This window comes from Odocoileus virginianus, chromosome 17 (genome assembly GCF_023699985.2).
Source record: "Odocoileus virginianus isolate 20LAN1187 ecotype Illinois chromosome 17, Ovbor_1.2, whole genome shotgun sequence".
NCBI classification, from domain to species: Eukaryota; Metazoa; Chordata; class Mammalia; order Artiodactyla; family Cervidae; genus Odocoileus; species Odocoileus virginianus.
In genome coordinates this window covers 53,180,752-53,281,838 of record NC_069690.1, presented here as the reverse complement: position 1 = coordinate 53,281,838, position 101,087 = coordinate 53,180,752, and the positions used below count along the sequence as shown (strand labels likewise).

Here is a 101,087-nt window from a genome sequence, read left to right as displayed (position 1 = left end):
ATAAATTAAAAAAACCTACAAACACACAAGGCAAATAGGTATGGGTTGTATATCTTGTTACGTGAAGTCAGGAGTTAGTAGTCCTTGAAGAGTAGCCCTTCTGCAGGTAGCCAAGACAGGAATAGAGGTGAAAGGGGAAAGAAAACTAGGTGAAAGAGGACATTATACCCACACCTGAGAAGATACTTTAGTACATGTTATTGTGTGTGTGTGCTCAGTTGCTAAACTCGTAGCCCACTCTCTGCAACTCCATGGACCATATGCTAGTAGGCATATGATTTTGATAGTGCCATGACAGTTCTGATTACACATATAGGGTTAAAGGAGGAACTAATGATGCAGGTCTTGACGTCTACGCAAAAATGAGGAAGAAGTTGGTCTTCTCTCCTCCCCACATTTTCTTTGATTATACAAACGTGTCTGAGTGTATTCTGGGGGCTGTGCTCCCTTGCCTGCCTGCTTGTAGCTGTCACAAGCATTCTATGCTAATAAACTCCCTCATTGCCTGCAATTTCACCTCTCACCTCTCATCGGATTCATTCTGCACTGAGACAGAACTCTAACTTCAGGAAGCCCTCAGACCATTTGTGTAATTTCGATTAAAAGACAGTGGGTTTGAGTCTCCTCCTTGGTCAAGGATTGTGGATTCAAGTCCCAATCTGAGGTGTGACGGGGTTCGAGTCCCACCTGAAGGAGTGTGGTTTAACTATGCATATTCGTTTATATCTTTGTATGGACAGCTGTGTTAATTTCTCTTGGATACAGACCTAGGAGTAGAATGGTCAATGTATTTAACCTTTTAAGATACTGCTAAACTGCTTCCCAAAGTGGTTGTGTATTTTACTTTCCCCTGGCAGTATGACCATTCTAGTTCCTCCACATCCTTGGTAAGGTCATTTTTAAGAAATTTAACCATTTTTCTAAATACAGAGTGGTGTCTCATCATTTTTTTTTTAATCTTTTGGCCACAGCCCAAGGCATGTAGGATCTTAGTTCTATTTGCCCTGTCAAAGCAACATGTCCTAACTACTGGATCAGCAGGGGAATCCGGAAGAATTCCGGATTCCGGATTCAATTTATTGATTTGTTTCCTTTTATGGATTTTTTTTTTTTCACCATGTGGCATGCAGGACCTTCTCCTCCAGGGAAGGAACCCCTGCCCCCTGCACTGGAAGCACCAGGAAAATCCTGGGTCATGTTCTCAGTATCATACTTAAGAATTCCTTGCCTGTCCTAAGGATTTGAATTTTTCTCTTGTGTTTTCCAGTGGAAAATTTATGGTTTTAGGTTTTTTAAAAGATATTTATTTGTTTATATTTAGCTGTACCATGTCCTAGTTGCAGCACGTGGGATCTCTAGTTGTGGCATGTGTAATCCAGCTCCCTGACCAGGGATTGAACCCCAGGCCCCCTGCACTGAGATCTTGCAGTCCTAGCCACTGGACCATCAGGGAAATCCCTAGTTTTAGGTTTCACATCTAGGTCTCTGACACATTTGGGGTTAATTTTGGTGTAAGGTGTAAGGGCTTCCTAGGTGGCGCTAGTGGTAAAAAATCTGCCTGCCAGTGCAGGAGACGCAAGAGACGTGGGTTCGATCCCTGGGTCGGAGAGATCCCCTGGAGAAAGGCATGGCAACCCACTGCAGTATTCTTGCCTGGGAAATCCCATGGACAGAGGAGCCTGGCGGGCTCCATGGAGTCGAAAAGAGTCGGACAAGACTGAGTAACTCAGCACGCGTGCACGCCTCCTTCGTTTGGATATTTAATTATTCCAACACCTGGAACACTGGTTTTTGTTGAAAAGTCTATTTCTTCTCCCCACTGAATTGCCTTTTGCACCTTTGCTGAAAATCAGTTGATCATAGGGACACAAAATTTTTACTTCTGCTTTTTTCCTCTCAACGTAAGTGCTACAAGCATTGTCCTCATGGGAATAAAATATTAAGGTGGCCCACAGTAGGCAGAGCCTGGTACAGAAATGTGACTTTGTTCTTGAAAATGTCCCCCACTGTGTCCTCAGGGTCACTTTTGTCATCACTCATTTCCTCTGTCTCCTTGCTTAGAGATTCTTTATTTCCCCCATGAAAGCCCCGTGTGTGTTACATCTTCGTTTTCCAGCAGTTTTGTGGACTGGCCACTAACTTCTCTCCAGATAAGCTCGTTGGCTATTGAGATCTTCGGTTTTACTTTGTTCTTCTGGATTAGAACAAGCCCATGTTAAAAAAAAAATTTTTTTTTTCCATTTATCTTTGGCTGTGCTGGGTCTTCATTGCTGTGTGCGGGCTTTCTGTAGTTGCAGCGAGCAGGAGGCTGCTCTCTAGTTTCTAGTTGCGATGTGCAGGTTTCTCATGATGGTCCTTTCTCTTGTGGCTTCCAGGCTCTAGAGCGTGGTTTTCAGTAGTCGGGATGCACAGGCATGTGGGATCCTCCTAGACCATGGATGGAACCTGTGTCCCCTGCATTGGTAGGTGAACTCTTAACCACTTAACCACCAGGGAAGTCCCAAGCCCACATTTTAGAATAGGTTTTCCAATGGTCATTCAACAGATAAAGCCAGCAGGACTTTTGGTTACAGGCTAATTGTAGAGTGAGTTAGATTGAGGGAACCACAGAGCATCAGAACTAAAAAGACTCAGAGCCAGCGACCAGGGGCCGGAGGGACTAGGTGATGCACCCAAGGTCCTCCAAGGTCAGATGGCAAATCGGTGGCCAAGCTGAGGTGAGATTAATGGCAGGTGCCAGATTTCTCAGGCTTACACCCTGCTTCTAGTTTTTGCATATTGGAAATCTGGTCATTTCATTTTAAGTTTAAATATACTAAGTAAATCAAATCATGTGAAAAGAGAAACCGGAAAAGAATGGTTCCCGTCAGCTTGGGGAAGTGAATCCTTCTTTGACTTCATCATCGTTTACCCAAAGCAGACTATTAAAAGTTCCTTTGGACTTCCCCTGCCTCCTCGGAGGGAGTAGACACCTCCTTGACCTTGGCCAAATGGAGCTGGTATTTATCAGCTGTCTAAACCGATGATCGTTGTCGTCAGAGGAGAAAGAATCTCTCACTGCCCGCTGCCCAAGTGGGCTGGTCGGCTATGCCATTCAAAAGAGGCCTGAGAACCAAGAGGTGACTTGCGGTGGCTCTCTGGCAAGGCTCTTTTCTCTGGGCTGCAGTTTCTCCATCTATAAAGATTAAGAGGTTGGGAACTTCCCTGGTGGTGCAGGGGTTAAGAATCCGCCTGCCCATGCCCGGACGTGGGTTCAATGCTTGGGCCAGGGAGATTCCACATGCTGCAGGGCGACTAAGCCCACGCGCCACAACTACGGAGGCTGTGCTCTTTAGCCCGGATCCGCAACTGCTGAAACCTGCAGGCTCCAGAGCCCACGCTCTGCAACAGGAGACGCCGCGCAACGAGAGGCCTGCATACTGCGACCAAAGAGTAGCCCCCACTCACCGCAACGAGAGGAGGTCCCTGCAGCAGTGAAGACCCAGAGAGGCCATAAATAAGGAAATAATTTTTCTAAAGATTCATCTCTTATTTAAGGGAAAAAAAAGGTGAAGGGCTTGAATGACAGGGTGTTCCAAGCCTTGCTGATTCCGCTGTCTCTCCACAGGTCTAAAATCATCTGCATTTTTAATAATCGTCTCAAGCATTCTTAACTTCAGCTGACACAAACATTACCTGGGATGCTTAATAAAAATGCAGATTACCCTCTCCTTCAGGACAGTTTGGGCTTCCCTGGTGGCTCAGATGGTAAAGAGCCCACCTGCAGTGTGGGAGGCCAGGGTTCGATCCCTGGGTTGGGAAGATCCCCTGGAGAAGGGAAAGGCTCCCCACTTCAGTATTCTGGCCTGGAGAATTCCATGGACCATATAGTCCATGGGGTTGAGAAGAGTCGGACATGACCGAGCAACCTTCACTTCAGGACATTTGTTCTTTCAAGCAGATCTGCCACGTGGTCTGAGAATTTTGATCGGTGGCCCTCATTTGGAGAGAGACTGACTTGGGGATCTACTTCTTAGCTGATCATCCTAAGTAGTCCTTGTTTTTTCCTCTTTTCTGATGACTCAGAATGAGAGGAAGGGACTCTCACCCATCATTTATTTTCCCCCATCACAAATTTTTTGAGGGTCTGCATGGCCAGAGTGGAGGATTATAGCAATGAACAAATCAGAATTTCTTCCTTCTTGGAGCTGACTTTTTCACTTGGTGATATATATCCAAGGTTCTCCCATATCTTGACAGCTCTTTTCCTGTTAGAGCTGAATAACAGTCCACTGGATGTCTGGATGTATCACACAGCTTATTTATCCATTCATCTGTTGAAGGACATCTTGTCTGCTCCCATGTTTTAGCAAATATCAATAAAGCTGCTATAATTAAGTGTGTGTAGGTTTTTGTGTGGACATGAGTTTCCATTATCTGTTTACTTATGTACTTATTTTTTAAGCTATAGGACTCTAAGTTTGAGAAAATCAACTGTTGGAAGATTCTGGAAGTTCTGACAGGCTTCAGGGGCCAAAGATAGAGACGACTCTAATCCAGTTCCCCTTTTCATCCTTTCAGATTCACTCAGCAAATGATTAAAACACCAGTAAACGAACCAAGAGAAAAAAAAAAAAGAGGAGTCACTGTCCAGTAACTTTCTTTTTTTTTTTTTTCTGTCCAGTAACTTTCAAGAGCTGGTTTCTCATGCATTTCGCCTTTCTTCTTTTACTCTTCTCGGTAGAACCAAAGGGCAAGAAGCTATGTGTGCGTGTTCAGTCGCGTCTGATTCTTTGTGACCCTATGGACTGTCGCTCATCAGGTTCCTCTGTCCATGGGATTTTCCAGGCAAGAATACTGAAGTGGGTTGCCATTTCCTCCTCCAGGGGATCTTCCCGACCCAGGGATCAAGCCTGCGTCTCCTCCATTGCAGGAAGATTCTTTACTGCTGAGCCGTCGGGGAAGCCCAGCAAGAAGCTATAGGGAGTGTCAGGGTCAGTCCGAAGAGAAAGGTGTCCAAGTTTGCTGGAGGGTTTTCCAGGCTTCCAGCTGCCTGGTTTTCAGCATCTGGTGCTCTGTAACCGGATCATCCACCTTTGTGTTTGACAGCCCTTCACCTGTCACCCACTTCTGAGCTTCACTGAGAAGGTACTTCCTGTCTGTGCGGAGCTGGTCTTCACTCACCACCGAAAGCACAGAAGGAGGCGGTGGATGCAGCTCTATCATGAAGGCAGGGCTGGCAGGCCCTACGCTGACCACAGACACATCTTCTTCCTCTACAGCGTCTCATCCCAGCAGACTGAGGGGGTGACTGCTTCTGGGAATGTCAAATCTGAATGTAAAGTAGACAAGAAAAAGATGAACAACCCCATAAACAAATTAGGCCAGAGATTTCAACAGACATTTCGCAAAGAAAGATATGAATAGGTAGTAAGCAATCAAAGAAGCACTCAACATCATTAGTCAAAGCAGGTGCAAATTAAAACCGTGAAGAGATACCACCACCCAACCAGCAGAATGGCTAAAATTAAAAAGACTGATTAGCAGAATTGTGGAGCAACTGTGGAATTCTCAGGCATTGCCAGTAGGAGTGTAAAATGGTACAAACATGTGAAGAAAGGCCTGGAAGTTTCTTATTAAACTGAACACCTTATACCTATGACCCAACAGTTTTACTTCTGGGTGTTTATTCAAGGAACAAATGAAAACATGGCTACCATAAAATTTGCATAAAAATGTTCATTGCACCCAAAACTGTAAATAGTTTAGATGTCCATCAATAGAGCACCACACTGTGTAGTGTATCTGTGCATGTGTGAAGTCGCTTCAGTCACGTCCGACTCTTTGCGACCCCATGGACGGTAGCCCACCAGGCTCCTCTGTCCAGGGGATTCTCCAGGCAAGAATCCTGGAGTGGGCTGCCGTTTCCCCCTCCAAGGCATCTTCCCGACCCAGGGATCCAACCGGAATCTCTCATGTCTCCACAGTGGCAGCCAGGTTCTTTACCACTGGTGCCACCTGGGAAGCCCAGTATATCTACACAATGGACTATTATTTGGTGACAAAAAGGAAAGACCTCTGCAAATACACTATGACATGGATTCTCAAAAACGCCCGTGTCTTTTGCGGTGTTACATCCTGTTCTAGTCCTCCAGTCCTCTGAGGGTAGAATTAGGTCAGCAGGTGCTAGGAGGGGAAGAAGGTGAAGTGGTAAGATGGAAGCCACAGTAGCGACCAGAACAGTGTCTCCATATCCTTGCTCCATTTCCTATACTTATTATTGTCTGCTTTTCTGATGCCACGTGCTTGGGCATGTGCAATCTTCCCTTCTTTCCCCCAGCGTCTCTCTGAAGCCCTTCTTGACCGGTCAAGGTCTGTGGTCCCTCTCATCTCCTTGCCCCCTCCCCTGTCCTGGGATAGATCATTGTTCAGTATCCTCCGCAGGTCTGGAGCGGAGGTCGGTGTTTGATAACTTTCTTATTCTGTCTCTGTCTCCAGCGCTTGGCACGGGTCCATGTTCAAAATGCTCAGTAGATGCTGTGAGAGCAGCAAGGGAAGAAATGAGACTCGGCCGGGCTCCGAGTGAAATGACTTCCCCTTTCCACGACTGCCTCCACCCCCGGAAGGTATTTATAGACAGGTGATGTGGGCGTGGAGGAGGATTAGACGTGTGGGAGAGTCAAAGAGAGAAAGACTGTGGGGGCATCTTTGGATGCTTTTCTTTGGCTCACTTTGGAGGGAGAGACACCTGCTTCTGAGGTAGCTTAAATTCTGGAGAAAAACAGATGTCAGGAAGTGTGGAGACTGGCCACTTGGTAGACAGTCCTGAACAACAAGGTACAGGGTAATATTCAGAGGCTGGGAAAGTGACAGGGCTCCACGATAATTGTGCTTTAAATTCATCAAAGTCCAGTGGCTTGATTCACCAAAGTCCTGTCCAGGTCTGGTCTGGCAGCTGTCCGCACAAACTTCCCAGGGGCACAGACTCTCCCAGTTTACCATGCCATCCTTCTAGGGTGTGGGCCTCACTGTCTGACCCAGGCCAGCAGATGGAATTCCAGCAAGAGGATGGAGGATGGATGGAAGGAGAAAGGGGTCCTGGGGAGTATGCCTGGAGCTGCCAGGGGAGACTTATTTGGACCCTGTTGGTCAGAACATAGTCACATGGCCACACCTAAATGCTAGAGTGGCAGGGACAAATGGTACTTACTCTGCATAACTGGGTATGGGCTAAAAATCGAGCATTCCTCTTGGGTAGAAGGAAGAGGGGAAAATGGCTTATAGACAGCCTCTCTGCCACTGATGGACAGATGAAGAGAAACAGGTATTGAGTGAGACTGCTGGCATTGTGCATGGTATTTCACATATGAGTCACTTCTCCCCGAAAACTTAGGAGCAGACACTGTGTGCCGTGCCTTCCTACTGGTGAGGAAGCAAGCTCAGAGGCGTTGGGTAAGTCATCCAAAGTTACACAACTAGTAGGGTCTGAAGCTATGACTACAAACTTTGTCCCAGATTGCACGTTGAGTGAAAGTCGCTCAGTCGTGTCTGACTCTTTGCGACCCCATGGACTATACAGTCCATGGAATTCTCCAGGCCAGAATACCGGAGTGGGTAGCCTATCCCTTCTCCAGCGGATCTTCTGGACCCAGGAATCAACCGGGGTCTCCTGCATTGCAGGCAGATTCTTTACCAACTGAATTACTAGGGAAGCCCGGACTGAACGTTGGCGTCCCCCCAGATCATATGCTTAAGCCCTAATCCCCAAGGCGAGGGTATTAGGAGGTGGGGCCTGGGCTGGAATCAGATGTAGATGAGGTCATGAGGGTGGGGTTCTCACGGTGAATTAGCATCTTGATTTCCAGAGCCTCTCTGTCTGTGTCTCACTGTCTCTCTCCACTTGTGGGAGTCTCCATAAAGATCCGAGTCTGTGGGCACCATGATCTTGGACTCCCTGGTCTCTGGCATTTTGTTACAGCAGCCAGAGCTGACTGAGACAGGCTTCAGAGCTTTTCACTTGCTTTCTCCTGCCTCAGGAGTCTCAGAGTAGAGGGTGGAAGGAGAAGGATGTTCAACCACCTTTTTCTCCTGTTGAGACCAGCTCCTCAGGCCAGGAAAGAAAGCAAGGGTTGGGAGGGAAAACAGTAACTTATAAAACAAGCATTTGGGGACTTCCCTGGTTGTTCAGTGGATAAAGAACCTGGCTACTAATGCAGAGGTCACAGGTTCGATCCCTGGTCCGGGAGGATTCCACATGCCATGGAACAGGTAAGCCTGTGCACCACAACCACTCGCCCTAGAGTCCGCAAGCTAAAACTACTGGAGACTCTGCACCCAGAACCTGTGCTCTGAAATAACAGAAGCCGCGGCAATGAAGAGTAGCCCCTGCTCTCCACAATTAGCAAAAGCCCACATGCGGCAATGAAGACCAGTAAATACATAATATATATATATAAAGACTCCCTCATTGGGTAACTCAGATCCTGTGTGCCACAGGGCACGGCCAAAAATAAAACATAAAATAAAATATTCATTTGTCTTCTCATTTTTAACTCTCAGGGTGAGGGGTGCACATGGCATGCAGGAGGGCAGTATTTTTGCTGGTCTGGTCCTCGCCAGAGCTGGAACAGGGTGACTGTTCACAAGAGGGCTGAGATTCTAAGGGCTCCAGCAAGACCCTCTGGGCATCTGTTCCCCGTGCATCCCAGCAAAGGGGGAGGCTGGGCCGGAGCAGGGCTCCTCAGGCACCAGAATCCTGGTGGAGCTTTGCAAAGATTATTTGTGTTTCTCTTCACTTGGCTAATACCCACTATCCCTCGCCCATGAGGTTCCAGAACCAGCTATTACAGCCAGTGATGTTTCTTTATATTTTTTAATTTTTAAAATTTTATTGTGGTAAGAACACAGCACGAGAGATACCCTCTTAAACTTTTATGTGCTTAACACGTGATTGGACAACGTTGTACAGCAGAGTTCTAGGACTTCTTCATGTTGGTGACCTGAGACTTTCTGCCCATTGATCAATAACTCCCCATTTCCCCCTTCCCCAGCCCCTGGTGACCACCATTCCATTCTCTGATTCTATGAACGTGACTACTTTAGATACCTCGTACAGTGTTAATTCATGTTGTTGCATGTTGCAGAATTTCCTTCTTGTTAAGGCTGAATAGTATTCCCCTCTGTGTGTGTGTGTGAGAGAGAGAGAGAGATCTTCTTTATCCATTCATCTGGTTTTTTTTTTCTTGTATAATTAGTCTAACATCTTTTGGAGGGTTTGGTTTTTTTGTTGTCAGTTGTGCTGGGTCTTCACTGCCGTATGCAGGCTTCTCTAGCTGTGGTACGTGGGCTTAGTTGCCCTGTGGTATATGGGATCTTAGTTCTCCGACCAGGGATCAAACCCATGTACCCTGCATTGGAACATGGATTCTTGATCACTGGACCATCAGGGAAGTGCCATCCATTCATCTTTTGGCAGACATTTGGGTTTTTCTACATCTTGGCTATTGTGAACAGTGTTGCAATAAACTTCGGAATGCTAATATCCCTTTCAGATCTGGATTTCAGTTATTTGGAATAAGCCGAAAGTGGGAGGGCTGGATCATCTGATTGTTCTATTTTTAATTTTTTTGACACACTATCTTATTTTACTCAAATACCAGTCTGCTCCACGTGGTCCTGGAACACTCAAACAATAAAGCAGATATAGTTACATGTTAAAGACTGGTCTTCAAACATCACAGTTGATGATGCCACTCTTGCCCAGGATCTTGCCAACATAAAACCACATCCACAGCTCAGTGGCCACCAAGCCGTTCAACTGAGCTTCCTAAACTGTGAGCTGTTTGCAGTTACCAGTTTGAGCAATATGGACAGTTTGTTCCAAGCTCTGCTTAGCTGTAGGGACCTCAGCAGGAGTGGGAGGAACCTGCTCAACTGTTTTCAAAATATGGCCAGTTGGGGCTTTAAGTCACAGCAGCGTCGACCAATGGCAGGGCTTCTCGGCAAGATTATGGACAAACCGGGCCATGGTTCTAGAAAGGAGAGCCCATTGCCTTGAATGGCTGGCTGAATTTTACCTGCCTGGGAGGCTATTTTTAATTTCTTGAGGAACCTACATGCTATTTTCCATAGCAGCTGCACCAATTCACGTTCCCACCAACAGTGTACAAGTTTCCTTTTCTCTGCCTTCTCATCAATACTTGTTTTTCGCCTTTTTTTTTTTTTTTAAAGCCATCCTGACAGATGTGACGTTTTGTCCTGAGAAACATAAACGCTCCTGTGGGTTAGTTTTCTTGGGCTCCCAAAGTGTTTATGGTCAGGAAGTGTTTACAAAAGGACTTACATCCTTTATTCAGAACAAAATATTTTGAATTGTGTTCACACAAGATGTTTGAGCAGATTTAAACAAATTTCATTATGGGAGTCATAAAGCATCTCATCTAAGAGAGCACCGTCAGCTCTTTTTTATGTTTTTTAACGTTTATTTATTTATTTGACTGTGCCGCGTCTTAGCCGCAGCACATGGGATCTTCCATCTTCATTTTAGCACGTGGTATCTTTAATTGTGGCTTTCAGGCTCTTACTTGTGGCATGTGGCATCCAGTTCCCCGACCAGGGATCAAACCCATTCCCCCTACATTGGGAATGCAAAGTCTTAGCCACTGGACCACCAGGGAAGTGAAGTGAAGTGAAAGTCGCTCAGTTGTGTCTGACTCTTTGCGACCCCATGGACTATACAGTCCATGGAATTCCCCAGGCCAGAATACTGAAGTGGGTATCCATTCCCTTCTCCAGGGGATCTTTCCAACCCAGGGATCAAACTCAGGTCTCCTGCACTGCAGGCAGATTCTTTACCAGCTGAGTCACAAGAGAAGCCCGGATGACCAGGGAAGTCCCCTCCAACTCTTAGCCTCAGTATTTGCTCCCTAAACTAATTTTGTCTGCTTGGTTCTGGTGCAGGGGGCTCTGAAAGCAGTGGAAAAGCCTTCTTGGAGCTTGCCTGCTCGAGGGGTTTAAATGGGAGATTTAAACACAGTATTGTGTGTGAGATCAACTGCCAAACAACTTCAGTTCAGTTCACTTCAGTCGCTCAGTCATGTCCAACGCTTTGCAACCTCATGGACTGCAGCACGCCAGGCCCACCCCCCCCCCACCCCCCCCCGTCCATCACCAGCTCCCGGAGTTTACTCAAACTCATTTCCATTGAGTCAGTGATGCCATCCAACCATCTCATCCTCTGTCATCCCCTTCTCCTCCCACCTTCGATCTTTCCCAGCATCAGGGTCTTTTCAAATGAGTCAGTTCTTCACATCAGGTGGCCAAAGTATTGGAGCTTCAGCTTCGGCATCAGTCCTTCCAAAGAATATTCAGGACTGATTTCCTTTAGGATGGAAACTTCAAACCATCCAATAATTCAGCAGGGAAATGAGATCAACATTTGTCTAGAGAAATGGATACCTTCCCATATGTAGACAAACACCAGTGAGATGAAAGGATGGAAAAGATGGCTGATTTAAAGTATCAGTAAGGGACTTCCCCAGTGGTCCAGTGGCTAAGACTCTGCGCTCCCAACGCAAAGGGCCTGGGTTCCATCCCTGGTCAGGGAACTAGATTCCACATGCCACAACTGAAAGATCCTATGAGCCACACCTAAGACCCTGCACAGTCCGAGAAATATATAAATATTAAAAAAAGAAAAAGAAAGAACCTTTCCTGTGCTCTCTCCTGCTTCCTCATCTTTAAAAAAAAAAAAAAAAAAAAATCAGTAAAACACTGGGAGTTCCCTGCTGGCCTAGTGGATGGGATTTGCTCTCATTGCAGAGGCCCGAGTTCCATCCCTGGTCAGGGAACTAACGAGCTCCTGCAAGCTATGCAGTGCAGCCAAAATAAAAACAAATACGTTTAAAAAACAAGACAGTAAAAAAATAAAATGGGCTGTTCAGGTGGCGCTAGTGGTAAAGAGCCTCCGTGCCAGTACAGGAGACGTAAGAAACGCAGGTTCCATCCCTGGGTCAGGAAGATCCCCTGGAGGGGGCATGGCCACCCACTCCAGTGTTCCCGCCTGGAGAATCCTGTGGACAGAGGAGCCTGGTGGGCTACAGTCCATAGGGTTGCACAGAGTCGGACACGACTGAAGCGACTTAGTACATGCAAAAAAAAAAAATCCACAAAACAGATGAAATATTAATATCTGGGAATAAACAGGACAAGAAATGTACAAAACCTCCAGGAAGAAAACTTTGAAACTTTCCCAGGGGACATGAAACTGCAGAGACACGCTGTGTCCTTGGACAGGAAGGCTCAATGTCATAAAGATGTCAGTTCCTCAGAAGGCAGCTTATAAATCTAACAGGGTCCAAATAAAAACACCCAGAGGCATCTTTTTTTTTTCTGGAACTAGACAAGCTGATTCTAAAGTTTGTTAAAAATGTAAACAAGCAAGAAGAGCTGGGACAAGGCGACACGGGAGAGTGATGGGGGAGGAACAACCCCATCAGGGGTCCTAACCTCTGGGGAGCCTCAGGAAGCAGCCCCCCACGCCTCGCAAGGGCTGAGGAACCAGACCCTGTCACAGCGAAACTCAGCACAAAACAGCCTTACTCCGCTGAAGGCTATGGGGCAGCCTGGATGGGAGGGGAGTTTTGGGGAAATGGATACATGTATATGTAATCCTGAGTCCCTTCGCTGTTCACTTGGAAGGATCACAACATTGTTAATCGGCTATGCCCCGATACAAAATAAGTTTTTGGCTTTTTAAAAATGCATTCTCTCAAATCTGAGAGCTGACAATAGCTCTTTTAATAAATGCTATCTGAGCAACTAGGTAGCTATCTGGCAACAGAGAGAGATGGACCCAAGCTCTCACTGATCACAGCCTTCACATGGATCAAAGACTTAAATATTAAAAACATTAAAGTAGTGGATGAATCCCTTGGCCCTCAGTAAGAACAAGAGTTGTGGGTGGGCACAGGGCTGAGCAGGAGTGGGCTGGATCCTGAATGAATTGCCAGGTGTGGGAGCCAGCAGTGAGCAACACACATTCCCACGTGCAATCCTCACTTTCTATCGACTTGTTTCTTGACCTGAGGCTTAGAAAGGTAACTTGTTTAAGGTTACCGACCTGGTTACTCACTCCCCAGACACAGGAGGCGACCTGGCCGAGGCCACCCCAGCATCTGGGTTCCTCTGTGGCACCACCGCTCCCAGCTGTAGACAAGAGCCCCAGGAAGCAGGGCCCGGGGCTTGGAGGCGGCGGGTGGGGTGGTGTCACAGGACGGGTCAAGGGGCACGCCTGCGTTTGGGGTTCTGAGACGGGGCTGGGGCCAGCATTCACTGGGCGCCGGTCAGGAAATCTCAGAGGGTGGGGTGTGTAGGGTTGGGGGTAAGCGGACAAGCAGAGAGGAGAGACCTTGGCTTCAGATCAGAGAGAAAGGTGGATGTTGGCAAAGCCAGGGATGCTCAGAAGGGACTCAGCGGGCCAAAGGGCTGGAGGACTGGACCAGGCTGTCTGTAAAAGGCTTTGAACACCAAGGCCACCATCAGTACCAGTCCCATCATACTTTTTTCCCGGTTACCTTTACCACAGGACCGCCAGAGACGTCCCCCATCACGCTTTGAGGGTCTCTTAGGTATCTACAGATGCAACCCCTCAGGGCAGCCTGGTGACAGGGCTTGTTTCTAAGCAGATGAATGAAGGGATCCGAGGTGAAAGACTGCCCAAGGCCACACAGCCTGGAACCAAGCCCTGGGTCTTGTAACTCCGAGCTCACTCTGACCTCTCAGCACACGGGTGGGTCAGGAGGCTGCACTTTGTCCTCTCAGCAACCTGGCAACCGGGGAAGGTCTTTCGGCAGAGGGGAAAAGGCGTGATGGGCAGTCTGGGGACCATCGGGATGGGCTGGGAAAGAGACAGGATGGGGGTCAGGGGGCCTGGGGGCGGATGGGCCCAGGGGCCAGCTCCTGGATGCAGGCCGGTCTGCCTCCCGCCTCTCCGGCCACCGCCTCCTCTCCTTCGCTGCTTCCTCATCCAGGCCTCAGGGCTTGGCTTTCTTGGAGAGCAGGCGAGGTCTCGCCCAGGGCGGGGACTCCAGGGCCACCTCCACACCTCTGACCCTGATCCATCTCTCAAGGGAGAAGGGAACGCTTTCTCTGCTCCAGACTTCTGGCCACAGGCACCTCACACGCAACTGTCTACCCGGCCTCCCCATCGCACCCCTGCTCCGTCTCAAGCGACAGCAACCTCAGCCCCTGCTGCTCAAGAAGGATCCCCATGGTCACCCCCACCTCTCCTCTTCCTCGACCCCTCAACCCGTCCTCCCACATGTGGCTCAGACCAACCAGCTGCTGTTGGCTCCCCCCGCGGCCCCTCCCGCTCACCAGGACCACTGCTCACCAAGGGGTCTCCTCCGTGGTCCCCGTCCTTCACTGTTCCAGCCCAAAAGGCCTGTCTGCGCCCCTGCCTCAAGTCCTTCAGGGCTCGTCCTCGTCCGCCGTGACACGTGGATGTTCACAGCAGCATCGTCCAGGACAGCTCAACAGCGGACACAGCCCGTACGCCCATCATTGTTGCTGTTTACTCGCTAAGCTGTGTTCCACTCTTTGCGACCCCATGGACTGGAGCCCCGCCAGGCTTCTCTGTCCATGGGATTTCCCTGGCAAGACTACTGGAGTGGGTCGGCATTCCCTTTTCCAGGGGATCTTCCCGACCCAGGGATCAGACCCTCCTCTCCTGTACGGCAGGTGAATTCTTTACCACTGAGCCCGGTAAGAAGCCACCCATCACTGTAAGAATGGATAAAAAAGACGTGGTGTCTCCACACCAGTGTGTTAATGGCTGTAAGGAATGACGTCCTGATACATGTCACCCCAGGGATGAGCCCTGGAAACATGACGCTGAGTGAAAGAAGCCCGCCACAAAAGACCAGATATTATATGATGTCACTTATGTAAAATGTCTACAATAGGTAAATCCATAGAGACAGAAGGCAGATTAGCGGTTGCCAGGGCCTGGGAGGGATTGGGAGGAAATGGCAAGTAACAGATGATAGATATATGGTTTCTTTGGGGGATAATGAAAAAGCTCTAAAGTTGATTGCATCATCTGTGAATACTACTGAACACTGTTGAATGGTCTACTTTATTAAAGAGTTCCCTGCCCCCACCCCATTTTAATTTTTGGCCACATCCTGCACCATGTGGGATGTCAGTTCCCCCACTGGGGACCAAACCCCCAGCCCCTGCATTGGAAGCCCCCGAATGGTCTACATTAAGTAGGTAACTTGTGGAACTTCCCCAGCAGTCCACTGGTTAGGACTCCAACCTTCCACATCAGGGGGCATGGGTTGGATCCCTGGTCTGGGAACTAAGACCCCACAATCTGCATGGCATGACCAAATAAATAAATAGATGACTTCCACATAGTGAACTGAATCTCGGGAAAGCTATCCTTGGAAACATAAAAATCCCCAAACCCCGACCTTCCGGAGCTGCCCACTTCCAGCTCTTTTTAGAGCCCTGCTTCATCGGGCCCCATCTGGGGATTTGGGTGGAGGGAGGGGTCTGTAACTCCCCAGCCCTGGTCTAAGAAGCCCCCAAAGGAACACAGGTAAACTCTCTGTGCTATTCTGTGAAGACAGGGCTTAGAAGGAACCTGGAGAATTTCCCTGTCAATTCAGGTTCGCTGGTTCGCTTGTTTGGGAAAGCAAGACGTCCTACTTGAAGGTCAGCTCTCAGAGGGATGAGTGTTGAGGAAAGGCAGACACGGGTCCATGCCCTTTCTCCTTCCAACCTGCTCCCTCGAGCTGCAGGCTGCCTGGGAGGGCCAGGCAGGTGCTCTCACTGCCACCCCCTCCACAGTCAAGTATAAACTGAGCTCCTGTTAGAAGCTCAGGGCACTGGGCAAGAAGTGTCAGGAGGGCTGCTCAGAAGAGAATGGGGCGGAGCCCACTCATCCAGCAGAGCTTTCGGTTGTCAAAGCCAGCTGAGCTGTCCCACGGCCGAGTCTCCCCAGAGGCACCCCCCGCACAGGAATGACAGAACCAGGGTCGGAGGAGGGGGACACAGCCACCAAGAAACTTGTGACCGGACTAGTGCAAAAGCAGTCATTTTCCTATTAATTCTGAGGCTATTCTGAAGCCATGAGTCAAGGGGGCAAAAAGAACCTCACGGAGCCTGCAAGTTTTCACTCCAACAGCCCCATTTTGGATCAGCTTTGGAGGAGACAGCCTGGGTGGACCCTGAGCCCCTTGGCCCCCAGCAGGCCAGCCACAAGCAAGACGGTGTACTGGGCTCCAAGGACACAAGTGGAAACTGCTCAGGTTTGGTGTTCTGTTTTCCCTCTAAACAAGTCCTGCTTCACCTCCTGTTGCCAGTGCTGTGGGTGGCAGCAGGCCCAGGGTCACCCTGAAGAGGCCCACTGAGCCACCGAGACTCCTTCCACACGGCTCCTTCTGTCCGTCTGTCCTTTGTGGCGGTGGGGGGCAGGACGAGAATCAGGCCGGCCACACTTGGTCCTAAGTGCTAGGTCTGGACTGGTTTTTAAAGTGTGGCCCGTGCCTTCTGTCAGAAACATCAGGCATTGTCTGCGGGTGCCCTCAATGGTGGAGCTGAGGGTGGGGCCTGCGACTCACACTAGGAACCTGTTCCCAGGGGTTCTGACCAACATGACGTGGGCATCGGTCCTCCCCGGGCTCACGAGACCCATGTGGCTCCCTAGAGTGAGGCGAGTTGGAAATAAGAACACAAGCATCCCCAGCCCCTGACAGTCTCTAGGTTTTTTACTTTAAGGCAAAGGAGTATAAAAAAAGAAAAAATATACAGTGAAGAGTTCATTGTATGTTTATTATTCACAGTTAATCACTACCTACCAAATGCTATCCGCAGAGTTAAAGGATTAAGTACATAGGTCTTTTTAAACACTGATTTTCTTTTAAATATATACACACAAAACTTAGTTCTGCAAGGCTGCATGATATACACCAATTCCAAAATAAAACAATCAAATGGTCCAGGTGTAGAATGCCAGAGATTCCTCGTATTATCAGGAGAGAAGCGAGTGGAGAGTGGCAGATGCTCTGTCCAGAAGTGCAGCGCCTCCTGGGCCCCAGGCGCTCCAGGCCAAGTCCAGTCCATGACCAGAGTCCAGCGGAGATGCTGACTGACCACTTCAGGAGCTGAGGGCCGCCACCAACCCCCAACGGATCTGTCTCTGTTGTGGGGAGGGGGCGGGTGGGGAGAGGATGCTCACGCGCATCACGACGACGGACAGGAAGCCGGCAGGAGGTGGACGGACAGAGCTCTGCCACGGACTCGGCCTTCCTAGTTCCAGCCTTCTTGCCGCCTGCCCCTGCGTCACAGAGACACTTCCTTTTCGGGGGGCCAGGTAGAGCAGCCACGAACACAGCCCGCTGTGAATGCAGAAATGAAAAACCACCCAGCAGCTTCCCGAATGCGGCCTGAAGCTCACCCGGGTGGGTCAGGCAGGGGACATACAGGTGAGAGCCATGAATGGATACCCCCAGCTTTCAGAGCCAGAAAGATGAAGCGAAACGCTTTTCCCCCAGTGTAGAACATGGTAGAACCTGATACAGTTTAAACTCCTTGGACTTTCCTGCACTTGAAACTGGTTGGCTCCAGAGACTGGTTACTGTGGGTGTCTGGGACTAAGGAGCGGACAGATAACACCCGAGACTGCAAGGTCAAGGACCCAGCCCCTGCCTCCCCGCCTCAGCCAGATGCAGTCAGACGTGGGGAGGGCGGTAACCTGGTTCCACTGTGCCCCAGCTCCCTTAACCTCCATGGGCTACAAATGTTAAAGCTGAACCTTAAAGACTCTGGCTGCCCACAGGCAGGACGCCCACATCCTCCTCTCGCTTGTCTCCTCTTCTCTACCCTGTCCTCCCCGCCCTGGGGGGAAATATTTACACAGAGTAGGAGACAAATTGGCTGACTGTCTTTAACTTATTTTTAAAACAAAACAAACAAGGAAAAAAAACACCACTCAGAAGCAACCCTCGAAATAAGGCAGAAGGCACTATGAAAAACAGCATGCTCAGGAACACCACTTGAAAGGGAAATGGATGTAGAAAAGACACAGGTTTGGGGCCTGGCTCGAAGGAAGCCTTGGGGGCACCAACCCCTCCTGTCACCCCCACTCACACCCTCCCTCCTCCAGCAAAAGCTGAAGGGCAGCGGCCACCTGCTCCCATGAGTGTATATAAAATGCAGAACACAGGAGCGGCTGTTCTGTCTTCCCGACTAAAACAGACATTTTGCATAGAGAAAATATCAGCCCACGTGGTTTCTTTTCTTTTATTATTGGCATCAGCTAGGACTATATGTGGCAGTAAATGTCATGCACTGATGGACAGAAGAGGAAAAAGGATGAAAAAAGGACAGAGGAGGAAGAACAGGAGCAGCAGTGAAAATCTGTAATAAAAACTCTTTTCTTAATTTATAGGTAAGTTTTGGCATTGTTATATCCAACTCCCCCTCCCACCCCCAAGAGTTCCAACCAAAGTGAGCCGGTCACCAGGCAGCCCGGCCAGGTGTTCTGAGCTCCCTCACAGGCTGCTGATAGAGGCAGCTCGTGGGTTTAATTCTTTTGTGTGTGTTTAAAATTTTTCGCTTTCTTTAAATAATCTCTTGACTCTTAGACGTTCCGGTTCACGGGGGTGACGTAATTGCGTGGGAACATGCCGGTCTGCCCGTGGCAAGCCCCTTTCCACCAGTTGGGGTCTGAGTTATCCATGACGTGGATAAAGTCTCCCCGACGGAATCCCAGCTCTCCATCCTCTTGGGGGTCAAAGTCAAAGAGGGCTTGGACGTATGTTGGCTGCTGCAGAAGAGGGCAGGGAGAAAACACACATTGCACCCTTGACCATGGCCAGGCCCCTGGAAGCAGACCAATGATGGGGAAACGAATGTGGGCCAGCCTCTTCTCATCTTCTAAAACAACCCCTCACTTCTCCTCCCCGCTCCACAAATTCTTACGGAGTTTGCTCTAGGGGGTGTCGAGTAATCTTTCACCAACGAAGGAAACCACCGCAGGGTCCCCACTGTCGTGGGCAACCTTGCCCCAGCATCCAGCAGCAGGTACTGCTTCGGCAAAGAACTGCAGAAACAGCCCCTGGAGCTTTGCTTACAATCCCAGATGAGGAAATGTTTCGGTTCCCATCATAGTGTCACTTAGGAAAAGTCGAAAGGGTAAAGCTTGTCCACAACAGGCTGGTGCTAGCCAGTGCGTGAGGCACAGGAATTCAGCCGTGAGTGTGGACCCCACCCCCTTACAGCTGTGACTTTCCTCACAGTCTACTTCCAGGCAAAGTGTGTGTGAGGGTGTGTTAAAGACCCTCATCCTAGAGACACAGGGTAACTTCTGCAGCACACTGCTTCACAGAAGCAGCCTCTGGGAAATGCAAAACTCTGTTTCAAACCCAAATCTTTAACATGAATTAATAATGAGCACAGAAGGCCCTGAAGTAACCCTTTAAAAAAAACAACACCCGCTTGCCTAAGGAGCTATTCTTCATTGCTAAGGGTGATCCCAAGCTCTCCTTGGAGGCTTACCTGCGGCACCTGCTCTATGTCCCGGAGAAATATCTGCTGGTTTCTGGAGACGGATGTAGATCTGTGATAATCTACCAGCTCATTCAAAGAGTTGAACTTGACCACCCAGAGGAAATACTTGCCAGCCCCATCTCGGAGCACCTTGAAGTGCTGTACATCATTTCCAAACCTGGGGAGGGGCAGAGGATGCATGTGAGACCCGGCCGGAGGGCTCTGTCCTGGCTGCCCAGGGGCCACCTGCCCATCAAGCAGGACCCCTGGAGAACTCGTGTCTCAGCCACGCCCTCCCAGACTGAGGAGGCCATGACTGCAGCACAACTCGACTCCCCGGCGGGTGGAGAGCGCCCTGAGACCCTCCATCAGAATGACGACTGCCAGCGACGACAGGAAGCCCTATTAACCTAATTCTGAAGACATTAAAAAAAAAAAGCCCCAACCTACAGAATGCTTCTACATCCATGGACTGTGCCAAATAAAAAAAAACCTGAAATCCTATGTGACATCTGAAGACTACAAAAGGTAGGATAGGAAGTAAGGTGAGAAAAGGAGGGATTGGATGCACTTCCAACAATTCTCCCGTAACCAGGAAGAATTTAAAGTTGTGTTTTCTAATCAGGGATTTCAGTTCTACACATGCGGAAAAGGTCTCAAAAGAAAAGGACACATATGGACAATAAGTAAAGGCTCAGGCACCCCATCACCCCCAAAAGGCTTCTCTATCACCTGGAGAAATGACAAACGCCCCCTTTACAAACGCTCAGAAAAACAGCATGATCTGGTTCAGTGGGAATGGCCCACCATCATGCTCTCTGCCTTGAACATCAGCTCAAGCAAGGCCCCACCCGTCCTGCTCTCTGCTGAGTTCTCAAGGTCCTCACTGGCATCCGAAGATGCTCTACGAAGACCTGTTAAATGAACAAATGGGAGCCTCGTCCTCCTATCATCGGAGTTAAAGCAAAACACTTCTTAAAACCAACTCAGCAGGTGGCAGCACTGAGCTTGAAGGAAGTCACTGAGTACAGGTGCAAAGAGCTCAGAAACTGCACTGACAGTTCCCGAGAAGAAAGGTGGACGAGCAAGACGGCTTTACGGAGGAAAGACATGCTTAAGCGGCCCTTCTGGGCTCAGGGAAGCCCTCCACTGCTGTGCACAGCGCTCGGCTCCTGAAAGGGGCGCAGGGTCCCTGACGGGGTGGGCTGTTAGCAACAGGAGTCTTTCCGCCACAGGCGCCCAACACCTTGAAAACTTGAGGCTGTGGCTTCCTGAACGTCCTTGGCTTGTCCTGAACGTCCTTGGTGCTTGTGTTATTAAGAGGTGGTTATGACACCTGTCTCAAATTTTACTTCTAAAGCAAGGAATACGTGAGCTCTTTAAAGGTTTTATTTGATAAAATGGGAGCTTTCTGGTGGCCACCTGGACAGCATGGGCAGGGACCACGGTCATCAGACAACAAACGTGAACTGCCAGGGGCTTCTGGACACCATTCAAGGATTAGCTGCCTGGATTCCTCATCTTCCACAGTTGGGTTTATACCTGGGTCTGTGTAAGACGTAAGGAAGAGGAGGAAACGCAAGTTAATGAGAAGCATAAAACTCATCCACCTCAAGGTGCTCCTCGCCCACCAGATCCTCATTTGCATGTGTTTAATCAGGCACATCAGAAAGCCGCTGCTCTCTGCACGTGGGAGTGAGGGGCACACGGGAAATCTCTGTACCTTCCACTCCTTTTGCAGTGAACATAAATTCTGCTCTAAAAAAGTAAAGCCTATTAAGAAGAAAAAAGAAAAGCCATTGCTACAAGAGGAAAAGTGATAATCAGATGGCTTGATTTTCTCATGATGGAACTAAACCCAAACTATACTGGAAATGTAGCTGAGAACACTGAAAATGTTACCTGAAACCACCTCCCACATCTTCACAGAGAAAAGGAACACAAAAATTTTTCGATTTAAACCTACAGTTAAAAAAAAAAAAAAAAAAAACCCAACACTTTAACCGCACATTTGGTCCTAAAATGAAACAAGATATTGAGTTGATTTCTGAAACTGAAAAATCTTGATATCATTTGTAAATGGCAAATAAATTGTTTTCCAGTCTTCATTTTAAATGTATATTAAAGTGATCTGAGTTTTAATCTAATCAGCCCTGCATCATATAAATGATGAGGTGGTCAGTATGATTCCTGGGTGTGGGGTGGGGGCAGAGGCAGGTTTCCTGTAACATGAACTAGAAACGGAGAGTCAAACACACATGGAAAGGACAGCTGGAGTCACATCCTTATGTCGCGGATGGGGAGTGATTAGCTGAGAATTCTCAAAGTTCCACTTTATATTCTCCATGATCCCCATGGTGGTATGACTCCCTGCCTTTCTCCCCTGCATACCAGCTCCCTTCCACATTTAAATTTACCCCTGGGAAAAGCAAAAAGCCCCCAAACTCCTGTGGTCACCTTTTGCTGATGCTGGCAGGCTTCAGCTGGACACCTGGAAAAGGTGCACGAGGCAGCTGACATGGTGAGCAGCTGCTGTCAGAGCCGGGTGTGTGGTGAGCACTGTGGGGTGGTGGGGCCTGGGGAGAACTGACAAGTGTGTTTCCTCTCTGATGCTCAGCTGCTCAGCAACTGAAGACCGTTTCCACACAGGAATTTAAATCCAGTGCTGAGAGAGACAACTTTTAAGAGGAGCCAGAAATGAGGATTTTAATATACAGTGTTCTGATTTATAACAGGCTGTTTAGACAAAACCTCTCCTAGGTTGCCACCTTTGGTGTGTGGAGCCAGACACCTGGCCCCTGGCTTCACAATGTCCATCAGCTGCAGACAGGATTCCAGGCAGTTAGAGCAGGAAATACTTACTTGACGGAGAGGGAGAAATCCCCAGGAGCGCTCTCGCTCTCTCGGATAAGAAAGGCCCCGTCATGCCGCTGTTTGCTGAGCATTTCTTCTGCTTTGGCTCTGGGGATTTTGCCAAAAAACCACCTAAGGAAGGAAGGCAAGCCAGTCAACATCTGCTTCCCTACAAAGAAACGGGATGTCCAGCCTCCCAAACGTAACAGCACACTCCTCGCCGGGGGAAGGGCCTCCCTCTCAGCCCTCCTGTCAGCACACGTCCGTCCTGGCTTGCGAGGGGTACAGTCTCCCTTCAACCGTCTCCTCCCTTCCCCACTCTCCAGAAAGTGACTCATAAGACACGATTGTGGGCCACTCTTTCTACAGACGAAGACACTTAAAGATGGGCCTCCTGAGCCAAAGCCCAGTGGGCCCCCAGCTGACTCATCAGCAAGGCACCGGGGGAAAGCCCAGATCTATCGTTTTGAGCACAGGATGAACCACTTAGGGTGAGACAGACCTTCCTGCAGCCACTTGATAAGGCAGCAGCCTCTACAGTGGGATGAAGAGAAGGCCCAGAAGCTGGGCCACTTCTAAGCACACCAAGGGGAGAGACTCGGGCTGGGAGGGAGCAGCCCCTGTGGGCAGCTGTGGCAGACCCTCCTCTCAAGGCCTCTCTCTGCCGTCACGGCTCAGAGGTTGGTTTTCAGGAACCACCAGGAATGCTATGGTCTACCCAGTGCAGAACCAGCTAGTTGCATTTGGAGCAAGTTAAGAGTCTCCTCTCCCAGTGCTGATTCACTGGGGTCACAAGAAAAGAGGGTGAAGTCATGGAAAAGGGCAGGAGCAGCTGGGGCGGGCCCGAAGGAAGAGGAGAAGAGATCTCTAAAACAGCTTCAGGCCACAGGCGCCTCACTTGTCACAGGAAAGCCATGATGAATTAGGACGGATGACTGTGAAAACAAGGTTCTCTATTTAAAAAAAACAATTGACACCAGTTGTAGCTGATAAAGACCTACCTGCTTCATCTGATTGACATGCATTAAATGTGCAAACCAGAATAACAAAGGTACCAAAGAGTCCTTTAAAATTATAAAATCTAACATATATCTATCTTACTTATAAGTGACTACACTGCAAGATGTCTCTGAAATAACTGTCATTACTGTTCAGTCGCTAAGTCGCGTCTGACTCTCTGCAACCCCATGGACTACAGCACGCCAGGCTTTCCTGTCTGCCGCTATCTCCGGGAGTCTGCTCAAGTTCATATCCATTGAGTTGGTGATGCTATCTAACCACCTCATCCTCTGCCGTCCTCTTCTCCTTTTGCCTTCAATCTGAAACAATACACTCTGCTAAAATTCAAAGAGAAAGATGGGGCTGCTGGGAAGGGTGCATCCAGAAGCTGCCATTAGTGACTTTAAACAGGCCTGAACTCTGCAGCCTGTGTCTACCTCATTGGAGGCAAAGTACTGCCAAGCTGCTGGGGAGCTAGTACCACCTATCTTCCTGTGCCTACAAAGAACTCGAGGGTGAGTCCTCCAGTGCCTGGAAGGAAGGCCACACCAGAGAAATCAGGCAGTAACAGAGCAGAATGACGGCCAGCCAGGAAAGGACAGCTCCCAGTGCTGCGACCTTGTAGGTGCTTTCTGGTTCGGTCTGTGCTCTCGGGTGGACAGCGCACACGCCCTCGGCAGTCCTTGGGCTGAGGGGTAGGTGGAGTGAAGCTCCTCAACAGTCACTCTCTATCCTCATAGACTGCCAGCCATCTTCCCACCAGGCAGGCATTTTCCTGTTTTCCATTTTTTTTTTTTTTTTAAGTTCTACCACTTTATTGCTACCAACCCATCTCCCTCCACCCTCGGGCACACATGCTCAGTCATGTAACCCCATGGACTGCAGCCCGCCAGGCTCCTCTGTCCATGGACTTTTCCAGGCAAGAATATTGGAGTGGGTTGCCATTTCCTTCTCCACTGTCTTCCTTTTTTAAGGTGTAAGTAATGGATCTAAATTAAAATAGCTTAGATGTGCGTGAAATAAAAATAAAAAGCAAGACTTTTCTCCCAAACTCCCCAGAGGTAGTGATTGTTGGCAGGTAGGTGTGTGTGTTTAGACCTTCCCCTTATGGCACACGGTGATACAGATACAGTGATTTTTTGCTCCCAGCTTAAAATTAACTAATTTTTTTTTCAACTTAAAAAAACCCAACTCTGTAGTGATACAAAGTACTGATTGGAATTTTTACAAAGTAAACACACCTTAGTATAAGCACCCAGACTGAAAGACAGAAAATTAGTTGGCGAGTTTGGTGTCTGATCCTATTTTCACTAAACACCCCCCAACCCCTACACCAAGAGAAAGGATGTCTCACAATAGAAGGGATATTATGCTACGTGAAACAGCTGTCACTCTCAGTTAAAGCATTTAATACCATGTACACTTCCTTAGCATTTCACGTTGTTTATAACTAACTGTTTCAATGGTGATGTTTGGGCTTTCCAGGTGGCTCAGTGGTAAAGAATCCACCTGCCAATGCAGGACACACACACAGGAGACCTGGGTTCAACCCCTGGATCGGGAAGATCCCCTGGAGGAGGAAATGGCAACCCACTCCAGTATTCTTGCCTGACAAATTCCATGGACTGAGCAGCCTGCAGGGCTACAGTCCATGGGTCACAAAGACTTGGACATGACTGAGCATGAACGCAATGAAAGGTATTATTTATGTGGAACTATATGGCTATGGTCAAATTTTTTAAGCTTTTTAAAAAAATACGGGTTTATGCTATAATACCATGGGAAGCAGCAGCTTATTTCCAATTCAAGTCTATATTACCTCCCACAGGCGTTCATCCACACGCATTTAATATGAAGAGCATATATTTGGATCCACCCCAGTATATACAGCTCATGCTGCAACACTAATGCCAACAATCATTTCGCAGTCTGTGTTTAATTTGTTAGCTCAAATGCTGTATTAGGTCATACTCCATTTTAAACTTCCCTCTTCCTCCCTAACAAAAACTTTAAAAGGGGTGAGAGGGGAGGGTGCCCCGTGCTCTCCCACAGCTCTGAAGCCAGCCCTGACCCTGCTGGACATCCAGTCACAGAGCAGCTCTGCGTCGCCACACTGGCCCAAGAGGTCAACCACACCCCCCAGTTCAGGGCTGTGGTCTTTTCTTCTGTACTATGGTTTCCTTTTTCAGAGCTTGGATGGATGAGCACTGCCTGCCCTCCAGTCAGAGTCTGGGAAGGAAGCACCACGGGGCCTGAACTCGATGCTTACTGATCAATTATTATTCCGAAGTTCCCTACAGTGGGGAGACAAGAGCAGGCATGAGAGTGGTTTTTCAACCATCAGGCCAGTAACCGCAGCTATCCAAGGAAGATGACCTCTTCCTATGTTTTCAACAGTCAGATCTGAAATGCCTAAGTCACCTGAAACAATCTGAAAAAAAAAAACACAAGGATTTAGAGCTGCAGACAATTTATTTAATATTAAATTACAGCCTGATGTTCTGCTGAATTCCCCTTCAGCCTTGAAATATGAAAATGAAAGGGAACTTAGGTTGATTTTGCTATCACTGGATCTACCGCTGAAGTCAGCAAACTTATATATGACCCTTGGCCTAAGTCTGTCTGGGTTTGGTATGACTTTAAATCTGAGACTATTAAAAAAATATTAAGGGTTATTAAAAAAAATTCAAACAAAGACGAATATGTGACATGACAGAAACTGCATATGGCTCGTAAGGCTTAAAATATTTATTATCCGGCCCTTTACAGAAAAGCTTGAGCAGATCCTGGATCTCCGAAGGAAGTACTGCAGGAACAGACGTGCACATCTTTGGCTTTTGTATGGACTGGGAGGTAGGAAGCCCTGCGGGACTCCCAGTGACCACTGCCCAAATGCTTTCCTGAGGGGTGTATCCTGTGATGCAGCCCTCGAGAAGCCCGCAGAGTCCCCAAAGCAACTCCGGAACCTAAGAGGCCGCAGAGCGCAGAAGTGTGTTTGGTGCACGTCCCAGGGGTCGGCGACGACCTGCCTGTCTCCTGGAGTGTCTTGGATACCACTACCTGCATCAACATTTTAGGAACCCAGGCAAGGCTACATGTTAAAACCTGCCAATCTAACGTTACAGGGACCTCAAATGAGGGACATTATCAGTACACTGACTAGGGGCCAGGAATCTCTTCCATGGAACGCCTCTGAGTATTTAGTACTTTGGCTTTTATTGTCATGTACAAATCAGTCCCAGCCTTTCTACAAGCATTTGGGTCTGAGTATCAATTCAAAACTACTTAGCTACTCTGTGCAGAAGCAAGGCATGAGTTGCAAGGGTATATATAAAAGCAGAAGACAAAAATTCCTCAAGGAATCTAGTATCTTTTTAGGGGAAGTGGGGAGAGATCAAACTCATATAGCTACAAAGATATAAGACAGTCCAAGTTCCAAACAAAAACTAGAAAAATGTCCTTTACAAATTAGACTGATTTTCTTCTTGTAAATCATTCCATGAAACATTCAGTGAGAAATCAGAAGGTGCTGGGTTCTTTTTGAAGTATAAGCAATTTCCTGGGAGACCCCACAGATGCTTCACTACAGACAGTGCTGTATCATACAGGATAGATATTCACAGGCTTCTTCCCATGACCAAACTGAAGGGTAACCCGACCCTCACTCTGCAGGTGATGGCTTCCTGGACGTGATCTCTCAAGAACTTCCTACAAATTTTGTAGACATTTTATTATACCATAATTTAACTACAGAACCTAACTTCCCAGTACCAAGGTCGGTCTCTGCACATCATGAAAACTGCGGAAGAATTTCGTGACCAAAACATGAACCTGACAGATGGTTTGGGGGAAGCTCCTGAGTCATTTGTTTTGTTTGATGGAAGGCAAAGCGTCATCTCAGAGCCGATCCGTTTCATAAGGGAGCACTTAACTCCCTTCACTTGCTGGTGACAGGGGAACATCTATGGGGAGAAACTCACATTGCTCTATAGCTTTCTCCACTGTTAGTCTTTTATAATGAGAACCATGTTCATCCATCAGGAGCTTGGGATGTACACACACTACTGCATGTAAGACAGAGAACCAATGAGGACCCACAGTATGACACAGGGAACTCTACTCAATATTCTGTGATAACCTTTACGAAAAAGGAATCTAAAAACTAACACAATATTGTAAATCAACTACACTCCAATAAACTAAAATTTAAAAAGATGAGAATTATATTCATCAATTAGTGGTTTTAAAACTGAAATACTGGAAGCGTCTCAATTTGCAGGATAGAGCAGAATGAGCTGTACCACGGTCAAGGCCCTTTTGCACTCTGTGGCACCTGGGTAAGATGATGGGAGATCTGTGTGAGACAAGCGGAGGTAAAGATCTTTGCTCCAGTATCCGGGGGAACAGAAGCGACAGGGACACATCAGAACAGTGACAATGAGGGAGAGGGACATAATGGGCTGCCACTCGAGGTGGGGCAGTCATCTAAAAGTTTTCTTTACCATTCTGTTGTTAAAACAAGTAGGTAAGATCTACCATTTCTTTATGTCTCAGCGGCATTCTAATCCGAGCACTGAAAGCCTCGGTTCTCCCTGACATACAAGAAAACGACTGTGTCTGAGGTGGGAGCAGAGATAACACAAGAGGGGGTAAGAGAAGGGTGGGAGGGAAGTGGCCTGTAAGGGCTCCCAGGACCCCACCCTGTCACACAGCAACAGAAAAGGTTCTGGAACTAAAAACAAATTTTTTCCCCACTGTTCTCAGCAGCCTGTTGTTTTCTCTGAAGTGGGAACACTCAACTGGAGGCTAGGGCAGTTATTACAGCATACACTGACCGAGAACCAATTATAGGCCCAGTACTGTGCTCTGGTGGTATCAAGACTATTAAGACATGGTCCCATTGGAAAATCAAACATATCAATACCAAACTATGTGACAAGTACCTTTTCTAAAAACTCAATAAGCACAGAATCTGGCATTTTTTGCAAAATGCAAAACACATCTGGCACCAAAGGTTTCACAGAAGAATAAAAATGGACCTGTTTTATCATTTGAAGATCACTGACAATTATCAATGAAAACATAGACCATTATTGACTATTATGCTCTCGTTGTATACTCATAAGAACATGGAAAATCAACGCGCTTTGTTAATTCCCTGGGAAAACATAATAAAAAGTATGACATCCACCCCGACGATATCAATTTTAAAAACAGTTAGAAACAAGCAGGCGTGTCTGACCCTGAATGGTCAAGCAGAGCCCAACTTACGGATGTGGTTTCATTTCTATGTAGTTCTTGGGAATGAAGCCGTCTTTCCCATTGAGCTCTGCCTTGTACCAGTTCTGATCACATTCTTCATTCAAAACCTGAAAGGAATTCAAACAAGGAGAGAAAACAGTCATTTCCTTTTCACTCTTGGGTGAGAAGCCATGGGGATGATTACAGTGCCTTTTGGGTTTGTTTGTAAAAGGTATTTTTTTGGAGTATGATCACATGGATGCCAAACGTGATTTCCAACAAGCTGAGTTATGGCAACTTAAAAAGAGAAGTTGTCTCTGGAAATGAGAGGTTCAGGCTCCTAAAAATCTAGCATCGAAGCTTCAGCAGAAAAGGAAAGGAAAGGAAAAAAGGTGAGTTTCTGCGAGGAGATTCTGGAGAAGAGCAAGCACTGACCAGAGAAGGAAGGGACAGGGAAGGCCTAACTGCAGAGGCGCGTGGCAACAGAGCGCTGAGGCCCTGCCCGGGGGTCTCCCAGCCCATTTCCACCATGAGACCCCACCCGGGTTCTCCCCATACTGGCTCTGGGTTACCCCAAGTGTGGGTCAGCCACCGTCACGCTGCCACCTGCAGGCTCCACCATGTGACCTTGTAAGGGAAAAGCGCATTTTAATGAAGAAACACAGCAAGGCCTACTTCCCTTATCCTCAAGGGCAGAGTTAGAGCATGCTCGAAGCACACCAGCCAGTCTAATTAGGGGAAAGACCCAGGGACCATACAACTGAGCCACTGCACTCTACAAAGTGAAAACAGACCTAGAAATGTGATGTAATCCAAGGTTACGAGCTAGCGAAGACCACATAGATTTTCAGAACTCGAAGGGAGGTGCTCTCCAATACGGACTTAAATGGACAGGTCAGGCCAAGATCCTGTCATCTGCAGAGTATTAAAAGAACCGGAATAGAGCTAGGCACAGTATAAAATCCACCCTCTGAATCCCAGATTTCTAACAAAAGGCAAAGGGTATAAGGCATTTTTAAAAAGCTATTAACTTAAAAAGAGAAACTGAAATGTGAGCCCAACTTCAAAACAGCTAACACAGGAAAATGCTGATGAGCTGACTAGTATGGTGGTAGTAAATCTATCCCACGCAGCAAAATTCTAAAAGGAAGCTGGTAAAATGCTTTTAGAAATTATTTATTCATAATGCTGAACAATGCTGGACTCACTGCCAATTTACAACCTGGATTGTTTGGTGTACATGTAGTACTGGCATTTCAAAGTGAGATACAATTTTGGAAAGGACAGATGAGACTGATAGATACCAACAAACAGTGAAGCTGCACTAAAGATGCCTCCCAGTGGATTCACTTCTGGAAGGAGGCTGCACCCAAGGAGTCTTACAAAGCTGGTGCCTACTGGTGATGCTGGCTAACCTGCAGTCCTCAGAGTGAGTCACCGAGCTGAAGTGTGCACAAGGCAAGGCAGCAAATCTTGCAAGGGCTAACACATGTGATAGAGAGCTGGAAAAAAAAATCAGCTACTGGTAAATCCCATCAGACTCAGATGAAAACCTTTTTCATTATTTTCCCTTAAAATTTTTTCAAAAACTGTACTGTGAACAGAGAAGTTGTTCTGTTGCCAGGCAAGTGCGACGTGCACGCGCACCCGCACCCCGAGGGTGGCCGGAGACAGGGCTCCTGAGGCGCCCCCTGCACGATGACATCGGTGTCTGCCTGGCCGTGCACACCACGGCTAATCCACCTCATCACAGAAGGTCCGCGAGCACAGGCGCTTCAGGCCAGGGTTCTCGTGTCCACCAAAAAGAAGGGCCGGAAGAAAAATGTGGTCTAGTAATTATCCTATAAAGCATTACGGCCTGTTTGGACCTAAAGACAGAGTAAGGTAAAAAAGGCCAGTTTTAATTTGTGACTAAAAACCCTGCAACAAAGGTGCTACACACCAAGTTTTTGGAACTGTACATTCTTCTTGTCACCTAAGACAGAGGCAAACCTCCCCCTGAAAAAATGCCTACAACCCCAACAACAAAAGAAACTCCAAGTAAACCCCTAGATTTGGAACCACTTTTAGAACTATGGTTTTCTGCAGAACAAAATTAATACTTGTTGTTTAATACGCTCTTCACCCAAGAAGGTGGGGAAATATGGAACTAATATGCTGAGATCATCATCGTTTCTTTGGCTGCCTGGCTTGTGGAATCCCAGTTCCCCAACCAGGGATGAACCGGCCTCAGCAGCGAAAGCCCAGGATCCCAACCACTGGACCACCAGGGAACTTCCCAACACTTAGATTATTTTTAATGTAATGTTTGAATATGGGAGGCTAAAAATTTAGTTCTCTGGAACATTCTAGTATCCAGAATATCACTTTGCCAGAAAGCCACGGTACTGCCTCTAAATCTCCATACTCCATAAATTAAACAAACACTGGTCCTGCAGGAGACAGAGCGCAGGAGAATGGGCCTTGCTAAGCCAGGGTCACCAAGAGTGAGGACCAAGGCTTCCCACCCAGCAGGTACATCAGCTTTCACACTCAAACCATGAGAGCCCAGGATGGCATCATTTAAGAGTTGAAAATTAAGTTTAAATGCTTGAAACAGTGACAGGCATAAACTGACATAAGTGAGTCTAAAGCAGAGACGAGAAGGGTACCAGGACCAGACGCGTCTGTGCTTACAGAGACCATGCTGAATGTGCTGTGGCTTTAGGTGAAGTTCCCACCCTCCTCAAGTGATCTGATCAAGCCCAAGAAGAGTTCTGAGAAGGAGCAGACTGCTCCTCTCACCACTTCCCCGAAACACAGGCAACTCACCCTTCACTCATTCAAGACCTCTTAACAAAAGAGATGATTGAGTTCAACCACCACACTTTCATTCTGGTTTGAAAATTCCAAGGAATGTTTTTAGCTGTTACCCCACAGCTGCATGTCCTATGCCAACCCCTATATTCCCTCGAGTGATGACTTTGTAACCATCAAAACACTTTGGTTTAACGGAAGCAGACTGATCAAGAGATGAGATTATGAGAGGAGGAAGAGAAGTTTTAGTGAAGCTTTCATTTGTTCTTCTGGTTGCAAAAAGACTGAAAGTAAGATTATAGCCACAATCAGGAAGAAAGCTATAAGATAAGGAATGGTCTGAGGTCTGCAGAGGAGAATTAAAACTATTGCAGTCTGTTCCATGGAAGGGACACAATGGCTGCTTTTGAGCTGTCACTAAAGCTAAATCTCTCAACTTGGAAGCTGATAAACCTGCAAGCTGAAAATTCACTGAACCATGCACTTATGATATATAATTTTTCTATATGTATATCATACTTCAACAGAAAGAAATATTTTGGTCAAGAGAACAGTAATATTATAGTCCAATTTACTTGTAAGCAACACACACCAGGGCCTTGTTCACCTCCAGTACAAACTTTTCACACCGAAAATACACAGGGGAGCAGAAAAGAAGACAGCGAAGCTTCAGAAACCCCCTCCATGATAGCCTGACATCACTAACCTGTGAAAAAATTTAATTCCCGAAAATAAGAACTTTCTGCACAAATGATAACTCAGAGGATTCCACATGTTATACTCTGTATATGTATTCTTTTATTAGAGTATAATTGCTTTACAGTGTTGTTAGTTCTGTTGTACAAAGTGAATCAGCTATATGTATACATGTACTCCCTCCCTCTAGAACCTCCCTCCTCCCACCCCTTCTGTATTATATAATTTTGGTAACATGATTCACTATTGCCCCCACCCCACCCCCAATCTGAGACTATTCTAAAGGCAATGCAAATTTCCATTTATACTGCCAACTTAAAGGTTTTCAAATAGTTTAAAAAAGAAGAAAGAAAAAAAAAGCCAAAGATCAAAGATTCAGGTCTCAGACCCCTTAGGATACACCTAATGTGACAGGATTTGACAGTCTCACATGGGTTCAAATTCCAACCTCACCAACAAGGAGCTGTGTGGCCTTGGGCAAACAACCACTTTTAAGATTTTGGTTTCCCATTTATAAAGTGGTGATAATACCTACCACTGAGAGGGTTAAATGAGAAAATGAATAAGCAGCGGTGGCTCAGTGATAAAGAATCTGCCTGCAATGCAGGAGACCAGGGTTCAGTCCCTAGGTTGGAAAAATCCCCTGGAGGGCATGGCAACCCACTCCAGTACTCTTGCCTGGAGAATCCCATGGACAGAGGGGCCTGGTGGGCTGCAGTCCACGGGGTCGCAGAGAGTCAGACACAACTGAGCGACGGAGCAGGAGCAGCAACAGCAATCAGCACAGAGCCAGCATCAGCCACTGTCGTGGACACACTTACTTCCTGATAGTTACTCTGCCTTGCGTATTAGCAGTGTTAGATCTAAAAAGACATGGCAATCCTGGGGAACTGAGTTTTATTTGAATTAGGTATCTCTGATGTAACGCTGTCCATGGGCACCAACAGCACACACATAACAGAGAACTGGGATTCTTGTTTCACTGTGAAAAGAGAGCATGAGACTTCTGTGCTGACTTCAAAAAAGATTTTAAATGCAGAGTTTGAGCATTACTGTAGGTAATTCCCTTCTCTGCTCCTTCCATACCAATCCTGGGTGACAAGAACAGCACTGCATTTTCTATACAAATTACAGAAAAAAGGTGTCTTTTAGAGAAATGGTAAAGTTTGTTTATAGACTGCTGTATTTTGAAATATGGGAGGGGGTACTTTCTTGCCCGAACACATCCAGTCATTTGTAAATAAACAAACAAAATAAGGAAACCATGATTTTAAAAAGACAAAAAAGCCGTGCAGTTCTAGAACAGTACCCATCAAAGCTTTCAACGTTCATTCTAACAGCTTGCACGGGGTTCAACACTTCCTGAGGAAAAATTATTCCAAGTTTTGTATTGGTTTGTGAAGCAATGTATAAGAGACAGCATTTGTACAAAAAAGATAGAAACGATTACATATTTAAGCTCTTTCACCACATAAAAATAAAAATACTAGTACAGCTGGTCCCTGCTTTACAGAAATTCTACATAAGGCAGTGAGGTTTCCCAGCTCTTTAAAGATCAACCAATCCCACTCAGGCAACACTGAAATACTGCCCTGACTTGAAGACAAATGTAAAGAGCTATGGTGATCCTACCACATAATTTCAAACACACACGCGCGCGTGCACACACACACACAGAGGCTTTTTTAAAGATTATAACCCTAAGAACAACTGTACAGGGCTAGGGTATCAGTACTGGGACAGACATTTAAAATCAGTTCTCTTCAGCCTGTTACATATTTTATTAGAAACTATTAGGATGCTCTTCGGCTTCTCAGACTCCCTTAGTATGGATGACTGTGTCGGCCTCAAACTACACTGATTCATTCTGAACACTTTAAGTAAGTGCTTTACAATCACCAGCTCCATCTGTTATAGTTTTTGCTCAACATGAAAAGCATCTTGGCTACGCTGCTCGCTCTACTGTGTGCCAAATCATGAAAAACACCCACACTGTAGATGAGTTACTCTGAATTTTAATGATGAGATGATCAACTTAAATGCAGTTTAATAATTAAGGTTCCTGGCCCCACAGAAACCTGAGTTGCTCACGCAAGCACACAGAGCAGTCCTCAGTTCTCGGCAGGCCATCTCCACGATGCAAGACCACAGCTCTGCAAAAACACGCCGGGTGCCATTCGACCCCATCAAGGCAGTTGACAGGTAATGGGCCCTTAAAGACCAGAAAGTTGAGAAGAAATGTATATATAAAGTTTTTAAACTCTCTCAATTTTGGCAGATTTATAAAAACGTGTGTAAACACCAAATTATGCTGTTTTATTAAAAGAAAATCTACTCATTTAAAAAAGTATTTATGTAATGATACCACATCAAGGGAGTATTTTCGCTTTATGGTGATGAACTCTTTCAACAGAAATATAATATCTGTGCCATGAAATGTGGTTTTTGTTCCCTTTGAAATGGATATTTCCAGAAGATTCATTTCTTTGGGGATCAAGAAGCCCTAAATTCTTAATTTTTTACGTTACTTTCCTTTTAAGAAAGGATTCTATTTACCAAACTAAAGAAATCCAAAGGGCAATTTGTTGATCAACTATACTTTCTGACCACCAGTGACACAGGCATGCTAGGTTTTGCCCAGAAAACGCTTAAACCTTCCACTGGTAAAAATCACTCATCACTTGTATAATCCCACTTGAATACAACCAGTTACGCAGTGCCTTTTCTCCTGTTGCCCAAGAGAGATCTTGCTACCCTCCCTAAGCAGCTGCTATTAATGGAGATCAGTTCAAAAGAGAAATACTGATGGATCAAGAGGCCAAGCCTCCCAAAGGTCCAGGTGTTGTAGTTTAAGACTGACCAGGTGTGACCTCAATCTATATTTGGTGCTCTGAATCACTTCAAACACCACTGTTTTCCTGTTAAGAAGTCTTAAGGAGCCTCCTATGGGTCCAAGTTATTTTCAGTTTGGTGTTCCACTCTTCATAACTTAGCCACCAACTCCTTTCTGTCCCTCTCACCCACTTCTCTAAATGAACCCTTCAGTTTGCCAAGCTAGTCAACTCAGCCACCTCTAAACACAGTCCTCCACATCCACAGTCTCACGCCTTCCCGCTTCCCCGTCTACTCACGCCTCACCCACCGCGGTTTTAGTACTTGCACCCGAATGCTTAGTCCTCTTCTAAACTGCAAAGCACCCTAAGAGCTTGGCTCCATGCCACTCTCATCGATATTCTCCACAGTCCTCAGAATGGCATCTAGCATATTCTGAGGAACTGATTTGTATGTCGGGGGGGGGGGGGGGAGGTGTTCTAAGTAATGCACATAGGATCAGAGCTGGCTGGGCCTGGGGACAACAGAAAGGGCACCATACATTACACGTTAGCATGAAATGCCTTGTGAAAGTAATTCTCTTAAGAAGACCCTCAAAAGAAGACTGATTGTCATGAACCTGTTCCCCCCAAGGAAGAGAGGCAAAATAAAGGAAGTAACAGCATTAGGCAATCCATCTTCTGTAACTTAAGCACCATGTGGAGTACTTCAAAAGGGAGTACCCCTAATCTTTCCCACAACACTACCGCTTCTAACTTTCTCCAAGCTACAATAGTAGAAAGGGTGGGGTGGGTAGGCAGGGAAGGGAAATTTCAGTATGACTGATGAAAGGGTATATCCTGGGTGGACTAGGGAGGGAAGGTCTCTACATGCGTCCCGACTGACAGCCCTCAGCAAGGGCACTTCCTGGACCAGTAAGATGCCTGGTTCAGCATGCATGTCTGGCTAGTGACTTACTTTGGCAGGCTGTTAATTTTATAGCTACAACTCCTCCAGCAAAAGGCTTACAAAGGACAGTAATGAAGATCTTCACCTTTTCCCTTCTGAATGGCAGTCAAGATGATGCAGAAAGAAAAACGCCCATATGCGCTTTCTCTCTCACACATACAACCATGATTGACTATATTAAGAGTTCAGGATCACTCCTGCATTTTTTTTAAATGAAAGATTTCCTTTATAATGTTCACATACGTAGGAGGATGAACAATTAACAAGACTAACCAAATTATCATAAGAATAATTATAAGAATAACCAAAAGCAGATTATTTTTCTTTCTTTGAGAAATATTTCAGTATTCAACAACAACAAAACAAAAAACAAAAAAAAGGACTGGGTACTCTTTATCAACCTCTCCAGGTTTGGCTGTCATTAAGAAAGTTGCCCATGACATTTTAACAAAACAGGAAGGTCGTTCACACTTATGTAACTATTACTCCACCCAGATGAATCTGGAGGCAGTGAAACCTAAATGCACAGACTGTACCCCAAAATAAACTCTTTATATACCAAAGGGGTACCAAGAGTTTCCATTCAAAATACCTGTCTTCTGTATCTGGCGACTTGCAGACCTATTACTTTGGTACAGCTGAGTGCTCAATAGAAGAACGCAATGCTCTCAAGAGTGTCAGGATTTCAACCACAGAGGTTTGGGGCAGCTGGTGGGGGCGGTGGCGGCACGGTGGACAGAGACAAAGATAAATATGAGGGAGCTGCAACAGAGAAAATGCCGTGCATGTGAAAAGCTCGACAATCCTGCCACAGCCTGCCAGGAACGAGGTCGCTAAGCCCCGAGCCAGGTGAACTGAGGACACCACAGCCACCCTTCCCTCCCCAGGGAGCGGGGAGTCTGCTGAAACGCCTGTGGCAGCACCATGGGGGGAAGCCAGGAGGGGGGAATTAATGGGTACTATGGCAAGGACTGATTCAACAGAAAATGTCTGAGTTCCAAACACCAAAGGGAAAGACCGAAGTCCTGTGTAGGGGTTACAGGAAAGCTTCCTGGGTGAAGTGTGCTTGGTCACTCAGTCGTGTCCGACTCTTGGTGACCCCATGGACTGTACCCCACCAGGTTCCTCTGTCCATGCAATTCTCCAGGCAAGAATACTTGAGTGGGTTGCTATGCCCTCCTCCAGGGGATCTTCCCAAGCCAGGGATTGAACCCAGGTCTCCCACATTGTGGGTGCCTTCTTTACCATCTGAATCACTAGGGAAGCCCAGGTGAAGTGTGAGGAAGGTTACATTCCCCCAGCCCCAAGCTCAGGTTACATCGTATGCATCTTTAGTTCTGCTCAGCTTGCATAGAACTCTGAATGGAAGGAACCTGGCAGACTTCCCAACTTGCTATTAGGCAAACGGAGGGGTGGATGGTTCCCTTGGTCCACTTGGCAGCCACTGACTAACAGACTGGTTAAGCTTCCCTAAGTCAGTAAAACCTTTACTAATGGTATCAAAACTCCTAATCAGAAATAACCAAAACAATCACAAAACTTCCTGGGTGAAGATCCCTGGGTTGGGAAGATCCCCTAGAGAAAGGAATGGCTACCCACTCCAGCATTCTTGCCTGGAGAATTCCATGGACAGAGGCGTCTGGCGGGCAACAGTCCATGAGGTTGCAAAGAGTCTGACACGACTGAGCGACTAATACACACATGGCTAACTCTTTAATGATATTTATTTAGCTACTGTCCTTGTACATTAACAGAAGGCTTTCAACTTTAGGTTAAATCCTACAACCCTCTCCTCAAAAAACACCAAACAAAATTTAAAAAAAGCCTCTCAAGCCAGGGGAACAGCAATCACCTGTTTTCTAATGACAGGCAAACCTGCTCAGGTTCATCAGCTCTATGCTCTATGATCTAACTTACTTCCTGTTGCTTCAGCAAAAAATAGCAGGAGTTTCCAAAAAAGTCCATTTCTGCCCCAAACTAATGACAACAGAGTTTATTAAGTTTTACTCAGGCTTATCGATCCAAGATGTGAACTAAATAGGGTTTATTGATTTATAGTCATTGTGGGACCCAAGAGCCACCCCACAGAATCTAATAGAAAAAAAGGCATCAGTCACTGAGCTTAATCACTGGCAACTGCATGAGAATCTATGACTCTGAAAGTCTTAAGGCCAGGGATCTTCATACCTAGGGTGCTACCATTCTGAACCGAAAAAACCTAGTTCCAAAAGCATTTTCCATTTCTGAAGCAGCTAATCTGGCTCCATGGCAGGACAGTCCATAATCCCATGAGACAGAGGGACTGGGCTAGCATGTTAAGTCCCCACCCCACTGCCAGGGTGGAGGTGATGCAGGCAATTAACAGGTAAGTACAAATACTAAACTGAAAATGTAGATTCATGCTGTGTTAAGTGTAGGATTAGGGAGCAGAAAAGACAGGGACCTCCATTAGTCTGGGAGGGAGGGGGAATGTGGTCAGAGAGTAGTATTTGAGGGGACACCCAAAGGACTGCCTATGAGCAGTCCAGGCAGAAAGCTCCAGTGAGAAAATTAGGGAGTTCAAAGTGATCAGAAGTCACTGAAGAGTGACCGTCAGATCTGCCTTTTTCAAACATTCCAATGTGAGAATGAAGTGGAGGGAAGACCAGGTGAGACCAACTCTAGCTGCCAGGTGAAAGATGCCAGCACTGCGATTGCAGTGGGAAAGTGCGGTGGAGGGAAGGAGACACATTCAAGATACCTACAGAGGTGGAATCAAAACAGTTCGGTGGGTAGATGAGCTCAGTGGCCTCCCTCTTGGCCATCGATTCTTCTTTTTCTTTCTGTAAAGCACTTTAGAAAAACAGCTATATAGAGCTGCTGGCAAATTTCCTTCTTTTAAAGTCCTAATGAGTAAAGAGCCTAACTGTAAAAGGTAGATGGTACTCCTGAGCCTCTCCAGGTCCAGTGGACACTCTCCTTCACCTTTCTGTGCCCTCCACCTGTACGGACCTTCCACAGGCTCTCTGGTTCCCCAGTGGGGAGGCCCACAAAAGGTGGCTTCCTGTCTGGGGGGTTTGTGGACGGTCTCAGCCCTCTCAACTCAGTCATCTCCTCCTCTGGGTTCTGGTGGCGCCGCCCCCTTCCTCTGCTCTGCAGTCTTCTTTCCACAAGCCTCAAGATGGTAACCCGGTTTCTAGCTCTGGGCACTGCACCGTCCCCTGCGGTTTCTAGAGAAACCCTGCCCATACCTTTCTTGTAAATAGTCTCATTAATAAAATCTCCTCAGATTAGCCAATTTAGGTGCGTCATGTGTCTCCTACCAGGACCCTGGCTGAGATTCCCCTCAAATCAGTTCTATCCATCCTTTGGAACTGATTAAGGAGATATTCCATCATATAAAGGGACAGTTACAGGGCAAACAGATCACAGGAAGTATTCCAAATTCTACTAACTACTTGGGAGAAGAAAACTTAAAAGACTCTTGAGGTCCAACACTCTTAAGCTGCTAAATAACTGTCTACTATTAAAATAGTTACAGGGAACTAAGAAAGGTGATGAAGCAATGAAGACCTAGGATCTGTAATCCGGTCAATGCCAGGCGGTCCTGATGAGTTAGCTGCAGCTGCTGTCCTCTCTGAATTGCACTTTGGTTCATGTTTGAGTGAGTACTACACTGAAAGCTTTGTGCTAGGAAGCTGCAAGGGGATTTGAGGGGTGGGGGAAGAGATACAGTCCCTACCTTTGGAAGTGTTTACAGCTAAGGGAGCTATGTATGTAAATAATAAGGGAATAAGCAAAAAGTGGGATAAGGGAAATGGCTGATTTTGAGCTGACTATGGAATTCACAGCTACAAGTTTCCAAATGAGCTGCCTGGTTGATGTAGAAAAATTCAGCTCATGTCTGGAGGAACTAAAAAAAGGGCAACTTCAAGTAATGCAGGAATAGAGCAAGAACCTACAAGTACAGCAACTGAAGAGTAGGTAAGAAGGTGTGGTAAACCAAGGCCATCATCCCTTTTATATTTTATTTGGGGTTCAAAAAAGGAGGGAGTTGCTGTTAAGTCACACTTTACTTGCTATCCTTTCTCTTCCAGGCTACAAACTGCCCTCCTGCAAAATGGAGTGGTCACACGTTTAAGCGACAAACGGTAGTAACAGGCACTGTGGATGGCTGGATGTGGCTCCATGGGGTGGAATTGCCTCTCAGAGGTGATCTTCAGGGCGATGCCACGCCACTGCCCTTCCTCGCTGTCTCTGCCGCTCTGCTCAAGTGCCACTGGGAAGGCTGAGGAGTCTTATAACCCAGAAACCTGCAAGCCTGGGGTATCTGGGGTATCATGTGGGCCTGCCTGGGGTTACTAGATCAAACGGTCTATTCCAGTCCTATCACTCAGAGATTTGACAGACTACTTCCCTTCCTCTACTTTTTGGATGACTGTATTGGCAAAGACGAAAACAAGTTAATATTCAGTGATGATGACTGGCTGTTCCTGATGGGAGTATAAAAAGGTGTGTGGTTTCACTGAAAAGAATTTAGCCTTAAATATCAAAGACCTGAATTTTCATACCTATTAACTCAGTAGAGACCAGCCATTCTTAGGACTCTATTCTAATCAAATAATCAAGATATACTGCTATATTAAGACTCAGGGAGCAGACAATTATGAGTGTTCATTTTGAGTCAGCATCTGTGCTCAGTCCTGGGGAGACCACAATATGGAAATGATCCTTCCTTACAAGGAGCTGACAGCAGGGGAGGGGAGGGAACTGTGTAACTTGAGGCATCGTAGGTTATGACAGAAAGTTCAGAGCGCTCTGGATGCGAGCACACCTTGGGGAGACCTAATCGAATCATGCATAGGGGTGGCAAGGAAAGCTGACCTGAGCAGTAACATTTCAACCGGAAACCCTCAGCACGAGTAGGTACTTAGCCAGGCTTAGGGGTGGGAATGGAGGACACGAGTGAGAGAGAGAAGAAATATTCCAAGCAGAGGGATGAGCACATGTACAGGCTCTTGAGTGGGAAGGGGTTTAGCATGGTCTGGAATGGAAATAACAGATTCAAAGGAGTTTTGTGAAAAGTAGAGGCTTGGAAGCTGAGAGACAAAGGGAACTGGCTAAACTGCAGGGCTCTAAAGTAAGGATCCTGGGAGACCAGGGACTCAACCTGCTCTTGAGTATGATGATTCTGGTTTCTGTGTGGCACAGAGATCTGGGAGGGATGCAAAGTGGCAGCGGGAAGACCACCTAATTAAGGGGCTACTGCAGTAAGCCAGGCTAGAAGAGATGGACATTTTGACTAGGGTGGGGGGATTCTGATTGCCTTGAGAAGACTCTAAGATGAACACTAAGAAACCATACACATTATTTTCACACTCTTAAATTTACCCCTCCACCCTGTTTACAGGAACAGAGAACATAGTACACAGTAAAGGGTGAGACCAAATTTCAAGCCATATCACTTGCTTCTCAAGGCCACATAATCTAAAACTTAAAGTTTATTCTTCACCACAAATAAAGTGAAAATGTATAAAAGGGATAATCCCTCAATTGTGCTGAGGTGATGTTTTGATAGCTATTAATATCTAAGTAAACGTCTACACAAAAGTTTTTCAAACAACCAATTCAAGTAACTATAATGTGTAAACTGTAGACTCTATGAAAATACTCAATTTGAACTAGTATACTCTAACATATGCTTACTCACATATTAAACTTTCTCTACTCCCCAAAGTGACCCGAAATACAGACATTTTCATTAAGAAAACGGACGTGAGAATTCAGGATATGACAACTTTTTCTGGGTACCTCTCTAACGGAATTGGAGACAAATATAGCTGTTGTTGACAGACAGGCTGAGTTACCCCTCCTTTTACTGACAGAAGGGAGACTTGTCTTGTAATTAACTAGCTTTCACAGCCTCCTTCAGGCAGCTGCAAGGCTCAAAAGGCAGGAGGGAGGCCTGTGGGGAGGGGGCAGCCGGAGCACAACCACGCAGCTCTGTTCTCAGCCTGTACCATCAGAGGCAGACAAGTCCAGCCCTGCTCCGCCTATTAGTTTTATCCGAGCACCTACACAGTGTTTCATGTAGAAAATCAGCACTTTCGTCCCACAGAAACGTCACAACCTGCAGAGAATAGAGGGACTAAGAGGACTAAATAATAGGATGTATTAATGCAAACAACGGGCTTGTCAGGCACTCAATTCCAGATTACAAGAACGACTTCCTGATTTCAGGCAGTATTTAAAGTGGGAAACTAGTGTGCCATCCACAATTCTGGGTCGCTACAGGGCTAACAGAACAATGTTGGTGCTACCTGGAAATCAAGGGGAAACCAGGCGTATGGGGTTCCTCTCTTGCCCACAATAACAAGGAGCTTTCCAAACCATAAAAAATGATGATCAGCTCAGGTATGACTACTGTTGGTCACTACAGAATGATTACTACTGAGCCTTTCTAACCTCTTGACCCCTCAACGTAAGGTCAAAGGCTATGAATGGCTATGCATAACAGATCTATAATGATTCAACTATTAAATCTAAATTGAACAGAAACAAAATGCCCAGGTGAATTTTCACTGTTGAAGTCACAGTTTGCAGCCCTGGGAGATACAGTAAGGCTGGTTTTAAAATTTGTACTCCCTTTACTGGATGGCCTTCTGTTTTCCCTAGAGTTCTAATGGATTTAACACAATTTCTCTGGCTTTATATTATTAAATTATTACAACTTTTCAAGGATGGTATGTGTAAGAAAATCTCTTGAATACTCATTTCCATCTTCAGTCTATCACTCTGGGATTTTCCTCTGACACTTTCTTTGGTTGGATGTGTGGATCCTAGACTTCAAGGCCTCCTCATTCTTCGTTTTTACAGTAGGGCACCAGTAATACACCCCAAGAAAGGGTGCTAGGTAAGCAAATGATTTCAGTCCTGGCATGTCTGAAATTGCCTTGATTCGTCACTTTTAACTGAATGCTGGTTCAGTGAGGTGTAGAATTCAGCAGAATTCGAGGCTGAACAGCATATCTTTTAGAATTAGGAAGCTACTGTTTTCTGGTATTTGGAGTTGTTCATCTAGAGTTTACTGGTAATCTGATTATCATTTCTTAACAGAGACGTGTTTCTTTACTTTCTAGATGCTTTTAGAACCTATTCTTTCTCCTGGACAGTTTGAAATTTAACAATAACCTATCTGAGAGTGGATCTGTTTTCATACAAATTGCTGGGTAGACTCAGTGGTCCCCCCTCCTCCAAAACCCACATCCATCACACCTGCGAGAAGTTACGTTTAAAAAAAAAAAAAAAAAAAAAAGCTAGTGTCTTTCCTTTGCTCTGTTCTCCTTATTTGACTTCATGGAAGACCTCCAGCAGGCTCGCACGGCATTTCCTGAGTCCATTCACACCCTCCTAGACGATTATCTCATTTTCTCCTTGAGTCTTCCCAGCAATGATCTTTCTATTTCACCAAAATCACAGAAGCAAACATAAGAGTTCCTTCAAAGCTCCCACCACCTGTGTACAGCCACCTGTGCCTGTAGCCCTCACCCTCTGCCTTCTACGTTTTCTGTCCCAACCAGATAGAATCCTACTTCTGGGCTAGACCCTGCGTTTTGCCTGCTCAAGGGCATTAGTGCAGTATTTCCCCTTCTTTCTTGCGCACCATCAATTTTTTTTTTTGTCGCTACTGGATCTTTTCTATCAGTAAATAAAAACGCTATTATTTCTCCCAACTCTCAGACTGGGATGAAAACAGACCTCTTTTGATTCTACAGCAAAACTCCCTGGAACAGTTGTTCACATCCCTTGTCTCCAGTTTCTTTCCTCCTGTTCTCTCTCCCATCCCCAACATTTTACTATGAAAGCTTTCAAACACAGAGCAAAGTTTAAAGAATTTTACAACGACGACACATTTGCCCACCACCTAAATTATGCCATTAACAATATGTGCTTCATCACATATCTATACAATCTTCCATTAATCCATCTTTTTTAATGTAACAAAGTCACCATCATCAGCATTCTCCAAATACATATTATTAACTATGAGTTAAATGTCAGTTTGCAATGTCTTTTTAAAAAATTGTATTTGTTGATCATTTTCGGCTGTCCTGGGTCTCTGCTGCTGTGCAGGCTCTCCTCTCACTGGGGAGCACGGGCTCTGGGCCGCTCGGGCTTCAGCAGCTGCGGCTCCTCCCGGACCAGGGGTGGAACTGGCCTCCTGTGTTGGCAGGTGGGCTCTTCAGCACTGAGTCATGAGGGAGCCCTGTTTCATTTTTTCATGTTTCTCAAAACTGCAGACGTCAGTCCTCCTCCTCCTAAACACTTCCGCATCTATACTGGTAACTACAGTTAAATATTAGCGTGCAGAGCTTTCTTCTGGTGTAGCATTTACACAGCCACTGCCACCCCCAGCAAGGCTCCCCGTGCCCACTCCCTGACCTGACTCACTTTCTCTGAACCCACTCCCGGTATGTTTCTGCTCCCTCCAGTGCCACTACTCAGGTCACCAGTGATCATGATGGCCTGTTACTGAATCCAAAGGTCAGTGCTCCGCCCCCACCTGACCTGGCCCATCAGAAGCCACAACAGAGTGGTCACTCACTCTGCACTGAACACTTCCTTGGCTTCTAGGATACAACACACCCTAGGTTCTCTTCCTATCGAACTGGCTGCTCTTGTCTGGTCTCCGTTGCTAGCTTCTTTTTATCTCATTAACTGTTAAAGGGCCCCAAGGGCCCCATCCCAGAACCTAGTTTCTTCTCTACCAACACTCACTCTCTTAATTTTCTCATATAGTCAGATGGCTTTTATATACCCTAAGTCAACCCCTTCTCTCTACTTCCACAGCTAGAACTTTGGTCCGAGCTGCCAATAGCTCTTGCCCGGATTATTACATCGTATCTGCCCAACTGGTCTCACTGCTTTCCCTTTATCCCCTTCAGAATGTTCTCTATTCTGCAAACTAGAACAACATTATTAAAATGTAAGCCATACCTGCTGTCACAGCCAGAAGTCGGCGAAGCAAATGTGACAGCTAAGTGTACTGTAGTATCCTGAAACAGAAAAAGGACACTAGGGAAAAGTTAAGGAAATCTGGATAAAGTACCAACTTTAGTTAATCACAATGTGCCTGGAGCAGTTCACTAATTGTTTTAAAAAAAAAAACAAAACCTAATGCAAGATGCTAAAAACAGGGAAAATTTTGGTGTGGGGCATACTTGAACACTTTGTACAAGTTTTCCATAATTCTGAAACTGTTCTGAAAAGTAAAGATTTAAAAAAAAAAAAAAGCTAGACTGTCGATCTGCTTAAAATCCTTCAAAGGTTTCTCTTTTCTCTAACACTCACTGCTCCTTAATTGTGTATTCACATTTAAAACTGAGGCAACACAAAAGCAGTCTAGGGACTTCCCCGGTGGTCCAGTGGCTAAGACTCCACACTCCCAATGCAGGGGGCCCAGGATTCCACCCCGGCCAGGGAACTAGGTCCAACATGTTGCAACTGGGAGCTTGCGTGTCACAACTAAAGATCCTGCACGCCTCCACTAAAGATTCCGCATGCCGCAGGAACACTGAAGATCCCAAGTGTTGAGGGCTGCAACTACGACCCAACACAGCCAAATAAATATTTAAAAAAACAAAAGCAGCCTAGGAACTCTATTGGAAGTGGGTGAGGCTTGACAGACTTTGCTTTATTTAGGGTAAACACAGCTCTAGATGCAGGTAACTAGCAAAAGTACCAGAACACTATTTCCAACGCCACCAAGTTTTTCTGAGACCATTTAATGCAGAAGTATTGTTGTCTATTCTTCTCAGTGACAGTTCTACCTTTGTTGACAACAGATTCTCTCATCATATTGTGACCTCTCTTTGCTGACTGTTCTTTGTATTGTGTAACACAGTAAACACTCAACAAACACTGGAAGGGAGTGGGGAATGAGTATGTTCACAGATGACCTAAGAGGCTATAACGTAACTTAAATTGTGATTAAAAACCACCACCATCACCACCAACAGCAGCAGCAAATCACCTATAATGGGGAAAATAGTTGATAAAATGCATTATGTCTGTAAAACTCTAAACAAATGTTAAATATAAGGATTTAAAAAAAAACAAGGTAAAATGCAATTTGCTCTCAATTCATCTTAGCAGGCCTAATGGTCTCATTTTTACCTTAAATATTTACTTAACCTACAGAGCTATTTTTCTTACTCTCTACTTACCTGTGTGGACAATGAATCTTATAACTAACATAAGTGAAAAGACAGAGATGATCAATTCATTTGGCTAATATGGCAAACCTTATCAATCGTTTGGCCAAAGCCCACAGCATTTCCTGCCTGGCATGAGGCAGCACAGCACTGAACATGGAACCTCCCACTACCTGCCCCCCCGCCCCCCAACTCTCCAGTCTTCCTGCCATTTCCTTCCTTAAACTCCAAATTCCAACAATACTACTGCTACTGCAAGCTGCTTCCCAACTGCCAAGTTGTTTTATGATTTTCAGACTTGGTATATGTGTTTCCTCTGGTTAAGATGGCAAAGTCAAGATTTAAGGATCACTTTCCGTCTGCAATCATGGATCTCTGTATTATTACCACAGCTCTATCATCATACCAGCTTCAATATATTGTTACTACCTGTCCTTTCTAGGAGACTGAGCTATCTGAGGGCAGATGCCTCATTTATTCACTTTGGTGTCCTCAAGGGCATGTCTTGCAAGAAAAACCTTCGTTGGTGAAAGAGTATGTCCCCAAAATATTTTAGATCTTCCTTAAAAGAAATGATAAGCTATCTCCCAAACGCAAATGAGGAAATTTGATTATTACATAATCAATTTTTATGCCTGGTTTTCATTTTGTTCATGATAAGCAAATGCTTCAGTAGCTTAAATCTCAAAAATATGGTTTCAACAGATTTCAAGCACTAGTGTGCGTCTCTCTCTTGCTTTCTCTCTCACCCACCTACACACATACATACACACTCACATCTTAGAAAGACAATTCTCAACAACATGGGCCAGTTTTATGTGTTTGGAACAATTCCTGGTAATTTTAAGTCCTTCACACATAAAAATCAAAGGACCAGATGGGATTTTAGGAGATTTTCCAATCCATTTTCCTATTATAAAACCTAGTAAGTAAATGAAGTCACCAACATGGGCAAGATAATTATCCTATTTTAGAAGGCTTCCACAGAACTATCCTTAAGAATGTGCCCAAATGTAATCCCTACCGATGCAATTTAGGTCAAACTCAGCGTTCACTCACACAGGAAAGCAAAACACCATCATTTCCCTGTGATGTGCAGAGTAAGGAACGACGTGACACAAAAGGAAAGTGGAGTGGAGTGAAAAGAACCCTGAGAACCAGTGGCAACCGTGCTGTCCCTGCCACTGCCCTTGCTGCGGTGCCTCGGCCTGTCTGGACCTCGTAAAATCCCCCGTCAAATAAGAGTGCTGGGCTGGAATGCTAGGTTCTTCTTTAAAGTAATATCTTAAAAAGGCACAATGCACTTATTGTGTACCTGCTGTATGACCTTTTATGTATATTAAGGATGACCTTTCCCAGAGAGAGCATTTTTACAGATGACTGCATAGTTAATAAAAAGTGAAACTGTAATTCAATTCAAATTCAGGTCTGCTTGTTCTAAAAGACATTGTGCTAGTCTGACTCCTGGGAAAGGCAAGAAGGGAATAGAAAGGAAGGAAGAGAACTACAGACTGGCAAAGATGCAAATAACTTTTTCCTGCAGGCAGCATAAGGACAGAAAAATAGGTCAGTACAAAACACTATGACATGAGCAGTGACAGGGAGACTAAGAAAAATGGGTACCAATACTTGGCTCTTTAAAACTGTCATCACAAATGCCAACTGCTTAATCTACTAGGATATACTGTCCTACTACTTCTTGTGTGTGTGTTTGCATCGCTCAGTAGTGCCCGACTCTTTGCAACCCCATGGATTGTGGCCCGCCAGCCTCCTCTGTCCATGGAATTCTCCAGGCAAGAACACTGGAGTGGGTTGCCATTCTCTTCTCCAGAAGATCTTTCCAGCCCAGGGATCGAACCCAGTCTTCTGCATTGCAGGCACTTTTTTTTTTTTTTTTTTAAACCATCCGAGCCACTAGGGAACACATGTCTCATATCTACTTGCAAAATATCAGATATCCTGAATGAAGGTCTGAGGGAAATACTGAAGAATCTGAGGAACCAACCTAAAATCCATGGTTTGGGGAAGGGTGAAGAGTAGGCATGCAGGACAACACTCCTCAAATTAGGGGGGGAACCTCCCAATTTAATAGGTTTTATTTTTATCTTTTTTTTTTTGTTTGTTTGTTTTGTAATAGGTTTTAATATCTCTGAAAACATGATTCCAGGAGCAAAATATATTACGCCCGTTACGTACCTGTTACTAAAACTAAGCAACTCCACTCATACAGACTATTAAATTAATACTGTAAATTGTAATGTTGCAAATATCACAGGATTCATGTCTTCCCACAACTAGTATTTTTCTCAGCTTATTTTTGGTTTAAACCGAAGTTCCCCAATGAACTGTATAAATATATTTTTCAAGCACTATTGTATTTCCTGGTGTTAGAATCACACCTTTTTCTTTTTGGTCATAACCCTAATAATACCCATAGGCATTCACTAAGCACTTCAGATTAGTGACAGAGCTTGTCACCCTTAGATCAGTTGAGAGAGGAGAACACTAAAGGAGGGGCACTAACATCCTCGGAGCCTTGGGCTCAGGGCATGGCCGGCACCAGAGTAAAAAGGCCAACCATGTCTCAGCCTTAAAGTTAAAAAATCACCACCTCCAGACACATGAAAATTTGACTCACAGATACATGAATATCAATTTCAGTACTGTATCCATAAAAAGAGTAAGATTTTTTTCACCCTCCAACCACTAAATTTCTCCCGTTTGGGGGGAGTGGAGAAATCACCCCTGTTGAGAATATAAGACCCCGCTCATTTACTCTACTAAACTACTCAGACCACACAAAAGTCAGGAAGTACTAACAATCTGGGAGCCAGCAAATATTTTTTTTTATTGATTTTTACCAATAAGCAATAGACAACAGATGTTGAATAACTCACTTTACTCTTGTTCTCAGTATTTTAAATGGCTGGATACAGGACAAGAAAAACAGAAACAGAAGTTCTCTTTTGTCAAGTTTATCCCACCCGCACCACTAGGTGCATGGGCTTTGTCTTGCCTTTAAAGATTCTAGAACTATATACTCTCCCACCCACAGGATCATGCTTTTGCGTTCAAAATTGAGCCAGCTTGCCTCAGCTCCTGTGTGGGCACCTAAGCACAATGGTGTGTGGGCCAATCTTCAAAAGGGCAGAACAGCCCCCCACCTCCAGCCAGAATCACCCAATTACTAATCTGAAAAACACTGACAGCCAAATAAAGTACTCCAGTTAAAAGTGAAAGGCTTTCTCCGTTGGGGAGAAGAGGAAGAAAAGTCAGTCTAGAAGATTAAAAAAAAAAAAAAATTTACAATTGTTTGAGCTGGGTAACTGAAAGAAACAGAAGCGAAAATAAACGTGCTGAGTGAGAGTTTATTCTAATGCCATACTTGTCACAAAGGCTATGTGTCTGCTTTGGGGGGAAGGGAGATTCTTCTTCATTACACAGATCCCCTGGTTTCTAAAAAAAAAAAAAAAAGAATCAAGAGACCCTTCCTCAAAGGTTTTGAGCACCTAAACTGTCTTCTTCATGCCCTAATCCCTAACCACTAAGGAGTGAGTGCCAGGTCTTCCACTCCTGACCTCTAAAATCCGTCACAGGGGATCCTATCATTTCCACCCATAAGAGCACCTTCCTTCCGCTTTGAAGGTTTCTCTCTGAAAACCTTTTCCACCTTGTAAAATCATGTGGATTATCTACAGGGTAGTGATGGATCTACCCTTTGATCATTATTTTTCAGAAACCCAAAGTACAAATGCGAAGAATGTTAAATCTACAAAATGTTTTACTGAGTCTTTCTTGTGAAATCACAACTCTAAATTTGTTAAGCTTGTCCTAAGAGCAAATCAGACAAAGAACACAAAGATGCAGCTGACCTGTGTACGAGAAAGTCAATATAAAAACTGTGAACCAAAAAGTAGCTTCAACCTAAGATATTCTTGGTAAATTCTACAATGGCTCTTGCCTGTTTCAGGGACAGCAGGAAAGCCTCCATGGACAGCACTGATTACTGCTGGTTCCTTGTCAAGTGTTCTTCTGGTATTGTGCTAAGGCTACATTTTCACTTTTGGAAAAACTTACCTCTCCACAAACTTCCATTACTGGCTATATTCTACTTCAGTTTAGTCACTCATTTGTGTCCGACTCTTTGCGACCCCATGGACTGCAGCACGCCAGGCTTCCCATATTCTACTTGGATATATGCAAATGTCTCTAGCCCAAAAGAACCTCTTCAACAGCTAAATCTCTTTCCCTGGAGGTCTCTCAAGCCCTTCAAACTTAACCACAACCAAATGGAACTCAAGATGTTCCAGAAAGTATTCATCTTCCATATTACCTTTCTCAGTTAACAGTACCCATAGCCACCAAGTAGCCTTAGTCAGACTTCTTTCTTATCCATCCCCGAGTATAGTTCCTTCTACTATATAAATGCATGTCCTCTTCAATTAAAATTCCATCATCTCTACAAAATCCTGACTTCCCTTTCTTTACCACTCTGCTACAATTTCTCTCTTAAAATGCAACTGATGCTATTTCTGTGGTTACCATCCTTCAAAACTTCCAACCCTTGAAGAATCAAGTCCAGTACTTTTTAGTCCAGCATATGATCTCCCGAATGATAGTTGCTGCCTAACTCTCCAACTACCTTCGCCCTTTCCCCCACGAGGATCTCACATCCTGTCTGCAGCCACCTACTGTCTGTCCCAGCTCACCTTCTGTGCTTCATGTCTCTACCTGGGATGCCCTTCCCTCCATGTTTGTTCACCTAGTCTTATTTCATGCTTCAAAACCCAACGAAATGTCCACTCTGTGAAATCTATCACCACCACTCTCCTTGTAAACATCTCTACTAGTGAATGGAAACTGTACAACCAAAGAGTATAGTATGTGGCCAGATCCTTCACAAAGTAGTGCCTGGTTTTACTACATACCTATAGAAGGTAAACACTTGATGCCTGTTTGGTGAATCACCTCTCCTCTAATAACTAACTAAAATAATACAACTTACATTTATTAATGTAATAAATTCCCTTATGGCAGAAAGTGAAGAAGAACTAAAGAGCCTCTTGATGAAAGTGAAGGAGGAGAGTGAAAAAGGTGGCTTAAAGCTCAACATTCAGAAAACTAAGATCATGGCAACCGGTCCCATCACTTCATGGCAGATAGATGGGGAAACAGTGGCTGACTTTATTTTTCTGGGCTCCAAAACTCACTGCAGATGGTGACTGCAGCCATGAAATTAAAAGACGCTTACTCCTTGGAAGGAAAGTTATGACCAATCTGGACAGCATATTAAAAAGCAGAGACATTACTTTGCCAACAAAGGTCCATCTAGTCAAGGCTATGGTTTCTCCAGTGGTCATGTATGGATATGAGAGTTGGACTATAAAGAAAGCTGAACGCCAAAGAATTGATGTTTTTGAACTGTGGTGTTGAAGACTCTTGAGAGTCCCTTGGACTGCAAGGAGATCCAGCCAGTCCATCCTAAAGGAGATCAGTCCTGGGTGTTCATTGGAAGGACTGATGCTGAAGCTCAATCTCCAATACTTTGGCCACCTGATGCAATGAACTGACTCACTGGAAAAGACCCTGATGCTGGGAAAGACTGAGGGCAGGAGGAGAAGGGGACGACAGAGGATGAGATGGTTGGATGGCATCATCGAAGCAATGGACATGAGTCTGGGTAAACTCCGGAGTTGGTGATGGACAGGGAGGCCTGGCGTGCTGTGGTTCATGGGGTCGCAAAGAGTAGGACACGACTGAGTGACTGAACTGCACTGAACATTTATTAAGAATTTATCACATGCCAAAATTTACAACATATTAGGTCATTTCATCCTCACAACAACTCCGTAAAGTGGGTAGGTATTATTCCAGTTTATAAATGAGGAATCTAAGGTGCATTAAAACAGGGCAGAGAACTTGCACAGGAGCTACAGCTTTAATGGAAGAGATGGGACTGGAACTCAGGTGCGACTGATTGCAGAGTCCAAGCTTATAACCCCTGTGCTTAATTCTCACTATGTTTTACACTGTCCTTAACAGGCCTCCCAAAGAGTGTTTTCCATACTATTTTGTCCAAAACTTCACGAATTAATTATCTAGCTAGGTTTCTATCAGGGTTTTATACTTTCTGCAGCTAAGGGAATAAAGTTACTCTGGATTAAGAATGCTATGGACAATGAACTCAGAATAATATGATTACTTTAAACTGTCTCACATAAGTATCTGGCACCCAACCTAAATTCAGTCAACCAGAAAAGTTTTTCGAAGTCCATGTAGGAAAAAGAAAATGAGCAACTATTCATTTCCTCAGGTCAATCTTCCAACAGAATGACTCCTCCCAATTTTCTGGAAGGCAGGGCAATCTGCAAATACAAAGATTGCTTTTATTTGGGAGTTTTGAGCTATATACTCAAACTCCTAATAGCAGTCTATGAAGAAAAAGTCAAGATCAAACTAATCTTGTTAAGCCCCTCCTCCTCTGCTCCTGTCCATCTTTATTTTTAGGACATTCTCTGGCAGTTGTAGTATCAAATGATGGCGATACTGAGAATATGTGAGCTTCACAAGCTGGCAGGTGTCGGATGGCGATCCTGCAACAGCTCTATCGGCAGCCCACCCAGACACTTAAGTTTAAACTGGGAAAAAGTCCACGAAGCAGGCAGAAGCCAGTGGCTCATCTTACACCAGATCCCCTACTTTTAGCTATCTCAAAAAAACAAACCCTCTAAATAAGAATCATCTCAATCTTCCCAGACAGGATCTTGTATCAAAGAAATTCTAAATCCCACTTGAATGACTTCTACTTTGTTGTGACAGTACAGGAAATTCAGCTGTCCTTTACTCAGAGGAATCAGTGTGCGTTTTAAACAGAAGCTGAACACAGTAAAACTTGAAGGGGACAGACATCAGGGACGGGCTCTTTTGGCATGATGTTACTTTCAACTGAGCTGGGAGTGACTGGCTGGTTTCATCTGAAAGAAACATCTGGTACCATGTGTACCAAGGTGGAAAAGCTCAAATCAAAGTATAATGGAAAGGTGGGGGATAGAAAATGATGAGCTGAAAAGAAAAAAAAAAAAGGGCATCATCAGTACCTTTAGTGTTTTTAAAAGATAAAACAGAAGAATTTAAAAGATAAAACCAAAGAACTTAAGTGGGAACAATTAATAACCAGCGGGTACCAAGAGATTGCTCAAGTGCGGCCAAAAGATGAATAAAACTGCCCAAGGACTGGACCTCATTCGATATGCCAAAACCAAAACCACTCATTCTCCCAAGTCTCCCCACTATCCAACTCGCCGAGTCTATGGAACTACCATTTTCACAATTAATTCTTCTTTCCCTTCATATTTAAGTTGTACCGAGTATTAAATTGTACTCTTCTTTAAAACACCTCTAAATATAAGGATGGTCACCTAAATTTATTTAAAATAGTGGGGGGTGGGGAGGAAACACTGTAAAATGTCCAGCAGCAGCAGTTAAAGGGTTAAATCAAGTACACTCAGAGGTGGAGAAGCTGCAGCTGCCACAAATGTTCTTTACTAAAGTTTATAATAGCACTGTGGGGTGGACAATGGGTGGTCTCCTAAACCTCTGCTGGGCCTCCAGGAAGCAGCCATGAAGCTTGGGTGGGACTGCCCCCTCAACCAAATCTCCCAGAGCAGGTCTGTCTCCTCCACCCCACATTGACCAGCTTAGTCCTGTAACCTGGACCAGTCAACCCAAACTGTAAAACATCTGCTATGAGGCAGGAAGGGCACACTTTCCTTTCCCTGTGATGTTAAAGAGATGTCTTCTGATTTAAAAGGGCAATTTCATATACAGTATCATCTTTAAATGTCCAAAAAAAAAGATTATTAGGGGAGATAATAACAAACATTATTTCTGGGCAACAGATTGGGCTGGGTTTGGGTACTGATCATTAATCATCATATATATTTTTTATTTACAAAACAGCCTGCCAGATTAATCACTGTCTTTGAAACTCATACTCCATTCATACTCTAACCGTCTGTGAGTCCTTTCACCTGAAATGCCATGCTCTCTTTTTTTTCCCCAAATCAGTCACTTAGGATCAGGGCTTCTCTTCTTTCCTACCTATAACCCCCAACAACTTCTTTCTCTGAATGCTTGATACCTTCAGCAATTAGCGACCATTACAGTAACTAACTCATTTACTGAACACCTACTATAATGCTACAATCCTGGGCACTCTTATGTTTTTACATTTAAACATAATTGTTTCTATATGAGTCATTTCTACTCAACCAAATATGAAATTCTTGGGGGGGCAGGAACTGTTTTACATTTATGATGAATTGTCTTATTGCCGAACATATTCTATCACGAAATAAAGCAGAGGTTTTAAATATGGATTATTTATATACATTTGGAAGGGGGAAATACTTTTAACAGAGCCTCAAGGGGTATGACCTTCAAATAGGTTAAGAACCACTGCACCAGAGATTCAACAAATAATTCTTCAATCATAACTAAACACATCACCAATAAGCCCAGAAGATTCCCAGGAAAAACAGTCTGTGATACACACCAGGCTGCACAAGTGGAAGAACTTGTTTTTAGTCACATTTTGAGTGTATGACAAGGTACTGGAGTGGCATGTGGACAGTCCTCTGATGAAATGGAGTCAAACACAGAACTTCTTGACCACTGGCAGCACTGTTAATGGTCCCTCTCCACCGGACCTGGACAGGAGTGCCTTTGGTTTCATCCTTCTGTTTATACAAATCAGCTGTTGAATCCGTAGTCATTTTACCCTAGTCAGGAAGCTCTTCCTAAGCCTACCATAATAAGCACAGTACCATAATGGGGGAAGCGACAAATATAAAATTAATACAAGGTGGCAGTACTTCAGAGTCTTATAATCGAGAATTCTCACTTGAATTTTTCTAAATGAATAAGGCTTCCCTGATGGCTCAGCGGTAAAGAATCCGCCTGCAATGCAGGAGCTGCAGGAGACACGGGTTTGATCCCTGGGTCGGGAAGATCCTCGGAGGAGGAGATGGCAACCCACTCCAGTATTTTTGCCTGGGAAATCCCATGGACAGAGGAACCTGGAAGGCTGCAGTCCATGGGATCGCAAACAGTTATACATGACTGAGCAACTAAACAACAACATTCTTACCATTAGCTACAAATAAAATAAAAAAGTTAACTAATTTAGAAAATCTATGGCAATGGAATGAGGCATTTGCCACAAATGGTCATCCTCCCATTTGTTACTGTTTTGAGAGCTAGTGAAATATTAATAGGACTTGCCCAGAGCAGTCCACCTCATGTTCTTCAACATTCAGGCTGCTTCTTGCTATGGAAGATGCAGAAAGAAGTTCCCTTGTGAGAATGAATTCAACACTGCTATTGTTCACAGCTGAACCTCTTCCTATGGTTTAATATCCAAACTGTATCTTCCCTAATAGGTAAACCCTAACGTTCCCATCCTGCTAAGGACACCAACACTTTCCCCAGCCTCAAAGCCTTAGCACACTCCCGTTGGACAGCATACCTTGTCCAGTCATATGATGTCTTCCCTTGTAATGCCCTCTAGATTTGGACTCTTCTCCATTTCTACTAGGCCGCTTCCCTGGTGGCTCAGCTGGTAAAGAATCTGCCTGCAATGCAGGAGACCTGGCTTCGATCCCTGGGTTGGGAAGATCCCCTGGAGAAGGAAAAGGCTCCCCACTCCAGTATTCTGGCCTGGAGAATTCCATGGACTGGAATCAGTCACTTTTTTTGTGACAGGGTCACAAAAAGTTGGACACGACTGAGCGACTTTTACACACATCATTTCCAATAACTTATTTCAGGAGCTTGCATGCAACGAAACTACTTCCTGGGAATTTCCTGATGGTCCAGTGGTTAGGACGATGTGCTCACGCTGCTGATCAGGTTCAATCCCTGGTCGGGGAACTAAGATCCCACAAGCCTCCATTTGCCACCCATCCCCCATAAAAAAAAAAAAAAAACTGCTTCCTATTTGATAATAACTAACTATATACTTGGGCTTCCCTGGTGGCTCAGAGGTTAAAGCATCTGCCTGCAATGCAGGAGACCTGGGTTCGATCCCAGGGTCGAGAAGATGCCCTGGAGAAGGAAATGGCAACCCACTCCAGTACTCTTGCCTGGAGAATTCCAAGGACGGAGGAGCCTGGTGGGCCATAGTCCACGGGGTCGCAAAGAGTCGGACACGTCTGAGCAACTTTAACTTAACTATATACTTGCAGTTTTAACTGCTTACATGTTTCAATTAATTTAATCCTCACAACAATCTGATAAGGTAAGTGCTATTATCATCCCTGTTTTTCCAATGAGGAAATTTTGGCACAAAGAAGTTTAAAAACTTGCCCAACATCACAATTATGGCAAACTAGGTACCGCTGAAGCCTGAACCTAGGTGGTCTGGCTCCAGCCGGGGCCTCCACCCTCATGCTTCATCTTGCTTCTACTCTTTCTCCTCTTTAATCCCGTACTACTCAAAACAGTCCTTCTAAAATTCTGGGTAATTTCACTGCTCCAGGACCTGTTAGAAAACACTGCTCTTTCATCAACATGAATGTCTTGCTTTCTGATTAGTTAAAAATGTGAACCAGATCAAATTATGCTCAAAAATCTATTCTCTCACCGATTAGCTGTGCAACTTTATGCAAGTTACTCAACCTGTGTGTTAACACACTTGAAAAAGTTCTTTCACTGTTGAGAGGAATTGAGCAAAGTACTTGGTACAGAGCCTGTCTGGCTCTCAAGACTGTATGAGCTCAGTAAGAGCTAACTTTCTGGGCTCACATGAAACCGTCATCTCCATAAGGCATCGCCACGTCACGTGAAAGCATCACCTCCAGGAAGGCATCGCCACGTCACATGGAAGCGTCACCTCCAGTAAGGCATCGCCACGTCACACGGAAGCGTCACCTCCAGTAAGGCATCGCCACGTCATACGAAAGCTTCACCTCCAGTAAGGCATCTCCACGTCACGTGAAAGCGTCACCTCTAGTAAGGCATCACCATGTCACACGGAAGCATCACCTCCAGTGAGGTATCGCCACGTCACATGGAAGCATCACCTCCAGTGAGGTATCGCCACGTCACATGGAAGCATCACCTCCAGTAAGGCATCGCCACATCACATGGAAACGTCACCTCCAGTAAAGCATCACCACGTCACGTGAAAGCATCACCTCCAGTAAGGCATCTCCACGTCACATGAAACCATCACCTCCAGTAAGGCATCTCCACGTCACATGAAAGCGTCACCTCCAGTAAGGTATCTCCACATCACACGGAAGCATCACCTCCAGTAAGGCATTGCCACATCACACGAAGTGTCACCTCCAGTAAGGCATCTCCACGTCACGTGAAAGCGTTACCTCCAGTAAGGCATCACCATGCTCAAGCCCATCTCTGTTCCCATGTTTCCTCCCACCTGGAAGGCCCTGATTACTCAGATGGTAGCTACCATTTCCCAGTACCTTGAGTCCAAAATGACTTATAGTACACAATCACTACATCGGATTCTCTCTTGCTGTAAGTCCTCTAAAACAATGTTTAATCAGAAGACATACTAGGCAGAACAGTCTTCTTTAGAACCTGCTTCACAGGGATGTATACAGAGCCTCACCAGCTCAACTCTAAGTCCCCAGTATGCTGAAACTGTCTCCTTGGCACACATACTCAAAAGCTTGCAGACCAACCTAAATGTAGTCTATAAAAAGAGAATCTGAGAAATGTATTATGTGATAATTTTCTACATTTAATGTCAATGTGTCACTAGATGCTACTCAGAATTCAAAATGGGATGTATCAAAACTATCTTATTTAAATGATTTGAAGCTGGATCAAAGGAGTAGCAGCTTAAAGTTCTAGCAAAACTGAAGGTTTCTTTACAGTATAAGGCCAGAACCAAAAGAGAAATTTAGACATGAACAACCATATGCGGCTTTACTTAGTTGAAAGATGCTGACAGACCTGATAGAGAAAAACACCAACTTATTCTTTGCTTCTTCTGAGCTCAGCATAGGGTCACAAAATAAGACTCCTGAGATGAGGACTGTGGGCTGATATGGACTGGGCTGGTCAGAGGCTGACTGACTCCAGCCAACCAGTCTAAGAATGGCACTGGTCAAGACAGTGACAGTGTTTAAGAATTTACTGACTACCCCCCGTTTCCCACCCCCTGTATATACTCACCACTAGAAAAACAACTCAAAGCATATGTACTCCTTTGCTTTAAGGACAGCATAATTTACTCAAAACATCAACCACCATCTTATCAATGAAGAGACACAAACACTTAAAACTAATGAATCCTTAAAACTGAGGCTTAAATTGATTTAACAGAGTCAAAGCTAAAGCCAGGCCCTACTAGGGATGTGAACTCCTTATTTTATTTTTTTATATCCTAACAACATTTAAGCTCTGGGTTTATCACCAGAATACACACATTTCAAGAGCAAGTCTAAAAAGAGACATTAGTGTCTTGCTGACTGAAACCAACTACTCAGGTCCTATAAGAACCAAAATGTTAAGTCTACAAACAGATTTTCATCAGCCTGTCAGATCCGCCTGCATTGCCCTCTCCTGAAGACTTCTAAGAGCACGTGCACCACTTGCTCGTTCTGACTTTGGGATCTTGCCCGGGCTGGGCCTGTTCTAGGCTGGCTTCAGCAATGTCTGGCACCATGAAGCACACTGCCAGTCCTGGCTGCGTTGCCAACCAGTCAGAAAGCATCCCTGGGAACACAGGGGCACCAGTAAGAGCTCACACAGTTGTGCGTAAGCAAAGTGTTCTGGCAAAGCTTGACAAACAAGAAGAAATTCTTCCCCCAACCCACCTCACTTTTAGCTGCAAAGTAAACTCGAGAGAGGGCTTCCCTTGTAGCTCAGTTGGTAAAGAATCTACCTACCATACAGGAGAACTGGGTTCAATTCCTTGGTCGGGAAGATCCCCTGGAGAAGGAAATGGCAACCCACTCCAGTATTCTTGCCTGGAGAATCCTATGGACAGAGGAGCCTGGCAGGCTATAGTCCATGTGGTCACAAGAGTTAGACACAACTTAGCGACTAAACCACTACTAAACTCAAGAGAACATAAGATAAGAACAGCCGCCTCTTCCTGCAGTCCACCCCCTGGAGAGCAGTTCTCTATGGACTCCAAGGCTGGGAGCTGTGTAAACTATGTAAATTAGAACAAATCATCAGGGTTACTTTGAACCATTCCTATAAATTTTTTTGTTTTGTTTTTCTCATACACTTAAAGAAAAAAGAATTCAAGAGAGAAAACCAAATGTTTACCATCTCCTTCTATATAGCAACATCTTATGAACCATCTGCTGAAATAAAATGCCATCATGACTATAGATGGAATAAATCTCCAAAAATAAAAATTGGTGGAAATCAGGAATGTATTTTTGATGGTAACAAAAGTAAAACTGGCTAAACAGTGTTTAGATCACACACATAATAAAGTGTAATTACACCTTACAGAGACACAAAGGAAAAGTAGCTAAGAAGCATAACTCAGGTGGTAGCAAAATAAGGGAATAAAAAATTACAGCAGAAACTTCAGAGTTCCTATTTCTGGTTTATGTCACCTAAATAAATGCAAAAACAGCTGAGGCAATATAAGAACCAAGTCTGACCTCTGACAGGGCAATACTGGGTAACGAAGACAATATCCAACTATGGGCTCAATTTACACTGAATGGGATGAACCTGGTGCGGGTTGCAGCGCTTCTTCTGTTCCAACAGACTAAATGACTACGTTGCTGGGCACTCTGCCAGACACTGACACACAGGAGTCTGAGACGGAGGGAAGCAAATATGCCAATGGCCAGTACGCAGTGGGACCTCTTTGGGGGCACCTGAGGGGAAGAAAAGCACGGGGAAAGGTTTCTGGAACTCGGGCGGGCTTGCTGTAAGTCACGAGAGAAGGATGGGAGGTGACCAAGGTTATACTGGACAAAAGGAATGGCAGGTCTGAAGACCACAAGGTGTGAAATAGCTCAGGGTTCAGGGAAACAATGCACCTCACTGAAAACTGACCAAATATTGTTTAACTATAATTACAATGGTTCATCGTCCCATTATTTGACATTTCTGGCAAGTTATGCTCACTAATGAACACTGTAGAGCTTTTAGGGTAAGGATATTTAATTGTACAAAACGTCAGTGTAATTTAACACAAAGAAACAACATGACTACAGTAAGAGTAAGACTTTGCCCAAGATATTTATGTCAAACAGAGCTCTGAAAGGAAAACACAGTAATTATGGTTCCGCTGAATTCAGAGAAACGCTGCCTCCGCGCTCTGGATGGGCCTCAGATGCTGCTGTCTGCACATTCAGCTCGAGACCACATTACACATCCAATGACACAAGGAACTCAAATTAGAAGAGGCAGCACTGGACTCAACAACACACTGTATGTCACCCCAGTGGCGCCTTTGACGAGCACGCTTCGTGCTCCCGCATTCGACTCCACGGGACGACTACAGGTTCCTAGGATCTGCCTCTGTCTGCACGGGCTGGCGGTAGAAAATGCGCAGCACTATGGGGAAAAGGGTCTGGGACATCAAAGGGCCACAAGGAAAGGGAGTAGTGCCGCCAGGGAAGAACTCGTGACGAGAAATCCGGCCCCAGTTCCACTGTCGGTCCACAGCAGCCTCCTACCTTCCCTCCCCCAGCCTGATTCTGCCCAAGGGCCCCACCTCCAAAGACCAGGGTCACCATCAATGGTTTGCAGTGAGAGGGAAGATATGATTCCCAGCATTTCCAAGTGAAACCCAAAATACCCTGAACACAAAAAACACTGTTATTTGGGTGGTGACATTCTACAGCAGGGCTGTCCAAAGAAGTTTCCTACAATGACGTAAATGTCCAGTAGCTGCACTGTCCAATAGAGCAGTCATTAGCCAGACACAGCTAGTATGATCTTGAAACACAGCCAATGCAAGTGAAGAAGTGAATATTTTACCTAATTTCAACAGTCATATAAGGCTACTGGCTATAGTATTGAAGAGTGTGGTCAATATCCAGCATATGGAAGCCAAATACTTGAATGGTCCAACCTTAAAAATGTCAATAAGCGTTACATAAGCAATAACATCGTTACATAAGCAATAACATCTTCCATAAAAACACCAATTTATGAGCTTGCAGAAAACAAGTACGGACTATCAAAAAATCAAAAGGACATATTAAACTTTAAGTGTTTGTGTGTTTTAATCTATGTTCAGCCAACACAGCCAATATAAGCCTAAGAAGACACAACTAAACAATGTGGTATCCTGGAAGGAATCCTGGAACAGGAAAAAGGACACTAGGAAAAATGAAGGAAACCTGAATAATGTACGTATCTTAGTTAATAATAACATATCATGAACCCCCCCTGGTGACCCAGTGGTAAAGAATCTGCCTGCCAGTGCAGAGGACACAGGTCTGAGCCCTGGTCTGGGAAGATGCCACATGCCGCAGGGCCGCTAGGCCAGTGGGCCGCAACTACTGAGCCCATGTGCCACAACGACTGAAGACCATGTGCCTAGAGCCTGTGGTCCGAAACAAAAGCAGCCACTACAATGAAAAGCCTGTTTGCCGCAGCTATGGAACACCCATGTGCAGCACCGAGGATCCAGTGTAGTCTATAAAAAAATACTTAAAATGATGGATCAGTATTGGTTCACTAGTTGTTAACAAATGGCCTATACCAATATAAGACGTTAGTGAGAAACTGGGTGTGAGATACAGGGGATCTTTCTGTGCTCTCTTTGCAAGTTTTTTGGTAAATCTAAAATGTTCTTAAAATAAACTTGCTTTAAAAAAAAATCTATGTTAAAAAAACCCCCTAGGTTCATAAAGAGAACTCTGCTCAGTATTACATAACAACTTAAATGGGAAAAGAATTTTCAGAAGGATACGTGTATAACTGCTGTGCACTTGAAACGACCACAACAGTGTTAATCAACTATGCTCAGTCGCCCAGTCGTGTCCAACTCTCTATGACTCCATGACTGCAGCACACCAGGCCTTCCTGTCCCTCACCATCTCCCGAACTTTGCCCAAGTTCATTCATGTCCGTTGCTTTGGTGATGTCATACAGCCATCTCATCCTCTGACGCCCTCTTCTCCTTCTGCCCTTGATCTTTCCCAGCAGTTAACTAGATTCCAATACAGAAAAGTAAAAAAAACCCAACCAACCAACCAGAAAACCCTGCTCAGTAAAGATGCTGCAGATGCTGTGGCAGTTTTACTTTTATCTTAACGAGAGAATCCTGTCGCGGGACCCTGGTTAAGAGCACAAGCAGCACTGACATTTGATTCCACCCTTCCTGTAAGCAGAACACTGAACTTTGGGGCCTCCATTCCTGTATCTGATAAACAACTGAGTAAATGTTTAGCTGAGTAAATGTTTTCATGTCTATGAAGAGGAATCTTGAACTTCTTTATTTACTCGAGCAATTTTCTTTCAAAGGTTTCATGAAAAGGTATTCAATTTTCCACTTCTTTGACCACAGATTTTTTAAACTTTAGAAACTAACATCTAGATAGCAGATTTCAGGTATATACCATGCTGGACTATAAACTTGTTAAATATAATTCACATTCATATGGTGTTGGAGAAAATAAAATGTTTAATCCTTTCCATTTCTGAAGTTACCAAAATACTAGTGTAAAAGTTCATGTTATTTTCAATATCTGGAAAGCTCTAGTTTAAAGAAATCCCCCTTAAAAACACTATTCAGCATATTCTACATACAAATGTGTAATAGAAACCTATTTCCATAAAATATTTCCTTAAAAAGTGGGGCGGTGGTGTCATGGGCATAAAATTGAGATTGATGATTACAAAACGTGAAGTGTCATAATTAATTGGAAGCTCTCTGCATGGCCATGTTGTTATCAATGTGTCTACTTTTATAACTGTCAAATACCCTGAAAGGCAGTTAACTTTTTAAGTTTACGTGTTCTAGGACAACTCCAACAACTCTTCAGAGTTTGACAGTAAGCCGTGCTGATGTTAGAAACAAAAGGCCTCAGTACGTCAGACATACCTGGACAGACAGAGCAGTTATGAGTGTTTCTAAATTGGCTCAGAAAACTTTTCAATACACCTGTCTTACCAAGTCTGTTTTCATTCAGAACACTGTGCATACCTCTAGCATAGCTCTCAAAACAGTGAATTATTAAATACATCTGTATCTCAAACCCTTTGCACTAAGCACTGTACCCTTAACCTAGGAAAAACTCAAGTTTGTTCATGTGATTCACCAGGACACCAGGGTAAGCAGTCTTAACACACTGTTGACAAGAGATGCATATTAATGCCACAAGTGTTAGTTTTTGCAAAAATCCACCAGTCAATAATGTGTTAAAAATTCATCAAAATTCTACAACTTATCATGACACATACTCAAGGAAAAAAAATAATTAATCAACTAGACCTAAGAGACATCTAGAGAACACTCAAACCAACAACAGAATATACATTCACCTCAAGCACACAGCAGAACATTCTCCAGGAGAGACCATATGCCAGGCCATAAAACAAGCCTCAATAAATGCAAAAGAACTTTAATCAGTATGCTCTATAAGCACAATGGAATTAAAATAGAAATCAGCAGCAGAAGGAATTCTGGGAAATTCACAAATATGTGGAAATTAAACACCACACTCCTAAAGAACCAATAGGTCAAAGAAAAAAAAAATTGGAAAATATTTTGAGATTAATGAAAACAAAAACCACTGCACATCCAGATTTATGGGAAGTAACTAAAGCAGCATTTAGAGGGAAATTTGAGGCTATACTCTAAGTATTTATAAATATTTACATTAAAAGGGAAAAGTGTGCATGGTTCACTTCAGACTGAGGTTGCTATTCTTTTGTTTATAAAACTCAACCCCCTCCCAAAGCAGATAATCAATCATTTTTCATCAGGTTATCAGAGAATATGCAAATGAGAAGTCTCCTTCTTTTGCGAAGCCTTTAATATCTAATAAGAAAGGAGAAGAGTGACAGAAAAAACATGCAGAAAACTTACACTGTGACACACAGTACCAACACACTAATAGCTACACTTGAAAGTAACTTCTACAGCTTTTAAGGGCAGCAACTGTCCAGGTATGTACACGTACATCAGCTGCTCCAAGAAGGCAGACAGAGGGCACCTCAACACAGAGAATGACCTCCTGAGTCAAACACGGGTTCTTTCTCAACCAGTAACCTGAATCTGTTGTTCAGTGACTCAGTCATGTCTGACTCTCTGTGACCCCATGGACTGGAGCACGCCAGGTTTCCCTGTCCTTCACTATTTCCCAGAGTTTGCTCAAACTCATGTCCACTGAGTCAGTGACACCATCCAACCATCATCTCGTCCTCTGTCATCCCCTTCTCCTCCTGCCCTCAATCTTTCCCAGCATTCGGGTCTTTTCCAATGAGTTGGCTCTTTGCATCAGGTAGCCAAAGTACTGGAGACTTTACTGGTCTCCAGGAAAAGACTTGCAGGGGTAAAAGTTTCCACTTCTAGCACTAAGTGAGGCCATTAGCCACAGATTCATTTGGATATGGATATCAGATGCAGATAATATTAGCACAGCTTCTGGGAAAATTAACACCAATTTCAAGTTCAAGATCTACTCTGACTCAGCTAAAACATGTGACTTTGATAAAGTCTTAATCATTATTATCTTCTCTGATAGGCTGGCAAAGAAACCTTTCGAGCTATTGCTTTTTTCTAAAGAGGTTCAGTACATTTAAACAGAAACCCCATCCTTCCTTCTGAAGATGAAGTACCTGCTTACTTACATTATTACAATTTTGCATATGGCTTCACTGTGCTTCTCAACATACCCAGAAAGTATAGAGAAAGCACCTATGGCTGTATTCATTAAATGCTTTTTTTTCCTGAAGGTTACAGAAAAGCAGAACAGTTATTTTCTATGGGAAGAATGCCTGCCTTTTACATCTGCTAATGAGTACAACATCTGTTTATTTAATTTCAAAAAGTTATCTGGCTGACAGGATAGATTATGGCCTAACTTTCCTTTATACTTTTCTATTAAACTACTTTGATAAACATTTAAAAAGAATGAAATAATGACATCTGATTTTTTTCAGTGCACAACAGATAATTAAAATCCACTAATAACTGCAAATCCTTATTTTTTCTAATTTTACTTTTCAAAGCCAAACACTTTTATAGATGTTATAAATAAAACATAAACTTGATTAAAGCTAAATATAGACAGACAAGAAAGGAGACATAGATAACTAAACCTCTGAAAAACTACAATTTGGCTGCATTACTAATCTCAGTCCAGTTTGGAGACAGACTGAAATCAAAATTACATAATTAAGAAAGCACATTACATTAGTTTTGTATCAGGTGCAGGGAAAAGATAAGTGAGATATAACTAGAAATCTGGGCAGCAATACCAGTTTTAGGGCCAATCTTAGTTTTTCATAAGGAAAAGGGCTGAGCAGGCTTTTAGCTTAACGCTGTACATTCTCTATTTTACATCATTCTATGGAGTAGACCTCGACAATGTGGAGATACTTACACGCCTGCACCAAAAAGAATTAACACAAATTTAGTCTATGAAACTGTATATTGTGACTTCTTTCTCCTTTTAAGAAAGCAAGAGAGACCCTAAAATGTTTGTTGAGTTATACACTGACATCTGGAAGACTACTGTTGTGTTTTTGTTTTTTTATGGCTTTTCTGATTATGAAACTAATACATGCCTATAAAAATCTCCATTATAGAAAAGCATGCTATAGAAAGCGACCATTCTCAGCCATCCCAACAATCAGAGAAACATGACAGTTTTCTTTTTTCTTCACATCGCAATACATGTAAGAACATGAGGATGTTTCAATAAGTCACTCGACTTTTTTCTCAAAAGCTCTCAGCAGAGCCTCCTGGCTCTAAAGCTAAACATTTGCAGCATCAACTAAACAAAGCCTGATTTGTCTGTCTTCCCATCTTTTTCCAAACATGAGTAAGGATGGATGATCTCCCTCTAGAAGGGATTCATTTAGCCAGAGAAGTAAAACTGAATTAAAACTACATCTGTAAATACACATCAAATTTCTTAGCCATCAATATTACTTGTTTACTTGACACAGCTATAAAAAAGCAAATCAATCACCTGAAAGAACAGTATGAAATAAAATGTGCTTCAGAAAAATTGTATGCTGTTGTGAAGTATCTTAGATGCTGAAGGGATTTTAATCACTTCACAAATCTGGTTCCACAGTCTTATTATAAAACACTGTCAAACTGTGAAATAATGTTCTATTGTTAAAGGAGGACAGAGAATGAAGCCAACACTAGCTGCACTATTATTGTGTATTCTAAGATTACGGGCCATTCTCATTTAACGTGATCTCAAGTAGGTAATCTGTTCAGTCCTTTAGGACAATAGAGCATCAAACAATCAAAAGCCTCCTCAGATTATGCACTAAATTTTTCATAGAAACAAGTTAAATATCCAGTAATAGGAAAATATCTAAATCAATTATAGAACAGTAACTACAAATATCTAAAAATACTAAACCATTAAAAACAATCAGTAAAACAAATACAGGAAAATGGTAACATGTTGAATTTTAAGTCCGCTATAATCATACCACAATAAAAATGTCTGTACAATGATAAAGCCTAGAAGAGATCTGTAATAGTAAAAATGCTGGAGTGAAGAGTTTACGTAGGCCTTTGAATTTCTTATTTTTTTAAAATGTCTGTTAAAGTAATTTTAGATGTTAAGAAAAATGGAAAAACTGATAATAAAATGCAAATATATTCTTTTTCCTCTAGCAATCCATTTCAAACCATACACATTCATCCTGGAAAATAAGACTTATGAAATATGACACAAAGAAAACATGCATGATCAATATTCTGACTGGAAATACACTGCTCTCTTGTTCTGTGTGAGGTTTACAGTTTCAAGGTCCAAAATACAGTTCCTCTCACTTAAAAAGAAAAAAAAAAACTGATGCTTTAAACTGATGCCTTCTGTAGTTTTCAAAAGCAAAGTATTACAAAAGTCTTTGCCATTTTGCTAAATGTAGCTTTTAAAGCTCTGCTGTTAAAGAAAAAAACAAATTAGTTAAAAATCAAAGCCATTGTTAGCATGAAAAAACATTATTTAACCACTAATAATTATTACCTGTTTCAATAAAAACATTAGGACAGAAAACATAAGAGCTACTGTTAGAAATGAGACCAAAGTAGGCTCTAAGCTTTCCTACATGATAAGGAAGGAAACATACCAAAGCACTGTTTATAAGCATCCTTACGATTTCAAAAAGCTGTCTGAGGGGAAAATATACCTCTTCTAGATACTGAGACCATAGAGAACATTCTCCCACAAGTCCTGCCTGGGGACGCCTATAATAATCAGACTCCAGGCTCCTCTGTCCATGGGATTCTCCGAGCAAGAATATGGAGTGGGTAGCCATTCCCTTCTCCAAGGGATCTTCCCGACTCAGGGATCGAACCCACATCTCCTGCATTGCAAAGGAGATTCTTTACCATTTGAGCCACCAGGGAAGTCCTAATAATGAAGGACACCTTATAGAAAATATAATAAGGAGTTTTTCCAAGGCTGTTTCATCTATCATTTCTAATATTAGCCAACAGCATAATCCCAAAGCTCCACTCAGCCCAAGAAATATACAACAGTGAGGTCCCCAGCAGGACACTGGGCTAAATACTTGCCTCTTTGCTTCCCAGCTTAACCCTAAGAGAGACCACAGACTATTAAGAACAAAGAAACGACTTGTCTTTCACACGGTCCTCCATCAATATCATGCTTTCAGCTCAGCTCTGGGACAGTGTACACAGTTCCGAGTTCGCGGTAAGTTTAGGACAAGCACCGGGCCAGTTATGTGCATCGAGTCATGTGACTTTAACAGTTACCTCAACCAGTGGCTGGACAGACACCCTCTTACCAAAGTTGTGTGTATGAGAAACATTAATACAATTAATGGCAGGAAGCACAACTATCTACTTAATGCAAGTCACTGCCTTAAGCACACTAATGCATTAGTTCCTGAATCGCCACTGCGACTCTAGGAAGGCAGATGCCATTGGTCCCATTCTGAGGATGGCAGAACCAAAGCAGAGCTTCCCAAGACCACAAGGTGGGACCTGCTAGTGGCAGAGTCAGGATCTGAAAGTGAGTCAGGCCTGGAGCACGTTTCCACAGGTGTCTCATTCCACACCCACCAGGAGGTAGAAAAGAGGACATACCTGCCAAAAAGACCAACACTTTCTTCAAAAAAGGCATTGTTGTTTTCTAGTTGCTCAGTTGTGTCTATCTTTGCAACTCCATGGACTGTAACCCACCAGGCCCCTCGATCCATGGGATTTTCCAGGCAAGAATACAGGAGTGGGTTGCCATTCCTTCCTCCAGGGGGTCAAACGCACATCTTCTGCATAGCAGGCAGATTCTTTACCACTGAGCCACCTGGGAAGCCCACTTTACAGGCACTATAATCAGTTCTTGTAAGGTTTTTTCCCCTAATAGGTAATTCTATGGATTCGAAGATGCCTTTTTTTACATCTTTTAATATCTCTGAAGTGCATCTTAAAAATGATCCTATTTCATAATTTAATTGCAGAAATTTCTTTTCTAGGTGGTATATAGATTCACTGAAATAAATATCCTTATACCTACAATTTTATCATCTTTTCTCACCGGACAGGCGAAATGACCGTTCCCCCTAGCTCATTTCCTTTTATTATTAACCTCAGCTTACTTTAGGTAGGATGTCCACTAAGTCACTATGCATAAACAGTGCCATGAGACAGCCGTCCGTGCCTGGTAGGTGAGCAGTTCAGGACTGCCGAGAAGTTTCCATTTCTGGTTCACTCACAGCTGATGGTTAATAGGGGCGGTAACATACCGTAAGGGGAGTACTGTCACCAGCTGAAGATCAATCCCCAGCTCTGCCTCTTACCTGAGCCCGTTAGTTAACTTCTGCACCCACAAGATGGCACTAATAATGCCAACCTTTCGATGCCCCAAATCAGAAATCACATATAACTTTGAGGCAGGTTAAATGCCCCATCAACAGTAGCTCTTCAATGATGACTTAACTATAATGGCTCATGGCGGTCAAAACTGAAGACCCCAAAGGAACAGTGCGTTTCCTTAGACATTTCTTTCTCCAAACAGGGATGACTGGTCTTCAGCCAGTTCCCCCACCTCCCCGGGCCCCGGTCCCCTCAAAAAGGAACACTGCATAGGAACTGAAAGTTCATTCTTAGCAGCTATTTAGAAATAGTCCATTCAGATGGCAGAGGGTGAAATACATACAATGAAAGGCAAACAAACTGTTGTAAGAGAACTCAAACTGTCCTCATTCTTAAGGGTTAAACGCAACATTTTCAGTTTAGTTAACAAGATGGGTAACAATTCTTATCAACAGGCAAAGAAATACTTCAAAAACTATACCAATACTCACATTTTGAAACACTCAAGGAAAAAAAACTACCCTATCTTATTTTTTAGGTATGATGTTCAAACACCTGAAATGAGACTTGTGCACTCAAATTCAGGACTTACGAGCTGTTGTGAAAACTGTAATTAATCAAACTGTAGTTCATATCCCTGGTTCTCAGAAGCATACTCAATGGACATTCTTTTCTGAGTTACACAGGCGATGCATTCAAATGCCCCCCCACCCCCACCCCCGGTGACAGGTAGAAATCCCATTATATAATCCCATTATATTTCCTTTTCCTCAAAGCACCCCTGTCCTTCACTCCCAGTCTCCAGGACCTGTGCAGGCCTGTATCTCACAGTCTGATAACTGTGACCCGCCAGGCTGGGACTCCAGGTTCCCCTCCTAGAAATCATTACATTTACACAGAGGATACTTTCATCATCAGCTAATAACCTTCAGAGGCTTAAGGACAAGATCAAACTCTTACTGAGTTTTTCTTGCTTGGCTCCAATTCTATCTTATTTTCCATTCTGTCACAGACTGTCACCTTATTCTAACATTCCTGCCTCAAACACAAGACCAGTCCTGCTCCCCCTCCCCCTGCTCAACACAAGGACCAGTGCAAGTCCCGCCTCCTCCAAGCAGCTCTCTCCTCTAAGCTACACTGGCAGTTCAAGCGTGTGACCCAACTTCAGCATTCTCTCAAACCCCGGACCGGCACCAACAGCTGTGACCCATTAACCTCCATGGCCACCATTTGCTCACCTGCAAAATACGCAAGTCTCTTCCTGTTCTGAAGATCCTCTAATTTTACACACTCTTGCATACTGTCTCACATACTTACCTTATTTCTCTTATTTTAGAGTTCCTGAAGGGACAAAGTACATCTATTTCTCACCCAACTCTCAAGGCCACGGACACCAGAACGTGGCTCATGGAGACGCCATGTAAGCGTGCAACAGGGCCGCCAGCACTGAACTCCAAGACGGAGTCTGAAAGCAATTTAGGAACCTGGAAAGGAGGTTCGTGCCAGACAGAGAAGATCATGAGATGATCTACTGCTGGTATTCTTCAAGAGTCAAAGGTCTGTCTCAACAGAAAATGAGGATCCAGCTCAAGAATGCAATGAGCCCACGTTTGAGAGCTCAAAACAGTCTCTTAATTCCTATCTGAAGCAGAGGTACGAAAAAGCCTCTAGAAGGCAGATGCAACTTCAGATAAGCTCAGCATTCTGTGTACTCTAGCGCAGAGGGTTCAGGGCCTCAGTGGAGAACCCCTGGGGCTATCTCAAGGCTGCCCTTCAATGGGGGCGAAATTTACGTTCCTTTCAGCCACGCAAGGCCTGAAACTGCAGAAGAGCAGTTTCCTCCATTCCCTATGTGCCAGTGCCCTCCCTGGCCCTCCTCAAGAAAAGCGTTAAGCTTTTTTTAAGAGGGAAATTAACAAAGGCAGATATATTGAAGCGTTACTTAAGGCTTCCAAAAAGCTGTTTTAACTTGTTCTCTTTTCTCAGGGCAGTACAAGTCAGATAGAAATTAAGGAAGTGGTGTGCTGGAGGACAGGCATCAACATCCACCAAAAGTTAACCAGGAACTCTAGCCAGAGGCAGAGGGCGGAGCTTCTTTCTATTTCATTATTTTCAAATAAAATGTATTCAATGCCCATATGTATGTGTCCCTCTTATCAACAGAGAGAAAATATATGCTTATTTCAATTGAGGGAATCTGGCCAATGCTTTCCAGCCACTTCTAACCATAATTTGGCTCACAACTAACAACCTAAAGAGTTAGCAAAACAAATCACAGGCACCCAAATGAAGCCAGTTACTCCCTGAATAATCATAAGAAAAAAAAAATATTTTTTAAATAACAGCATTTAAGACAAAGCAGTGTCTCTTCTCTTCACTCAGCTGTTTCACAGAATTATGAGACAAAGGGCAACTACTGTATCGTCACTTTTTTTTGGAGTAAAGCCACAAGATTACTAACAAACAGCTAACGGCTACCACTCAAAAGCAATAATGGCATTATGACTTCATATGCCAGTTATCTGCCAAACTGGAAAGAACCAAACATATGTATTCTCTCTCTCCCCAGACACTCTGAAAGTAAATGTGAGCACTCTGATTCACTTTCTCTTCCATCATAAAAATTTCATAAAAAAATTACAGTATCATCCTCATTGTGGGATGGGAAAGGATATTACACTTGTTAAGAAGTCTGAACAAGTGTCACTGGACAGCAAAGAGAGCAAACCAATCGATCCTAAAGGAAATCAACCCTGAATACTCACTGGAAGGACTGATTCACTGAAGCTCCAATACTTTGGCCACCTGATGTGAAGAGCTGACTGACTGGAAAAGACCCTGATGCTGGGAAAGACTGAAGGCAAGAGGAGGAGGAGGCAACAAAGGATGATATAATCAGATGGCATCACCGACTGAATGGACGTGAGTTTGAGCAAACTCCAGGAGATACTGAAGACAAGGAAGCCTGGCGTGCTGCAGTCCATGGGGTCGCAAAGAGTCACACACAACTTTAGTGACTGAACAACAAGAAGTTTACTGATTTAAGATAGAGAACTTACAAAATGCTCGTGATCCAAGACTAACTTCAGTGGTAGTTACAACAGGGAAACTTCTCACCTAAAAATTCTCTAAACAGACCTCAAGCTCAGTTTTGTTTTGATCTGTTGCCTCAGTGCTAAATGTGCACCTGGATAGACTTAAAGAAAAAAAATGAACTTCTAGGTGCAAGTTTCTAGGGTAAGCTTAACAAAAAATTCTAATTTGTATTTAAGGAAACAAACAAACAAAACCCAGAAGCTTGACCCCAAAGCAATTTTGTACAAGTGACAAATGTGGCTACTTGTCTTTCTTCTTCCTCTTTGAAGAGTCAATCTTATGGTGGCAGGAGAAGGTTATCTGCTGAAAATATAATCACCTAGGAAAATATCGATCTCCTCTGTACATCAATGATAGAATAATTTAGGGTCTAAGTTTGGTGATTTCTACCTAAAGAAACAGAAAGAGACGATGTATAGTATTTCACTCAGCTGGTTTTGTCTGCTTTCTGACAATTTTGTGCTTACTTTGAGAATACTGTCAAAAAGCTTGGTATTGCAGAAACAGCTGAAAAGAACACGTGCAGTTTCCTTCTTACAGGCTCTTTAACACCTTCTATGAAGTAAAACCTACATTTCTAACGTGAGGAAAAACTACTGTGCAGGTAACTTCAGAGCAGAACTCTATGCCTCTGGTAGTTAGAGCGAAAGAATAACTCTCCTCAGGTCCACAAAACTTAAAAACATGTCACTAGTCCTTTGATAAAGAACCACATTTCTATATTCCCACTTTCTTCTTTATAAAATGCTAATAATTTCATTCAATGGTAATAAACAACTGGTTGGCAAATTCCAACTATGTGATTGAGGTTCAGCGGGAAAAAGTCAAAACTGGAGACACAGTGAAGACTCAAATGTTAAACTTCAGGTTTTTCCCAGGGTTGATGCACTATTCGATAACACCCACCCGTGTAAAAGTATCCAAAAGGGCAAGCTGCTGTAGTCACGCTACCCTAATTAACACGTGCCAGGTGGAAGGCGAATCTCATGTAAAGAGTGGGGCTCAAAATGAGCTGCAAACTGTAAAGAAGCTTATTTTTAAACTGTCAGCAGGTTTCTTTCGTGCAATTAAGAGTCTAATATGGAGTCATTGCTCAAGTTTCCTTCAAGAAAATGGAAATCTGACTTGTACAACAGCAAGCTGAACCTTGTTATTTAGAACTCCAGTAGCTGTTTCACAGAGAGAAAGAATACACTGAGGTTCTTTTTTTCTTTTTTGAGTACACTGAGGTTCTTTAGTAAGTTTTGCCATGTATTTCCAATCACCCTTCTAAACGAGGGTAAATTCATTTCTAACCTACTAGGATCACATTCCAGAATGCAAAAATCTTTTGAGTAAGTAAAATAAGACTAATTGAGTGCTTTTCACAAATCCTTCTTAAAAAAAAAAAAAAAAAAAAAAACAACTCTACATGAACTACCAATATCAACAAGCAAGTATAAATACTTGAGGCATTCACACAAAGGCAGTTAAAGATCGCACATCACCCCAACCATCTTAAGTCATATTTGATATTCCACCAGGTGACCAGCTTCCCAAATCGCCCAGGATGGTAACGTTAAAGTGGGCGATGAAACAAGGGCAAGCACAGCTTCTTTGTGTTATCAGGGCAAAAGAAGGCAGGTGAGCACAGGGACGGCTGCTGGGCGTCAGCACTCACCTTGAGGATGTCCCCCCTTTTGAAGCTCAGCTCGTCGTCTGCGGTGGCTTTGAAGTCATATTTGGCGATGGCTTCCATTCTGAGCGGGGCTCAGGGCTCAGCAGCCTGGAGCGGGGGGGGGAGGGAGTCTTCCCTGCTGAAGCGACCCAGCGCTCTGGGCTCAGCCTCGCCTCTTTTCGGGGACTGGCTCCCGCACGCCGGGACACACAATGCCACCCTGAATCAGGAGAGTGCAGAATGAGAGAAGTGGCCCGACCGAAGGCAGCCCCGCCCTGCCCGTTGGCCTGCCGTCCCAGCCCCCACGCCCCCTGGCTCAGCCGGGCTCAGCCCTCCGCCCTCCCTTCCAGGCAGGAGCCCCGAGCTCCTTCTTCCTCTTTTCAGCCTCAGCCCCCAGGCGACTGACAGGCCTGCCGGCCAATGGCGGCGACGGCTCGGGCCCTTCCCGATCACACTTCCTCTTTCCTCCCGCTGGGTGTGCAGGAACCGGCTGGAGTCCCGGTGGTCTCCGCCTTTTCTCCCTCGACCCTCACGCTGCTCTCCGCGCACGAAATGCAGTCCACCGAAAGAAACGCCTGCCCCAGGGGATGGCCCCCTACTCTTCTCAGTGATACAGGCTCCTTCCCTCCTTTCTCCTACCAACCGATCTGGTTTTTTGAAAAAGCTGGGTCCCCTTCTCCACAGTCAAAAGGCAGCAATGTGGGTTTGGTCCCGGGCTGCTTTAACTGTTCTCTGAAACTAAACCTCCGTCTCCCCTAGAAAGTGGGAGCACGACCCTGCGAACTACTTTTTATTCAGTTGGCTGCTCTCCACTCGCCATCCGTGATGGGCAAGCTCAGGTGACCAGAGAAAGGAGACGAAGCTCAGAATCTCTGGAGGGCGGAGACAGACTCCTGCACAGGGTTCCCCTACCAAGACCCCCCAAGACTTCAGGGGCCCCAATAGCCCTTGAAACAGCCGCCCAAGGCTCAGCATTCCCGAGGCAGCCTCCGACTCATTCCTAACTAGCCTAAGGAGCACAGTTACGTCCTGATACACTTGAAAGCAATCCCTTTTTCAGAATCTGAACTGCCAGATATCTTGCCTAGGAAATGGTGCCAAAAGGCCAAACAGAAGCCTCACACAGTTACCCTGAGAACAGCTGCTTTTCTCGGAGCCAGGGGAGTACTAAACTGATCCAAACTGAACCTTGCAGGCAAAGACTCTGTAACAACCCTTGGGTCGTGTCCAGGTGATGGGGAAGGAACCTGGGCAGTACAATCGCTGCAGAGGAGTGAAGAGTTTGGAGCCCTGAATTTGAAGCACAACCTTGGCCTTTGCACAGCTAAAGGAAAACGAAGCTCCATTCTTGTTTGGCCAGTCACTGTTTTCATACAGGATAAATAAAAGCAGAAAACAATAATGACCCTGGCAGAATGGGGACAGATTATTTATAGTGACACCCTTCGGTGGATAATTACCATCCAGCAGAGGACTCATTTGAGGGGCATGAGTGATTATCATTCTTTTGTTCTAAAGTTAACAATTGGGGCATTAATCAAGTATAGCTGCAAAAGGACTGAGGTGTAAACCAGCTGGGAATATTAAGATTACAGGGAAATAAGTGTTACCAAGGAGGAAAGACTCAACAGGCAACAAAAGTCCTTCAGTCGAATTCTGAAGGCCAAACATTCCACTACAGGTAAACTAATAAACTAAACCCATGTTTATTCATTCTGTCCCATTCATTATGTCCCATACCTAGGACATATTATGCTGTGCTGGCTCTAAGAGGGGAAAGCAAAGAAAGAGTCCCAGCAAACATATATATATAAAAATGAACACTAGTCTCAGTATTTGTGTGTCCTTAAACAGCCTTTATTTACACTCACCATAGTTACCTTTTTATGAAATGAATCCATATACGTAATTTTAAAACTCAGGGTAAATAATAGGCTTATAAAAAACAAGTTACCTACCCAACAACCAAAAGCAATCACCCTCAATTTTGGTTATAGCTTTCTCTTTAAGTTTACTAACAGTATTTATACATAATATGCTTCTGCTGCTGTTTCTTGGTTTTTTCCAGCCATCACCTGTCACCTAAAAGACAAGGACTCAGCTGTTTCACCCCTGCCAATTTCACCTTGCCCCATCCCTATGGCTTCCCAGGTGGTTCAGTGGTAAAGAATTTGTGCCGAGTAGGAGATGGGTTCCATTCCTGGGTCAGGAGGATCCCTTTGAGTAGGAAACGGCAACCCACTCTAGTATTCTGGCCGAGAGAATCCCACAGACAGAGGAGCCTAGTGGGCTTCAGTTCACGGGGTCGCAGAGAGTCAGACACGACTGAGCGAATAAACAGCCCATCCCTATAATGCCACACATTTTGGTTTAAGCAGCTGGCAACCCACTCGAGTATTCTTGCCTGGAGAATCCCATGAACAGAGGAGCCTGGCAGGCTACAATCCACAGGGTGGCAAAGAGTCGGACACGACTGAGCAACTAACACTTTTTCATACTATTACACTAGGAAATATTGTTCACTAGTGATTTAAATAACGTATGATAACCAATCTTCCTTTCTGGTACAATCTTTCAGTTTTCCCGGCATTAACAACTTTCTCCTTTTTCTGCCTACTTTCCAGCGTATACTATTTTTAAAAGTTTTTTTACAGCTTCTCCAAAAAAATCTCTGCTACACGCCTATCAACATTTTCCATACCCTGACCTGACCCTTTATTTTCACTGGTCTCCAGGTCTGATTGTTGGGACTAGGTACCAATGATGAGAAGCTGAAGGATAATTATGCAGGTCAAAGAAAATTAAAGAGTTTCTTTCTTTTTTTTGGGAAGAGTTTCATTTTTGAAAAACAAATCAGACAGAAACCCAAAGCACTGTGGCTCTCAAGGTATTACGAGTCACGGGGCATAAACTTCATCATTCAAGATTCCAGACAACTGCAGTGTGACCAAACAGCCAGACCATAGAAATCAAGACGGTTTTCAACATATGCTTTCCTGTTACTCAATTTTCTACCTCGGTTTTCTAGAGAAAGCTTAAACAGACTAACACTCCTGAAAACTGCATTTCAAGCAACAATTGCTTTGTAAGATACAGGTGAATAGAAATGAAACCAATCAGTAGCTCTGTGGCTGTGCCAAATAAAAATTAGTGTCTCACGGAGGAAACGAGAGGAGCCTAGCCACAGAAAAGCACCCAGACTACAGAAATTCAAAAAGGTGTGTTTCACTAAAGACAGAAACAAATTCTATCACGTACGCCATACTAATTACCTAAAAAGAAAGAAACCTAAAAGTACACACAATGTATAATGATTTTAAGAGTGGACGGTGCTGTTGATTCCCGAAGAAAATGGACTGCGAGTACAGAACACTGAAGCCTGATGAGTGTGTGTCTGAACTGGAACCAGCCCACACCCTGCAGCCCATCTCAAGCAATGTTAACACGGCGAGTGCAGTTTGAGTTGTTCATTTAAAGTGATGTGCACTGTCTCCTAAAAGGCAGTCTCCTAAAGGTATCTGTGGGCTTCCCAGGTGGTACAGCGGTAAAGAATCTACCTGCCGATGCAAGAGACTTGGGTTCGATCCCTAGGTCAGGAAGATCTCCTGGAGAAGATGGCAATCCATTCCAGTATTCTTACCTGGGAAAACTCAAGGACAGAGGAGCCAGGCAAGCTACAGTCCCTCGGGTTGCAAAAAGTCAGACATGACTGAGCACACACAGGTATTCATAGGATTTTATTTTCTCTATGCAACTCTCTCCTACCCAAAATTTACAGAAAATAAAATACAGGACACTGGACCAATATAGCTTAGTGTTAAGCCTGCATGGTTTGTAACGGCAGGCTGACCCCGGGTTCAAATACTGACCCTGATGCATATCAGCCATAACTTTGAACAAGCCTTTTAAACAAGCCTCAGTTTTCTCTTCTGTAAAAATGGGGATAATATCACCTACTGATTCACTAAGCATTAAATTAGATTACCAAGTGCTCTGGTAATACATACATGAAGTGCTCTGGATAGAGACTGACATTCAGTTCAGTTGCTCAGTCATATCTGACTTTTTGCAACCCAGTGGACTGCAGCACACCAGGTTTCCCTGTCCATCACCAACTCCCGGAGCTGACATCTCCATAGAGACTGACATTGAGTCATTCAAAAATAACTTAAAATGGACTCTACTTAAAACATAGCAGATGTTTATCTTCATTATTAAAAATGGCAAATTAGGGCCTTCACAGCCATGGCCCAGGTTCAAACCCTGGTCAGGGAACTGTTATCTCCCAAGTTGCATTGCATAGCCAAAACAAACAAAAACCACCACCACACCCCACCCCCCAAAAAAGACGCCAGCAAATTAAACAATGAGATTTATTTCACCTACTAATTGTCAAATTTTTAAAGATTTATCCAGTCTCTGCAATACTATTCTCAGACTCTTTATACAATGCTTATTAATTTAACATTTTGAAGAATTACTATATACCTAACAATATGCTTGAAACTGGATTAAAATCATTAAAACCGTTACAGTCCACACTCTAGCAGGGAATTAATCAGTTCAATCTTTTTGGAGAGTAATTTTACAGCATCTATTGATAATTTTAAGACACCTATCCTTCCTTGGACAAGCAGTATCACGTTCCAGATTTATAACACTAAAAGTGACACAAATACCGTGTGCAAAATACATCTATCCCTGATCAATATCCAGGAAGCTAAGAAATACTTTTCCGTATAAGCACCAAGACATATGATCAAGTCTTTAAAGTACAGAAAAATTAGTTATTCCATTTCTATAAAACAATATATATCAGTGTGTTATTAAAAAATTTTAAAGGTTAACAATGATCATCTCTGGAAGTGAGACCACAGAATATTTTTACTTGCTGTACCACATGCCTCAATTCTACTTTGTTTTTACCATAAGCATGTATTGCTATTATAGTTAGAAAGAACAAAACCCAAAACCTTACTGATGCTCTAGAGTTAGACCGGGATTCAGTTATCACTTTACCACTTCTTAACTGGGTGGGCAATCACTGGAGAAATAACTCACATTCTCTAATTCCTAGTGTCCTTCATCTGGAAAATGAGGAAAATCACAGCACCTACACCTTATAAAGTCATTTTGCTAATTAGAATACCTATAAAGGCTGAGTCCCTGGTGTAAAGCGCTAAGCGGTATTAACCAGCATCACTGGTCCCTCTTCAAATATTGGTCCACGTGTTCTCAGTAAAACTAGAGTTCCACCTACACACAGACTCAGGAGAACGCTCCGGTAGGCAAATTAACGGTCCCATTAAATACAGGTTTCCCTGGTGGCTCAGTGGTAAAGAATTGGCCTACAACACAGGAGACGCAATGCAGGAGACGTGGGTTCAATCCCTGGGTCAGGAAGATCCCCTGGAGGAGGAAATGGCAACCCACTCCAGTATTCTTGCCTGGGAAATCCCACTGACAGAGGAGCCTGGTGGGCTACAGCCTACGGTGTCACAAAAGAGTCGGATGCAATTAAGCACACTGACCAGTAAATATAAACTTAAACAGCTCCAAATCCAAGTCCTGAAAGTGAAAGTCACTCAGTGGTATCCAACTCTTTGAAAGTCCATGTACTATAGTCCATGGAATGCTCCAGGCTAGAATACTGAAGTGGATAGCCTTTCCCTTCTCCAGGGGATCGTCCGGACCCAGGAATCAAACAGGGGTCTCCTGCATTGCAGGTGGATTCTTTACCAGATGAACCAGCAGGGAATCCTAAGAATACAGCAGTGGGTAGCCTACCGCCTCTCCAGCAGATCCTCCCAACCCAGGAATCGAACCAGGGCCTCCTCCACTGCAGGCAGATTCTTCATCAGCTGAGCCAGCAGGGAAGCCCCAAGTCCTAACAATGACAAACACTCACACATGTAAAACTGACCACATCTATAGTCACTTATTCTGTTAGGCTTTTAATTGTTTACTCTCTACATAAAGTGTAATTTTAAGTTGAGTAATTTAAAGTCACACTGCAGTCTCAGGAATTTACAGATGCATCCTGTAACAACAGTTTTGGCCCTTGGACGAGTTACATCAGAATCAGCCCATTCAGGGGCTGCTTCACTGTGAGGCGCCTTCTGGAGTTCTGCAATGTAGTGTGACCTTAGCCCCGGAACCTAATTTTAAATAAGAGTCACAGGTAATGTTTTTTTGTTTTGGCCTCGCCACGCCAAGTGAGATCTTAGTTCCCCCACCAGGGATGGAACCCTCGCCCCCCCTGAAGCGGAAGTTCAGAGTCTTAACCACTGGACCACAAGGGAAGTCCCACAGGTAACTCTTATGCATGCTAATTAAAGAAAAAAAAAAAAAAACAAGGCTGTACTGTAAGGGGTTCTAGAGCAGATTTTAAACTCTGCATCTCAGACCATGCACTACCATGTCTTTGCATAGCGTGAAAACATATTCACTTGGCACAACTGGGAAAAAGCCAATTTTGACAAACAGAACCAAAGGCTCTCAGTGGAATTCAAGACTGCCAGAAAGTTCTTCTGAATTAAGCCAGTAACTATTAGTTTCTCTCTGGATGGACAGAACGGGTCTCTACTCCATATTACTTCACTTCTCCAAAATCTATTCCTCTTCTGTTCTAAGTAACAATTAGAGCCGCTGCTGTACAACAGCGACACGGTAACAGGAATCAGGGAGAAAAGTCTGTAAGTACCACTGACGAGTAGTATTTAAAACCCAGCAGTCAAAAAAAACCCCAAAACACAAACCTAGCAGTCCCTCAAATCTGTATACACTGGCTGAGTAAGTACACTGCCTCAAGCATTTCAGGGCCTGCTTTTAGTATCAAAGAAAGTTGATTACAAGAATTAACCTTTTTTAATTTTGGGATTCAGAAAATTTTGAACAAAGGAAGGACTAACAGAACAAAGTTCTTTCTTTCTGGAAAAAAAACCCCAAAAAACAAAACAAAGAGGGCTGATTATAACAGGTGCAGGAAAAGACACCTGATCTCAGAAGCCTGGTAAGGAACAAATTAGTACTATTACCACCAACAAGCTTTTAATTAATTCATCAATGGTCTAGATAAGTTTTATTCCCTTAACTGTATCAGGCTATCTTAATTCTACGTAATTACAGGGCTATTGTTGGTTTTCGTTTTGAACATTCATCACCCCGACTACAAGCCAATATAAGCCCCAAAGTGACCCAATCTCCTTCAGTAACGTGAGAGGCATAGGAAGAGAAGCGTGAGCAGGCAGAAAGCCGTGATCTAAACGCGAAGAAAACAACTAAAACATAAAAACACAAGCAAGCTGCACTTACGACCTAGTGGCAGTATTGATTACTTACGGCTGAATTCAACCCTTTGAGCCTCCCAGCTCCAAGTGGAGAGAACTTAGGTCTCGCACGGCTCTCTAGCAACCCTTCTGGCTGACTGAAGGAACACAGTGAACGCTCAAAAGTGAAGGATAAACCAAGAAAGAGGGCATCTTCCCGGGAGAGAAACGGGGTCTTAAATGAGGGAGAAAACGAATTATGCCACAGAGCCCAAAACCTCAAAAAACTGTACCAGAGAGGGGACAATGAGGAGGAAGGGGAAGTAGATAAGAAAAAAACGGGGGGAGGGGGCAAGTGACTTGCATTATAAGCATTTAGTGTCCGCAGTGGAAAGAGAGAAACAGAACGAGAAGACAACTGGGTAGCACGGAAGCGAAAGAGACGCTACAAAGCCGAGGAGACTAATGCTAATTTCTCTCACATGTCCTTCCCACTTTTTTCGAGAATCAACAGTACCCAAAGAGACTTCGATGGCACCTGGGCTCCCCTGCAAATTATGCTGTTACTGTACCTGAAGCCAACCTAGGCTTAACTCCCTAAATAAGCTGTAACTCTCGGGGTTACCATCAGATACACGGAGAGCGCTGCAAAATGAAAAATACCAGGGATTCCCTCCCCTCTCTCCCCGAAGCATTCCAGTCAACTGCTGCTTGTTTTTCTTGACATATGTTTTTTCAAAGAGTAGTGTCTCCACCACCACCCCCCCCGCCAAAAAAAAAAAAGCAAAACGCGACAGAAACAAAGCCATTTCGACTGGCTCCGGTAGCAAACGTCCTCACTCATAGATTTAATAGGAGTGGTGGGTTTTCTCCCAAAATTCGGCCCCCAAACACCAGGAGATGGTGACGTGGTGGCCAAGCAAGTCGAAGAAGCATCAATTATCACGTTCGCAACCGCCGCGAAACCCCCCGCCTCCCGGTGCCGAGTCAGACTGACTCACGGAATGAGCGCCCGGTGCTCTGGGGCTTCTTCTCCCCGGGACCCTGCGGCGCAAAACCCTCAAGGAAAAGGCATGAAATTCAATTAGGAACCCACCCACCCCGGCCTCCTGCGCCGCGGTCCGGGGCTCTGTCCAGGGTGAGGGGAGGAACGGTGCCCAGGAAGGAAGCGCCCCAAAAGGGGAAACGTGGAGCCCCGAGCTCAGGGGTTCCGCTCTCCCGACCTCCAGGCCCGGCAGCCCCCGATTCGCCAGGCCCGGGCCACCCACCCCGAACCCGGGCCAACTCCCGCTACCAAAGAGGGAGGAAGGGGCACCGGGGCAGCGGCGCCGCCGCCGGCCGCGCTCACCGTGGCGCAGCTCCTCGGTTTCTGGCCCGGCCGGCCCCTCCGCAGCGGTGCGAGCGGCCGCCGACCCCGCTGCGGCTCCCAGAGGGCAGTGCCTGTCCCCGCCGCCGTCACCGCCACAGTCCTCCCCGTCGTCGTCGTCGCCGCCGCCGCCGTCCGGTCGCTGAAGCAGCACAGCCGCCTAACTTCCGCTCCTAGTCGGGGTCCCGCGAGAACTTGAGCGCGCGACCCCGCCCCGCCCCACCCCCGCGAGACTTCCCCCGGCGGAAAAGGCCCAGAGCGCAAGCGCCCCACCCCCGCCAGGCCCCCGCAGGTAGACCGGCTACGGGCCAGGGCGCAGGCGCCGGGCCGCCCCGCAGCAGGTGGCACCGGCCCGGATCCACCCCCCCAGCCCCCGGCCCCGGGTCTTTGTAACCCTTGCGGTGCCAGAGCGGGTAAATTAGCGCTCACTCGGAGAAACGACTCTCCTCCACGTCCTGATCGCTTCCATTCCCCTTCCACCAAACCAAGGCAATTTGGCTGGGGGCGGGGGTGGCGGGGGGGGGGGGGGGGGAGGTGAGGAGGGAGGAATCTCCAGCGTGAAGCACTCAAAATAGAGGACCTAATCTTGAAATATTTGAGATTTGGTCCAAACAAATTCTCCAGTACGCTTGGGCTTCGCTGGTGGCTCAACTGGTAAAGAATCGCCCGCAATGCAGGAGACCAGGGTTCGATCCCTGGGTTGGGAAGATCTCCTGGAGAAGGGAAAAGGCTTCTCATTCCAGTATTCTGGCCTGGAGAATGGACTATACAGTCCATGGTGTCGCATAAGAGTCGGACACAACTGAGCGACTTTCACTTCACATCAAACTCTGCAGTATAAGATGAATTAACATATTCGTTCATCTGTTGAATCAAGTGCTTAATACATGCTTAACACATGCTAAGCGCTCTGCTAACTGTAGAAGGTACAACAATGAACAGAAATCCTGGCCCTCAAGGAATCCAGGGTGTAGAGGAGTGGAAGAAAAAGAAACAAATAATACCACAAATACTGTTAGAATTATTTGGAGTAACGCTGAGGAAGTTAAAAAGATGGGAGAGAGGGGTCACTGCTTTGCCCATCTCAGAAAAGCCTTCCCAGAGAAGGTGATGTCTGAGCCGAGTCTTGCAGGATGTGTAGGAGTTCGCTGGAGAAGCCAGGATAAGGGCATTCCAGGCGAAGGGAACACCATGCACATACAAAGGATCGGAGGCGTGAGAGTCCTGTTCTCTGCAATGCTAAAGAGTTCAATTGATAATCGGGGAGTGGCAGAAGATGAGGCTTGGAGGAGTAACTCTTATTTTTCAATTCCAAAAGCTCTTTGCAGTTAAAGGAGAGAACAGAGCATCCAGTGGTAATGTGCTTCCTGGAAGGCAACAAAATAGCTAGAGGTGAGAATAACCAAAGGTCTGATCCTATAGAGAAAACAAGCCCACTGAAATGACAATGAATTGTTCTTTCACTCAGTATTTGTTGAGCATCAGCTGCATGCCAGGCACTGTGCAGAGTGATAGATGAACCCGACAAAGCCTCTGCTTTCAGCAGTTTGTCTTCTAGAAGAAAGTTGCCTAGTCTGCAAGGCAAAACAGTTGGTCCTGAGGGCCACTGAACTACATACAGCACTGCAGAGGAGGGAGCCAGTTACTTGGTGCTCAGGTTGTCAGGGAGGACTTGGTGTTTGAACTGCAACATGAAAGCAAGGAGGAAAGAGTGATGAAATCAGCCAATATTTCAGATTGACCAGAGTTTAGAATTTAGGGGGAGGAGTAATGAGAAGCAAGGCCAAGATGCACAGTTTAGGCTTCACTGACAAGTAACAACCTCTGAAAGTTTTTAAGCAGAAGATGTCTGACAGGAAAACAGCCAGAGGTATCTATTTACCACCTGACTTGTACTGAAGTCACAGTGTTTCTACTGTGTATAGTATCCCCATTTCACAAACTGATGCTTAAAGGGGTTAGAAACTCACCCAAGTAAACCCAAATATAGTAGATCTGAGACTGGGACCTAGACCTGTCTTGTAAAACCCATATCCCCCCCCCCCCCCACTTTGAAACTGTTCTAGCATGGTGTCAGGAAAAAAATAGAAATGAAAGGGAAGGACTTACTTGCTGAGCAGAGAGGAGGAGGAAGTGAGGGAAGAGTTGCTGTTCTTTGTTTTGAGTGGGCAGAGAAATTTGCCAGTCAGAGGAGGAGCTGACTGGGCAGGAGATGGGGGTCATGGAGCTGACTCGGGGGGTAGGGCATGTACTGGGAAGGGGCAGGTAGAAAGATACTGATACCCGACCTGGGAAGGGTAGAGTTCATCACTCCGAGAAACATGCAGGTAGAAATAACCAGTACATTGTCCAAAAGCTCTATGCATTCATTCTTGCTGTCTACAATGCTAGCTGAGCCTCTATCTGGAGATAGCAAGATAATCTGTCACAGAGCTCACAGTCTGAAGGGGAAGACACACTGCTGGGAATATAACACCCAGGATGGGCAGCTTTGGGACATAGAGCAGGGGACCTGATCTAGTCCAGGACCAGGGAAGACTGAGGACGGAGGTTTCAACTCAGACTCTGGTTAGCCTGAGAGGAAGAGATTGCGCCAGGAGAGGGCACAGCATGTCCAAAGCCCAGACGTCAAGAAAGCACTTAAGGAAGCCATTTACATCTGGGATAAAGAAGAATGTGGCTCGTGGGTGAAGCATCTGGAAAGGGGAATACTGGGACTTTCCAGCACTGCTAAAAACTAGGGACTGGAGGGACTTCCCTGGTGGTCCAATGGTTAGAATTCGAGCTTCCACTGCAGGGGGCACAGGTTCGATCCCTGGTCGGGGAACTAAGATCCCACCTGCTGCTTGATTCTATGGGATATTGAAGCACTGGGTGCAACTTGGTCATCTTTTCATCTTCAAAATACATTCTCTAGCTTCAGAATGAAAAACCCACTGGAACTAAGTTGTTTATCGTCTACAAGACAGTGTCCTAAGACCTGTGCAAAACCCTCATGGATCTGGTCCCTGCCTGCCAGCCTCACTCTCTCAGTCTCCAGCCAACATACACTCTACCAATATTAAACCACTGTGGTTTCCGGAAGATACCATGATGTTTTGAGTGTCTGTATCTTTGCATTTGCAGTTTCCTCTGCTCAGCTGATCTCTCCCCTTTCTTCAGGCCCCCAAGTCAGTTTTAGGGTTTCTTCCTCAAAAATTCCACTGGGTCACCAATCTCACTGCAGCATAATGGTCTGTTCACTTCTCCGCCCTCCCCATCCACCCCCAAAGGCTCTGCAAGCTCCCAAACAGGACCACACCTTCTTCTCACATTTGTATTCCCAGTCCGCAGCACAGTGAATGGAATGAATTAATGGATGGATGGAGGAATGGATGAATAAATACTGGAGGTTGAGTGTAGATAAACATGTGGTTGCCTTTCTGGGCAATGTGATATTTGAAGTTCAGGAAGTGGGTGAGATCTCAGAAGAGACTAGATACTTAGCAGAATAGAACAAAAAAAAAAAAGCGCTTTTTTTTTTTTAATTTAATTTTTTTTTTTTTTGCTTCTTTTAAAAAATGATAAATCAGACTCATGATTATGTCTCTGCAAAAACATATGCCTATGGACCAGATTTGGAAGGGAACACTTTTATATAAGTAATTGTGCTGAAATGAAGCAATTGTGGCTGACAAAAACAAAGCAAAACTTCAACATTTGCTACACTGTCTCTTCGATTACAGACCCCTCTCTGCCGGCAGACTCAGAAACTTGAGAGAATGCTATCCGAGATCCTTCCATGCAGAGGAAAACTCCACACTAGAGGCAGTAAAAGGTAGAATATGTGTTGAACAGCAAAAAGAAATCGGAACAAGAGATGCAAGGCACACCCTAGTGTGAAAAGCTGTTGAAATTGTAGCAAAGCTTGCTAATTACAAATTAGCCACATCAATCGCTTTGGAATGCACAAATTAATCATCAGAACGTCCCTTTTTTCAGTTGGGGGGTGGTTTGCGGTTATTTTTTTTGGCGTCGGAAACGAGTTCTCATTTTGGTTTCTGTGAGTTGTCGTGCTTCCCCCTGCCGGTCATAACTGGACACTGCCCTGGCACTGCCTGAACCCTGGAAGCCCATTGCAGGCACTTCCTCTGAGCCCACTTTTATGAGTCTCTCTTAGTGGGAGAGATGGAAACAACCAGTGACAACCAAAACGGATCACTGAAATTCTACTCCTACCTGCTCTATTGATCTTGGAAGTTCTCATCTTAGAATTTCCTCTATTCTAGTTGTGAGCCTTTTCATACTGAAGGGGCTCTTGGACGGCAAGGAGATCAAACCAGTCCATCCCAAAGGAAATCAGTCCTGAATGTTCATTAGAAGGACTGATGCTGAAGCTCAATCTCCAATGCTTTGGCCACCTGATGCAATGAACTGACTCACTGGAAAAGACCCTGATGCTGGGAAAGATTGAAGGCAGGGGAAGAGGGTAACAGAGGACGAGATAGTTGGATGGCGTCATCGACTCAATGGACATGAGTTTGAGCAAGATCTGGGAGATGGTGAAGGACAGGGAAGGCTGGCGTGCTGCAGTCCATAGCGTTGCAGAGAGTCAAACATGACGGAACAACTGAACGACAGTTGTGAGCCAAGCCTGCATACACTCCTCTTGGGCTTGGAGGGTGGCCTCTGACGTTGAGCCTACCACTGGGACCCCAAGTCCTGTCCCTTCCCTTGCTCGACCTCCTGACTTTGTGTCCATCAGCCTAGCTGGTCCAAACACTACTATTCTTCCTGACGGACTGACCGATCATCCTACCCCTTCCAAGTCACTATCTACACTGCAGTCAGAATGGACTCTCTGAAATACAAATTGAATCAGGTGGTCACAGGGAAGGTACTTAGCATGACCCCAGTGGCCCTCTTGGCTGGCCCCTGCCAGCAACTCTGACCTCAGCCCTTTCAACTTTTCTATCTTTTCTCTTCTGGATGACTTGCAGCTTCTTGAATGACTCTACAGTTCTCCTACCTCCAAGGTTTTGGCATACTGCCCCTTTGGGCTGGAATGCCTCCTCTCCCGGCCTTCCCTGCCATCACCCGGCTCCTGTCTGTCTTCCAAATCTCAGCTCAGGGCCACCTCCACCAGGGAGCCTCCCGTGAAGCTCTGGTCCCTCCGGTGGGTTCTGATAGCACCCTTGGCAACTCCATCATTCCTATTTTTCATTAAGACCATATGTGAGCCATCTATTGATACTCACTTGTCTTTCTCCCTTTTAGGCCAAAGTTCCTGATGTCTGTGTGGATAAAAAATATTGTGCGCCTTACCTGTAAACAAAGGATATTGCAGCCATCAAACCAGCACCATACAGTGCCCCAAAAAAGGGTGAGCCCTGAGAGACTCAGGATGGAGACCAAGGACGCCCACTGCCAAACCCTCAGGGACTGCAGTCACCCCCAGCTTCAGGGCACCTGGGGGTGACTTAGGGTGGAGATAAGCAGGATACTGACCCCAGAGAGCTGAGGTGCATTTCAAAGGAATGATTTCAGTGAGCCCAGACTCTTGCATCTTCCCATTCATAGAAAAGCGCTAAATTCCTTATTGGGAGATATCTGGTTTTTAATTAACAGGAATCTTTTTGATGTTCTAAACACCTGGTCTTTGCTGAAAAAACTCCTATATATCCTGGGTGCCTGCTTGCCCCTTTGGAGCCAGGTCCTGTCTTCTGCCTCTAGATCAAATAACAAGTTTTAAAATGCACAAATGTTAGTTGCTCAGTCGAATCCAACTCTTTACAACCCCGTGGACTATAGCCCACCGGGCTCCTCTGTCCATGGGACTCTCCAGGCAAGAATACTGCGGTGGGTTGCCATTTCCTTCTCCAGGTGATCTTCCCCACTCGGGGATCAAATCCAGGTCTCTTGCATCGCAGGCAGTTTGTTCTGTCTGAGTCACCGGGGAAGCCCTAAAACTGAGAGAAGGGCCAACGATCCTTCTCTGATGTAGCAGTGCTCACGTTTTAATACGCAAGAGAATCGCTTGGAGACCTGTTTAAGATGTAAGCTCCAGTGACCCAGAGATAGTCAACTCCTTAGGTCTGGGAAGGGCTCCGAAATATGCATTTTACATAAGCAGCTGCAGGTATATTCTTGGGCTGGTCATCTTTGGAGCAGACTTTGAGAGAGACAATGCTTACTGAGTAACTGAGCCTTGGAGATTCTGGAATCTTCCCACCCCAATATCCTAGATTACAGGAATCAGGATGTGAGTTGCCACGGGCAGGAGAGAACTTGGGACTCTTCCCTCAGTGCACTCCCTTGGGTCTGAAGCCGCCTGAGGCTGTGAAATGCCAGTAAAGCCCATTGGTGTGGTCGAGGTCTTGGGCGGGTAGCACTTCTTAGCACCACATTGTAAATACATTAAAAGTAAAAGCCCAGATAAGCAAATGGACTCTGATCCTCAGAGGTCTCTGTAGGATGCCAGAGTCAAGTTCAAGGAGGCTGGCCCTTCTCTGCCCCTTCTGTTTCAGTTTCCATGTGACTCTTTCGTTAGAATACATTCTGTTCATTAAGGACAGGAAGTCAATTCCATTTTGGCCTGAGCTAAATCGCAAGTGATGTATCCAAAGGGTGGAAATTTCCCCACTGTTTCTACGCCTGCGAGAAAGATGTATTAGCAATTTTAATACTAGGAAGTTCCTCCGATGTTGATTTTAATTATATTTTTGAAAAATAAATATTCTACATAGGAGACTCTTCCTCTTCTCCTTTAATCTTTCCCATTTCAAAAAATTTATGTGAGCCTCTGATGTCCTTTTGCTTTTTAATTTTAATTTTTAGAAACTAAGTTTTGATTAGGCAAGTTACCTGCACCTCGTTACACCCCATCGTCCCTCTTTCCCCCTCAGTACTTTGGCTAATCTCCTCCCCCAGGCTCGCACCCCACAATCTCCATCCATAGAATAGACAATTATTACATGAATTCATCCTCCCATGAAATGTGAAAATACTATTTAAGACTATCTGGCAGGGGGACTTCCCCAGTGGCCCAGTGACTGGGTCTCTGCACTCCCAGTCCAGGGGGCCTGGGTTTGTTCCCTGGTTAGGGAACTGGATCCCACATGCCACAACTAAAGACCCCACCTGCCCCAGCTAAGATCAAAGGTCCCGTGCATCACAGCTAGGACCTGACACAGCCAAATGAGTAAATATTTATTTAAAAAAATAGTAGCAAGGATGACACGCAAATTCGTGAAGCATTCCATGTTAAAAATAAAATTAAATTAAATTAAAAAATAGTAAACTTAAAAAAAAAAAAAAAGACTAGCTGGCAGGGGCTGAGCACTAATTCGAGGCCAGGAAAAGTCTAAGGCTTTGTGTCCGTTGTTTCACTTAGGCCCCACAATCACCAGACATGGTAGATATTATGACTATGCCCATTTTATGGATGGGGAAATTAAGGGTTTCCATACGGAGGGGATAGTCAGCTGTGTCCAATATTGCTATAGAGGATGGGCAAGGTGAAGACAGAGACTCAACCATTGAATTTGGAGAGATGGAGACTGTGGGTGATATTGACAAGAACATTTTTAATAACTGGTAGGGTGAGAGTCTGGGGAGGAGATTAGGGAAAGAATTGGGGGGAAAGATGATGGGGTGTAAGGACGTGGAGGCAGCAAGTACAGGTGACACTGTAAGGGTTTTGCTATAGCAGAGCAAAGAGTAGAACTTGGGGAACCCTCCTACCCTGTTGGTAGGAATGTAAACTGGTGCGGCCACTGTGAAAACCAGTATGGAGATTCCTCAAAAAACTAAAAATAGGGTTGCCATATGATCCAGCAAGCCCACTCTTGGGATTATATATCCAGAGAAAACCATAATTCAAAAAGACACGTGCATTCCTTTGTTCATAGCAACACTATTTACAGTAGACGAAGCATGGAAACAGCCTAAATGTCCACTGACAGATGAATGGATAAGACGATGTGGTACATGTATACAATATACCGTATGATACATTCAGTGGGAGGACTGATGTTAAAGCGGAAGCTCCAATTCTTTGGCCACCTGATGCGAAGACTCATTGGAAAAGACTCTGTGGTACAAATATACATATATATGCATATACACCATGCATGTAAGTCACTTCGGTCATGTCTGACTCTTTGCGATCTTATGGACTATAGCCTATGAGGCTCCTCTGTCCATGGGATTCTCCAGGCAAGAATACTGGAGTGGGTTGCCATGCCCTCCTCCAGGGGATCTTTCTGACCCAGGGACTGAGCTTGCGTCTCTTACATCTCCTGCATTGGTAGGCGGGTTCTTTACCCATGAGCCACCTGGGAGGGATATATATATATATATATATACACACACACATACATACATACACATATATAAAATAATTGAATCACTTTGCCGTACAGCAGAAATTAACATAACATTATAAATCAATTATACTTCAATAAAGCAATTTTTAAAAAAAAATGAGTGGGATTTGGATGGCCAAGAAAGGGGTTTTAAACATGGGACCTGTTAGGGCATGTGTACTGAAGGGAATTATCTAGTAGAGAGGGAAACTTTAGGACAGGGAGAGAGAAGGGAATTGAGGAGCAAAGCCCCTGCAATTCATCCATTTTGGTGGACAGGCAGTCACATAAGTGAAAACAGATGTAGGTCGGTGGGCGGCAGCGGTGGCGGGCAGGGGCAGTCTCCATACTGATGGCTTCTCTTTTCTCAGTTAGATGCGTGAGGTCACTACCTGAGTGCAGGAGGTTTGTTTGGATTAGAAGGTATGACACTGAACTTTCGACGGTGGGGGTTCAAGTGAATTGAGGAAACACTGCAGGTGGTGCTAAGATCCCACTCAGATTTACGATTGTTAACTTAAAAGAGGCCACTCCACCTGGTTGTCTGTTTTAACCAGTTACATTCAGCTGCCTGGTTGCAGACACAGGGCAAGTGAAGAGCCTGATTTTGCCAGAATGGGATTTGCCAGGCCAATACCACCAAAGGGGTGAGGGGTCAGGGTATTGAGGGTGCACGCAAGGTACCAGATAAAGGGGGAGGCTTGCAGTCTAAGTCAGGCAAGAAAGAAAGGGGGAAGGGGAATGTGTTTGTTGGGGACCGAGTTCAGTTTGGAAAGATAAGAACGTTCTGGAGATGGATGGTGATGATGTTTGCACAAAGAGATGAATGTCCTTAATGCTACTGAACTGTACATTTTAAATGGTTAGAAGTGATAAATTTTATGTTATGGATATGTTACCACAATAAAAATTTTTTAAAAATGTTGAATATCCCTGGTAGTCCAGTGGTTAGGACTTGGCACTTTCACTGCTGTGGCCAGGGTTCCACTCCTGGTTGAAAAACTAAGATCCTGCAAGCTGTGTGGTGCAGCCAAAAAAAAAATACCATCTTGATCAGTCAGTTCAGTTCAGTGGCTCAGTCATGTCTGACTTTGTGACTGCGTGGACTGCAGCATGCCAGGCTTCCCTGTCCATTACCAACTCCCAGAGCTTGCTCAAACTCATGTCCATCGAGTTGGTGATGCCATCCAACCATCTCGTCCTCTGTCATCCCCTTCTCCTCCCGCCTTCAATCCTTCCCAATATCAGGGTCTTTTCCAGTGAGTCAGTTCGTTGCATCAGGTGGCCAAAGTACCGGAGCTTCAGCTTCAGCATCAGTCCTTTCAATGAATATTCAGGACTGATTCCTTTAGGATGAACAGGTTGGATCTCCTTTTGGTCCAAGGGACTCTCAAGAGTCTTCTCCAACACCACAGTTCAAAAGCATCAGTTCTTTGGTGCTCAACTTTCTTTATAGTCCAACTCTCACATCCATACATGACTACTGGAAAAACCACAGCACTGACTAGATGGACCTTTGATGGCAAAGTAATGTCTCTGCTTTTGAATATGCTGTCGAGGTTGGTCATAACTTTTCTTCCAAGGAGCAAGCGTCGTTTAATTTCATGGCTGCATTCACCATCCACAGTGATTTTGGAGCCCCCCAAGATAAAGTATGTCACTGTTTCCATTGTTTCCCCATCTATTTGCCATGGAGTGATGGGACCAGATGCCATGATCTTAGTTTTCTGAATGTTGAGTTTTAAGCCAACTTTTTCACTCTCCTCTTTCACTTTCATCTAGAGGCTCTTTAGTTCTTCTTTGCTTTCTGCCGTAAGGGTGGTGTCATCTGCATATCTGAGGTTATTGATATTTCTCCCGGCAATCTTGGTTCCAGCTTGTGCTTCATCCAGCCCAGCGTTTCTCATGATGTACTCTGCATATAAGTTAAATAATCAGGGTGACAATATATAGCCTTGACACACTCTTTTCCCAATTTGGAACCAGTCTGTTGTTCCATGTCCAGTTCTAAGTGTTGCTTCTTGACCTGCATACGGATTTCTCAAGAGGCCGGTCAGGTGGTCTGGGTATTCCCATCTCTTTAAGAGTGACTTTCACTCACCACTGTAAGGTCAGAGAGGTGTTTCCAGCACAGTCTTTCTGTGACTGTAATCTCCAATAGGTGCAATCACCTGTTTGTGACAATTTCCTCCTTGAGGGAAAAAATAGGGAAAATAGGGGCTTCCCTAGTGGTCCAGAGGTTGGGACTCTGCTCTTCCACTTCAGGGAGTGCCGATTCAATCCCTGGTAGGGGGACTAAGATCCTCCATGCCACACAGTATGGAAAAAATAAATAAATAAAATAAAGTATATTTTAAAAATGAGGGGGTGGTGGTGGAGGAGGAGAAAAAAAAATGAGGAAAACAATACCTCACCAAACAGTTGTCATGAAAACAAAACAAAAAAAGATAATGCGTCATCAAACTGATGCAAAATGTTTCTGAGTCATAAACTTTTAGACACACATCCAGGTTTCCCTGTGTGCATTTTATCGACCCCATATGGATCCACTTCCCATCGTTATAAAAACATATCGGGCCTTATCTCTTAGCTATCTTTTCCTGAGTGGACACACCTATACTCCCAACCCTCAGATGATCTCAACACGTGTAGATGATCACCATTATTTTTCCTATAAAGTTTTAAGGTCCCTCCAGAAAGAAAATGTCCATAGCCACCCTGTGACCAGGCAGACTGCACCTGTGGCAAGTGGACATCTCATTCCAACACAGGGCGATCCCTGCCATGGCAGGGAGGCTGGCACATGTAAACACATTCCGAGTTCTCACGTTTTACTTGAAAGAGTTGTTTAGTCCCTCAGTCATGTCTGGCTCTTCTAAGACGCCACGGACTATAGCCCGCCAAGGTCCTCTGTCCATGAGATTTTCCAAGCAAGAATCCTGGAGTGGGTTGCCATTTCCTTCTCCAGGTATCTCCTTCCCCACCCAGGTATCGAACCTGTGTCTCCTGCATTGAAGGCGGATTCTATACCACCGAGCCACCAGGGAAGCCCTATGTGAACTCATTCATCATGGTTTTGATTAGCAAGCGGAATGACTTGCTCATGTTGTCAGCCCTATTTGTCATCATCAACCACAGGGCAGTTAGTGAGGGAAAGAACCAAGAGGCTTCTGCTGCCACAAAGGAGTCCAACATTTCTAGGGTGATTCTTCCATAGGCTGGAAAATTGGGCGACTCCCCATGGTCGCCACTAGAGGTCACTTTAGGGAAGCGCTACCTTGAGGCTGCAGAACTCACCGCAAAGGAATGCTGGCGTTTGGCTCCAAAAATGGATTCAACCTCGCTTCTGTTGGGACTCGCTGCTCCCGAGTGCCAGGAAATGCCGTTTGCCAGGTCCCAACGATGAAACGTGGAGGAAATATCCAGTTGCACCCTTTGCAATGGAAACCCCAATTCCCTGGAACCTGAACAGAAATCACGAAGGAACAAGACTACCCACCCCCTCGCTCTCCCTAACCCCTAAATCTTTAACCACACGTTTCAATTCTTTGTGGTTACGGGAGAACACAAGTCATAGTTCCCCGTTTACTGAATAAACCCCAACGCTGCATTTTCCCTGCCTTCTCCTGTGAAACATGTTTGGTCTCTGCTAGCCTAATCTTTTGGTTTTATGACCAAAGTGCAGAGTGTTATGGAATTTATTCTCACTTTCTCAAACTTTTTCAGATTCCGATAGCTCAGCAACCAGGTTTCTGGTGTCCTCCCATCTGGCAAGGATCCTCAGCGTCTGAACATTTTGTCTTAGGAGCCTCAGTGAAATAATGTGTGGAGTGTGTTTAAATCAGAGCCTAGTCCTCAGTAAGCTCTTAAGAAAAGTGAGCTTGTGATAATTATTACTGTTATTATGGGACTTGGACTATGACATTAAGATAATTGTCAAGACTAAGGGAAACAAGACTGGTTGCAGGAACTCAGTGGCATCTCAAGGCCCCTCCCAAGGTGGCCAGACAACTTAAACCAGGTTGTCCCCGGGAACAATCCTTGGGCACTTTGGCTATAGACGCCATTTATTGCCAGTGTTTTATATGACCATATAGCTGAGGGTTTAACTGGCAGCTAGCAGAATGTCAACTGCATTACTTCTTTAACCCTTGTTGTTCAGTTGCTAAGGTGTGTCCGACTCCTTGCCACCCCATGGAGTGCAGCATTCCAGGCTCCTCTGTCCTCCACTATCTTCTGGAGTTTACTCAAATTCATGTCCATTGAGTCAATGGTGCTAACCATCTCATCCTCTGTCACCCCCTTTTCCTTTTGCTTTCAATCTTTTCCAACATCAGAGTCCTGTCCAGTGAGTTGACTCTTTGCATTAGGTGGCCAAAGTATTGAAGCTTCAACTTCAGCAACAGTCCTGAATATTCAGGGTTGATTTCCTTTAGGATTGACTGGTTTGATCTCCTTGCAGTCCAAGGGATTCTCAAGACTCTTCTCTAGCACTGCAATTCAAAAACATCATTTCTTCAGCATTCAGCCTTCTTTATGGTCCAACTCTCAAATCTGTACATGACTACTGAAAAAACTATAGCTTTGACTATACAGACCTTTGTCGGCAAAGTGATGAGCTCTTTTTGTTAATAGCAATACAGTTAGGAAGAGAACGAACTTATCCTGAGTTCCATATATGTTTCAGGGCTCTGTGTGAGGCACTTGGCCCAATTTATCTCATCTAACTAAACTTCAGGGTCCTCAGCCATAATAATGGTAAGATGTTGTGAGAAATAGTCGGTAATGTACCTTTACTTGCTTGCTTTCCTTATTTTTAATAGATTTTTTTTTATGTGGACCCTTTAACAAGTCTTTATTGAGTGTGTTACAACATAGTTTCTGTTTAATGTTTCGGTTTTTTGGCTGTAAGGCGTGTGGGAGCTCAGCATTAACCCCCGCCCCCCCAGCAGAGACTGAACCCACACCACTTGTATTGGAAGGCAGAGCCTTAACCACTGGACCACCAGGGAAGTTCCTCTGTTTTTTTTGGTTTTTTTTTTTTTAAATTATCTCTATTTTTGGCCCTGCAACTTTTAGGATCTTAGTTCCCCCACCAGATTTTAACCCTAGGCCCTTAGCAGTGAAAGCACCAAATCCTAACCATTGGACCGCCAGGGAATTCTCAAGACTACTTGCTTTCTTCCTAAGGCTTGTTTTAGTTGAAAACAGGATAGGATTGCTTATACATCAATTATAATGCTTTTAACTTTTCAAACTCTTCCTTTTCCTCCTCCTTCTACTTCTTTTTTGTCTATCTGAGTGTTTCATGAGACTTGACCCAGTCACAAACCCCCGGGAAGCTTACTCAGGCTATCTCCGTTCTTCTGCTTCTGAGTTCCAAAATAATAAAGCAGCTTGTGTCACAGTCTTGCCAGAAGCCTTTTTAGGTCTAGGAATCAAACTCCATCCTTCAGTCTTTGGCTCGGCTCAAGAAATCAAATCTCCACCCTCTCCCAAATTAACGTGAGCATTTAAGCTTTAGGAAAATTAAATCTCCACAAGCATCATCACAAGTTCAGAGCAATATAAATACCAGGGCTGCCTACAGACCAGAAGGGAGTGTCATCTTCACTCGCTCTGAGATTTAGGAATGTCAGATGGGCAAAATCTTCTGCTTTATATAGCTGAGCTTATAGACATGCCAGCCTGAGATGAACCAGGCAAGCAGCTCCAAAGGTTTGAAGGATGCGTGGGCAGAGAAAAGTGGAGTGAAAGATGCTGTCAGAGGTCTTTCCTGATGTTTTGAACCGAGAAAGTTCTGGCCCGGATTGGAGACTGAGGAAAGAGAGCCCACAGTCACAGGAGTAAATGAGGGGTTAGAAACTGGATGGAAATGGAAGATGAAAGAAGTCGGATGGGCTTTCATTTAATATTTTAAAACTTCATTTATTTGGTCTTAATTGTGGCACTCGGGATCTTTGTTGCATCATGCAGGATCTTTAGTTGCAGCATGTGGGGTCTATTTCCCTGATCAGGGATCGAACCTGGGCCCCCTGCGCTGAGAACATGAAGTCTCAGCCACTGGACCACCAGGGAAGTCCCTCAGTTAGTCTCAAAGGGACAAAGGCTAATGAATGTTTCAAGTACATGGAAGATGATCACCAGTACTTTCCTTAACGACTGAATGCCGGATAAATTCCAGCTTGGTGAATTCAGATTAGATCCAAGTGAAAACTTTCTGACGTAAACTTAAGTACTGGAATGGGTTACCGAGGTCGAAAAACATTTCAGTTTGGTGATTCAGTATCCTTTTGATTGACAGAAGATTGGCGGCAAGTGGGTGACCTCTCTTGGCTCCATATTTATGCACGCTTACCCTGTTAACAGTAGGGTAACAAATAGCCCTGTTTATCTACTGAACAGGTGTGTCTTGGGACTTGAGCAGGTTTAAATTTCCCCAGTGGATCCTGGATAAATATAAGATACGTGTATTTTACAGAATAGAAACTGGACTTCAGGAGGCCAGCGGGGAGAATTCAGGAAGGGACCCTTGGCTTCTGATCATTGTCTCTGCTAACGTGTCCTCCGGCCCCTCCAGCAGCTGAAGGCAAAACTATGTGACCCGGAGTATCCCTGTCCGGGAGGAGAGCAGAGGCCCTAAACCCTCGGGGAATGTCGGCAATGCGGGCTTGGCACACAGGGAATGTGGGGAATGAGTCCACGGTCCAGAGTTCAGATCTCAGTTTGGCTTTGCCCTGCCCTTACAGTGTCTGTCTCACATGAGGGGCTCTGCTTGGGGAGCTGTGAATCCTGCTTCTGAATCATATTGCTTTTCTGAGCCCGTGGGTCTTATTATAGCTAAGAAGACTTCACCCAGTCTGGCTCAGGCTGCAGAGAACTAAATATGCTTTCAAAATACTCCCTCTCTTGGGGTCCAACACGAACACACAGGCAGCTGTCTTCACTACATCAATGTCTTCTGCCCTTCAAAACTCATTTCCCTCTGAAGTTGATTTTTTTAAAAAATGGAAGTATAGTTGATTTACGCTGTTCTGTTAGTTTCAGGTGTAGAACAAAATGATTCATTTGTATATATACATATATATGTGTATATATATATTCTTTTTTGGATTCTTGTAATATCTTATTACAAGATATAGAGTACAGTTCCTTGTGCTACACAGTAGGTCCCTGTTAGTTACCTTTTTGTTTTTGGCATGTGAGATCTTAGTTCCCTGACCAGGGATCGAACCTACTTCTCATTAGAAGTGTGGAGTCTTCAGCACTGGTCTGACAGGGAAGTCCTATTTTATTTTAAGTAGTAGGTATCTGTTAATTCCAAACTCCTAATTTATCTCTTTCCCCTTTGGCAACCATAACGCTGATTTCTAAGCCTGTGAGTCTATTTCAAACAAATTTTTTCAATATTGAAAATTTCTGGGAAGATTCTCGGGAAACTAGCATATTAGTTGCCTCACGGAGGGGAACTGTGAGATGAGGGATGGGAGGAAGACCTATTTTTCATCCTTCTTTGCTTCTTTTGAATTATTCATGTGCATGAATAGGTATATTCCAAAATAAATATGATAATTTTTTTAACATGAGGTTTATAAAACTGTGTGGAATTTCATTTAACTCCTTTTTTATTTTCTTTAAAAAATATTTGTTTTATGGAAGGATAATTGCTTTACAATATTACGCTGGTTTCTGCCATACGTCGGCACGGATCAGCCATGGGTATACACACATCTCCTCCCTCTCACGTCCCACCCCTTCCCACTCCTCTAGGTTGTTCCAGAGCCCCGGGTTGAGTTTCCTGAGTCATACAGAAATTCAAAACTGTGGAACACTTTACAAATCTGCGTGTCATCCTTGCACAGGGGCCATGCTAATATTCTCTGCATCGTTCCAATTTTATTATGTGTGCTGCCAAAGCACACCACTTAACTCCTTTTCTTCCGAATCAGAATTCTCCCCCCGTCTTACTCAGCTCCCCTTTTCACAAGGACCACATCTGCCTTTGACTAAACGCTCACTGTCACCTGGGTGTTGGGGTCAGCATCTTCTGTTCATGATCTCACTTTCTCAATTAACAAGCCAGGAAATTCCCTGGCGGTCCAGTGGTTGGGATTCCTTGCTCTCCCTGCCAAGGGCCTAGGTTCAATCCCGGGTGGGGGAACTAAAATCCCACAAGCTGAGTGGCATGACCAACCAAACAACAAACAAAAACACAAGTCAGTGAGAAAGTTCTCTAGTCACCCAAATTCTATGGGTGAAGAAACTGAGGCTTTGAGAGAGAGGTCCCATAGCCGGTAAATATCAGGTCTGCTATTCAAACTTGGGTTTACTTGACTGGGCCCCAGTTAAGAATCTGCCTGGAATGTGGGAGACACTGGGTTCGATCCCTGGGTCAGGAAGATCCCATGGGGAAGGGAATGGCAACCCATTCCAGGATTCTTGCGTAGAGAATTCCATGGACAGAGGAGCCTGGCGGGCTACAGTCTATGGGGTCCCAAAGAGTCGGACACAACTGAGTGACTAACAACTTTCACTTTTTTGTTTGTTTGTGTTTTTAAAGAGGGCTTCGTTGTTACTTTTAAAATCTTTATGTATTTATTTACGGCTGTGTTGGGTCTTCTTTGCTGGCACGGGCTTTCTCTAGTTGTGGCAAGGGGGCTCCTCATGGTGGTGGCTGCTCCTGTTTCGGAGTACGGGCTCTAGGTGCACAGGCTTCAGTAGTTGTGGCTCATTCGCTTAGTTGCCCCTTGGCGTATGGAATCTTCCCCGATCAGGGATCGAACTCCCATCCCCTGCATGGGCAGGTGGATTCTTAGCCACTGGACCACCAGGGAAGCCCCGGGCCCCACTCGTTACCCTCACAGCCTGCTGCCTCCGTAGCTGAAAGAACACTGATGTGTCAGCTGCCAAACTTATTAGGAACTTTCTCACAAACTCCTTTGTCAAACAATCCCTTAAAAGCCACAAAAGTGATGAAACAGATTTAATGCACATTCTTCGGCCAAACGAAAGCTGGGCTCTCAATTCATGTGTCTTTGCATATTGGGGGCACTGATTATTATGTAGAATGAATGACTCATGGGTTTATCAAAGTATGAAGCCTCTGATCCCCCCACAAGCAAATCCTGAGCCAGGACCCTCTCAGTGGGACACATCTCAGGCAGCATTCAAATGGAAAAGGGGACACTTCTGGTTTGAGTTTGAAGAAACCACCAGTACGTTTACCAGTGCTGTATCTGGCTGAAGCTGAAAAGCTCTTGGGCTAAGAGCAAAGCTATGAGAATCTTAAAGGCCCCATGAAAGAATAAGTCCCGCATAACTGGTAGTTTCTATGGACACAGAAGAAAAGACGGGATTGCAATGAAAAATAGCTAAGCAGCCAGCAATTCGAGATGAAGCCGCAGAAAGCCAGGTGGACCAACAGCTGATAATATATCACACACTCTCACGAAGCCCCTATAAACCAAAGATAGCAAAGAAGCTTTACAAAGAGCCATCAATTATTCCAAGTTTTTGTGTTGTAATTAAGACAAGGATCTGGTCATCCCCCTTAAATAAACTTGCCTTCCTTCATGTAGCTTACTCACACCGTTAGGGAGAGGATTTATAAAATACTTTATATACTTTTGCAGCATAAAAGCATCTTCACAAGGAATTCCCCGGTGGTCCAGTGGTTAAGAGTGTGCTTCCATTGCAGATATTCAATCCTTTGGTCAGGAACTAAGATTCCGAAAGTCAGATCCTGCAAGCCATGCATCTTCACATGCATCATCTTATCTAATCCAGGATCTTCATGTACATCACCTCATTTGATCAAGCGTGGGTCCTTGTCCATCTCCAGGCCAAGTACCTTTCTCTCCACCCCCACCCCCCAAGCAACCACCTTTGGTGGGCTGCCTTTGAATAACAGACCCTGGGAAACAGCAGCAAGGAGGGTTCTTGGTCTAAAGATTCTGTCCAAGGTCAAGTGTTTTGGGACATACGTTGTTTAGTCACTAAGTCGTGTCCAACTCTTTTGCAACCCCATGGACTGTAGCCCACCAGGCTCCTCTGTCCATGGGATTTCCCAGGCAAGAATACTGGAGTGGGTTGCCATTTTCTTTTCCAGGGGATCTTCCCAAACTGTGGATCGAACCCTAGTCTCCTGAGGCTCCTGCATTGGCAGGCAGATTCTTTACCACTGAGCCACCAGAGAAGCCTTTGGGACGTATATTTGATTTTAAATAATGAGGATCACAATGATTTGGTGTTAGCACCAATACAACATT

At 44.8% G+C, this 101,087-nt stretch overlaps 1 protein-coding gene, 1 long non-coding RNA gene and 1 other non-coding gene across 4 annotated transcripts; all 3 read right to left on the bottom strand.

The window, feature by feature from the left end:
- Nucleotides 1-1,746: 1,746 nt before the first annotated feature.
- Nucleotides 1,747-14,546, bottom strand: LOC139039188 (uncharacterized). Its single transcript, XR_011492470.1, has 2 exons — nucleotides 14,372-14,546; nucleotides 1,747-5,311 (listed from the first exon to the last, which is right to left on the bottom strand). It is a non-coding gene; the product is annotated as an uncharacterized lncRNA (long non-coding RNA).
- A 2,253-nt stretch (nucleotides 14,547-16,799) lies between these two features.
- Nucleotides 16,800-82,547, bottom strand: GRB2 (growth factor receptor bound protein 2). Of its 2 annotated transcripts, none has more exons than XM_070479976.1 (6): nucleotides 82,457-82,547; nucleotides 73,844-74,060; nucleotides 28,660-28,757; nucleotides 22,399-22,521; nucleotides 19,546-19,714; nucleotides 16,800-18,814 (listed from the first exon to the last, which is right to left on the bottom strand). In XM_070479976.1, exons 2-6 carry the CDS (start codon nucleotides 73,919-73,921, stop codon nucleotides 18,629-18,631), a joined length of 654 nt encoding a protein of 217 aa, XP_070336077.1. In that variant the 5' UTR covers nucleotides 73,922-74,060; nucleotides 82,457-82,547; the 3' UTR covers nucleotides 16,800-18,628. The 2 variants fall into 2 exon arrangements, with proteins under 2 accessions (XP_070336077.1, XP_070336078.1); XM_070479977.1 differs by lacking the exon at nucleotides 82,457-82,547 and adding an exon at nucleotides 82,205-82,223.
- Nucleotides 82,548-98,636: 16,089 nt separating this feature from the next.
- LOC139039249 (U6 spliceosomal RNA) lies at nucleotides 98,637-98,739 on the bottom strand. Its single transcript, XR_011492572.1, has one exon. It is a non-coding gene; the product is annotated as a U6 spliceosomal RNA (small nuclear RNA).
- Between the last annotated feature and the right edge of the window lie 2,348 nt (nucleotides 98,740-101,087).

Excerpts from the sequence above, each read along its gene's own strand:
- GRB2 (XM_070479976.1), bottom strand. The coding sequence starts at position 73,921 with ATGGAAGCCATCGCCAAATATGACTTCAAAGCCACCGCAGACGACGAG. Across the intron at positions 22,522-28,659 it reads ATAGAAATGAAACCACATCC|GTGGTTTTTTGGCAAAATCC; the intron begins GTAAGTTGGGCT and ends TTCCTTCCTTAG. Across the intron at positions 18,815-19,545 it reads ACATAGAGCAGGTGCCGCAG|CAGCCAACATACGTCCAAGC; the intron begins GTAAGCCTCCAA and ends CCTCTTCTGCAG.